The sequence below is a fragment of the Canis lupus genome, chromosome 22 (genome assembly GCF_003254725.2).
Source record: "Canis lupus dingo isolate Sandy chromosome 22, ASM325472v2, whole genome shotgun sequence".
In the NCBI taxonomy this organism is placed as follows: domain Eukaryota; kingdom Metazoa; phylum Chordata; class Mammalia; order Carnivora; family Canidae; genus Canis; species Canis lupus.
Genome location: NC_064264.1, coordinates 7,820,573 through 7,964,751, shown reverse-complemented (window position 1 = coordinate 7,964,751; position 144,179 = coordinate 7,820,573). Strand labels below are relative to the sequence as shown.

General features: G+C 39.0%; 1 protein-coding gene across 10 annotated transcripts; it reads right to left on the bottom strand.

Annotated features, from left to right (window-relative positions):
• Positions 1-49,336: 49,336 nt before the first annotated feature.
• Positions 49,337-143,353, bottom strand: EPSTI1 (epithelial stromal interaction 1). Of its 10 annotated transcripts, none has more exons than XM_025478187.3 (12): positions 143,093-143,334; positions 123,635-123,693; positions 121,188-121,271; positions 118,020-118,093; positions 117,267-117,350; positions 107,461-107,534; positions 88,538-88,631; positions 80,720-80,752; positions 77,756-77,839; positions 62,113-62,186; positions 56,542-56,641; positions 49,337-49,877 (listed from the first exon to the last, which is right to left on the bottom strand). In XM_025478187.3, exons 1-12 carry the CDS (start codon positions 143,218-143,220, stop codon positions 49,869-49,871), a joined length of 897 nt encoding a protein of 298 aa, XP_025333972.1. In that variant the 5' UTR covers positions 143,221-143,334; the 3' UTR covers positions 49,337-49,868. The 10 variants fall into 10 exon arrangements, 9 of the variants coding, with proteins under 9 accessions (XP_025333972.1, XP_048955284.1, XP_025333975.1 ...); XM_049099327.1 differs by lacking the exon at positions 143,093-143,334 and adding an exon at positions 141,276-141,464; XM_025478190.3 differs by lacking the exon at positions 143,093-143,334 and adding an exon at positions 141,300-141,464.
• Between the last annotated feature and the right edge of the window lie 826 nt (positions 143,354-144,179).

Here is a 144,179-nt window from a genome sequence, read left to right as displayed (position 1 = left end):
TTACAATCTTTACAACTATTATTTCATTTTTCTTAGGAGTACTATTTCTGAAATTTTTACTGCAACATTGCACCTAAATGGTCATAGTGACTGTCCTTGTCCTGCTACTCTCTTTTTAAAGGGAAGGTTTTCTGCTTAACATTGAATTTACTGTTGTTTCATGTCTGATGTTTGGTATTTTAGATATGTGTTATTGAGTTAAGGAAATTCATGTGTATTTCTAGTTCCCTAATAGCATTTTATCAAATGCTTTTTATATATTTAATATCAAAACTGTTAATGTGGTAAAATAACTATTTTTCTAATGAACTTTGTTTTTCTGATGTAAACCCAACTTGATCATATATTAGCTTTTTGATTCCTGAATTCAATTGCTAATGTTTTAGTTGCTACTTTTGCATCTATGCTCATGAATATACTTGGCCTACAGAGTTTCTTTCTCATACTCTCCCAGTCATGTTTTCATACCAAGACTTTGCTAGAATAGCAATGAGGTTCAGTTGCAAATAAAAGAAACCACTCTAATTATTTTAAGCAGAAAGAGGATTAGGTCCTTATAAATTTGTTAAAAGGACTGTTAACACAAGTTTTAGGCTGAGACCCTAAAATGGACTTCTAGAAAAATCTTGCACAGGTGGTGCATCAAGTTAATTGTTATTTCTGCTACAATAAAAAAATACAACAACAATAGATGTAACAGTTAGATTTTTATGTGTCAACTTGGCTAGGGTTTGGTGCCTAGCTGATTGGTCAAAACTAGTCTCGATATTGCTGTGAAGCTGTTTTGTGGACATAACACCTACAATCAGCTGACTTTAAGTAAAGGAGATTACCCTCAATAATATGAGTGAGCCTCATTCGATCAGTGGAAAGCCTTAAGAGCAGAAACTGAGGCTTTCTAGAGAAGAGTTCTGTCTCAAAACTGTAACATACATATCCTGCCCTACAGACTTCAGACCTAAGAGTACAACATTAACCTCTGTCTAAGGCTGCTGTCCTAATGTCCTAATGTCCTACAAATTTTGGATCTGCCAACCCATGACACTCACATGAGCCAGTTTCTACCAAAAAAAAATGTATCTAATATATGTGTAATATATATATATAAATGTCATTATATATGTGTATATATGTATATATATTGTTCATTGTGTATATAGTATACATATATTACATGCATATATGTGTGTACATATGGGAATGCAGAATGGTATAGCCACCTTGGAAGACAGTTTGGCAGTTTCTTACAAAACTAAGTATACTCTCACCATAAAGTGAGAGCAATTGCAATTGCAATAAAGAGTAATTGCATTTCTTGGTATTTACTCAAAGGAGTTGAAAACATGTCCACATAAAACCCTGCACACAGGTGTTTATAGCAGCTTTATTCATGGTTGCTCAAATTTGGAATCAACAAAGATGTTCTTCAGCAGGCAAATGGGCAAATAAACTGTGGTACATCACCAGACAATAGAATATTATTCAACACTAAAAAATGAATTATCAAGATATTAAAAGATATGGAGGGTACTGCACTCCGATTTTTGTAGTAGGATTATCTACAATAGCCAGATTACAGAAACAGCCCAAGTGTCCATCAATTGATAAATGGATAAAGAAGATATCATAAAGATTATATATATATATATAGAATATTACTATATATATACTATATATATATATATATATTAGAATAATACTGAGCCATCAGAAAGGATGAATACCCACCATTTGTTTCAACATGGATGGAACCAGAGGGCATTATGCTGACTGAAATAAGTCAATCGGAGGAAAACAATCATCATATGGTTTCACTCATATGTGGAATAAAAGAAATAGTAAAAGGGACTATAGGGAAGAGGAAAGAAACCGAGTGAGGAAAAATTAGAGAGGAAGACAAACCATGAGAGACTCCTAACTCTGGGAAACAAAGGTTTGCAGAAGGGGAAGGAGTTGGGGGGATGGGATAACTTGGTGATGGGCACTATGGAGGGCACTTGATGGAATGAATGAACACTGGGTGTTATACTATATGTTGGCAAATTGTAAATAAAATATTTTTTAAAGTTTTTAAACTGGAGGGTATTATGCTGAGTGAAATAAGTCAATCGGAGAAGGACAAACATTATATGGTCTCATTCATTTGGGAAATATAAAAAATAGTGAAAGGGAATAAAGGGGAAAGGAGAGAAAATGAGTGGGAAATATCAGAAAGGGAGACAGAACATGAGAGACTCCTAACTCTGGGGAACGAACTAGGGGAGGTAGAAAGGGAGGTGGGCGGGGGGTGGGGGTGACTGGGTGATGGGCACTGAGGGGGGCACTTGATGGGATGAGCACTGGGTGTTATTCTATATGTTGGCAAATTGAACACCAATACAAATAAATTTATTTTTAAAAAGCTGATAGAAATAATCTCATTGTACAGGCAGCTAACACACAATGAGGCTGGTAAGAGCAGATGTATGGATTCAATAAAATGCTGCTTTTTTCAAATTAAAAAAAAAGTTCACCACCCCTGCAAAAAAATAGTGGTGTGTATATATACACACACACACACACACACACACAATGGAATATTACTTAGGCATTAAAATGAATAAAATCTTAAAATCTTGCCATTTGCAATGACATGGATAGAGCTAGAGAGTATTATGCTAAGTGAGATAAGTCAGTCAGAGAAAGACAAATATATGATTTTACCCATGTGGAATTTGAAACAAAATAAGTGAGGAAGGGGGCAAAAAAAAAAAAAAAAGAGAGAGATAAACCAAGAAGTAGACTATTAACTATAAAGAACTGATAGTTACCAGAGGGGGAGGTGGGTGGAGGGATGCGTGAAATAAGTAATGAGGATTAAGGAGGGCGCTTATTATGAGCACTAGGTGATGTACGCAAGTGTTGAATCCTTACGTTGTACACCTGAAATTAATATTACACTGTATGCTAACTGGAACTTATATAAAAACTTAAAAAAAGAAGAAAGGAAAAAGCAATATAGCTTCCATCAGACTCTCCCTTTTGGAATGCTCACCCTTGAAACATTCATGCAATGTAATACTATAATGAAATCATTGTATTAATTTTCTTCAAGTTTTTATTTAGATTCTAATTAGTTAACATATTTGGTAAAATTGGTTTCAGGTGTAGAATTTAGTGATTGATGACATCACTTGTATATAACACGTAGTGCTCATCACAAGTGTCTTCCTTAATACCCATCACCCATTCAGCCTATCTCCCACCCACGTCCCTCCATCAACCCTAAGTCTGTTCTCCATAGTTAAGAGTCTCTTATGGTTTGCTTCCCTCTCTCTTTTTTTTCTTCTTACATTAATTTTTAATTAATAAATATATTTGTCATACTCCCTCCCCCAAAAAAAGAAGACATGGAAGAGTCTTAAATGCATATTACCAAGCAAATAGTAGTAGTAAATTTGGAAAAGCCACATGGTATGTGATTGGAACTACATGACATTCCGGAAAAGTCTTACCATGGAGGTGGTAAAAAGTTCAGTGGTTGCCAGGGGTGGGAGTGGACAGAGATCAACAGGCAGAGAGCACAGAGGATTTTTAGGGCAATATTCTATATGAAATATACTCTGTATGATATCATAATGAAGGATACATATCATTATACATTTGTCCAAACCCACACAACGTACACCACCACGAGTGAACTCGAATGTAAACTATGGGCTTTGAGTGATTACGATGTGTCTATGTAACTTCACTGACGGTAACACATGTACCATTCTGGAGCTGGGTGTTGACAACTGAGGAGACCATGCATGTGAGGGAGAGGTATACATGGGAAATCTCTGTACTTTCCTCTCAATTTTGCTGTGAACATAGAAGTGTTCTGGAAAAAACGAAGTTAAAAAAAAAGACTCACTAATCAGGGCATGAGATTGAAATATTGTCATAGAAAGGAAAGCCATCTCTTTTATCAAAATGGAGATATGTGGTGAGAAGACTCAGTAGCATGAACTTGGATAAGACACTTATTCTCTCTAATCCTATATCCTACTATTTAAAATGAGGATACTTGTATCTAAATCAGAAGAATTAATTATGTTCAAGCCTTGTGCTTTTTTTTTTTTTTTTAAGTAGGAACCTAATAAAGTGAACTGAACTCAATTAAACTAAGGTGAAGTTATCTTCAGCTGACAGAGGACCACAGAGTCATCCTAGCTGGCACATTATGCTATCCCTGTCATCCCTCTACAGGGACATAAGGCAAGGCTACTTATACTTCCATGGGACATGCTGCACACAGACCACCTCTGGTTGGATTCCCTCCTTGCTGAAATCAGCCACTGTCCGATGCTTCACACAACTGCTGCATGATCAGAAAAGCTAGTTCTAGATACAGACTCCCTCAGAGTCTTGTCATCCAGTCAGTGATATTCTCTCCTCCAGGGCACAGCGCAAAGCCACCATCCCTACCACCTCCTCCATAGGGCCAGCTGACATCTGGAGCATCCAGACAAAATGAGATTCTAGGCTATTAAATATTTTTCAAGACAGAAAGTCTTAGTGACTGAATAAAAACAAAAAACAAAAAAAAGCACAAAAGAAGAAAAAAATATAATCTAAAAGAAAACACACGAGAAACTGGTTTGCACGGTTGCATGCACACACATATACACACAAACTTTTAAGTCTTTGGGACTTGGTCACCTTCTCAGTTGTAGAGAGCCCACTTCTGAATTGAGCGCTTTCTCCAATGCTGATTAGAGGCAGATAGCATGCTTTTTATCCTGCATATGCCAAGGGCAATGTCAGCACTCAACTAATAAAAAAGAAAAATGATGATAAAAATGAAAGGCTAAAACCCTATGCAACCTTTTACCAGCTCCTGCTTCTGAAATTCTAAATTGCATCCTGAAACATATGGTTCCACGTACCTTACTGACTAGTGGCTTCTCTCTTGGGAAATGACTCAGTCATACATTGGTCTTTCTGAGGTTGGCTGAATTTTCTAAAAACCCTCTGTCCTTACAAGCCTACACACTTTTTGTTGAAGGAAAATCTTGTGAAAAGCAGAACATTCAAGAGTCATTAGTAGTCACACTCATAAGCTTTCATACTTACCCACAACCCTCCAAACAGGCCTCCCCATGGTTAGTAAATTTTTCCTCTTGCTGAGATTTCCCAGCATGCCCTAGGTTTATCAAGTAAAGCCAAATATTAAGAGGAAAATCTTGAAAATCCTTCAGTGCCTGGGGTGGAATCAAATCAGACAAGCTCTCCACTCTGGCACCAGCCAGCTGAGCTACAAACACTGACCCAGCCCACGCTGAGAAGACTCATCATGAGTAGAAAGCCATAATGTGCCAGAATACGTTGTAGACTCACAAATGGGGGAAATGAAGTATATAAAACAGTGGGAAAGTTTGCAGAAATAACAGTTAATATTTATTTCAGGCATTCATCAGAACATGGCAAGGTTGAAATGTTTTTTTTCCCCAGCATTTCTTTCTACCCTCAAGGCCTAATATTGGACAAAGATTCTGAATTCCTTAATCATAGCAGCTACACACCATGTCTCAATTTGCAACTAAATGTAGCTTTTGTCAAAGTGAGCACTGGACCCAAAAACACAGCTGACATTAAAAATGAAGAAAAAAAAAAAAGAACTGAGCTGGAGACAAAAACATGGAATGCCATATTCCTGGTCAAATGAATTTTATTATGCCACATTTTAGTGTCTTCTTTATGTATTCTACTTGGTTGCTCAGATTGTGAAGATTACAAAATAAAAATTAAGTGGCTGTGTAATATCTGACTTGTCAGTTTTTCCACCTGGCATTTCTTTCTTTTGCAGCATTAACTCTGTTTCGAGGAGAGGATGCATGAAATATGGAAAGCCACCTGTCTTATTGAACGGAATTGGAAGGGTAGCAGGCTGAAAGTTAAAGGGGCCTGGTTTCCAAACCCACTTTATGCTATGTGTCCTTAAGCAAATTGCTATGACTCCCTAGGCCTTACCTGTGTTTAGGCTTTTACAGGAAAAGTCATTCTCAGTAAAAAAATGTTATCTCTGAGATTGTTGTCTCTGAGGGAGAATCTCTGGGCATGGAAGGACACGTCTGCCAAATACCGGTCCGAATAAACTGAATAACCAAGAGACTATCATATAAAAATGATGTTTTGGGAAACACTGTTGGATCAGCTCATAACTCAACCACACAAGTGTGCTTTTTTGGGTACTTTTGTATGTGACAGAAGGATTTTATTTGTATTCCCATGTCATCACATGGAATACTGAAGAAAAAAAAAAAGAAGACATGTAGTCAAGAATTAAGATTTAATAAAATAGGGATCCCTGGGTGGCGCAGCGGTTTGGCGCCTGCCTTTGGCCCAGGGCGCGATCCTGGAGACCCGGGATCGAATCCCACGTCGGGCTCCCGGTGCATGGAGCCTGCTTCTGTCTCTGCCTCTCTCTCTCTCTCTCTCTCTCTCTCTCTCTCTATGTGACTATCATAAATAAATAAAATTAAAAAAAATATTAAAAAAAAAAGATTTAATAAAATAAGTAACCTGGCTACTTCACCAAGGTCATTCTTTTTTTTTTTTAATCAATCAATTAACTTAGAGTTGCCACGTGGTGTGTTCCAATGAAAGAAAATGATGACTCAGAGTCCAATATCTTGGAACAAAGACAAGCCCCAAGCGGCTACACCATCAGGCACTGCCAAGAAATGAAGATGCCCAGGTAAAGCCCCGAGTCCAGATTGGCTCTCGGTTTTATTTTATTTTATTTTATTTTATTTATTTTATTTTATTTATTTATTTATTTATTATTTTATTTTTTAAATCTTTTTCCTTTCTTTTTTTTTTTTTTAAAGATTTTATTTATTTATTTATGGGAGACAGAGAGAGAGAGAGAGAGAGAGAGAGAGGCAGAGACACAGGCAGAGAGAGAAGCAGGCTCCATGCTGGGAGGCCGATGTGTGACTTGATCCCAGGTCTCCAGGATCACACCCTGGGCTGAAGGCAGGCTCTAAACCACTGAGCCACCCAGGCTGTCCTCAGTTTTATTATCATGGAATGCAAAGTATGTGGAAATAAGGAAGGAAAAACAACTCAAGAAACCAATCATAAGAGGGGCAGTAGGGAACTGCGTCCATGACTATCTGCATGGGTCTCAGAGGAGTGTTAACTACAGGACTACAGGGGATGGGGTACTGACCTCAGCAGGCCTGGCTGTCTATCCACCATCATTGCTGTTTCAGTATATACTGTTTTCAGTATGGACCCATGGCAGGAATAATTGACTCTTGCCACACACATAAAGCCGTTGCCATTTATGTGCGTCCCTGTTCTTCTTGCTTCTTTTACCCACTGAGGTCTTGCTCTCCTACATACAGTGTATTAGTTTCAGAGGTAGAGTTAGTGATTCATCAGTTGCATACAACACCCAGTGCTCAATGTCCATCACCCAACTACCCCATCCACTACCCACCTCTCCTCCAACAACCCTCTGTTTCCTATAGTTAAGAGTCTCTTATGGCTTGTCTCCCTCTCTGATTTCATCTTGTTTTATTTTTCCTTCCCTTCCACTATATTCGTCTGTTTTGTTTCTTAAATTCCACATATGAACAAAATCCTGTGATAATTGTTTTTCTCTGATTGACTTATTTCGCTTAGCATAATACCGTCCGGTTCCATCTATGTCATTGCAAATGGCAAGATTTCAGTTTTTTGATGGCTGGGTAATATTCCATTGTATATATCACATCTTCATCAATTCATCTGTCGATGGACATCTGGGTCCTTTCCATAGTTTGGCTATTACGGACACTGCTGCTATAAACATTGGGGTACGGGTGCCCCTTCAATGACTATATTTTTATCTTTGGGATAAATGCCCAGTAGTGCAATTGCTGGGTCATAAGGTAGCTCTATTTTTAACTTCTTGAGGAAATTCAATATTGTTTTACAGAGTGTTGTACCAGTTTGCATTCCCATCAGCAGTGAAAGAGGGTTCCCCTTTCTTTGCATCCTCACCAACATCTGTTGTTTTCTAATTTGTTCATTTTAGCCATTTGACTGGTGTGAGATGGTATCTCATTGTGGTTTTGATTTGCATTTCCATGATGCCAAGTGATGTTAAACATTTTTTCACGTGTCTGTTGGCCATTCGTACGTCTTCTTTGGAGAAATATCCTTTCATGTCTTCTGCTTATTTCTTGACTGGATTCTTTGTTTTGGGGGTGTTGAATTTTGATAAGTTCTTTATAGATTTTGGATACTAGCCCTTTATCTGATAAGACATTTGCAAATAGCTTCTCCCATTCTGTAGGCTTTTAGTTTGGCTGACTATTTCCTTTGCTGTACAAAAGCCTTTAATCTTGATGAAGTCCCAATGGTTTATTTTTGCTTTTGTTTCCCTTGCCTTTGAAGATATGTCTAGGAAGAAGCTGCTGCAGGGGAGGTCAAATAGGTTGCTGCCTATGTTCTTTTCTAGGATTTTGATGGATTCCAGACTCACATTTAGGTCTGACATCATCTTGAGTTTATTTTTGTGTGTGATGTAAGAAAATGGTCCAGTTTCATTCTCCTGCACGTGGCTGTCCAATTTTCCCAACACCATTTGTTGAAGACACTGTCTCTTTTCCACTGGATATTCTTTCCTGCTTTGTCCAAGATTAGTTGACCACAGAGTTGAAGGTCCATTTCTGGGTTCTCTATTGTGTTCCATTGATTTATGTGTCTGTTTTAGTGCCAGTACCATACTGTCTTGATGATTACAGCTTTGTAATACAGCTTGAAGTCCAAAACTGTGATGCCATCTGCTTTGGTTTTCTCTTTCCAACATTCCTTTGGCTATTTGGGGGCTTTTCTGGTTCAATATAAATTTTAGGATTTGTTCCAGCTCTGTGAAAAATGTTGATGGTATTTTGATAGGGATTGCGCTGAATGTGTAAATTGCTTTGGATAGCATATTTTAACAATATTTTTTCTTTCAGTCCATGAGCATGGAATGTTTTTCCATTTCTTTGTATCTTCCTCAATTTCTTTCATAAGTGTTTGATAGTTTTCAGAGCACAGATCCTTTACCTTTCTGGTTAGGTTGATTCCTAGGTATCTTATGGGTTTTGGTGCAATTGTAAATGAAATTGATTTCTTGATTTCTCTTTCTTCAGTCTCATTGTCAGTGTATAGAAATGCAACGGACTTCTGTGGATTGATCTTATATCCTGCCACTTTGCTGAATTCCTGCATGAGTTCTAGCAATTTAGGGGTGGAGTTTTTTGGGTGTTCAACATAGAGTATCATGTCATCTGTGAAGAGTGAAAGTCTGGCTTCTTTGCCAATTTGGATGCCTTTTATTTCTTTTTGTTTTCTGATTACTATGGCTAGGACTTCTCTTAGTACTTTGAACAATAGTTCACCAAGGTCATTCTTAAATGAAATTCTTTTTTTTTTTAATTTTCTCCCAATGCATGCAGATAAAGAATACCATGCTCCTAGGCAGTTGGTGGTACTTCCCTGATCCATGCTAAGCTATCAGCAGTTTCACCTACCAGCACTGCTTCTGTACTATCACTGCAAATGTTAACACAGTGAAAAACGCAAAACTGAAAGTAGTTTTGACCTCACAGATGCCCATTGGAAATGTCTCCAGATTACTAAGCACCATGGACAATACTTTAATGTCCATGTATTGGACTGTGTTCACATATTAATATAAAGACATGACAGTAGCACACTTGGCTACAGGACAGAGCAGAGACAAACAAGGGAAGAACAAAAGGGTGGGGATCCATTTTTTCAAACACAAAGTTTCATCCCAGGCCCTAATATTCAGACATCTACTTCTATAGTGCAGATACACTGTATTTTTCCCTTGTTGTTAACAACTTTTTTAAAAAAGATTAAATTACACTACTAGTAGAGGCATATTACTATATTTCTATAAATTAGTTTCCAAGGGCTGATGTAACAAATTGCCACTTCTGTTATTTCAAAACAACAGACTTTTATTACCTCACAGTTCTACAGATCAGACTTCTGAAATCAATGTGTCACCAGGACCCTGTACCCTCTGAAAGCTTGAGGGAAGAATGCTTCCTTGCCTCTTCCTAGCTTCCAGTAGTTCCTCCAAATCTTTGGTAGTGCTTGACTTGAAACTATATCACTCCATCTCTGCCTCCATCTACATATGTGTTCTCTCTGTGTATCTGTCTGTACATCCTCTCCTCTTACAAAAACACTAACCACTAGATTTAGGACCTGTCCTAATCCAGTAGGACCTCATCTGAACTCAGTCACATCTGCAAAGTCTCTATATCCAAATAACATCACATTCATAGGTACTGAGGTTTAGGCCTGGAAAACGTTTTTGGGGAGGAACCCAAAATGAGGGGTGTGAATCGCTATTAACTTATTATCATTAAGTGGTGTAATGAGTTTGTGTCCCTTAAACCCATTATACTGCATAATAATAATGGAAGACATCAGTTAACACACCTCATTTGTTTTTGATTCAAACAAATATTGGGCAAGAAATTTTATTTTTTGAAACAGTTTAATTAAGGTACAATTGATATGCAATAAACCACACTTATTTACAGTGTACAAATTTAGTAAGTTTCGTCAGATCTATATCCTTATGAAACTATAACCACAATCAAGATAGTATGTATATCTTTATACTCAAAAGTTCCCATGTGCTCCTCTGTAGTCCTTCCTTCTTGCCCCTCTCCACCCTCACCTCATGTTTCCAGGCAACCTCTGATCCACTTTCTGTCACTGTTGTTAGTTTGCATTTATACAGTTTTATAGAACAGAATCATGAAATATATATTCTTCTTATCTGGCTTCTTTCACTCAGCATAATTATTTTGTGATTTATTCATGTTGCCACATGTATCAGTGATCCCTTCCTTTTAATTGCTAAACAGCATTCCATGGTAGGGATGTACCACAGTTTATTTATCTACTGACCTACAGATAAACAGCTGTGTTGCTTCCTCATTTGGCTGTTACAAATAAAGCTAAGAAAAAAAAAACCTTTAAATCTTTGAAATACAAGGAATTTCCTTTTATAATATGTTATACTTTTTATTTATTTATGAACCTGAGCAAAGTATTTGTTGCTATTAGTAAAGCTAAGCTTTTGTGCTTTCTGAGAAGGTTGGATTTCACTGGTATGGACTGGAAAGCCTTTTGTAAGGGAACATGCATGACAAATCAAGAGCCAAAAAGAAGCTAATTTTCTACTTAGTAATCCTACTCTTAAGAATGTATCTTAAAGAATCAATTTTTTTAAAAAAGAAAGAAATAAAAGGTAAAGTGGTGAAGATATGTTCTTCAGATCTCTCTAGAATAGTAAAACTTCAGAAATGAGCTACACTTATAATAAGGAAATATTGAAACAACATGAGAGAGTGCTTCAAATATATATCCATTCAAAAAATCATAATATAAAATTATGCTTAGATTATGATTGCAACCATATAAAATTCATAGATGTTTGGGGATGAGGGAGCTTAAAAATTATTAATGTGTTATAGTTATATAATTGTGAATATTTTTTACTGTCTTTATTTTTGTCATAAAAGTTATATGAAAATAAACATCAGGAGGAAACAGCTGGCTGCTCTTAAATCACTATAAGCTTCCTCTCCTTGCTGATATGCAAAGCTGTATGTATCCATCTGACCTATTATCTATCATTGGTGAAATAAAGCAGGATCTTGTCAGAAGCCCAGTCCAATCTACCCCGTATGTATTACAACACTCAGACAGAATGTGGAGGCTGGTACTAGAAAGTCTTCTCTACCCTGGGAATCTTCTTTCAAGTGAAAAAATAAATGAAAAAGATGGAAAATATCAAGTGTTGGTGAGATCTCACTTCCTTCCTGGTAGGTGTATGATTTGGTACAACTCTTTGGAAAATTCTTTTGCATTATCTAATAAAGAACATACACTATGACCATAAATCCCCCTTCAAGGTCAATACCCAACAGAAGTGCATATGTATGTTCAGCAAAGATATGTACTAATATGTTGATAGTGATACCAATTTTAATGGCCTCAAATTGGAAACTATGCAAATGCTCATCAACAGAGAGTAGATAGAAAGAATTATGGCAGAGACACACAACAGAACCCTTATGACAATGTGAATGAACAATTTACAATTACATATATTCATATGACTGAATATTACAAATGTTTTACTGAGAGAAATAAGCCAGATGCAAAAGTCTATATAGTATACAATTCCATTTATATAAGTACAAAGCCAGGCAAAATTAATCTATGCTTTTAGGAATCAGGATAATAGTCATCCTTGGAGGTAGAAGGGGAGATACTGAAGAGGAACATAAAGAGGCTTCTGGAGTGCTTATGATATACTGTTTATTGATCCAAATGCTGTTTATATTGAGTGTGTTCAGTTTGTAGAAATTCATCAAGATGTACACTTATATGTACTTTTCTACAATGTATATTGTACTATAATAAAAGTTTTTCTGTAAAGTCAATAACTATTATCAAAAGCTTTAAGAGTGTTACCAGGAGCTTTCTTTTTATGTAGATACTGAAAAGAGGGCCAGTTGGCTGAGTTAGGATAGTGTTGTGAATTTACAATGAACCAGGAAGCCAGGGTTATATATCAGTGCATCTGGGGGAACTTTGTAACCAGCCAGGAATGGTTATTGCTAGTCACAGAGCTGAAAGCTCTCAATAAATTTTGTTTCCTCCATTGCACACTGTCTGATGATTGGCAAAGAAATAAAATATAGAATCAAGGAGGCCAGGAATGCCCACTGTGAGAATAAAATGTATTGCCAATATGGCACACAGCTGCACCTCCATCCAAAGTTGTATGGAGCTGATGAGAGGTCCAAGCTGCTGTATGACTTGGAGAGCTAGTGCACATCCTTTTGCCAGAAGCACAGTTAGGAAAAGCAAATAGAATGCTTTCACTAAGATCTTCAAGGGAAGGAAGGAAAACTCTTCTCCAACCAAGAAAGGAGAGGAGGGAAGGGTTTCAGCTTCTCATCTGATTAAAGAACAGCTCGGGGAAGCATAGGAGAAATTGTCTATCTGCCTGAAGAAGTGTTATTTTTTCCTTGGTCCTCTCCGAATGCCCAAGAACTATTGGGTTCTTGGAAGTTTACAAAGGGGAAATAAAGCTAACCACCTGAAATTACCAATTTCAGCATCACTTAAAGTAGGCCAATGGACATTCTAGTCTTCCTAACATGGTGCAGCAGGAAGCATGCAGCCACCAGCCGTTCAGTGTTTTTGCTACAAGAACTGAACCTGAATCTAGTCAATCCTTTATATTCAAGCATCTAAAGAAAACACAATGTAGAAAAATGTGTTAAAAGACATTGTAAGGATACAATAAGCCAGATCTAGAAGGTGGGAAATTCAAAAAGGAAATTAACCTGGTTTCTTCGATAAATAGAGGCATTAAAAGGGGATGAGAAGGAAAAACCTATAAATTTAAAAGAGATTTATAAGCCATATAAGGAAAATGCAATGCTTGGCATTTTAATCCTCATTCAAGCAAATCAACCATAAAAAAGACATCTTTGAGAAAATGAGGGGGATTGACCAGAAGCTGGATATTAGGTGATTTTTTTTAATGGACTACTCTAAATTTTAAGTGATAATGCTTATTATGGTTATTTTTTTAAAACATCTCTATTAATGGAAAAATATTCCATGCTCATGGATTGGCAGATTTAATATTGTGAAAATGTCAATGTTACCCAGGGCAATTTACACGTTTAATGCAATCTCTATCAAAATACCATGGACTTTCTTTAGAGAGTTAGAACAAATTATTTTAAGATTTGTATGGAATCAGAAAAGACCCCGAATAGCCAGGGGAATTTTAAAAAAGAAAACCATATCTGGGGGCATCACAATGCCAGATTTCAGGTTGTACTACAAAGCTGTGGTCATCAAGACAGTGTGGTACTGGCACAAAAACAGACACATAGATCAATGGAACAGAATAGAGAACCCAGAAGTGGACCCTGAACTTTATGGTCAACTAATATTCAATAAAGGAGGAAAGACTGTCCACTGGAAGAAAGACAGTCTCTTCAATAAATGGTGCTGGGAAAATTGGACATCCACATGCAGAAGAATGAAACTAGACCACTCTCTTGCACCATACACAAAGATAAACTCAAAATGGATGAAAGATCTAAATGTGAGACAAGAGTCCATCAAAATCCTAGAGGAGAACACAGGCAACACCCTTTTTGAACTCGGCCACAGTAACTTCTTGCAAGATACATCCACGAAGGCAAAAGAAACAAAAGCAAAAATGAACTATTGGGACTTCATCAAGATAAGAAGCTTTTGCACAGCAAAGGATACAGTCAACAAAACTCAAAGACAACCTACAGAATGGGAGAAGATATTTGCAAATGACGTATCAGATAAAGGGCTAGTTTCCAAAATCTATAAAGAACTTATTAAACTCAACACCAAAGAAACAAACAATCCAATCATGAAATGGGCAAAAGACATGAAGAGAAATCTCACAGAGGAAGACATAGACATGGCCAACATGCACATGAGAAAATGCTGTGCATCACTTGCCATCAGGGAAATACAAATCAAAACCACCCTGAGATCCCACCTCACACCAGTGAGAATGGGGCAAATTAACAAGGCAGGAAACAACAAATGTTGGAGAGGATGTGGAGAAAAGGGAACCCTCTTACACTGTTGGTGGGAATGTGAACTGGTGCAGCCACTCTGGAAAACTGTGTGGAGGTTCCTCAAAGAGTTAAAAATATACCTGCCCTACGACCCAGCAATTGCACTGTTGGGGATTTACCCCAAAGATACAGATGCAATGAAACGCCGGGACACCTGCACCCCGATGTTTATAGCAGCAATGGCCACAATAGCCAAGCTGTGGAAGGAGCCTCGGTGTCCATCGAAAGATGAGTGGATAAAGAAGATGTGGTTTATGTATACAATGGAATATTCCTCAGCCGTTAGAAACGACAAATACCCACCATTTGCTTCAACGTGGATGGAACTGGAGGGTATTATGCTGAGTGAAGTAAGTCAATCGGAGAAGGACAAACATATGTTCTCATTCATTTGGGGAATATAAATAATAGTGAAAGGGAATATAAGGGAAGGGAGAAGAAATGTGTGGGAAGTATCAGAAAGGGAGACAGAACGTAAAGACTGCTAACTCTGGGAAACGAACTAGGGGCGGTAGAAGGGGAGGAGGGCGGGGGGTGGGAGTGAATGGGTGACGGGCACTGGGGGTTATTCTGTATGTTGGTAAATTGAACACCAATAAAAAATAAATTTAAAAAAATAAATTAATTAAAATTTAAAAAAAAATAAAACATCTCTATTAGCAATTCGTATTATTTACCTGATAAAAATAACAAAGTCTACATTTCCTTAGAAATATTCCAATAAAAATTAAATGAAAATATTTTAAAGTCAGGTGAAATATATAGAATAAAATATATTGGCAATTGAAGCCAGCTAATGGGCAGTAAAGATTCCCCATATTATTTGCTCCATCTTTGTGTCTGTCTTAAATTTTCCATTTTTAAATTTTAAATAACAAAAGAATAAATTAGAGCTCTGACAATTGGCCTGGAGCAATTTTCATGATTTCTTATTGAGTGAAAAGAGCAAGATGAAGTAAAGTGCAAAACAAAATAAAACAAAAAGTAAAGTGCATATAACAATAAAAATAAAGAACCAATTTTTGTAAAATGATGACCTGTTTCGTATTACACACATATATGTTTTTAGGTGTATATATAATATATGTGTTACATATATGCACACATAAACAAACACATATGTAAATACATACATATATGAAGATATATGTATGCATATATAAACATACACACGTATGTATATTTACATGTGCCTTTATAAGATGAGCACTGAGAATTACTTGGAAGGGTACAAGCTAGATTATAAACACGGAGTAGCTGGGGGCAGAAGCTGATATGGGTTGAGAAAGAGCAGGTCAGGGCAGATCAAAAAAATATTTCACTTTTAAAAAGCCATTATGCTATGACTCAATGCGTAGATTTGTATGAAAGGATATAAATGAATATTTTTCTACATGTATAAAGAAAATTGTTTTTAACTTAAAAAAATAGCAAAATCTGCTCACATTACTGAAACTCATCTGTTCTCCTAGCCCTGGAGCATGGTGGCTACAATAAAACTCTGCAAGGCTGCATGTAAACTAGGCAAGAACTAAGCAGGAGCTCTCAGAGCAGCATGCAGCGAGCTGAAGTGAAGCAAATAGAAGTGGGTGGGTGGTAGGGTGTTTGGGATGGGGGCTGACTGGAAATCAATACTTCAGAAATACACCGAAACACTCACCACTGTGGTAGTCATGGATGGCAAGAAACAAAATGAAATGTCAGTTGAGCATAAGAGAGAATGAACATCTTTGTCAGAGCCCATGTGTCAGGAGAAGTGCACCAGCACTGGGCAGTCATGGGGCAACCCTTAAAGCACTGATCCAGGGATCAGAGGTCCATTGTTTACACTTTACCGTAGCTCATACACATACCAAGTGCACAACCTTGGAATAGAAACTTGACCTGTTGGCCTCAATTTTTACACATGTAAAAATGAGAAAAATACCGAACCTGTGATGATCAGATGACATACTATGCCTTTACCCTACTTCAAAAAGTGCTGTATGTTTGGAAGTGCCAAAAAAGATTGCTTGCCCCCACACACAGATATGTGCACACCTCACCATTCACATAGACATTCCCATACAGAAATAAACACAATTCACATATACAAATTCTGTATATACATAAGGTGACAGCAACACAATTCTCCTCCCTATTCACGGATGGGAAAAGCCAAGGCTTAAAGGCCTCAAAAAGCTAAAGATCATATAGCAATCCTTATGATGCTGTTGGGATCTAGCAGAGATATACATTATTTTTAAGTCATCTCATTCATAGTTGTTAAATATTATTTCTGATCTGGAGAGGGGTCTGTAATCCTTGACCTGAAAAACTTCTATATCCAGCTGCTGTGAACTAAATTATGTCTGCCCCTAAAATTCCTATGTTGAAGCCCTAACTTTCAATGTGACGGTATTTGGAGACAGAATCTTTGGGAAGTAATTGGATTCAGATGAGGTCATGAGGAGGGGTCTCTCATGATAGGACTAGTGTCCTAGTAGAAGAAGACACCCCAGGGAGCTTGTTCTTTTGTTTTCTGCTATGTGAGAACACAATGAGAAGGCAACCATCTGTAAGCCAGAAAGAAAGCCCTCACCAGAAATGGGAACCCAGGCAAGCCTTCAACTTGGACTTGCCAGCCTCCAGAACTGTGAGAAAATAGAGGTCTGCTGTTTAAGCCAGCTATTTTATTATGGCAGCTCAAAAGTGTAAGACACCAGATCACGAGACTCTAAATCAGGCTTTTTCAATATTCCAAGCTTCCCATATCACAACACTGTCACTTTGAATTGTTAGTGCCACTTCTAGCTGTGTGGCTTTGGGCAAGTTATTTAAAGCTTCCCTGTGCATCTGTTTCCTTCTCCATACAATGGAGGCAATAATGGAACCTCGCTCATAGGACCTTCCCACATTGTCATGTCATGACTAAGTGATGTAATACACGACCTCACCTAGAAGAGTATCTGGCAAATAGTCAACACCGAATAAGCATGAGAAGCTGTATTGTTGTTTTTGTCATTACCTTGTCTACTTGGCTGAATTATAAACTTCATAAGGTCCTGGGGACTTTGATTATCTTGTTCACAATTGTCACCCTAAGAACAAACACAGTAACTCAGCCATAAATAAATACTTGCTAAATGAACAACTAAAGGATGAGAAAGGAGAGGATGATTCAGCAGAAGGAGAACATTCTCAGGAAGTACATACTGTATCTATAAATAGAAACAAAAGCTATTTTCTCAGATTTTAAGCAGAAATTTATAAGCTGCAATTTAATTGATTCAACACACAGCCAAAAAGATGAGGAAAGAGCAGTATAATATTCTTGTGCATAATAAAATATCCACTATCGAATGGCTGGGAGTGTGCTCCATCCTAAAGCCCATTAAAGCTGCTTGAACAACTACCGTGTGGGTTTTGGTTTTTCATTTAATTTTAATAAAATATTTTACTGGAGGAAGTTTGGGGTGTAATAGCAATGAAGTGTGTCTACTGCTTTAGGTGACATTTCATTTCATTTCTGGACACCTGTGGAGATGAATATACTAATCTTAATGCTTGGAAATTTGGGCTGCTGGTTATCCAAAAGTGAAATGTCATGTACAAAAACTTATTTTTTATTGTTTAATATGCAACTGTCTGCCCAGCAAATCAGAATGACAAAAACAATAGCTATTTCAGGACAGGGCACCACATGCATTATAGAAAATGCATCTCATTTGGAACTTAGGTCCTATTCTTGATGAAAGATCGATGAAAATGTGAACTTTAAAATATTCCTCATTGCTTCCTGAACAAGGGTGATTATGAGCCTTTAATTTTGTTTTGACTGAAATCATAAAGCAAAGGCAGGGATATATTGCAGAGCTGCAGCCACACCATCTGCATAAACAATCCATATCTCTAGGCAAACCTTTTATAGCCTAAATAAGTCTAGAAGACAATGAGAGCAGGAAGTAAGTTAGATTTAGAAGGGAGATGGTGATCTGTAGCTCAAGGAAGTGAGAGCAGACAGAGAGCCTGTTCATTTCATTACCAGGACCACAGCTGACAATTTTTCAACCTTATCACATACCTCAAAACCTCATAGCATAATTCCCACATTGGACTACATTGTCTGAAGAAACTTAGCAATATCACTCCATTCCACTAAAGTACAAATAAGTAGCACAAATTCATAACTTAATCACCCCAAAATATTGAGGGAAGAAAACACTCTTCTGGTCCATTCTCAGTAACCTTTAGGGATACAGCCAACGTGGAGCTTTCCAGAGAGTTCTAACATAACTGCTTGTTTTGGACAATACCCATGTGTCATCTCCTTCAGACCATCCACACCAATCCTTATGGAAAAGGATGAAAGAACATATTCATGAAATCGTTACCACATTTGTTTGGGGTCAAATCATGTGGGAGGGAGAGTCCAGAATTTCTCCTCCTCTGAAAATCCAGAGTGGTCATCACTGGTGGTTCCATGTATCAAACTTCTAAGTTAAGCTAATTAGATAAAGTTTTGGTCATGCTGTTTAATTTCTTTATGAAAAGGTACTCCCTCGTTTTTCATATATTTGTTCGATGGTAGTATTATCTTTAAGCTCTGACCATGCCACATTGGTGATTATTTCAAAATATGTATTATTTTCACTTTTCTAATGACACTTCACTCTTACCCTGGGTACTACCATTTAATCATATGACTTTAAATATGATCTATATCCTGATGATGCCTGAATGTATATCTCTATCCATGACTTCTGCTTGAGTTCCAAACTTCTATCTCTAACTCCCCACTTGATTTATCTATTAGGATAAAGACTAGGAGTCACAAACATAAGGAATCACAAACATAAAAACAGAACTCTTGATTTCCATTTCACACTTACTTCTCTTACAGAAGTCTGCTCACTTGCTCAAGCCCCAGGTGTAGGAGACACCCTTGATTATGTCTCTCCTTCTCCATCAGCAATCTCTGAAATCTGGCCTCCAAAATAAGCAGTAAGCAAGCAAAAATATAAATTAATATGAATTAACAAAGTGATAAGTGTCACAAAGACTAAGAAACAGGGTGGTATGAGAGAGGAAGGAGTGAGGTCCTACTTTTGTTAGGCAGCAAGGAAAACCTTTTGAGGAAGGTGACAATTCTGCCATTTGGATGTCCAGATGGAGAAATCCATGCAAAGATCTAGGGACCAGCCATTCCAGGCAGAAGGAACAATGACACTAAGGCAAGAAGGAAGGCTGGTTTGACTAAAGGAAGAAAAGAGAAGTACCATGGGTTCTGGTTGCAAAGGGAGATAGGAATCAACTCACATAGAGTATTTAAAGCCAAAATCAGGAGTTTAGGGTTTTATCTAAATGCAATAGCAAGTCATTGTCACACTTTAAACTGGGGAGTGACAATATTCATTTCATTTTTAAAGGATCTCCTGCAATCCTTGGGCAACATGAACTGAATTCATCTGCATCCTTCCACTGCCGTTACTACCACATGCAGGCACTATTGATCCATGGAAAACATATGAATGCCAAGTAAAAGGATAGAGCAACAGTACAGAATACATAATCAACTCAGAAGAAGGAAGAAAGGAAGGGAAGGGAGGGGGAGAAGGAAAGAAGAGAGCTAAGAGGGAAGAAAGTTTTCTTCCTTAAGAAAGAAGAATGAAAAGAAAACCCAAAAACGGAGTGGTAATTGTGACCACTGATGAGAGAAGAGCCCACAGGAGACTGGTTCTGCACGGCCAGCCAGGAAGCTACAGGCCAAGGCTTTACCCTGCACTGGGAAAAGGAGATAATGTGCTAGGGGAGTGTGAGGCAGGAAGCTGGAGAAAATAAGAAGTCTGCATAGAGCAAAGTCTTAGGAAGGACTTCCTTCTCTGGAGAAAGAAGACTAGAAAAACCACCCATCAGCTTTTTCCCCTTTTTTTTCCAAGGGGAGAAAAAGCTTACAGATTGCTGGGCATCTGAGTAGAAAACAAGCAAAATCTTCCACGAAATTAAAACTCAACACCAGTTATGGTAACGGAAGTTATAATGCCCACGGAATATAATAAATTCAAACCAAGAGAGTATTATAAAAACTGCTCTAGTACTAGGGATTCTCTGAAGCACAGGCAAAAGTAAATGCAAAATTGAGCCACAAGGAAATACGTGACTTACATGGGAATAACAATCAGAGCTTGCAGTAAAGAATTACAAAACACACAAGAAATGAAATTACTTGAAGAAGAATAGCAGACACAACAATTAGTAGATTTAACGCCACATGTTCTAGGGTAGTTGACAAAATACTCTGAAAGCAATCATAAAATAAAAACCAAAACTAAAATGAAAGAGCTGAGAACTAGGAAGAAAGAAGAGATAAGTTAAAAACAAAAACAAAACACACACACACAAAATCACATATGACCTTTAAACTTTAAAAAAAAATTCCAAAACCATCTATAAAAACAAGCTAGAGACCTCATACTTCCTGCATTACAAAGCTACAAAAATTGAAAGTGTGGTAGAGACATACAGATAGACATATAGACCAATGGAACAGAACAGCCCTGAGATAAACCCATATAGACAAAATGCCAAATGATCTTTGACAATAGTGCAATGACTATATGAAGGGGAATGGAGAGTCTCTTCAACAAATAGTACTGGGAAAACTGGATATCCACATGCAAAAGAATAAAATTGGATTCTTATCCTACATCAGACACAAATATCAATTCACAATAGACTAAAAGCTTACATGTAAGGCCTGAAATTATAAATAAAACCCCTAGAATACAATACAGGGGAAAGCTTTGTGACATTGGTCTTGGCAATTTCTTGGATATGCCAACAAAAGAACAAATAGACAAGTGGGACTACATAAATATGCAAAGGAAACCGCAGAGTAGAAAGGCAACCCACAGAATGGAAGAAAATATTTGCAAACCATATACATGATAAGGGACTAATATCCATTATATATAAGAGACTCCTACAACTCTAGCAAAAAAGACATTAACCGGATCATAAAAATGGGCAAAGGACTTGAATAGGCATTTCTTCAAAGACGGTCAACAGGTATATGAAAAGATTCTCAACATCACTAATCATCAGGAAAATGCAAGTCAAAAGCACAATGAGAGAGCATCTCACACCTGCGAAGATGGCCATTCTCAAAAATCAAAACAGAATAAAAATAACAAGCGTTGGTGAGGATGTGGAGAAACTGGAACTTCTGCATACTATTAAAGAAAATGTAAAATAGTGCAGCTTCTGTAGAAAACAGTGTGGAGGGCTCCCAAAATACTAAAAATAGAACCACTATATGACCCAGCAATCCTACTTCAGGGTATGTATCCAAAAGAATTGAAATCGGGATCTCAAAGAGGCATCTGCAATCCAGGGCTCAGCAGCATTATTCACAACATACAAGAGGTGGAAACAACCCAGTGTCCGTAAACAGATGAATGGATAGAGACAACGTGGTACGTACAAACAATGGAGCATTGCTCAGCTTTTCAAGAGAAAGAAATCCTGTCATCATGCTTCAAAGGGATGAATTTTGAGGACAACATGCTAAGCAGGGTAAGCTAGGCACAGAATACTGCATGACTCTACTTATAGGAGGTATCGAAAACAACCTCAGAGACGCAGAGGGCAAAATGGTGGTTTCCAGTGGTTGAGGGGAGAAAAAAATGGGGAGTTACTCTTCAACAGCTATAGAGTTTCAATCGTGCAAGATGAAAAAGTTCTTGGACATGTTCCATACAACACTGTGCATCTAACTGACAAAACAGCGCCATGCGCTTAAAATTGTGCTAAGAAGGTAGATTTCACTATGTGTGTTTTTTAACCACAATAAAAGGTATCAGAGACAAGTCTACATTTTAACAGGCTGCTGTATTTCAAAAAATTACTACAATTGAACACCTCAGTGTAGAGATTATAGCAGATGAGAACCAGCTCAAGAGAAAATGAGTAAACCCCAAGTGTATTTGAGGAAATTAGGCAAAATGCAGCACAAATACAAAGGAATATAATATAGACAGGAGGGATTAAGAAACATGTGGAACATGAGGAAAAGTTGGATAACAAGAGAGAACGGTGAAGAAGCAGAATTTCGGCCTGACTCATCACAGAACTATTCTCCTGGACATAAAGTGTGCTCCATGGGTGAGCACACACCCAGTTCCAAATAGAGAGAGGGAAGATGTATGAGGTTGGGAGACACCTTTCCCCATGGGCTGCAAGATACTGTTTGGAGAAGGTGTGCTGTGGGTAGGGGTAGGAGACTGTGCAGCAAAGGATGGAAATCTTTTTTATAACTCCTTAACTTTTTTCCACACCTAATTCTTTCTTTATACAAGCTATGTCCAAGGGAGGGGAGCTCTCAAAACAAAAGCACACACCTCTGGGTGCCCAGGTGAACTGGACACTCTTCCAGGCAGAGGGGAAAACAGTGAGGAAGATGTGATTCATGGAGATCCAGAATGTCAGAGCCTGAGAGGGGCTGGGACCCAGGCCTCCTGATGTCAAGCTCAGAGCTCTTCCTGCTTTTGCTTCCTCCCTCATGATTCTACAGCACTGTGTGCCAGCCATGACAATGATTGAGGGCTAAATAAAGGTATTTCAACCTCCTCTTGACCCTGGTTTGAGTTTATAATGAAACGAAATGCACTGGCCTCCCTCCGGTAGCCAGAGCTGCTCTCGCTGCATTCTTTTGGCAGAAGCATCTCATTTGGAACCGCCTGGAGTCCCTGGGCTCTTTGAAAGGATTGGTGGGGATGAGCATCTATGTTGTACGATGGTTGTGAAAAATCCTCTACTCACAGCCTGAGGGAGAGCAAGGCTAAGTGTGAGTGGGGGCCAAACAGAGTAGGCACTGGGCATGCTGGGATCTGCAGCCAGGCGTCCCCTGATGGTGGCAGGGTCTGCTGAGCGATCAGGACACAGTGATCACAGAGGGGGCCACAGAAAATGGAAGAAAACACTGCAAAAGAAATAAGCACTGTCACACTCCATCCTAGACAAACGACTGAAATAATCTACTTAAGTCCTTTCACATTTAAGGGAAACCCAAGTGAAAATTCAAGCAAATCAGCCCAAAAGACTCCTGAATTGGCAGCTCACTCTCCAAGGCTGTGAAATGGAAGTCCTCCTTCATTCTGGAAATCACACCTTGAACTCTACTGGAGCCAGGGTGGCTGTCTCTGGATGCGCTCAGGGACACCTTAGTGTACAACTGCTGTCTCGAGTGTTCCCTCTTCCAACATTTGTTCAGGATTTCTTAAGTAAAGTAGTAGTGCTGGTAGCAGCAGCAGCAGCAGTACTAGTGGTGGCATTAGGTAGCCAGGATGGGCTCAGAACACTTCCGGGGAGATGCTGTGAGGCACCCCTCAAAGCCCCCATCAGGACTGCAGGATTCCTTCGTAGCTGCCCCAGCTGTCGCCCTGCATCAGAACTGCTTCAGATGAAAAGTGTCATCCCAACATGGCTATGTCCCCTTCCCAGAGCACCCATGTTCAATGACTTGTTTATGTAGAAGTATAAAGAGCTTCAGAGCTCCCCATGGGGTTGGCCTCTGTGGAGGTTGCCTTCTCCTCCTCCTTCTGCCCAAGCCATCTCACCTCCTTCCCCTCCCAGAGCTGGGGGTCCCAAGCGCACTCCCTACAAACTGCTGTACACCAGTCTCCAGTCTCCATCTCAGAGGTGGCTTTCCAAGCAGCTCACAGCCTCTGACTGGTGCCATTTGGTGATTTCACTTTTGACAGCAGATGTATCTGGTAATCTACGAGACACATATGTAGTGAGCTGAGTTCTTACTCTGGTTAGATCAGAGGATGCGCAGAGGTAACCTATCTCACTTTCCCAATCTTATCTAGACACCATATGTGCCAGACTCTGTGGTGCCCAGATGCCTCTTCAAGGGAGGACTTGCTGCCCAGGTGTGGGATGTCTACATGTCTACATGTCAGCTCCTTCAGGGTCTGCTCAACTACAGAGTGGCCCCATCAAAGGTCATGTATCTTCCAGGACAGTCTACACCTGGTGACTGAGTAAGAAGTAGGTGTGAAAACCCATCTACTCGACCCACTGCAGGACACCTCTGACGAGCCACCATTGCTCCAGAACTCCCATCCAGGTTAGCCAAGGCTTTGTCAAGCCTACATCACAGGTGACTATCTTTCTTTGCCCAATCCTGCTCTTCCCCCTTTCTTTCCTCTTGATTCCCCCTGCCCCCCAAAAAACCATCACAGATCCCAAGCTTCCTCTCAGCATCTTCTTCTTCTGGATAATTCAACCTGCAGCACAACATAACACCTCCCTTTCCAGGACAGCTTGTGAGGGGCTCACTTAACAAAGAAAGTGCAAGAACACAAGCAGCTGAGAAGAGCTCTCATCCATCTGGGATAATGCTGAGAGAAGATTTGGTGCTGCTGCCTCTGCTGGCCTCTTGGTATACCAGTTGTGGGGTAACCCTTGTCTAAATTTGAGAGATGCCTGAAGTCAGCAGGCCACCATTCAGTGCAGTCAGTGGAAAACCAGGGAAATTTTAGTCTAGATGTACATGAAATATGCATAACAGACACGGAGCAGTCCCATCACTTAGAGGATGGAAACAAATCTAAATGCTCTTGCTGCCCTGGTTTTAACATTAATGGTATCCCATATGCATCTACAACTATTAAACTGTGTTATTATTGGTAACCCTTTAAAAACTGGAGACAAATATTTTGGCATTAATGTGCTCAAAAGATGAAAGGGACTGTTTGATGGAAAATAAAATACTCCATTCATGAGAAAGTCGATGACAAACCTATAAATTCCAAAATATTGATCGACGCTGACCATCTACTCTGGGGGCCATATATCACTGATCCCACAAAAACCAGAAGATGCAAATCTGCTAAAGCATCTGTATTAGCTCCCGAGACTGTGCCACAACACAATGACTTTATACCCTACAGCTGTAGGAAATACATAGGAAAGCAAGATTTTCATTTAGATCAAATAACTGCTGGTCTAAATTAACTTTATTCTATTAATTACTATCATCAATGTATTTATTTCTATTTATTCTATTTAGTAATCAACTTAACGAATTAATTTCATCCTATTTTTCTTACGCACATACAAAAAGTGGAGACAGCTATTAAGGTTTTCTGCTCCACTAGCATAAAAATGTTTCAAGTAATTAAATGATGCCACTTTTATATAAATGTAATCAGATCTACAAACTGAATAACAGTTATTTTCAATAATGATTCCTTTTTTAAAAATGTTAATTCATGGCACCAAAGTAAAGCATTTGGGATTGCATTCTGTTGAAGGTGAACTAAAGTGAGATGCCATTATAAACTCAGTTAAATGAATTGCAGCTGCTGTAAATTCAGTTCTTAGTCCAAACTAATAAAGTTATCCTTGCATAATAATGTAGTACAAATTTTATTTTTAAGAGAGAGAGTGCATGCATGCATGTGTCAGAGCAGGAGTAGAAGGAGAGGGAGGGAGAGAATCCGCCAGCAGACTCCCTGCCAAACACGGAGCCCATCGAAGGGCTTGATCGCACAGCCCATGAGATCATGACCTGAGCTGAAACCAAGAGCCAGATGCTTAAATGACTGAACCACCCAGATGCTCCAAGGACAAATTTTGATGGAGCACAGTACCACTGTAAAACCACATTTTCTCAGGATGCTTGGGTGGCTCAGTGGTTGAGCATCTGCCTTCAGCCCAGGACATGATCCTGGAGTCCCAGGATCAAGTCCCAAGTCGGGCTCCCTGCATGGAGCCTGCTTCTTCCTCTGCCTGTGTCTCTGCCTCTGTGTGTATGTCTCTCATGAATAAATAAAATATATATATAAACTTTCTCTTAAAAAAAACTTAAGGAATAGAAATCTGCCCAGGATTAGATGTGGTGTAACATAATTTACACTGGCACTCAAGTCAAAATAGTAGCAGTTGCTATAAGAATCTATAAATATTTATATATATATATATACATATTTAGAATAACTGAACTATACTTTTTTGTGAAAAGTATGATTTTGAATACAAAGTGGTATGTATTTTCTCTTTTTGCTGACCACCATAAGTAGGATTTTAGAAATATTTGAGTCTGAAAAAATAATTTGTAAATCAATCTAAGTGTCCAATGATGGTGTTGAACTCTTTATAAACTAGCCTTCTGATTTTGGGCCACATTTCTCCAAATCAGCTTTGGAAAATTCGTTATCAACATTTTCAGTGAGTGAAAGATCAAACCTCAGTTTCCCAAAATTTCAGCAAATTGGGATTATTGGTAACAAGATTTAAAAACAGCAACTGAGGCCCCTGGGTGGCTCAATGGTTGAGTGTCTGCCTTTGGCTTAGGTCGTGATGCCAAGGTCCTAGGATCAAGTCCCACATCGGGCTCCCCCGGGGAGCCTGCTTCTCCTTCTACCTCTCTCTCTGTGTCTCTCATGAATAAATAAAGTCTTTTTAAAAATAAATAAAAAAATAAAATAAAAACAGCAAGACACTAAAATTTGTTCCCACAAAAGACTTGAACAAATAATGACAGTTCAAATGATGTGTAAGATTTAATTATTAAATTCTAGAATTGCATTTGGAATAAAGATCTCAATTTATAGGAAGAAGTTTTTTTATAGAGTTCCTATTTTTCATTATACCAGACTAGGATAAAACCAAGAATTAAATTTCTGCAAAATATAAACTTCGTAAAATGGTGATAGCTGACAAGTTTTGCCTTGTAAAAATACTTTTTGAAGCAAGGTACTCTGCTTCAAAAGTACCCTTGAAACTACATTAGAATTGAGAATATCATCCACTTAGAATTTATTCTGATCCTATTAAGTATGTTAGAGAAAGTATAGTCTCCAACATAATATGGTCTGCAGAAAGGTTAATTAAAGGTTCACCTCAAATTTGTTGACCACAAAATGCAACTTTGAAGAAAAATTCAGGTAATTTTTTTTCGTAGTTTAACATAACAAGATCATATGGAGGAAAAAAGCCCACATCTTCAGAAAACTACACTGCCATGGTGTGCGAGATAAATGTGTTTTAAGGAACTGATTAAAGGGGTGAATAATGATTCAGATATTTTTAATGTTTACTTTTCAATATAAAGTAGTTTTAAAGTTTATTCTAATATAAGAGATGTTATTATACATTTTAGGAAAAAAATTATTTTTAAGTAGTTCTTGAATATAATTTTTATGGGTCCATCAATACAATGAAACTACTTTATCAGTCATTAAATAAACATTTCAATAATATATTTTTATTTTTAGTGCTTCCTTGCACTCTCAAAAGTGTTCTGATTTGAATGGTAAGTTCTATGGTCACACTAATTACAGAGTCATCAGGCTCTTTGTACTTTAAAGAAGATGAGTGTTCTCTGGCTCCCCTTTCTAGGGTCTTCTAGGGTCAAAGGCTTCCAAGATGCGAAGGGCTCTCAAGAAAAAGATGATTAACTCTCTTCCCTAACATTTCCAGTGTACTTAGAGATTTCTTTGGGAACCTATTATAATGTAGATGTCTGGCCCCTGTTCACAAAGTCTAGGATGGGGCCCTGGAGTCAGTATTTTGCCCAAGACCTCCCCATCTCTCCATGATCCAAACCACACTTTGAGAAATGTACCTGGCTAGTCCTCAAATCAACTTCTAGAAGCTTTTCTTGGCATGGAAGTGAAATCTACATCCCTGAAGTCCCATCCACTAGTAAGAATGGTCACAAAGAAGGAAAATGGAGCTCTCTTCTCCGTGATGGACCTCCGAATATGGGGAGACAACTGTCATCCATTTCTGAAGTTTTCTCTTCTCCATCCTAACTTTAGTTATTTCAACTCTTCTTTGAAACATAAAACCCACACAACATAAATCCATACAAGGTTATTGAGAATACAAAATATTCCCACAAGTAAAGAGTAGGGTGGTATGGCTCAGAAATAACATGAGTGGAAATCTTAATGATTTTAGCTAATCGTAAACTCAATAGGAGCCAACAGTATCCATCATTACAAGAAGAAAGAGCAGGAGGATAAATAGGGAGGAGGAGGAAGGAGAAGGAAAAAGAGGAAAAGGGAAAAAAAAATCCCTACCTCAAGCTGTTGGTATTAAATGAAATGATGCTGATTACTCAGACATGCCCTAACACATTCCACTATTTTCATTTACACTTCTTTGATCAAATATCTCTTACTTCTTGGAATACCAGCTGTACTCCTCCCTGGAAGCAACCAGTTATTTTCAAAACCATTCATCTTTTAAGATTCAGCTCATAGATCAGGTCTTAAAGTGTCTGAGGAGAATTTACTCCTCCTTCCCCTGTGCACTCACTGTCCCCAAAGAGCCTTACACATCACCATACCCCTCTGTTGACACATCTCTTATGGCATGTATATCTTCAAGTATACTATACAATTTAGACGTTATGTTTATTGCTAGTCATCTATCTGTCCTCTAATAAAAGCTGCATGAGGGCAGGGCTTTGGTTTTATTTAAAACCCTATCTCCAGTACCTGACAAAGTGCTCAGCACACACTGGGCCACTTATTATTTGTTGAATAAACAAAATTCCTATTTTTTCCCCTCTAACTATAAAGACTATAGGGCAAGAACTATGTCATCTCTCTCCCTAGACAATATGATATAGTGTGCACTCAACAAATGTTTGTGGAAAGATAAAGAAAGGGAGAAAGGAATGAATTCTTATAATGCTAAGGAAGGGGATCACATACTAGACCGATAAGCTGGGCCTATCAAAGGTGTCCTTGAACATCCATAAAACACCTACTCGTACAGGTAATAATGCGTCAGATACAGATTAAACTAAACATCTAGGCCCTTTCCAAATCTGGATTCTATAGTTTCCAGGTTGTGGGATTTACCTATCTTCAGCCAGCCTGCTTTTCTCCCTTCCTCTACCCTCAAAGCTCCCCCTGCTTAGGGGGACAAACTCACTGGCACATTTTCTCAGAACCCTGCACTCTAACTCATTCTGAGCCAGAACCTTGGGCTCATTTACAGCCAATGCATGCTTTCACAGAATCTCTTCACCCATCTTGGGTTTCAATTCTTAACAATGTTCATTCTACCCTATTTAGCCCAAAGACGGCTCTCCTTAGCAGAGAAGACAGGAGAAACGGGAGGAAACGAGTTCTGCTTTCTTCACATGATCCATCAACATCACACCATTGGCTTGAAGCCACGGGCTTCTTCCTTCTTGTTCTTGCTCTGAAGTTAAAAGCCCTCCATTATCGGCCCTTAACTTTTGTCCTCAGAAGCCTCAGCACACTCTGGCCTTTGCTCCTTCTATTCACTCTTATTGGCCCTTGTCTCTCTTTCACATAATCTTTGGCAACAAGCCCCTTTCCCCTTTCTGCACATGCTCTTTTTAAATGTGAGTTTCTCAGAAAAGAGTCCTGCCATGTTGCTGTAGATGTCTTCTCTTTTCATCATCAACATGAACAGCACGCATAATTGCAAGGATAGACTACAATTTTGAAAGCTCTGCCCATCCCTTTGAATCCTCCCTTAAGTAGTAGAATTATAACCATCGTTTCTTGAATTCACGGAAATCTGCCTTCTCTAAGAGTTGAGTACTCGTCTTGGCATTCCAGGCCTTCTTTCTGCTTGGCTAGCAGAGATCCTAAAACAACAGTTACTTCCTCACAAGATTCCCACCACTTCCATGATATCATGGGAGTGGGGTGCAGGGGGCCAGAGAACTGGGTCCTTCTGTTCGACAATGGTCTCTTACAACATACCAAGGGACCAAATAAAATGGATGGAAATAGGGCAGCCCAGGTGGCTCAGCAGTTTAGCACCTGCCTTCAGCTCAGGACATGATCCTGGAGTTCCAGGATCGAGTCCCACATCAGGCTCCCTGCATGGAGCCTGCTTCTCCCTCTGCCTGTGTCTCTGCCTCTCTCTCTCTCTCTCTCTCTGTGTGTGTGTGTGTGTCATGAATAAATAAATAAAATCTTTTTAAAAATGGATGGCAATAAATTGAAAGAAAGGGAACAATTGCTAAGACTGTGGAGGTTTGACAAGCCCTGCCAATAAGTCATGTATGGATGAGCAAAAGGAAGACTACTGAGTCCTGCAAGAGTTGATGGTGTTCTACACTCAGGGTTGTTCTATAAAATGGTGATAAAGCAGGAGAAGGAAGAGCCAACATTTCAAAGAAAGAAGAACAAAAGCATCACAACTGTTCCTCTTCAAAGAGGAAAAGCAAGAAAGCACCTCAACTGTTTTAGTGGAAGGCAGAGCTATCCTCTCACATCTCCCAGCAACCCAGTGGTTCTCCTTTCTTTTCCAAGATGCAACAGCTGAAGGCATTGTTAGTGATCAGCAGGCATTAAAGGACGGGCATTGACAACATCCTTTCTGCCAGCCCTTTGGTTTGTGCCAGCAGCAAGTTCACCTGGTCTACCCTGACTGCTCTATTCCCTGGGGACAGAAACCGTACCACTTATCTTTGTGCCTCCACAGCCTGGAATATAAATACTGTATTTAAATCATTTTCTGATTTTTCCTAACTCATAACCTTCAAATTCAAATATTCCCCTCTTATCTGTTTCTGCTGTCTCGGGACTAACACCCAATGTCTGCTCCATGTTGGCACCATTATGGTTTCTAAACTATAAAAAATTGCAATGGCTAGTTAGTTCATTAAACAATGTGGGTCACTCGTGTAGTATTTTGTAGAGAATGAGACAACTTCCCTGTGATGACTAACTGAACAATTCCTACAGGTTGGCCATAACAGTGCTCTTCAGGGAACCAGAGAAGGGAGGCCCCAAGCACATGCAGCAGCTCTGAGTGGCAAAGCAAAGGGGTTGTAGTAAGCAGCTTGTTAGGGATGTGAGTGTTGCAGCACCAATCTCCCTGTATCCTCTGCTCCAGAAGATGGCACGATGACATGGCAATAAGTGTAATGAAAATGTTCTTCTGTTTGCCCTTATAGGCCTTTAAAGACCCTCACTTTTGGGCAGCCTGGGCGGATCGGCGGTTTAGCACCGCCTTCAGCCCAGGGCCTGATCCTGGAGTCCTGGGATCGAGTCCCACGTCGGGCTCCCTGCATGGAGCCTGCTTCTCCCTCTGCCTGTGTCTCTGCCTCTCTCTCTCTCTCTCTCTCTCTTTCTCATGAATAACTAAAATCTTAAAAATAAATACAGCATCCTTTAATAAATAAATAAATAAATATAAACACCCTCACTTTTGAGCAAATAGTTCTGTAAGGGAAAAAATATCTATGATCCCTTCTAAGCTCCACTGTTAAGCAGCAGACTATTCAAAAAGAAAAGGATTCCAGCACATACACAGCTTCCTCCTGAAAGAAATGCCTACCATGTACTTATTCTCCCTGTAATCCTTGTGGTAACTCAAAAGCCATAATTTTTCTTCTTTGTATAACCCAATTTTATTTCATGCACGTGGCACAGAGGTAGCTACGATATGCACTAATCCACAGGGTTAAAAACAAGAAATCCACAGCCTCTTTATGATTTCCTTCTACCTGTAATGGTTCCAACACAATGCCTGCTACCTCCTCTGGCAGCCGCACCCCCAAACACCTCTTCTGAGGTCCAGCTAATCATCTGCTTAACTTCCTGGAAGTTAAAATTAAGCCTGTCGGTGCTGTCACTATGATTATGGGTTTAATGAAAGTCAATTACAAACTTTCAGTTATCAAAACTTTGAATTTTTAAAGTCTTCATTTTACAGACGCCAAGAATTTTATTTTGGAAGGATATATGTCCACATTTACTATACGTACAGTATAACTTCCAAAGATATTTTATGAAAGACAACCAGATCTGCAAGTTAAAAATAAGCTTACCGAATTTTTATAACATCTAACAAAATCAATCTGAAGAAAAAAAAAATCTAAGTTTTTTTTTAACTTAAAGTGTTCAGGGAACGCAGGAAATTTTTCTCTAGTGTAAAAATATGCAAACGAATGTGGGTGCTCAGCTCTATGCTAGGAAAGGAACGAGATCACCTGTCCCATATTGTCCATAACCATTCTCAACAGTTTTTCATTTTCTTATGATGAGTCACTGGTTGGGTTGCTGCTTTGCACATTTTATTTAAAGATTTTATTTATTTGAGAGAGAGAGAGTATGAGCAGAGGGAGTTGGAGGTAGAGGGAAACGGAGAAGCAGGCTCCCTACCTATCTCCCCAGGACCCTGGGAGGTCATACCTGAGCTGAAGGCAGGTGGTTTAACCAACTGAACCACCCAGGTGCCCCTGCTTTGCGCATTTTAAAATCTATCCACACAGAAAGTACTGGTAGGTTCTGGTCCAGAGGGCAGCTAGGAAGACTCTGAACTCACCTGCTCCATGGAACACACCAAATTACACCTATTAGCAGAACAGTTGGGCCTGAGGTCCGACTGCATAGCTATGAACAACTACAGAGAGAAGAGCAGCAGAGATGGAGACAGGGAAAGGAAGGGCACCCCATCTGCGCTGCCGCCAAGATCAGCAGGGCTGGGGACAACCCTGAGGGATGGAGGACAGATCCCTCTGTCCTGGGGTGCAGCAAAAAAGCTGGGGTTTAAAAGAGAAGCTAGCAGAGAAAAGAGACAAAGCTAGATCTCTACGCTGTGGCAGAAGAGGCCGGGCAAAGCCCTCCAGGTGGGAAGGGCCGGAGGAGGACATGGTTTGCACTCCCACCCTACCTTACCATCCCAGACTGGAGCAGGGTTGGGAACACCATCGCCACCAGCAGGCCTTCTCAGGGAGCTTATGGCTTCCCCCAGCAGGAGTCGGGGTCAGAACCCTGATCACACTGGGGCCCAGGACAAGGAGGTGGGGTTTGAAGGGGCTCGGATGAGGGCCTGGATGGCTCAGTTGGTTCATTGGTTAAGCCTGTGCCTTGGGCTCAGGTCTTGATCCTGGGGTCCTGGGATGGAAGCCCACCTTGGCCTCCCTGCTCAATGAGGAGCCTGCTTCTCCCTCTGTCCCTCCCCATGTTCATGCTCTCTCTCTCTCTCTCTCTCATAAATAAATAAATAATATTTAAAATAAAATAAAGGGGCTTAGAAGCTTGTTGGAACACTCTGTCCCCCTCATCTTAAAAGCCCAGCATCTGGATGCCTTAAAGGGTGGGCTCTGATGCCATATTAAGTCCTGACACCATAATTGGTGGGTCAGATCTCACAAAAAGCTTGCAGCCTTCAGCAAGTTCAAGGTTTGCAGGCCCACTCTAGCCTGTGTTGCGCTGGGGCACAGAAAAAAGGCCAATGTTTAAAAGGGCCAAGGAAGCACAGCAATTCTTCCTGCCCCCCCTTAAAAGCCCCTACTGGAGATGAGTGTGGAGACAGGTGTGGCCACCATAAGGGGCGTGTTCAGACTCTGTCATTAGAAGGTCTAGTAATCACAGGGAACTTGGCGACCTCAGCAAGCATGGGGTCTTCCAGCCTATAGTAGCCCCACTTGCCCTGGAACTCAGAAAAAAAAAAAAAAAGCCACAGTTTAAGAGAGCTGAAGAACTGTGAGAATATTCTCTCCTCTCCCACCTGAAAGGCCCAGACCAGAGCAGGGTCCCACTCATAGTGAGCTTGGGACCTCAGTGCGCCCAGAGACACAAACCCACACCAGCCACCCTGGGGATGCCAGGGCACAAAAAACAAGCAGCGATTTTGTGGGATTTTAATTTTTTATTTTACTTTTTAAAATTGTCTTTTATTGCTTGGGTGGGTTTTGTTGTTTTGTTCTTGTTCTCTTTTTTCTTCTGTTATTATTTTTTTTCTTTATTCTTTCAGTAAAAAGCTACCAATTAAAGGAGTAAGTAGCATATACAGCCACAGCTCCAGCCAGCCAGCAAAAGTCACAAAGCACACGCCGCCTGCACAGGATACCTCATACACAACACCACTCCTTCACCCTTAGGAGAAGAAGTAGTTATTTTGCCTAAACCATAGAACCAAACACAGAAAGTGGAGCAAAGTGAGTAGGCAGGAGATTATACTCCAAAGGAAAGAATGAGGGAAAAAAACCTCAGAAAAAGATCTAAGTGAAACAGAAATAAACAATACGCTGGATAAACAATTTATTTATTTTAAGATTTTATTTATTTATTCATGAGAGAGAGAGAGAGAGAGAGAGAGGGAGGGAGAAAGAGAGGGGCAGAGACACAGGCAGAGGGAGAAGCAGGCTCCATGCAGGGAGCCTGACGTGGGACTTGATCCTGGGTCTTCAGGATCAGGCCCTGGCCTGAAGGTGGCACTAAACCACTGAGCCACCTGGGCTGCCCTGGATAAACAATTTAAAGGAATAATCATAAAGATACTCACTGAACTGGAAAAAAGAGTGGAAGAACTCAGTGAGAACTTCAATAAAGAGATAGAAAGTATTTAAAAGAGCCAATCAGAATTGAATACAATAATGGAAATAAACACACTAGAAAGAACCAACAGTAAATTAGAGGATGTAGGACATATCAGTGATCTGGAAGACAGGGAACTGGAAAGCACACCATCCGAACAGCAAAAAGAGTTAAGAGGAAAAAGAACACTAAAACTTGAGAACAGATTAAGAGATCTCTTGGACAACACCAAGTGAACTAACATTCACATTACAGAGGTCCCAGAAAAGGAAGAGAGAAAGGTGTAGGAAACTTATTTGAAGAAATGATAGCTAAAAACTTCCCCAACCTAGGAAAGGAAATAGACCTCCAAGTCCAAAAATCAGAGTTCCAAACAAGATGAAGCCAAGGAGGCCCACACCATGGCACATAATAATTAAGACGTGAAAGGTTAAAAATAAAAAGAGAATCTTGAAAGCACCAAGAGAGAAATAAAAGGTTACCTACAAGAAAAACTGTAATAAGACTATCCACTATTCTTTCAACAGAAACTTTGCAATCCAGAAAAAAAGTGGTGTGATATATTCAAAGTGCTGAAAGGAAAAAACCTACAACCAAGAATACTTGGCAAGATTATCATTCAGATTTGAAGGAGAGAAGAGTTTCCCAGACAAAAGACAGTGAGTTTGTCACCACTAAACCAACCTTACAAGAAATGTTAAAAGGAGTTCTTTAAGTGGAAAAGAAATGCCCATAATTACACATAAGAAAAATATGGAAAAAGGATGTAAAATCTGACAACATATACATAAAATGTGGAGAAGGGGGTAAAAAAGGAAAAAAAAGGAGGAAAAGAAAAAAAGTTTTTTTTTATTCTTTTCTTTTTTGAATGTGTTTGGATTTATTTTTTAAAGATTTATTTATTCATGAGAGACACAGAGAAAGAGGCAGAGACACACGCAGACTCTGCACAGGGAGCCTGATGTGGAACTTAATCCTGGAACTCCAGGATCACACTCAGAGCTGAAGGCAGACTCTCAATGCTGAGCCATCCAGGCATCCCAAATGTGTTTGAATTTAAATGACCATTAAGTTAATATGGACAGCTGTTTACTTAGGATGTAATATATAAACATCATGGTAACCACAAACCCAAAACCTGTGATAGATACACACACACACACACACACACACACACACACAAAACAAAGCCAAACAAAACACTATAGATACTCATCTATCACAAAGAAATACAGAAAGAGAATAAGAAAGGAACAAAGGATTATAAAAAAAAATCAGAAAACTCTTAAAATGGCAATAAGTACATACCTATCAATAATTACTTTAAATTTTTTATGCAAAAGGAAGGAAATGAATTAAAGATCTATAAGGAAAAAAAGAACTAGCACTTGATGATTTTCAAGATTTTCAGCCTATACAGATTGCAAAGGATGCTAAAATTAAGAAATTCACTATTGGGAAAGCATCCTCTGGAAAGCAGGCCAAGAATGCTGCTGGACAACCTTTTGCTAAAGAGAGTTTTTGTGTGATTCATAGATCCACTCAATCATCTCAGCAGAAGCCAAGAATAGGGATGGGGTTGTGTAAGAAATACCTGTGGACCTTTTGTCTAAAGGTATAGACTCTTCTAAATGCTCCAATCAAAAGACTAGAATGGCAGAATGGATTAAAAAAAAAAAAAGACCTATCTATATGGCATCTACAAGAGATGTACCTCAGACCTAAAGATGCATATAGATGGAAAGTGAAGGGATAGAAAAACATTCACCATGCAACTGGATATGAGAAAAAAGCCAGGGTAGCAATACTTATATTACACAAAACAGACTTTAAAACAAAGACTGTAGTAAGAGTCAAAGAAAGGCATTACATAATGATAAAGAGACCAATCCAACAAGAAATTATAACAATTGTGAATATCTATGCACCCAACACTGGAGGACCTAAATACAAAACACATAAAAAATATTAACAGACATAAGGAGAGAAATTGATGACAATACAATAATAGTAGGAGACTTTAACACTCCTTTTACATCAATGGATAAGATCATCCAGACAAAAAATCAGTAAGGAAACAATGTCTTTGATTCACATAATGGCCCAGATAGACATAACAAATATACAGAACATTCCACCCAAAGACAAACAAATATAGATTCTTTTCAAATGCACATGAGATATTTTCCATAGGGCACCTGGGTGGCTCAGTTGGTTAAGCATCTGCCTTTAGCTCAGATCATGATCTCAGGGTCCTGGGATTGAGCCCCATGTGGGACTCTCTGCTCATTGAGGAGCCTGCTTCTTTCTCTCCCTCTGCCTGACACTCGCTCCCCTTACTTGTGTGCATTCTCTCTCTCGCTCTCTCTGTCAAATAAATAAATAAAATCTTTTTTAAAAAAGGAATATTTTTCAGAACAGATCACATATTATGCCATAAAATATACCTCAATAAATTTAAGAAGATTGAGATCATACCATGCATCTTTTCCAACCACAGCAGTATAAAACTAGAAATAAATCACAAGGAAAAAACTAGGAAAAACACAAACATGTGGAAACCAAACAACATGATACTAAAGAACCAGGGGGTCAATGAAACAATCAAAGAAGAAGAAAAAATACATGGAGACAAAGAGAATGAAAATGCAGTGGTTCAAAATCTCTGGGACTGAGCAAAAACCATTCTAAGAGGGAAGTATATAGCAATACAGGCCTACCTCAAGAAACAAGAAAAACTTAAATAATCTGACCTTACTCCTAAAGGAAATTGGAAAAGAAGAACAAATCTCAAGGTGAGTAGAAGAAAGGAAATAATAAAAATCAGAGCAAAACAAGAACCATATGATCCTCTCATTAGATGCAGAGAAAGCATTTGACAAAATACAGCATCCATTCCTGATCAAAACTCCAGAGTGTAGGGATAGAGGGAACTTTCCTCGACATCTTAAAAGCCATCTACGAAAAGCCCACAGCAAATATCATTCTCAATGGGGAAGCACTGGGAGCCTTTCCCCTAAGATCAGGAACAAGACAGGGATGTCCACTCTCACCACTGCTATTCAACATAGTAGTAGAAGTCCTAGCCTCAGCAATCAGGCAACAAAAAGACATTAAAGGCATTCAAATTGGCAAAGAAGAAGTCAAACTCTCCCTCTTCGCCGATGACATGATACTCTACATAGAGAACCCAAAAGTCTCCACCCCAAGATTGCTAGAACTCATACAGCAATTCGGTAGCATGGCAGGATACAAAATCAATGCCTAGAAATCAATGGCATTTCTACACACTAACAATGAGACTGAAGAAAGAGAAATTAAGGAGTCCATCCCATTTACAATTGCACCCAAGCATAAGATACCTAGGAATAAAACTCACCAAAGAGGTAAAGGATCTATACCCTCAAAACTATAGAACACTTCTGAAAGAAATTGAGGAAGACACAAAGAGATGGAAAAATATTCCATGCTCATGGATTGGCAGAATTAATATTGTGAAAATGTCAATGTTACCCAGGGCAATTTACACGTTTAATGCAATCTCTATCAAAATACCATGGACTTTCTTCAGAGAGTTAGAACAAATTATTTTAAGATTTGTGTGGAATCAGAAAAGACCCCGAATAGCCAGGGGAATTTTAAAAAAGAAAACCATAGCTGGGGGCATCACAATGCCAGATTTCAGGTTGTACTACAAAGCTGTGGTCATCAAGACAGTGTGGTACTGGCACAAAAACAGACACATAGATCAATGGAACAGAACAGAGAACCCAGAAGTGGACCCTGAACTTTATAGTCAACTAATATTCGATAAAGGAGGAAAGGCTGTCCACTGGAAGAAAGACAGTCTCTTCAATAAATGGTGCTGGGAAAATTGGACATCCACATGCAGAAGAATGAAACTAGACCACTCTCTTGCACCAGACACAAAGATAAACTCAAAATGGATGAAAGATCTAAATGTGAGACAAGAGTCCATCAAAATCCTAGAGGAGAACACAGGCAACACCCTTTTTGAACTCGGCCACAGTAACTTCTTGCAAGATACATCCACGAAGGCAAAAGAAACAAAAGCAAAAATGAACTATTGGGACTTCATCAAGATAAGAAGCTTCTGCACAGCAAAGGATACCGTCAACAAAACTAAAAGACAACTTACAGAATGGGAGAAGATATTTGCAAATGACGTATCAGATAAAGGGCTAGTTTCCAAGATCTATAAAGAACTTATTAAACTCAACACAAAAGAAACAAACAATCCAATCATGAAATGGGCAAAAGACATGAAGAGAAATCTCACAGAGGAAGACATAGACATGGCCAACATGCACATGAGAAAATGCTGTGCATCACTTGCCATCAGGGAAATACAAATCAAAACCACCATGAGATACCACCTCACACCAGTGAGAATGGGGAAAATTAACAAGGCAGGAAACCACAAATGTTGGAGAGGATGCGGAGAAAGGGGAACCCTCTTACACTGTTGGTGGGAATGTGAACTGGTGCAGCCACTCTGGAAAACTGTGTGGAGGTTCCTCAAAGAGTTAAAAATAGACCTGCCCTACGACCCCGCAATTGCACTGCTGGGGATTTACCCCAAACATTCAGATGCAATGAAACGCCGGGACACCTGCACCCCGATGTTTATAGCAGCAATGGCCACAATAGCCACACTGTGGGAGGGGCCTCGGTGTCCATCGAAAGATGAGTGGATAAAGAAGATGTGGTTTATGTATACAATGGAATATTACTCAGCCATTAGAAATGACAAATACCCACCATTTGCTTCAACGTGGATGGAACTATGCTGAGTGAAGTAAGCCAATCGGAGAAGGACAAACAGTGTATGTTCTCATTCATTTGGGGAATATAAATGATAGTGAAAGGGAATATAAGGGAAGGGAGAAGAAATGTGTGGTAAATATCAGAAAGGGAGACGGAACATAAAGACTCCTAACTCTGGGAAACGAACTAGGGGTGGTGGGTTGGGAGGAGGGTGGGGGGTGGGGGTGAATGGGTGACGGGCACTGGGGGGGACACTTGACCGGATGAGCACTGGGTGTTATTCTGTATATTGGTAAATTGAACACCAATAAAAAATTAATTTATTAAAAAAATAAAAAATAAAAAAATAAAAATAAAAATCAGAGCAGAAATAAATGATGTAGAGACTAAAAACACAATAGAAAAAAAAGTCAATGAAACCAAGAGCTGGTTCTTTGAAAAAATAAAATGGGCAAACTCTTAGCCAGACTAAACAAGAAAAAAAGAAAAAGGATCCAAATAAATACGAAATGAGAGAGGAGAAGTAACAACTGATATCACAGAAATACAAAGATTATGAGAATACTATGAAAAATTATATGTCAACAAACTGGATAACCTAGAAGAAATGTATAAATTCCTAGAAACATACAATCTTCCAAAACTGAACCAGGAAGGGGCACCTGAGTGGCTCGGTTGGTTGAGCCCTCAGCTCGGGTCATGATCCCAGCATCATAGGATTGAGCCCTGCATTGGGCACCCCGCTCAGCTCAGCTGGGAGTTTGCTTCTCCCTCTCCCTCTACCCTTCCTCCTGCTTGTGCTTGCTTCTCTCTCTCTCTCTCTCTCTCTCTCAAATACATAAATATTTCCCAAAAAACTGAACCAGAAAGAAATATAATATCTGAACAGACTGATTACAAGTAATGAAACTAAACTAGTAATAAAAAAATACCAAAAAATAAAAGTCCAGGACCAGATGGATTCGCAAGTGAATTCTATCAGTCATTTAAAGAAAAACTAATAACTATTCTTCTCAAACTATTCTAGAAAGTAGAAGAGGGAAAGTTCCAAAATACATTCTATGATACCAGCTTTGCCCTAATACCAAAACCAGACAAAGGTAACACACACACACACACACACACACACACACACACACACACACACAAAACTACCTGCCAATATCCCTGATGAACATTGATGCAGAAGTCATCAATAAAATATTAGCAAACCACATACAACAATATATTAAAAATATCATTCACCATGATCAGGTGAGATTTATTCCTAGGGTGCAAGGATGGTTCCATATTCTCATATCAACACGATATATCACATGACCAATGATTAAAATTATATGATCATCTCAATAGATGCAGTAAAAGCATTAGACAAGATTCAATATCCATTCATGATAAAAACTGACAGCAAAATGGGGTTAGAGGGAACAAACATCAATGTAGTGAAGGCCATATATAAAAAACTACAGCTAATACAATCCTCAATGATGAAAAACTGAGAGCTTTCCCTCTATGGTCAGCAACAAGGCAAAGATGTCCACTCTTGCCACTTTTATTCAACATAGTACTGGAAGTCTTAGCCACAGCAATCAGACAAGAAAAAGAAGAGGCACCCATATTGGTAAAAAAGTTCAAACTGTCCCTATTGGCAGACATGAAAATATTCATAGAAAATTCTAAAGATTCTACCAAAAAAAAAAAAAAAACTACTAGAGTAATAAATTCAGTAGAATGGCAGGATATAAAATTAATACTCAGAATTTATAGCATGTCTATATATTAACAAGGTTGCAGAAAGAGAATCTCTTTAAAAAGCTATTTACAATTGCACTAAAAAGAATAAAATACTTTTTTTCTCAAAAAATTAAAAATAGAAATACCATAGGATCCAATAATTCCATTATTAGGTATTTACCCAGGGAAAATGAAAACACTAACTTGGAAAGATATATGTATCTCCGTGTTTATTGCAGCATTATTTACAATAGCCAAGATATGGGAGCAAACTAAGTGTCCATCAATAGACAAGTGGATAAGGGACATGTGGTTTATGTGTATATCCCCCATATACTAGGGGATAGCCATACTATATATGTATACATACATATACATACTATGTGTATACACACACACACACACACACACACACACACATACTATGGGATATTACACAGCTTTAAAAAAGGATGAGATCATGCCATTTGAGATAACAAGGATGGACCTAGAGGGTATTATGCTAAGTGAAAGAAGACTGAGAAAGACAAATACCATATCATTCGACTCATAAATGGAATCTTTAAAAAAAAAGTGAATATGGGTGCCTAGGTGGAATATTTGATTGGGCATCCAACTCTTGATTTCAATCACGTCATGATCTCAGGGTCGTGGGATTAAACCCTATGTCTGGCTTCATGCTCAGTGGGAGTCTGCTTCTCTCCCTCTGCCCCTCTCCCCTGCTGCTTATTTACTCTCTTTCGCTCATAAATAAATGAATTAATTAATATGCTGTAAAAAGTGAATAAACAAAAACCAGGATCATAACTATAAATATAGAGAACAAACTGATGGTTGCCAAAGGGTAGGGGTGTGGAGTTGGGCAAATAAGCAAAGGGGAGAAGGAGATATAAGCCTCCAGTTATAAAAGAGTAAGTCATAGGAATAAAAAGCAAAACAAAAGGAATATAGTCAATGAGACTGCAATAGCATTGTAATGAGACAGATGGTAGCTATACTTGTGGTGAACATAGCATAACATATAAACTTATCAAATCCCTAAACTGTATACTTGAAACTAATTAACATTGTGTGTCAACTATACTTAAGTTATGTTTTTAAAAATAAATAACCGATCAACTTAATACCAAGAAGAAACCACAAAAGACAAAGATTGATAAATCCAGATACATGAATATTTAAAATGCAATACTAAGTTAAATAATACTGTATTAAAAACATATAAAAATTATAATATTTACAATAAACTCCAAAAAAATAAATAAAAAAGAATATTTACAATATAATGTATTTACATGGATCTTTTACAAATCAACTGTGTCTCATAAAGAATGACCAGCAAATCTATGCTAAAAAGAAAAGTTAAGCTCTCAAATAACATTTTTTTTTCCCCTGGGTTCATTTTTAATTTATAAAGTAAGGAGAATTCCCATAGTGGGAATACTTCCGGGGCCCCTTTTTATTTTTTACACCCCAGGCTGCAGGCGGCGCCAAACCGCTGCGCCACCAGTGCTGCCCTCAAATAACGTTTTTCACTCAGTATATAAGCAATGATTTACAAACCACAAACATTATTAGGTATAGAGCATGCTTCTGGTGGTAATAAATATTTGTGTCACCTTTTGGGAAAGTAATTTGACGACATATTTGAAAACCTCTATAAACTCTAATTCAAGGTGTTTGTCCTTATCCAGTCATTAGACAAGTAACTATAAGGATTTTTATTGCAAGGATTTTTGATATACATATAGATAGAAAAATGTCTGGAGGGGTGCATACCAAAATAACAACTGTAGTTGTCCGTAAATAACACCTTAAAAACCACTGGGTTTTTTCCTTTTTATTACTTATCTGTATGTCTAAAGTTCTATAACACACAACTATTTTGTAAGTTTGTCTCATTTTTATTCTCTTTTTTCAGAAGAAGAAAGCACTTCAAAAGCATAGAAATTGTGATGGAGGCTTTGAGATTCCAATCCAAAGTCATCCACAAGTCAAAATTCAATTCCAATTGATTCAACAGGGCAGATTATATGTGAAAAGCAAACAGTAGGCTCCCTTATGCACCAATCCTTGCTTCTCTTCTGCTTCCTTCCACCTACATAGAGAACTGTCCAAGAAAGATGTCCACAGGCCCGCATATATTCTAGATCATTTTGGCCCTGAAGTCACAATTTTCCATACCTGCACAATGATTTTTTTCTTTTTTTTAATGAGACCAGATACCTGAACAAAATCTTTGTTTTGAGGATGCAGGATACAGCAGGTAGTGGAAAGGAAATTAATGACAACTGTCCTGAGATCCACTAATACAAAAAGGCATCTCTTTCCCCTATATATCAGTTCCTGATTATAGACTGGGAAATAGCAGCAAGTGAGGAATGCAGAGCCCAGACACAAAAACCTGAACATCATTATGGACTCTGAGGTAGCCAGGCTGGCAGGTGTAAGGCTGAAATGGCTGTGTGCCACAGCAGTAAAATGTCTGCAACATTCCCACATCTACAATCATTTTGGTGATGTTTCCAATCCAGGCTACGGGATTTAGTTTTCCCCATATTAGGCAACAACAAAGATTTCAAATGGACCAAACATTTTATATTAGCGTCAACAGCACTGACGCAGCTTCTGCTGGCAGAAGAGAAGAAAACCAAGCGTATCGGCATTGTTTATTCCGGAGAAGCCAGCTGAGTGCCATCTGTTCTCAGCCACCCACCTCCACCCAATGTGGCCCTATGTATATTATACCTTTGTCCTGCCTCTGTGAGCTCCCTCAGTCTTGCCCCAAGAACCTGAAGTCCCAATGCTTCCCTGAATACATATTTGGAAAGTTCATTGCAACAGAATGGTAAAAACAGAAGATGCCTCGAAGCTACAAAATATTATCAGTTTGGGGAGATTTCCACAAGATGATTGCATAGGAAGATCCTGAACTCACTTCTTCCCAAGGACACACCAAACCAACAGCTACATATGAATAGTTTTTCTCTGAAAAAGATCTGAGAACTAGATGTACTGCTTCTCCACAACCAGGGATTAAAAGGCCACTATTGAGAAAGGTAGGAGAAGTAGAGGCACAATCTCATCAAAAACCCCACCCCCAGCCTGGGACATATAACAGGGATCTCACCAGTCTGGCACGTCTGCTGGAGAGAGGAGTTGGTGCCCCCTATCTCCAGAGTAATGAGCGCCACCACCCCCCCAAACATCTGACTTAGAAAGTCAACACAGTTGACATCCAAGGGACCCAAAGTGTCTTCCTATAGGAAACTGAGATTCTCTTTTCAGAGGACTTGATACAGTCTAATTTGTCCCAAGGCCCAGCAGAAAAGTAGCAGTTTGATAAGCATCTATACTTTATGTGAAGGAGATTCATTTACCAATCTAAAAGCATCTGCTAGTGGGGTAGGGGACAGCTAAAATTCCCACCAGAGATGGAGCTATGGGCAGATGCCACTTTTGGACACTCTATCTATCCTGCTAGCATAGGTGGGTGAGCCTGGACACATAGCCCTCCCACCACTTTGCTAAGACAGTCAGGAGCCAGCAGTAGCAGCACTATGTTGCTGTCTTGCTGAAGCCAGCAGCACAGGTGGCTGCAGCATTCCCCTAATTCCTGGCTGGGGCAGGCAAACTTGAACAGTAGTAGCATTCTCCTGCTCCCTAGCTAAAGTCCATGAAGTGTGAAAGGCTACAACATTCCTGCACCATTCCCCAGCTGGGGCTAGCAAGTATAGTGGCCATGGCATTCTCCTCCTCCCATCATAAAGCTGGTACACTCTGCCATTGGATTTCTGAAGCCCCTGGGTACATTTAGTCAAGACATTTTCCTGCTGCCTTTCTGAAGCCAGAGAGTGTGTCCCACTCCCTATACTTTCTGAGTAGCTAAAGCCAATGCGGGCACACGGGAATGCCCCTTAATTACCTGGCCCCGGTGGCCAAGGGCATTAGCATTTGTGAGCTCCACAGGAATGTAACAATCAGAAAGACAGTTCTTGGAAGGCCACAAACCCCAGAGCACTGTATAGACAGAAGACTAAAACATATCTACAGTCTTCTTGTGAAAAGGCTTATTTACTTAACCTGGAGCTTCAGCTAGAGAGACAGGTTTCCAAAAATACTGGAGAGAATGCTTCCAAACTCATTTTATGAGGCCAATTATTACTCTGATACCCAAACCAGCCAAGGACACCATAAAAAAAACAAAATTACAGGCCAACATCCCTAATTAACAGTAATATAAAAAGTACCAACAAAATATTAGCAAATTGAATCCAACAATACATTAAAAGGATTATACACCACAATTAAGTGGGATTTATTACAGTGTGCAAGGATGGCTCAACACCCACAAATCAATTGCAATATTCCACATTAATAAAATGTAAGGTAAAAAATATGATCATTGCAGTAGATGCAGAAAAAGCATTTGATGCAATTCAGCATCCATTCATGATAAAAACTCAGTAAAGTGAGGACAGAGGGAACATACATAACCCACAGCTAGTATCATATTCAATAATGAAAAGCTTAAAGCTCTTTTCTTCTAGGATCCAGAACAAGAAAACGATGGTCACTCTCCCCACTTTAATTCAACATAGTATTTAAGTCCTAGCCAAAGCAACTAGGCAAGAAAAAAGAAATAAAAGGCATCCAAATTGCAAAGGAAAAAGTTAAACTGTTACTATTTGCAAATGATTTGATACTGTATGTGGAAAACCCTAAAGACTTCACCAAAAAAAACCTATTAAAATAAATGAATTTAGTAAAGTTGCAGGATACAAAATTAATATCTACAAATCTGGTGCATTTCTATACACTAATAATGAACTATAAGAAAGAGAAATCCAAAAAAAAAAAAAAGCAATCCTGCTTACAATCACATGAAAAAGAATAAAATACCTAGGAATAAATTTAACCGAGGAGATGAAAGACCTGTACACTGAAAACTATAAGATACTGATGAAAGAAAGTGAAGGCAATACAAATAATTGAAAAGATATTCAGTGCTCATAGGTTAGAAGAATTAATAATGTTAAAATGTCATACTATCCTAAGCAATCTACAGATTCAATGCAATCCTTATAAGAATTCCAATGGCATTTTTCACAGAAAACAAATAATTATAAAATTTATATGGAACCACAAAATATTCCAAATAGTCAAAACAATCTTGAGAAAGAACAAGCCAGGAGTATCATGCTCCCTGATTTAAAACTATATTACAAAGCTATAGTAATCAAAATGGTATGATACCAGCATAAAAACAGACACATCAATCAATGGAACAGAATAGAGAGCCCAGACATAAACCCATGCATATGTGACCAATTAATTCATGATACAGGAAGCAAGAATGCACAAAGTGTAAGGGACTATCTCTTCAATAAATGGTGCTGGGAAAACTGGAGAACTACATGCAAAAAAATGAAACTAGACCACTATCTTACACCATACACAAAAATTAACCCCAAATCAATTAAAGGCTTGAATATAAAACCTGAAACAAAACTCCTAGAAGAAAACTTCTTTACAGTAATCTCCTTGATATCAGTCTTAGAGATTTTTTTTTTATCTGACTCCAAAGGCAAGGGAAAAGAAAGCAAAAATAAACAGATGGGACTACATCACACTAAAAAGCTTCTGAACAGTGAAGAAAACCAAGAGAATGAAAAGGCAACCTAATGAATAGAGGAAGATATTTGCAAATCATGTATCCAATAAAGGGTGAATACCAAAATACATAAAGAACTACAACTGAATAACAAAACAAACAGTCAAGTTAAGAAATGGGCAAAAGATCTGAACACTTTTTTAAGATTTTATTTATTTATTCAGGAGAGACATACAGAGAGAGAGAGGTGGAGACATAGGCAGAGGGAGAAGCAGGCTCCCTGCAGGGAGCCTGATGTGGGACTCGATCCCAGGACCCCAGGATCACGACCTGAGCCAAAGGCAGATGTTCAACCGCTGAGCCACCCAAGTGTCCTTGGACAGACTTTTTTTTTCAGTGAAGACATAGAGATAGCTGATAGGCACATGAAAAGATGCTCAACATCATTAATCATAACAGGAGATAGCACTTTATACCTGTCAGAATGGCTATTACCAAAAGACAAGACATTAGTGTTGGCAAGAATGTGAGAAAAAGGGAACCTTGGTGCATTGGTGGTGGTGATGTAAATTAGCTCATCCACTATGGAAAACAATATGGAGCTCCCTCAAAAATGTAAAAATGAAACCACCATATGAGAAAAAAAAAAGAAAAAGAAAGAAAAAGAAAGAAAGAAAGAAAGAAAGAAAGAAAGAAAGAAAGAAAGAAAGAAAGAAAGAAAGAAAGAAAGGAAGAAAGAGAAAGAAAACCACCTTATGATCCAGCAATTCCACTACTGGGTATCTACCTAAAGAAAGAAAACCACTAATTTGAAAAGATATAGGTACCCTATGTTCATTACAGCATTATTCACAGTTGTCAAGATATGAAAACAATGCCCATCAATGAATGGATAAAGACAATGTGGCAAATAAATATATATACATATATATTTGTATATATACATATATATTCCATATATGTATCCAATCATTATATATATTATGTATATATAATGTGTGTTATATACACACACACACACACACACACACACACAGGGCAGCCCCAATGGCGCAGCGGTTTAGTGCCACCTGCAGCTGGGGGTGTGATCCTGGAGAACCAGGATCGAATCCCACATCGGGCTCGCTGCATGGAGCCTGCTTCTCCCTCTGCCTGTGTATCTACCTCTCTCTCTGTGTGTCTCTCATGAATAATAAATAATATCTTAAAAAATAAAAAAATATTAAAAATATATATATATACACACACACACAATGGAATACTACTTAACCAGTGAAAAGAATGAAATCTTGCCATTTGTGACATGAATGGACCTTGAGGGTAGTATTCTGAGTGAAATAAGTATGATAGAGAATGACAAATACTGCATGGTTTCACTTATATGTGCAATCTAAAAATAAAACAAACAAACAAAACTCAAATACACAGATAACAGACTAGTAGTTGCCAGAGAAGTTTTAGGAAAGTAGGGGAGTGGGTGAAGGGGATCAAGAAACACAAACTTCCAGATATAAAATAAGTAAGTTTTGGGTATATAATGTACAGCGGGGAATATACCAAGTAGTATTGTATCAACTTTGCAAGGTGGTAGATGGTAACCAGTGGTGATCAGTTTGCAATGTATACAAATGTTGAATCATTATATTATACACCTGAAACTAATATAACATTGTATGCCAATTACATATCATTAAAAAAAAAAGGTCTTACTTGCCCAGCTGTAAAAATTTTCTCTTCCAACCTTCATTCTAAGACTAAATGCAATGCTCTCCTCTATACCATAGAGTTGGGCCTAGAGCATAAAGCATGGAAAACCAATATTTTTGTACTCTAAGGTCTATAACTTGGTTAAAGGGCATAAAAGTAGAATAGGAAAGCCTACTGAATTATCTATAGGAAATAGGTTGCATAGAGAAAAGACAAGTTTCCAAACCATACATGGTAACTACATTTGTATCTAGTTGATTTTTAGGTAAACAATGGCCTTTCAGGGAATTAACTGCCTGCTCTGAAAAACCAGAGGCATAGTACTAGTAAGTAAATCAATATCAAAGGCAGATCCAATAGTGATTGCATTCCTACATTTGATGTATATGGACTATAAAGAAGAAAATAAAATTGAGACCCATCAAAAGAGAAAAACTCAAGAGCTTTTCATTAAAAATAAAAACAAAGCATTTATATAGAAGTATTTCAAAATTTATTTGTAAATGTATTTAAAAGAGTATAAAAGATTTATCATTTTCTTTTGCCCAAGTTTGTACCCCGGATTACATAGAGCTTAAAATCTAAAAAATGCCAAAGCTTCCCCAAACCTGATCTGAGAATTACATAAGAATTAGCTGCTTAAAGAGACAAGCATGTAGCATCCAAAGCTCTTGCAAGCGTGAGACTATCAAATGATTCCCTCCTTTTTCATCATACTAACATTGCTGTAATTATGCTTCCAATAACATGTGAAACCAATGAGGAAAATAGTGTAAAATTCCACTGGTAGTAGAAATTTAATATGAGCTTAGCAAGCAGCTCCTGTGAACACCCATAAATAATGACAGGGAAAAACTGGTCATCCTCAATTGTTCAGCTGAGTAGGTGGGCAATTTGAAGTCAAGGTAAAACAGCAAGGGTAAACAAAGTAGCATTAAGGAAAAGCATCAAGTGAGGTCCTTCAAGGTCAGTTGACAAAGGACAGATGTAAGTAAATATTTCTCACACATCCTGGAAGAAAAAGAAAACAAAAATTAGTATAAGCAGCAAAACAAAATTCAGAGCCTTTGTTAAGTACAAAATGAAGTTCCTTCAAAGAATGCTCTTTACTCTCTTGGGCTTAAATGCCCATTTTTTAATGATTTGTCCCAGTGACACGTTTTGATTTTCAAGACCCATTGCATTGGATTCACAAAATAGTCTCTGTCAACAAAGTAATGGCTTGTTGAGTGACAGCTCATCAGCTCTGTTCTTGGAGATAGGCTAACATGGGTCAGGAATAAGAGTGTTCACAAATACTGTCACCCACCTCCATGGTTACAGCAAGGACAGGACAAACACTGTGAAGCAGAACAATTTAAATGGAAATGTATGGATTAGAACGGACTTGTATTATGCAGCAGAAAGGTGACTTCTAAGGGGTCCCTCGAGGAAGGGAGATAGACCAGAGGGAGATAGACTAAATGAGTCCCCTCCACCCCTCACCCTGTGCAAAGGGTCAAGAAGCCTCCATCAAGCCTCCCAGAATGCTGGGCAATGTTACACTTGGAATTCAGACTATTGCTGTTCTAACATTCTGGGAAATTTAAATCTCAGGTTGCCTCACAGATCATGGCAAATGCACAACCACCCTTGAAGACACCAGATTTAGGGTTCCCACAGCATTTCAAAGGGTCTCACCTACTGGTGTCAAAGAAAAGAGAAATTGAAGTGATTCTTTCAAAGTGTTACCCGAGTTATATCATGAAAAGTAGTAGAGGAGACTAGAAAACCAAAAGTTTTTTTTTTTAAGATTTTATTTATTTATTCATGAGAGATACAGAGAGAGAGAGAGAAGCAGAGACACAGGCAGAGGGAGAAGCAGGCTCCAGGCAGGGAGCCTGATGTGGGACTCGATCCCGGGACTCCAGGATCATGCCCTGGGCTGAAGGCAGGCACCACACTGATGAGCCACCCAAGGATCCTCACCAAAAGTTTTTTAATGTAAAAATAATTTTAAATTATCAAAGAATATATAAGTGTATTTATATATTTATACATATTTTTATATATGCATTTATATATTTATATATGTATATACACACAGAGATTAAGGAATATGAGACTAATGTGATTTAAATTTTAAAAGACTGAAAGATAAATGTCAATCTAATTTGTCTACCTAAAATACACTTATCAAAGGCCTACTCCTTAAGTGTTTATATGATGTCCCAAGAAATAAGTTTTTCTCTCTTTAGCTTTCATCATTGTTTTGTTGTATTTTCTGTCTTCCTCCTTTTCTTCTTCTTCAGCTTTGTACAGATTCCAGTAGTTCCTCCAAGCCCCATCTGTGAATTCTCCTCGTTCATTCCTAGGGGAGCTCCGGTGTCATTTATCAACTCCCAAATAAATGACACAGCCTAAATATATTATGCATACTAAACTTTTGTCCACTTGTTATTTACAAAACATGTTCAGGATAAAATCTTCATATATGGCTTCTCTTCTTTCTTCTGGATGGTGTCCTTTGATGAACAGATGTTTCATTTTAATGTATATTTATTGTTTCTTTTTGGTTTATACTTTGGGTCTTACAAAATCCACCCTAGTTCAAGGTTATAAATAGTCTATTTTCTTCTAAAATTTGAAAAGTCCTCTTTTCTACTTACAAGCCTTAATCCACCTCCTGTTGAATGGTTATGATTTCATGCAGGTACTCAGCTGTCCCAATAGCATTTGTTGAAGAGGACACTTTCCTCCAATGATGTGCTTTGCCTTCTGTCATATGTCAGAATTCCAGAAATGGTTGGCTGGGTCTGCCTATGCCTATTCCAGACTGTATTAAATGTTCAAGTCCCCACACTTACTTCTTTATTTTTAGTAGTGAATTGGTTATTCCCGGTTCTTTGCTTTGATTAGAATTTAATTAAATCTATAGATTATGACAGGTCATTCCGATCCTTATCCATTAACAAAGTATAACTTCATACATTTATTCCTTAAGGTATTTCTTTAAAAATTGAGGGGGATCCCTGGGTGGCTCAGCGGTTTAGCACCTGCTTTCGGCCCAGGGCATGATCCTGGAGTTCCAGGATCAAGTCCTGCATCAGGGTCCCTGCATGGAGCCTGCTTCTCCCTCTGCCTGTGTTTCTGCCTCTGTCTCTCTCTCTCTCTCTCTGCGTCTCTCATGAATAAATAAATAAAATCTTTTTAAAAATGTATATATTTTTTAAAGGTTGCATTGCCTTCTTGGTTTTATCTTTTTATTAATTTTCTGTTTATTTGCAATGTATAGACATGACGTTTTTATATATTGATCCCATATCTACCAACATTGTTGTCCTCTTACTTATTCTAATAACATAAAATCAATTCTTTTGGATTTTTCTGAGTAGATAATTGTATCATCTGTGATTTATAAATGTTTCTTTTCCTTTCAACCCTTGCATATGACTTAAAGGAAAAGCTTTTGATGTATTTCTATTACAGATTTTTTGCTCCCTTTATTAGCTAAAGAAATGTCCTTTCCATTTCTCCTTTCTGAGCAGCTTTTACCACAAATGAGTATTGAAATTTATCAAATGTTTTCTCTGTATCTACTGAGATGATCATATGGTGTTTCTCCTATAATTTATGAGGTAAATCATCTCAGTTTGTTTTGTTTTGTTTACTCATTTGTGATAAATCAAGCTTGCATCAGGGATAAATCCAATTTGATAAGGATATATTATGCTTTTTAAAGAAATTCATTATTGAATCTGTCAAAATTTTGTGATTTTTTGAATCTGTTTATGAGTGAGCCTATATACATATTTCTTCGTATAGTCTTTGTGTGAACTTGATTCAAGTTATATTCACTTGCTTAATCCTTTGGGAGAATATCTTCTTTTTTCATTTATCTGGAAAAATTTCTAGACATTTAGAATTATCTGGGTTTTTTTTTTAATATTTAGTAGAGCTTTTCTGCAATATATCTCAGCCTGGTTTATTTTTTTTTTCTGGTTTATATTTTAAGAAAAGACAGTGACAAATTAGATAGCGTTTGTATCATTTTGAATTCCCACCAACGACGTGTGAACAGCCCTCCCCACAGCCTTGCCAACAGAGCATATTGCCAATCTTTTGTTCTTTTGCCAAAATAATAGATGGGAAATGGTATTTTGATTTAGTTCTTAATTTGTGTACCTTTTATTGTGATGAATTCATTGAGTGTTTTAATTCCAAAGATTATGTTTCTTTATTCCTTGAAGTTCTATTTTGTTCTTTTTCAAATCTTCTTGGTCGTCTTTGTCTCTTGTTTTTGCTCATTGTTTAAAATCCAATATTTATTCCATCAAATGTCTTATATATAGCTATTTTAAATTCAGTATATCAAATCATTTGGTTCTAAATCTTTGTTGTTTCACCAACGCTCAATCACAGCCACCTGTTTCCTTGTGCTTGTGCTAAGTTCCAATCACTGTCTTATGTTTGGGGTATATCAGTGAACAAAACAATCAAGGGCCCTAACTGATGCAACATGGAACATACATTACCACAGGAAGAGGCTAAGAGTAAACAGTAAATAATAGATAAAAGCAAATAATGTTAGAAAGGTATGTTAGAAGTTGCAGAGTGCCATAGGAAAAAGAAGTAGAGCCCAGAAAAATGATGACTAGACCCCAGGGATGAAGGCACAAATAGCAGCATTAAATATGGCAAAGGAAACTTCACTGAGGTGAATCCAAGAAAATGCTTAGAGAATAAACCATATAGAGATGAGTATAGAGGGAGCAGCTGGGCAAGGGCTATAAGGTTAAAGTAGTCAGTTCTTTAAGTTTTTAAAAAGCAGCAAGAAAGCTAGTGTGGCTGGGAGGAATAAAGAAGAAGGGCAGTGCTGGGAGAGCTCCAGAAGGATAAAGTGGGCTCTAGGTCAGGAAACACATGGTAGGCTATTGTACAGATTTCGGCTTTTAATCCATGTGATTTAGAGAGTGATGGGGGCCACTAGAAGATTTTAAGCAGGGAGGTTACAGGATCTGGCTTCTGAGTCAAAGCGATCACTCTCATATTGAGAATAGGTTGTAGGTGGTTAAGTGTAGAAGCAAGGAAACCATCTAGGAGACTATTTCAAGAATCTAGACGAGCACTAATAGAAGTTGGAAGCAGGATAATAGTGGTGGAGGTAGTGAGACGATGCTGCTTTGTACCTATTTGGAGAAGTCAAGAAGATTTGCTGACGGATCAAATGTGAGGATGTGAGATGGGTTATATCAATATATAAAAGGAAAAAGCACAGATGGAGTACTCCAGGTAGAAGGTATCCAAGGTTAACTTTTAGACATGGTAAGGTTGAAATGTCCATTAGACATGCAAGTAGAGATACTGGGTGGATAAATGGATATGCAAGTCTGGAGTCAAAGAAGAGGTCAAGGCTGGAATTAGAAATGTGGGCGTTTTAAGCATATAAGTGGTATCTAAGTTCATGAGAATGAATGAGGCCACCAAGGTGTTAAATGAACATAAAGTTCAGGAGGTGATCCTACGTGGATCTCTGAGGTGCTCCAATGTGGAGAAGACAGCAAGATGCAGGGGATTCAAAAGGAGAATGAAAAGGAGTAACCACTGAGATTGATGGAAACCCAGGAGAGTATAATGCCCCAAAGCCAAGTAAACAGTTTCAGAGAGGAGGGAGTGAATCACTGTGACAAGTGATACTTTTGATAGGTCAAAAAATGAAGACTGAAAATAACCACTGGACTATGTAATATGGACATTATTGTTAGTGACCGTGACAAGCGCATTATGGTTAGACTGCTAAAGTCTAAATCAGGATTTAAATGAGCCTATGAGAAGCAGAAGAAAGAAATTACAGACAGCTAAAGGACAGATATCTCTTGAAGTTTTGCTTGAAAGGGGAACAGAGAAACAGGACAATAGCAAGAGAAAGAGGAATATCAATACAATTTATATTTTTACCATATGCTGATGGGAATTTTCTAGCTCAGATGAATATTTGACGGTTCAGGAGAGAGGGGAGTAGGGTTAGAACAAAGTCTGCAAAGACTTTGTTAGAACAAAGAGGTAAAGATGTCTGAAGGGAGGTGCAGGTGGGGGCCTGAGGAAGCTCTCACCCTTCTGTCACTGCTTCTTTCAGTAAGGGAAGAGCTGATAATCACTCTGGACTTGGACAAGACTATCCTACTAAGGAAACTTTAATATCCCTCACTCATATCATGGGAAAATGATGTTCCTTTCTTTTTATCCATGAAGAATCTAAGCAGAGATTTACAGCCCATTTCCATAAGGCCTATACATCTCACTTCCCTAAGACCTACCAATAGTCAGTGGTGAACCAGATTTCCAAATCCTCATTCCCTTAACAGCAGTCCATGTGATGTTCACTTACTCTCTCCCACACCTTCCCCTCAATCCCAGATAATTTTCTAAGTACTTTCTAACTTTCAAGAGTTGGTAAGTAGAGGAGAAAATGTGCAGAGTTTCCAAGTTCTGTCCAAAATCCAAGTTTCAATCATGTCTCACAACTTATAAATTCCATGAACTTGAGTAATGTCTTCAAGTAACAATGCCCCATTTTCCACATGACTCCAAAACACATATTCTTATGAATAAGTCAGTAATTTGTAAAATGTAACTCATGATGCAAAGATACTGTGTTTTGATTCTTTTCTCTCTCTTCCATGTTGTCCCTATTCTGAATGTATTCTGAATGCCATAGTGATACACATGAGTATATATCATGGATACACATCCAGTATGATTCCTTGCAAATTTGCCTACATTAATTATATATATACATATTTTTGTGAAATCTATTCAATTTTTAACTGCTAAATCCCTTTCAAGAAAACATGCTTAAGACTTCCAACAGATTGTCTTCTCAAAAATTATCTTTTGTCCATCAGGTATTTATTAAAGGGTGATCTCTAGAATTTCCAGCAAGCACTTGGTTGTTTTGTTGTATTTTACCAGTTTAAAGATTTCTATCTGCTCCATTTTTTAGTAGGTACGTAGGCACTTGGGCTTCAATTAGATTATAAAACCCACTATAGTTAGTTTTGATTCTATACACATTGCAAAACCTGCAATCATATACATTCCAAAGATTCAGTGCTGGTTCAAAGATATATTGTGCACGCAAAACACATTAAGCACATATTATAACACAAGTTGCAAGATTTTCTTCACAGAAATCCATAAGGACATTTCATTTCCAAAAAGGGCCTTTTGCTGTAGGGTTTTCTAAAAATCATTTTGTAGTGAAAAATTAAATACCGGTTTCTTTGATGTGCTAGTTTCACTGAAAGAATATATTGCTAGAGAATGCTTACTATTTTTATAACCATATTACACTTAAAATCTTCTTGAAAAAAAATTTCATTTGTTTTTGTTGTAGGTCTGGGCAAGGGGTGATAAAAAAAAAAATCTTTATAGCCCAGGCAATCACACTGAGAACAAAGGGCAGGTGTCATTTTTTATTGTGATTGGCCAGCACTGAAACCAGGACTTTCTCCCTCTCTCTAGAAACTATTGTGGAATTTACAGTAATCACCCTGGCTGACCGCCCATCACACAGCTGAACAGCACACCAAAAAAATAATACCCTGGGAGAAGGCCACAGCATATTTTTTAAATTCTCATTGTTTTTACTCTTCAACTTTGAAAGATTTTTTTTAAGAGAAAAGAAAAAACTCACCCAGCTGTTACCACTATTCATATTCCAGTGGCCTCCAAAGTGCTCCAAACCACCTGGTTGACTTTTGCCTTGGAGCCGGTCCAGAAAAACATTATTTACCCTTTAAACAATGAAAAATGTGTATAAGTGGAAAGCTTGCTACAGGGCTGAGAGATTTTTTGAGAACCTAACATGCTGCATGAACCAGCTCTGGGGATTGCTTTCCCCCCTCAGCTTAGAAGTAATCTATAGAAACTTCTTTTCACATTAACCATATGACATGCTGTTCACAGCCCTTTGCTGGAACTGGTGCCAGTTGTGACTCCTACCAAAGGGGGCACAATTCTGAACTTCAGAGCTTCATTCCTTCATCTTCTACCTAGTTTGGCAATAGCCTTGTTCCCCAGCAACCACACCCCCCACCCCAAGCCTTGCCATGTATGAACTCCAGAGGCTGAGGAGAGGGAAGCTTCAGCAAGACCTAAAACATGAAGAGGAACCCAAAATACCTCTGTGGCAAGTCATTACGATGGAGATGTCCCTCCCATGTGCCCTGTCCCCCACTGCCAGTCTTGCTAAAATCCCATAAGTGAAAAGTAGAGGGAAATGGGAAGAGAGTATAAGAAATGGGAAACATCCAAAGAGGGAAACTCAAACTTTCAAAAGGAAGAATAATAAATAGATCTTTCCCTGATGTTTGGTCATACCTGCAGCAACCAATTTCAGAAATTAAGGTTAACACGTGTAAGGTAAAACCTTAAGGAGAGGCAAGAAAATGATTATAGTAAAGGTCAGAATAAGAGTTAACTGTAGGGTAGTGGTTATATTCTATTTCTGGAGCTGGCTACTTGGCTGTTCACTCTGTAATTAATCATTCTAAATATCTGTTTCGTGGACATTCCTGTGGGTTATATACTATAGCTTTTAAATTTTAAAAAGTAAATTAAAGGCAACACCATGCCCCAAGTTGCCTATGTGTGGTTAAGTGGAGTCAGGGACGTAGAAGCTGGAGACTCAGCACTGTGATCTGTATCCTATGATGTCAACGGATTACTGAGGAACAGTGTCATTAAGACCATAAGCTTCTTGGCAGAAACACAGTGCCTCGTGCAGAACAACAGCTCAGTATATGTTTATGGAAGGAAGGGGAGGTAGGACCCAGTCCCAGCCTCCTTTTCGATCATGAAGATTGGCAGAAAGTGGCCACGGTGGGTGGCTATAAGTCAGTGACTGGGAGATTTGGGAACTTTGAAGAAAAGGACTGCTGGGTGGCAAAGTCAGAGGCTGGGTTTGTTTTGTGCCTGTCTGTGCTTGTTCAGTGCCAGCTAAAATGCCAAGTGCATGTTGACCCAGATTGATCTCTGGCTTATTGTTTTCTCAATAACTTCTAGTCCCATAGACAGTAGTCACATCTGAGTGATTAGAAAGTTTCTTTCTCCCTTCATCATAAAATATACCTGAGTGCCATATTCTAGTCAGCCAGGTTTGCTGCAGAGTGTGATGTTTATGTCATCTTTTCTAGACCTCTCAGCATGCAGATAGAACAGTTTCTTACTCAGCCAGAGGCCTGAATATTAAGAAAAAAGCTGACCCTTAAAAACACAGCTACCCTACAATCCAGTAACTGCCCTCCGGGGTATTTACCCAAAGAATACAAAAAATGCTAATTCAAACATGCACCTCTATGTTTTTTTATAGCATTTTTACAATAGTCAAACTATGGAAGCAGCCCAAGTATCCATCAATAGATAAATGGATAAATAAAAGGTGGAATGTGTGTGTGTGTGTGTGTGTGTGTGTGTGCATGGAGTATCACCCAGCCATAAAAAAGAATGAATCTTGCCATTTGCAGCAACGTGGATGGAGCCAAAGAGTAGAACACTAAGCGAAACAAGTCAGTCAGAGAAAGACAAATACCAGATGATTTCACTCATATGTAGAATTTAAGAAACAAAACAAATGAGCGGGGGCGGGGGGGAGAGAGGTAAACTGAGAAACACAGTCTTACCTATAAAGAACAAACTGATGGTTACCAGTGGGGAGGTAAGTGGAGGGATGGATGAAATAGGTGACGGGGATTAAAGACTACACTTATCATGAGGAAAAAGAGAGAAAGCTGACCCTGATTCTCCTTAACCACACAACCAATGGTATTCTGGATTGCCCATAAACCTGGGATTGTTTTCATCTAGTCTTTTTGTCAGTTAGCAGAGATGGGCTTTCCTTCAACAGTGCTCATCCACCCCACATCCAAACCACTAGAAGTCTAGAGTTGACTCTATCCACTAAGCACATCCTAAATTCTTTCCCCAGTTCTTTTCATGGCCACCATTCTAGTCCAAATCACTATCTTCTCTCATCTTATTTTTACTTCCACATTAATATATAATTATAAAAGGGATCATGCCTTGCTTCTACTTAAAACCCTATGATTTCCCATTAGTCTTTTAAATGTTTCATTTAAATTCAATTTAATTAACATATAATGTATTATGAATTTCAAAGGTAGAGTTCAGCCATTCGTTAGTTGCATATAACACCAAGTGCTCATGACATCACATGTTCTCCTTAATGTCCATCACCCAGTTACCCCATCTCCCCCACTCCCCTCTAGCAACCCTCAGTTTTTTCCTAGAGTTAAGAGTCTCTTATGATTTCCCATTAGTCTTAGAATAAAATCACTGGCTTACAAAATCTTGTTATTTTCTGGCTCCCACTAACCTCATTTCATCTTACTCTCTTCCTTACCATCTATAATCCAATCACTTGAGACTCAAAAAATCCAACTCATTTCCACTTTAGGACCTTTGCATTTTTTTCCTATACCTTAATAATAAGGGATATCTAAGTTTATGTTTTGAACCTCAGTCTCTATGTGACTGTCTCTTGTCCTTTGATGTTACCTCTTCATGGAGAAACTATCACCTCCAATCTCTCCCCTCACAATACATATCATTGTCTGAAATACTCTTGTTGTTGACTTGTTGACTTTTGTTTCTTTTTTCCAAATTGAAATTTCCATGGAGTCAGGGATATTCTCTGCCATTTTATGCCTATTCCCAGTGCCTAGAACAAAACCTTTATGGAGTGTGTCCTGATAGGTAAAAAGTGAATAAATGATTCATCCAGGTGCATGGTCCCCACATCTGCCTGCTTCTGTGACTGCAGCTACATCATGAAACCACCAATGGTGGTGAGTATAGGCTGGAAAACAGCCCAATGTCCACTGCTGTCAGTTTGTTCCCACGCTGTGAAGACAGATGGCTTGTCATGTACGCAGGTGGTATTATTCACTTTTGAGCATCAGTTACTAAGAGGACAGCAGAGTGGGTTCAACCAGAGATCGTAGGTAGTAAAGAGTTTGAATTTTCAATAGGAATTGAGAAAAACAAAGAAAAGAAAAAGCGCCAGTTCATGCTTTTGTTTACTAGTGTTAGAAAGTACATATATTTTATTACTGTCAAACCACTGTTCTGGATTTTCTTATAAGGGTTAATATGGATAAAAACTATTATTTAAGAATAGGTCAAGTTTCTGTAAATCAACTCCGTCAACTCCAGGTTTCAGCTCATAGCCCAGAGCTTTTCAAACCCTTGACCTACATGCTTTGTCTTTTCTCTCTGAGGTTTCAACTTTCTTCTCTTACTCAGAAAGTTACCATGGGTCAGGTTCAGGTGCAGACAGGCTCAATCAGTACAGGATGCATTGAAAAGCTTGTGAGGAATTCCACAAGCTTTTATTATAAAAGTCAGAGTTGATTTTTCTGCTATGTCAACTTTTAAATAGTAGAAAGCATGCTGTCTTTTTAATTCTAATAAAATTATGTCCCTGGTGATAATCTAATTTATGGCCCCTACAGACACACACACACACACACACACACAACTAGTGTTGCTGCCCTCAGCAGGAATAGTCACAGCTATTTTATTCATTAAAAGACTACTGAATATTTTCATATAACATGCAAAAACTCACTGTAAACGCTGAAGAACAATACACTCTCCTCAAAAACTGAGAACATAAAATGTGTTTAAAAACTTGATCAGTTGTCTCAAAACTGGTTACTCAGGTTATTACCCAGAGAGATTTCCTCTTAGAATAAATTTGCATCTAAATTTAACTAGAGTCAATCAAAAGAAAAAATAAGGTGTAGAAAATAAATAGCCCCACCAATATTTAGGTATCCAAAATTATGGAAATAAACTTAAATAATGAGGCTCAAGTTTCCTACAACAAGAAATTAATCCTTTCCACCTCTAATCAAATAATTTGCATTTTCATTGGATGCCCATTGAAGATGAATTTCTTAGCAATAGGGCCTATTAATGTAACATACCGCACTATCTTTAAGATGCTTAAAGTTTTATAATCTAATCAATCCTCAGAAATCCAGAGAAGTAACTGGCTACTACTAACAACCAATGTTAAAGAAATGCATGATCAGGTTTTTTAGTAGGAAGAATTTTTAAAAGAAAATGAGAAAAATCAGTAAAAGAATAAACTATTTTATAACCTACTTTATTTTTTAAAAATAGGGAGCAGTAACTGTTATCCTTCCCCCCCCCCCAAAAAAAAAAATAGCCTAACTAGTGTATCAGAGTTTTGGTGTTTTCTTTTAATTGGAGAAAACCACATAAATTCACACTTGATATTTTAAAACTATTTTGGCTGGACTATGGAAGCAGAATAATCCGATCGAAAAAATATGAGTACCTATCTATAGTTCACAGCTCCAGCAGAATTTGGAGCTTCTTAGCACTCTGTAAAGTCTCAATTGCAAAATGAAATCACCACAACTAAAAAATACACATTAGCAACAGTAGGAAGGTTAAATGTATAAGCGAAGCCACTCAATTTCAAAAGAATTTGCTCTTTTAGATCATGAAAGCCTTTACATTAAATTCTTCTCCTGAGATCCTCACGATCACTGCAATAAACTCAGATAACCCTAGTGCCCCCAGGAAAATTCTGGAATAATAATACATATGGCAGGTTATTTGCACTGGCCCAACATCAATATATTTTATCAGGTACTCTTAATGTCTGCTATTTGGAATAAGAGAGTACCTATAATGTTAAAACTTGCTTAATGGTTCTATTTTAAGATATTTTTGATATTTAAGATATTAAGATATCTATTTAAGATATTTATATTTTTTTATATTAATCAATATAAAATAGTTCTTGTCTGACCTTCCGTATTCAAGTATGAGTATCTCACCATCTATATGATTTCAATTATTCTAAAGTTGTCTACAAATAGTAAAAGATCATCTCAAAGTATTAAGATACTTTGTCCCATGGGAGGCAAATTAAGTATAACCTAAATAAACAAATAGTTTGACAGCAAGATTACATTTTCTAGTGTGAATTTATGCCACCTATCCAGAAAAACTGGATATTGTATGTGTATGTATGTAGCAGTTGGCATCCTCCCATCTGTACCATACCCCAATCACATAAAGATTAAAAAGGTAATATATATTCCAAAACCATACTTAATATATGACTATAGTGTTTTCTTAAAACATTGTGAAAACTTTATAGGTAATTGTTTTCATCAAGGATGCTTATTTTATTAGCTATTTATACCTCCTGTGTTCAGCTTGGTGGATTTTGGTTCTTGCTTCCTCCTGTTGCTGTTGGTTAAATTCCAGTAATTCACTCTAAGAACAATAAGAGTTTTAAAATATGGCTTTCAATTAACATGGTTGTATAGAAGATACTCAAATCAATTACATATTTAACCTCAGCTGGTATAATATTTCATTTTTGAAACTTTTACTTAAGTACCATTTCCATGTGAAATTATTGCCTTACATAATTAGGTAGCAAAAATAATCATGCCTTGGCCAAACAATAGCTCTGAGAGTATGAAATTGTAAGATTAAAAAGCCCATGTGCATACTCAAGATATTAGGCTTCATAGGTACAACATACACAGAGACAAATACAATGTGAGTTAAACTCACCTGTGTCTTACAAAGGAAAATCAAGTCAGTTCTTCAAGAAATGTCACATCATACTATTTCCTGGTATTTTCTTTAGCATTTCTTTCCCAACAAATTGATAGCAGCTTACAAATAAATGTTGGACTCGATTCTGCAGTGCAATTCTATTAGTAAAACATCCTCAATCCTGGGGAATAATCGACTTACCTATTATTGACTAGTTACTTCTAATACCAGCAGAACTTTGGACTCCCTAGAGGGGATACTTTGCTTCAGGTAGGAGATCATGTTACTACAGCCAAATCTCTGCTTCTGACATTTTGATTATTTTCCTAGAAGAGGCAACTTCCAAACTTAGTTACTCTGTTTATGGTATTAAGCCAAAGAACTAGGTGCCAGGATTGCTCTAGTATTCAACTGCCTTCCTTGAGGCAGGCTGATTTTTAACCTCTTTTCAAAGACAAAAAAAAAAAAAAAAAAAAAAAAAGGCAGAAAGAGGAGAATTATCATGACTGTGTCATAAGTTAGTGCCTGAGTCAGAGGATTTTCTGGTAGGGAAAATATTGAGACATCTTGATAAACACATGTCAACACTATAACTTTTTAAGCACAAAATGTCCTTGATGAAAACTATAAAATAAATTCAAAATTCAGATTGACTTTTCTTAAGTTTTTTTTTAAAGATTTTTTAAATTTATTTATGAGAGACACAGAGAGAGAGAGGCAGAGACACAGGCAGAAGGAGAAGCAGGCCCTGCAGGGAGCCTGATACAGGACTGGATCCCAGGACCCCGGGATCATGAACTGAGCCAAAGGCAGACGCTCAACCACTGACCCACCCACATGCCCTAGATGGACTTTTTTTTTTAACTACAAGGGCCTTCCAACATTGCATAACCCCCATAACAAAGAGGCTGGTTTCATAAACTGTGACATTCAAAATATATTACTCATCAGTCCCTAAAGCACATTATTTAATTCCAATTGCTATCTGGTACCACCACTAAGGGAAGAAGTCAGAGTGTTTTCTAAATAATTGAATAATATTCACTCAACCATTCTACAGGTATTTATGCACTAGATGCCAAGCCTTATGCTAGAGGTTGACTTTCCTACAATGGCATAAAGTCATTTATTTCATTTTAGTCACTATAATATTACGAACATAGTTTTAAACGTCTAGCAAGTAATAGAGCTACTTATTAGTACTACCAAGGCCTATACTAAAAGGAAAGAAGCTCCTGTCCTCCCCATCGACCCTAGAATCACTTTCAATTCCTCTGTGTGGTTTCATTTGTCAATTACCTCCTTAAGAGTATGCATATCCTGCTATTTCTTAACTTTGAAAAAACATATTATCTTTTGCCTTCCTACCATGGAAGATTTAGGTCTCTATTACTATCCCCATCCCAATCCGAACCTCCCCTCTCACCATCCTTAGCCCTCATCCTTACAATGCTTTCCAAAGTTTAGTGTGGCAGGGGAGGGACTCTGGGTGTCCTACTCTCTTTAGACTTCCAAGCCATCCTCATCTTTCCAACGTCAGCCCTGGAGGTACCAGGTGCCTCCAGTTCCTGAACTGCATCAGCACTACTTCAACTTGCACCTTACTAGTTCTTGCAAATGAGTTCTAGCTTTTTCCACTCTACATTTCAGCTTCCAAAATTCTGCTGATTCCTTTTCTTTACTGCAGTCTCCAATCTATTCTTTTGCTCTTACTGGCTTATGGCTTTATTTTTATTTTTATTTTTATTTTTATTTTTTGGATATTTCCCTTTTTTTTATATTTTTATGATAGTCACACAGAGAAAGAGAGAGAGGCAGAGACACAGGCAGAGGGAGAAGCAGGCTCCATGCAGGGAGCCCGACGTGGGACTCAATCCCGGGTCTCCAGGATCGCGCCCTGGGCCAAAGGCAGGCGCCAAACCACTGCGCCACCCAGGGATCCCTGGCTTATGGCTTTAAATAAAAAATTTCTGTGGGGGACACCTGGGTGGTGCCATCTGCTAACTGTCCAACTCTTGATTTCAGCTCAGGTCATGATCTCAAGGTCATGAGATGGAGCCCCATGTGGGGCTCCACGCTCAGTATAGAGTCTACTTGAGATTCTTTCTCCCTCTCCTGCTCGTGCTCCCTCTCTCCCTAAAATAAATAAATCTTTAAAAAAAAAATTTCCGGGATCCCTGGGTGGCTCAGCGGTTTAGTGCCTGCCTTCAGCCCAGGGCCTGATCCTGGAGACCCGGGATCGTGTCCCACGTCGGGCTCCCAGAATGCAGCCTGCTTCTCCCTCTGCCTGTGTCTCTGCCTCTCTCTCCTTCTGTGTCTCTCATGAATAAGTAAATAAAATCTTTAAAAAATAAAAAATTAAATAAATAAATAAATAAATAAATAAATAAATAAATAAATAAATTTTTCCTTCAATAGAGGGGAAGGGAGAAGAAATGGGTAGGAAATATCAGAAAGGGAGACAGAACATGGAAGATTCCTAACTCTGGGAAATGAACTAGGGGTGGTGGAAGGGGAAGAGGGCGGAGGGTGGGGGTGACTGGGTGGCGGGCACTGAGGGGTGCACTTGACGGGATGAGCACTGGGTGTTATTCTGTATGTTGGCAAATTGAACACCAATAAAAATAAATTTATTATTAAAAAAAATTTTCCTTCATCATCTTTTTGATGGACTTTAAGAAGAGAGGGACTGGAGATAAGTAAATGAAATATTTTGAAGGTACAATGTTTAACTAGAACTTAACATTTTCCAACAAAAATTTTGCCAGAATTCTGTTATTTGACTGTACAATAATTCCTAAAGATGGGCAGGTAAATAAAGTATTATTTGATGAGTGAATGAATAAGTAGAGATTATGCTTATTTTATAGATGAGGGAACAAGATCAGAAACTCAGTTTAGATAACTTATCAAGAGCTAAATGGCTCATTATTAGCAAAATAAAGACTAAAGCTTAGACTTTGTATCTAATCTCCTTTAAGATGTATCCAAAATAGGCAGTTAAGATTAAGGATAACTTGTCAGTAGTTCATCATACTCAAGTATAAATGCCAGAAATATAGCACCCATTTACACTCAAAAGTTCTAGCAGAACATATCTAGCCAAAATTAAACTCTTTTCTCAAAGGATGCTAATTCTTCTCACATGCATTAACCTACTTCTCCAAGGAGTAACTTATGATATTCAGTCTATCCTAAGCTTAATAACATGAACTCTGAACAAATTAAGTTCTCAGGAGACAAAGATAAAAACTATAAAAGGCATATATTCTGGGTATATATGACTATTATTACATATTTCTTTAAAATATTTTTTTCAGTCTTGGCAAAAAGGATCCCGTAATTCATCTGGAAAAAATTAATATGCAATCATAGCCATGAAAAAAAAGAGAAGAAATGAGGGAGAATCAGCTTCTCCAAATATTAAAACCTATCATGAAATTTTAGCAATTGAAACAATTTAATTGCATTCAGAAATCCCTGGAAATGTAGTTTACCTCCAAGTTGTATGCCAAATGCATGCAGAAGAGACAATTCAATGAATGAAGAACTAGCTAACTATTGTGAGAAAATTAAAACTGGATATTTTAAACATAAAATTAAATTTTATAGAGGTCTAAGATTTAAGCTTAAAAGATGGAACCATAGGAGTTTTCAAAGGAGGCATGGGTACATTTATTTATAAATACAGAGCAAGGAAGGTTCGGAAATAATAAAGGAAAAGGACTGATAAATTTGGCTGCATAAAAATTCAAAGCTTCCATTGGGAAAAATATCATAAACAAAATTAGAAAACAAACTTAAATTTTTTTATAACACATATAGACTAATCCAATCATTCATTCATTCATTCATTCATTCATTCATTCAGTATCTGAGTGCTTATTATGAGCCAGGCTTGGATCTATGTGACAGGGATACGATAATGAATAAGATAGAGGAGGTCTTTGCTCCTTAAGAATTTCCACTTTCAAAAAAAGGAAACACATAAACAAGTGACACAATCAAATAAAAATCAGAAGAATGAGATAAAAATTTTTCTATCATACTGGAAAAAAGTAGAAAAGATCAACAGAAAATCAAGTGCAGTCAAGCACTTTGGTGGCATATCTAAATTAGAGAAAACAGATTCCATTTTTGGAGGATAATTCAGCAGAACCATCAACATGTAAAATGTACACATCCTTTGCAGAACTGTTTACTTTTCTTAAAGATTTTATTTATTTATTCATGAGAGACACAGAGAAAGAGGCAGAGACACAGGCAGAGAGAGAAGCAGGCTCCTTGTAGGGAGCCTGCTGCAGGACTCAATATTGCCCAGGACTTCGGGATCGACATGAGCCGAAGGCAGACGCTCAACCACTGAGCCACCCCAGCGTCCTTGCCAAACTGTTTAAAGATATACATATAAGGGATGGTCACAGTTGTATTACTGAAAAGTAAAAGTTCCAGAGAAAGTCTTAGTGCCCATTAATAAGGACCTGGATGAAGAAGTTAAAGCATTTATACAATGGAATACTATGCAGGAGAAACAAAGAATAAGATAGATGAGAGAGAAGGGGAGGCACCTATAGAGGGATCTGTAAGACACATTAAGTAATAAAAGATAGGTTCAGAGAACAAACTGATGGCTTCCAGAGGGGAGAGAGGTGAGGGCTTGGGCAAAATGAGTGAAAGCTTCCAGTAATGGAACGAACAGGTCACAGGACTAGAAGACACAGCATAGGGAGTATAATCAATGATGTTGTGATAGTGAGTGATGTATTGGGACAGATGGTAGCCACGCTTGTGGTGAACCTAGCATAGGTATAAACTTGGTAATTCCCTAAGTTGTACACCTTAATGTAACATCGTGTGCCAAATACTCAAAAAAAAAAAATTCCCATGGGACAAATAAATTATATAGAGGGAAAAAATAAAGGTAGGTCCAAAGCAGTTTTCTTGGGACTATCCCATGTGAAAAGATGGATGCACATCCATTTCAACTTTTATGTACGGATGTGTATCATACTTAAAATAATTTTCTAAAAAAAACATACAACAAAATGTTGACTATAATTATCACTGGGGAGAGAAGAAGCATGGAGGGAGAATAGGCAGGGGAAGAGGCACATCATACATGGTTTTTGCTTTCTAACTTTTGACCCAGGTGCTTGCTTCCCATCCTCATGCCATCAGCTGAGGTTTACCTGCGTGGGAGACCACTTCTGGTGTTTTATATTCCCCTCTATTTGCACATCCTAATGAATACATGGTTTTGAATACGTAAAGATGTTAAAAAGCAGAATGCTACATTATGAGGCCAAGAACCGCAGGGAGGAAGAGAAGAGGATGGGAAGAGAGGACCACGCATCATCCTATGACAGAGCAAGGACAGGGAGAGGAGGAAACACAGAGCAGGAGGGAAGAACCCGGGGCAGCGCTGATGAGGCATCGCCATGCAAGGACATCACTCCAGATGGCAGAGGGGAGGCCCTGGCATCGCTGCGCTCAGGATGATTATTCTATATCTAGCAAAGCGTATTTACGAGGGAGAGGCTGGTTTTCCTTTGGTACCATGAAGGATAATTTCAACTAATTAATTTGTTCTGCTGAATTGACAGCCTTTGCAGATGCGCCCGCATGCCTTATGAGCACATCCTTGCTTCATTTACTGGTTTCTCATACAGAAGTGCAATATCCAGTTGGACAGATATGAGAAAGTTGTTCTTGTCCCAAGGACTGAGATTTGGACGTTAAGGAGATCAAAACACTTTAAGTGGGAGGAATAAGACCCACAGCACCTGAGAAACTATCAAGCCCGTCCCACTCAGCATGCATTTGGTAAGCACTGACTGTTTCCCGGACAGCTGGATGCATGCTGCAGGGACCGATGCAAATAGATACAGCTCCACCCTGAAGGAAACCGCAGTGTAACAAGGGGAACTGCAAGACAAAGCACAAAGAAATAGACTGCTGAACAATTCAAGCAACAGGACATGGGCATACAAAGGAAGGGGTGCAGGGAAACAAGGAGCAAGTTTTGCTGGGTGTTGTTCAACAATATACGTAGGCCAGGAAGTCTCCCAGAGGAAAGAGAGCCCGTCTTTTCACTGCTTTCCATGTCTCCCTACATTCAGACAAAGCTCCACACAAAGAGGGCACTGAATAATAAGATAAATAAAATCTCACCTTGGAGATGCAAAGAGCAGAACCTGCTGTAGACATTGGCCAACATGGGGTACGTAAGTGTGGACAACTCAGCAAGCTGTGCCTCTGCCTTTGCTCACCCCTCCGGGAGGGTCGCTCTTGCCAGGGGACAGGCTGGGGAGCTGCAAGTAGTGCCAGAGATCCATGCTGGGGCCCAAGCTAACAGTGAGAAGTAGAGGACTCACCATTCCTGCTAGAGGCTGTAGAAGTTGCTTCTGTGCAGTCCAATGGGCCAAAGGGTCAACCACACAGCAGCCAGGTGTGTGCAAGAGCGACACTGGGGAAACCCGCTGTGGCCAGAATGAAAGGGATGCCCCAGAGCAAGGCTGTGTGCAGTAACTGAAGAGTAAAATAGGGTCATTTTGAAGTCATGTCTGAATCCTAGGGAGGCATGTTTCGGACATGGTTCAGCTTGACCACTTTATGTCAACATTAAAGTGCTGTCGCCTGGCCAGGACAAACTTCCCCCAGGAGAGGATGTTGTCTCCACTCAAGGGGAAAAAGACAGTGGAAGCTGGAGAGCTGATGCCACAGATGTTAAAGAATCCCTTCTATTGAATGTTTTTAAATACATGAGAGGAGCTTTATGGGAAGGGGATGGCTGAGAGAAGTCTTGGTTTGGGGGCTCCTCACAGCAATGCCTTTGTCCAGAAGGACAAAGATGGAGAAACGTGGAAACCATGTTAACAAATTAAGAGGAGACAACCAAATCAAATGAACTAAATATTAATGGGTAAAGCAGGGGAGTCAAAAATAGCATTAATCCTGTGTATTCTCCTTGTACTAATTAGTGTTTTAGTTGTACCATTTTAATATAAAGAGAAATGGACGTCCAGCTATAAAAACCATGGAATCACATAGCTCTCTGTCCCCCAGCCCAGAAATATTTCCTAATCAACTTTCTTTTTTTGAAAAAATATTTCTCATAAAACGTACTTATTCATCATGGAAAGAGCAGAAAGTACAGAAACAATAAAGGAAGACACAGGAGTGCCTGGGGTGGCTCAGTCAGTTAAGCATCTGCCTTCCGCTCAGGTCGTGATCTCAGGATCAAGCCCCACGTCTTCTCCTTGCTCAGCCCAGAGTCTGCTTCTCCCTCTCCCTCTGCTCCTCCCCCAACTCATGCTCACTCTCTCTCTCCCTCTCTCTCAAATAAATAAATAAAATATTTTCTTAAAAAAATAAAATAAAAATAAAGGAGGACATAATGATCACCCATAAAATCTCTCTACCCAGGGATAACATGTCCGTATATTTTCCTTCATTTCTTGATTTATGCAAGATTATAACCTCTTATCAGCACCTCAGGGCACATTTGTAGGCTTACCACGTGCCAGGCATTAAGATGAACTGTCTACAAGCTTTCTCCCATTTGATCCTAGAAACAGTATCACAAGGTAAACAACTACCATACATAGTAAAGCTTAGAGGGATGAAGTAATCTGCACAAAGTACAATGAGAAGAGGCAGGTTTCAAAACTTGCCTGGAGTCTATTTTACAAAGTGTATTTATTTTTCATTTTTATATAGATGATAGTATCCCCATCTCTTTAAAACACAGTAGCAACTGCTACATGGTATTCCAAACTCCAAACTTCTCAAATCCTCTTTCACTAAACAAGTGTTTTCAAACCTTCCAGTAATATTAAAAAAAAAAAAAAACACAATGCTTAGGTATACACCCTGTGAACATCTCTCTGATCTCTGATGATTTCCACAGAATAAACTTATACTTTTACATCTAATGCTTATACATTTAGGAAATTCTAATTTGAAGTCGTCAAAGAGCCCTTCTGTTCACCTCTTACGAGCAGCAGAACAAGGGAGTTTGAGGTATTTTTTAATAGCTAATTCTGTAGGCTCTCCTTGCCCCAGCAAACACACAAATTATTGTCTATATTTCTGTAAAGCTTCTTATTTAATCTTGTGATTATTCTCACGGTTGAAATGTAGAAATAGTTTTTCAAACCACCTCATTCCACTGAAAATTTTATTGGAATTGCACACACCTCACAAATTAATTTGGATAGAACTACAGTCATCACAATATTGAATTTTACCATCTCCACATTAATTCAAACTGACACGGATCATAGGAAAGTTTGGACGTTTTTTGGCTTATTTACTTTTTTTAATTGAGCAATGTCTTTACATAGCTGTTTTTTGATAAGGTCTTTTTATTCCATTATATTTTCTAATTGATGTTTGCTAATATTCGAGAAAGGTGTTGAGATTCCTGCATCTATTTTATAACCAATTCTTTTATTTAATTCCATTTGTTCTAATCTTTTTTCAGTTGATTCTCTTAGGTTGTACAGGCAAATAGCTCCCATCCAAAAATAATAACTTTACTTATTTTCAATAATTATAAAAGCCTCCTTTTTTATTTTTGCTTCATCAAGTTGGCTAAAATAATTCCCAAACCTTGTTCCATGCTATATTAATAGTTTTCAATTAAAAAAGAAAGTTTTCCATCAAATAACTTTATGAAGCACTAGGTTAGAATTTCCAGGTCCAAATACTGGTTGGTAGTAGGGGTTGCAGATACCCCGATATTGTTCACTGCTCTAGTATTTCAACTCTGAGTTAGTATTGGTTATTGGTTTGGTAGACTATATGTATGTTAAGACAATATTTTAAATTTCTAGTTCACCTTAGTTGTTGTTATTGTTGCTTTTAAATTAGTAGTAGAGATTACAATTTATCAATCCTTTTTATTGTAGCTAAAGAGGGGGGTCCAGGGGATTTTCTTTCATTACCTATCCTTCTGTAGTGAAAAGATACAAAAAGTTATAATATATATTCAGTTACCTTGCTTTTCCTAGAATAAACCTTACTTTGCCTTGGTAAATTAGTTAAGAGAAAATATACCATTAACTAGAATTTTCTTTCAAAGTTAGCCTCTACAAGTTTCTATGTGTGTGTATTTTCTTTATCAGGCTGTGCCATCATGAGGACTACAGTTCAGTATTAATTCTAAATTACTTTTTCTTTTTCCTTGCTCTGAAACAACTTGTAAAGTTCTTCATAAAGCATAAGAGAAAAAATTTGTTCCTTGAAAATTCCAACGAACTTGCCTGTGAAATTTCCCAAGGTTAGCTTGCTAGGGGAGAATAATTCTTAGAAAACTTTAGAAATCACTTGCATTTTCATTTGTCTTTGTGTGTTTTAACTCTGAATCATTTTAGAGTTTTATATTTCCCTGTAAAATCATTCACTTAATCCACATATCAATTATTAGCATAGCATTATCTATAGTAATATAAGCTTAATCTTTTCCAAATCTATGGTTCTGGCTCCTCATTTCTAATGTTGTGTATTTGCATTTTTACTAATCTCTTCTTGATTAGACTTGCCATAGATTTGTTCATTTTGTTGACCTTATCAAAAAACAAGCTGTTAGATTTTTATAACAGCTGCTTCTTGAAGTTGTTATTAATTTCCATTCTTATCTTAATTACTGCCTTCAGTATCCTTTATTGTTCTTGTTCTAAATTCTTAGACTGGATGCTTAATTCGTTTCTTTTTAGTACTGATTGGATTTAAAAGTTATAATTTTTTTTTCTGAGCACAACATCTCAGAATACAACTTTGCATGCATTCCCCATAAAATGCTATCATAATTTTTTATATATTCTATAATCCTTTTCTCTGTCACCCAATTATTTCAGTATTCTCTCTCTCTCTCTCTCTCTTTTTGGCTTGTTTTTACTTTCCACATGACTATAAATCAATAAACATGCAAAATTGGGATCCCTGGGTGGCACAGCAGTTTAGCGCCTGCCTTTGGCCCAGGGCGTGATCCTGGAGACCCGGGATCGAATCCCACATCGGGCTCCCAGTGCATGGAACCTGCTTCTCCCTCTGCTTATGTCTCTGCCTCTCTCTCTCTCTCTCTCTCTCTGTGTGTGTGACTATCATAAATAAATAAAAATTAAAAATAAATAAATAAACATGCAAAATCAGTAAGTGCAACTGGCCTGTTGGAAATCTGTTCCCGAGTGGTAGAAAAGAGACCGGATAAGTTACACAAGGAAGCAAATGTACAGGGTAAACTGAGCTGAGTTAGCTGTGCTTCCGAAAGAGCTCTAAAAGGGGATACTGAGGTAGTGATTAAGAGGATGAGTTGAAGGAGTGCACTGAAAGCCCTTTCCCTTCCCAGACTTGACTACATGGCAGACAGCACTGACATGGGCCATTGTGTAGCCAGCGGATAGAAGAGGGGTATCCGGCTCAGAGAAGCAAGACAATGTCCCAGGTACTACTGACTATAGGAGAAAAAGAGGCTACTACTCCCCGAAGACAAGCTCCTAAATACTTCACTTGGCAGCATGCCCAAAGAAACAAAATGTCCAAGATGCCAAAAAATCATACCTTGAGAAAGAAAAGTAGAGATTACAATTTATCAACCCCCCCCCCTTTTTTTTGTAGCTAAAGACATGGTCCAGTGGATTTTCTTTCATGACCTATCCCACTGTAGTGAAAAGACATAAAAAGTTATATAAAAACTTAAATGGAAAGGAAAAAATACACCTAAAATAGTAGACAGAAAGCTTGAATGTCTGCGTTATTCCCATCAACGAAGAGTTCAGAAAGAATATGGCGCTTACACAGCACAATGTTGGCAATCTTGGTAAATAAGTTCAATACGTGTGCCAGATAAGCAGAGTGGAAACTTATGAAATAAATCAGTGAGCAGGAAGATCTAATTAAAGATTTCTCCCAGAATGCAACGAAAAAGGCCAAACAAAAAGTATAAGGAAAACAATTAAGAAGTATAAGGAACAGATCTCAGATTCCCAAAATCCATTTGCAACATACCCCAGAAATAAAGAACAAAGACAACATAGGAGGAGAAACATAAAAGAATTAGAAATTCCCCTAAAGTCAAACATATGTTTTGAGATTCAACAGACCAAAGGTCATATAAGATTAAAAACAAAAAAACTGAGGGTATCCCTGGGTGGCTCAGTGGTTTAATGCCTGAGTTTGGCCCAGGGCGTGATCCTGGAGTCCTGGGATCGACTCCCACATCAGGCTTCCTGCGTGGAGCCTGCTTCTCCCTCTGCCTATGTATCTGTGCCTCTCTCTCTCTCTCTCTCTCTCTCTCATGAATAAATAAATAAAATCTTAAAAAAAAAAAAAAACCTGAAATTTCTGACCACCAGGGAGGGGAGGGGAGAGGGTAAGAGAGGAGAGGAGAGAAAAGAGGAAAGACAAATACATGGAACAGAAAAAATTCAGAAAGTCAAAAAATAGAGAAAATAAGAAAATATAGCTAAAAAAGCAAATCATATAACAAGAAGATGTGCAAATGCACTAGTAATCACAATAAATGAGAATATATTAAATCAAAACTGATCGTGATACTGGGTTAAAGAAAAAACAGCCCCTTTTGTCACTAGAAATATAATTTAAAACCAAATGATACAGTGGGGTTAAAATTAAGTGATGGGGAGAAATTGCCATATAAATTCTAACAAAAAAGCCAAGAGAGAAAATATTAGAATCATACAAAATAAAAAGGCAAAAAAAATCAAGCTGAAAATCATTAAATGAGAAGACTAGTATATTTCATACTGATAAAACTCTGTACTAAAGACAGGGTTCCCTTAAGACTCACTGGTTGGAATGATTTCCATGTCCATAGCTGAACCAACCACAGCTGAGGAGAATGGAACTCCCAAGAGCAGTTAGATCCTTTGGGATCAGATCCCTGGGACTTAGATGTGCCTGCCTTCTCTGAAACATGGGCTATGACAGGGAGAATGTATATCTGAAGAAAAAAATCACGGTTTTATTTGACAGGTAGGCAATGGACAGTATTCAATACACCACCCTGAAATTATCACCACACACAATTTCCTTTCTTTGCAGCATTAATTACTACAAAGTCATTGATCACCATAAATTAAAAATGCAGTGTTTTATTTCTTTGTCTCCTTTTAATTGTCTATCGCCTCCTTAAGAAGCAAACTTTGGGAGGTCAGGGACCTTGTCTATCCCGTTCTTAATTGAAGCTCTAACATCTTGCAAAAGGCTCCAAATATAATAGGAGCTCAATATATGTTTGTCGATAGGATGGATGGATGGATGATGGATGGATGGATGGATACCAAGATAGATTACTTGGAGAGAGATACACCAGGGGAAAAAAAGGGGGCAGGGGGTGGCTAGAAAGGGAAAACTTCGAAGAGATATTACACACTGTTACAGGGAGACAGGGATTGCAAATGACCACTGAATTGAATGGTCAGAAGGAATTTTACCTTTGGAGAGGTTTTGGTACAAGCATTTCTAAATCTAAATCAGAACATAAAGAACAAAGGGCAAAACAGATAATAAAGTTGTGATTACATTATGATTACCTTTGTCTTTCCTCCCCCCTCCTCAATATAAGCAAAAAAGATGGTATCTCTAAGAATAGCAGAATCAAGGAATGGGCTATTTTATAAAGGCAAGAATGTATTTGTTCATTAAAAAAAATGTAGTCAAATGAGAAGAATATATTGAGCATATAGGAGAAAAAGGGGGATTATAAAGAAATTTCTGTGAGAGGAGGGAACTGAATTAAATGTAAAATATTGAAAGGTTAACATTAAGGAAGAACCTACTATGTCCAGAGACCAGAGTAATGAAAGAATGTGAGACACACAGAGCAAAATAAATGTGCAATCACCTTACCTTAACCTAGATTATCTGCTCATGAATCACTTCATAGTGAATTTTCACTAAATACTTGTTGAATGAATGAAATTAACAAACACATGAATAAATGTGATATTATGTCTGGTTTCCTTTATCTTCTTACCATAAACATGATCCGTATTTTCTTAAGCTAAATCATCAAAGTGATATGGAATGAGAGGCTCTACCAATGCCTTCGTGGACATGTAAACAACAGATTGAACAAAAAAGAAGAGAAATAAAAATAAGGTAAATAACCTTCTCTATTCTACTGTTATTGAAAAACTCTTAATGATGGGATTATGTATATGCCAAAGGTAATCATTTTACTCAAAGCTACAGTAAGTAAAGGGAAATAATTTATGCAAAAGAAAAATATACTCAATCAATAACCAGAAAATATGTATGTATCAATATTTGTCTAACTCTAGAAGAAAAACAAGATTAAGAAATAAAAAGCTTAATTTTCACTGTTTAAAATAACTGCTCAACCCGAAAATTAAATCCCAGATCTGATTTTCTAATCTGTTGAGCATTCTCTTTGTGAAACGTTCTACTTTTAATGGTTTTCACATTCAAATATTCCACCAAACTTTATAAAGTACTATTTAAAATTCACTAGAAGTTATTTTTTACATAAATCACATCTTATGCTGACTTCACAACATTCTCCTCAGTATATAAGCACCTCAGGACTTGATATTAAGTTAAAAGGTCACAGAAACAGACTGACATTTACATGTCAATTGATAGGCATTATGAAAGTACAACATGAGAATATACCAGACCTCACTTCTACATGTTAATTACTACAGAATCTTACTATAATATTAATTATTTCATTGTGAATTTCAATATGAGGCCTTTGTCAAAAGAAAAAGATTTGTTCAATAAAAAAACACCATGAAATAAAAATGTTTCTTAGGTTCTTCATTGTTTATATAGTGGCTTAATAACTAAATGTACAACTTATGTTATTTCTTTCAGTGATTTAATTATTTCCTTCTATGCACAAAGCAGTTCAATGACACAGTCATTTATACCATATGCTATTGAGAATGACAAAGGAGTAAGGATTTGACAATTGTTGGAGGAGGATAGCACTCAAAAGGGTTAAATTATAGCAATGATGATTAGTACATACAGTCTATTTCATAAAGTGATTTTACACACAAGGGCTGTAATAAATTGTGTTGTACAGCAAAGATACAAGAAAATAATTTAAACCAAATCAAGGAAATCAAATAGGAGTTAGAATTCAAGTTAATTATATAATTGAAGATATGGATTGGAGAGAGATTCTGGAAGAAATGTCAGGATTTATCAACCACCAAAATGGCAAGGGGAGAAGTTGAAAAGTGAAAATGATGGGGAAGATAATGGTGTCTAACTAGCTAAATAATTTATCTTGCTTCTTCTCAAAGATCTGGAATGTAAAATCTTAAAAATAAAAAAAGGAGGGTGGGATGGGGGAGTGCCTGGGTGGCTTAGTCAGTTGAGCATCTGCCTTCAGCTCAGCTTATGATCTCAGGGGCCTGGGATCGAGCCCCATATTGGGCTCCCTGCTCAGTGGGGAGCCTGCTTCTCCCTCTGCCTCTGCCTCTGCCACTCCTCCTGCTTGTGATCTTTCTCTCTCTCTCAACCACTTTCTCTCTTAAATAAACAAAATCTTTAAAACACACAACACACACACACACACACACACACAAAGATTTGGAATGAGGTGGCAGCTTGGAGCTAACCGCTGGTCTTCATTCTCATCCCATGCTGAGGAGCTTCTGGCCCCATCTGAGCATATGTATAAAACACAGGTATAACCATAAAGTTACAACATTGAACATTTTCAGTTATCATACCAGAAATTTTATATTCTAATGAGAATTACCCTTTAAGTGCTGTTCTTAGGAGGCTCTGCATTCATTTCATTGATTTGTATCTTCAAAACATTTGGAATACCTCACGTATTTGTATACATGCATAGAATATCTTTATTATATGTGTGTTTGAAGTGAATAAGCCAGTTTCATAACTTTTAATGGCTATTTGTTATGTATTATAGTATTCCCTGGACACTACGTATAATTTCAATTATCTTTAGTTTGAAAAATGGCAGCGACATGGATTTATTTTGTAGATCAGAAGTTCACAAATGTTGTCATCTTCTCCATGAACTATTGGCCCACCGACAGCGATACTCTATAGCCCTCCTATGAGCCGAAGTACCATGAAAGTTTTGACCAGGACTTTTGACCACAACCCACCATCCTCTTAACTCATTATTTTAATTTTTAATGTTTTCTCATGATTTTCATGTATGTAAATCCTTCTGTTCAGAAAATCTTCAAAATTATCTAGTACTACAAGGAAATAATTAGCGGCGACCAGCAAGGTCTTATGCGTACCTTCTGATGTTGTTCCTCCTTCATCTTTTGCAATTTTTTATTTTCTTCCTCCTTTAGAGAATCCTTATAAGCCCAGCTTCTGGCCTATAAATATATAGGGGAAAAAGATCATAGGAAAAAGCATCACCACAATATACTAGTCTGCCTACCATGGGACTGGTTCTAATAACTCAACCTCTGTACCAAGCATACAGTAAGCTCTCCATACACACTTGCTTATTGGGTGATTAATGCATATGTCTGCAGATCTCCCTGGGGATATATAAAAACAAAGCTGGTATCAGCATAATCATCCAGCACATTTTAAAGGATGATCTAAACGTTTGTTTAATTAAGCTTAAAAAAATATCCCCTCAGAGATCATCAACATAGTTTATTTTTCTAGTGATAAGGATTTGAAAAACATATTTAATTTTCCTCTATTTCAAGTATATTCCCACTAACTAGCAGCAATTCTAACTAGACTCTGGTAAGGAGAGAGCATGGAGATGAAACTGGACTAAGAATGAGCCCAGCAGGGAGAAGGAAAATCTACAGTTTTTACCTCATTTACAAGAGTGCCAATACATTCAATTGCCAGGCATTTATTTCTACTACTTTATTAAACCCTTAAATTCTTTTTTTCATATAAATTTATTTTTTTAACTTTTTTTTTCTTTTTTTAGATTTTGTTTATTTATTCATGAGAGACACAGAGAGAGAAAGGCAGAGACACAGGCAGGGGGAGAAGCAGGCTTCATGCAGGGAGCCCGATGTGGGACTCGATCCTGGAACTCCAGGATCATGCCCTGGGCCAAAGGCAGAAGCTCAACCGCTGAGCCACCCAGGGATCCCAAATCCTTAAATTCTATGAAGTAGATATCATCCTCCTTTTGTGAACAAGGAGATGGCCTTGGATATGTAAAATAACTTGAACTGGACCACGGGGTCAAAATGGATTTAAAACTTCAGGTTTAGCAGATTCTGAAGCCCTGAATCTGCCACTCTGCTCTCTGCCTACAATGTGCCTCCCTTCAGCCCCTCCTAACTCCTTTGCTGCTCAGCTGAAATGCTGTCATATTCAACATATAGGGAGCTCAACTAATGCCTTACACATGTAGATTCGGGAAAGCGGGCCTTGCCTAGGAAAGATACTGCTCTCAAACCAAGCTATATTTCTCTGTAAATAAATAAATAAATAAATAAATAAATAAATAAATAAAATAAAATAAAATAAAAATAAAAATAAACCATATATACCCCCAAGTCGCTGATCAGTTAATACCAGAGACGAGCAATGGAGACAGTGACTTTAGAAACACAGACATGCCTACTGCTCATTAATGGCATCCTATTAAATAACTTGTCAACTGGTGATGGATACCATAGAGTTCCAGAGATGGATTTCTTTCTAAGTCTTTGCATCCCTAATAGGTACCTAAAGCTCATATTTATTTCTCAGAAGAAAAAGGCTGTTCAGGAGCTCAAGAGTCATTACCTCTGGCTGAATTAGAGCCTCAAGGGGCAGCCTTAGGAGAACCCGCACGCACAGCAGGATGCCCTTCAGTCCCACTGACCCGCAGGGACAGCATTTCACACACTGGCATAGTGACCATGCATTCTGGAATTTATGAGATTCCACGTATTTGTCTGTTCATTTGTCATACACTTTCTCTGCTCACAGTGATTTGTGGCCCACCCTCTGTAAGGCAGAGAGGGCAACCTGATAAGCTAATACGTAGGAAATGCCATTGTTCTCATAAAACTACCAGCAGCATCATGGCAGCTCACTACATATTTCAGGCCTAGTTCTTTGGACTAATAACCCATAAAGCTTATGAAGGCTGGTTCCCCCACACACACATGCCTTTTTCCTTACTATAATTTTTCTCAAGCACTTCTTAATTCATTCCCCCATTTCTGTCACTATAAAAACCCACATTCCATCAAATAATAAGCACTTGCCAGGAAGGGAGAAAGGCTTTTGGAATGATATCATCTACAGCACCACTAATTAGAATAATGGAACTCCAGATGTGTTCAGAAAGCCCTCATATATTCAAACCCTGCTTTGTTAAACAGGCAAAAATATCCTAGGATTTTTCTCTTATCTAAATCCTAAACACAAGAGGACTGTGACAAGACATCGAAGGTGGAAAGTGGTTCTCTAATGACCCCTTCTTTTTACATTAGAGAAGGCTAGTCCTTATCACAACTATCCCATATAAGACCTGAAAGAGATGGAAATGGACCAGGGGCACACATCTTCTACTCAGGAGGTTAAAAGGAGTAATAAAATATTTAGTTAAAGCAGATAAGATGATTGAGTGAGAAACCTAAATTCTATTTGTATAACTTCCTTTTAAACTTAACCACTTTATTGGTCTTTTATCAGAATATGGGTCCTAGTTTTTGACTCAAAAAAAAAAAAAATACAGTGATTAGACTGTAACATAAGTAGCATTTAAAAGGCTACAGAGGGGATCCCTGGGTGGCGCAGCGGTTTGGCGCCTGCCTTTGGCCCAGGGCGCGATCCTGGAGACCCGGGATCGAATCCCACGTCGGGCTCCCGGTGCATGGAGCCTGCTTCTCCCTCTGCCTGTGTCTCTGCCTCTCTCTCTCTCTGTGACTATCATAAATAAATAAAAATTTAAAAAAAATAAAAAAATAAAAAAAAATAAAATAAAAATAAAAGGCTACAGAGGGATCCCTGGGTGGCGCAGCGGTTTGGCGCCTGCCTTTGGCCCAGGGCGTGATCCTGGAGACCCAGGATCGAATCCCACATCGGGCTCCCGGTGCATGGAGCCTGCTTCTCCCTCTGCCTGTGTCTCTGCGCCTCTCTCTCTCTCTCTGTGACTATCATAAATAAATAAAAATTTAAAAAAAATAAAAAATAAAAAATAAAAGGCTACAGAGACTGGGAAGTTGCATGGCTCTTCAACTATGAAGAATTTCGAGTTGCTTGCCATCCTAATGCTTGCTTACCCAGCTGTGATTCCCAGGGAGCACAGGAAGTTTCTGTTCAAAAATAATAGGGGAAAACCTTTTGGTCACTATTTTTCTTAGTTCTAAACCCCAGCAATTTCTGTCAATTGTATTCACATGATTTTTCTATCACTAAATATTAATTTAATATATCACTACTAAATTTTTGTTATTCAACTAAAATATATATTTTTACTCACCCTGCCCCAAAAGGTATGCTTATAATATATTTGTTCAATAAATAATATTTAAGCCTCTATGTGCAAGCACTCTATATGACATGATCTCAGACCTCAAGTGCCTCATAGCCTAGTGTGGAAGTCAGACAAGAAGACTGATGACTACAGTATCATGGGTATTATGATGGGTATTATGACAGAAGAAGCTAAAAGAGGATACTTTATTAAACTGGATAAAGAACACCTGCTCAAAATGGGTTGACACTAAGTTGTGTTCTAAAGGTGAGTACGCGTCAGCCTTAGCAGGAGGAAGGGTACTGTGTGAACAATTGAAAAACAGCATTCATTAGTTAGGGCTGCCATAACAAAGTATCACAGTCTGGGTGGCTTAAACACAGAAATGTATTGTCTCAGAGTGCTAGAGACTAGAAGTTCAAAAATCAAGGTATCTGTAATGTTGGTTCCTTCCGAGATCTGTGAGGGAAGGATCTAGGCCTCTCTCCTCGGCTTCTAGATGGCCATCTTCTCCCTGTCTCCTCACATCATCTTCTTTGTACACATGCCTGTCTCTGTGCCCAGATTTCCCTTTTATAAGGACACGTCTCCTGTTAGATTACAGCCATCTCTAATGCCCTCATTTTATCTTGATTATCTCTATAAAGACCTAATCACAAGTATAGTCACATTCTGAGGTACAGAGGGTTGGGACTCCAACAAATGAATTCTGGGGTGGGCGGGGAGACCACAGTTCATCCTTCTCTCAAAAATTACCCTAAACAGAAGAGAAAATGAATTGAAAAATGAATTGAACTCTACATTCAGAAACCAAGATACATCTGTATTCCCAGACAAAAATCTAGAAAGACGAAGTAGATGAAGAATCAGAGCCAAACAAAAGACATGCTGGCAGGGATGGAGGATACCCACAAGACGCCGATTTTCTGCAGAGAGTAACACCAGGACCCAAGAAATAGATGCAACAGCTGCTGAGGAAGACAGATGAAAGATAGGAAAGTGCCTATGCCTGTTCCCATCCTGTAAATTCAGGCACTAACTCTCCCAACCCTGACAGTAAATCAGAAATGTATTCTCTGGATAAATGAAACCAGGCACACCTAGCACAGAAGGTTATGGTGGTCAAACCCTGGGTTGAGAATGAAAGGATTGTGTAAAATCCTGCATACTGAGTAGTGAGCCTCTGGGCCCCCTTCTTTGAAGTTTTCTTCTGCTCCCTGCACAGGGTCCTCTGAGAGCTAGAAGGTGATATTTTATCCATGAAACAAGAATAGGCCGCTGTTTTTAAAAAGCAACAGAGAAGAAAGAAGCTCTGGGAAAATAAAAATATCTTCCCTCCCCTCACAAAAAGGCAGCCAGTAAAATATTTAGAAGATAGATAAGAAAATCTGTTGAGATAATAGAAAAAAAACCCATGTGTACACACACATACACACACACAAACACACACACACACACACACAATCTCTGCCCCGGTTCCTGGCATAGACCTCCTAAAACTTTTGTGATTTCCTAAGTGATAAGAGCATTAGGAGCATCTCTTGGTTTGATATTTGCCTTGACCCCATCCCTTGCACACAAGGCTCCTAAAACCATATAAATTCCTAAGTGGTGAGAGCATTAGGAGCATCTTTTGTTCTAATGAGGCCTACTGGATAGGCTCCTGGATGGGAACTGGCCACCAGAAAGACCAAACTATAATTAGAATTTGGAATTTCCAGACCCAACCCTCCAATCCTCCAAAGAGGGGAGAGGAGCTGGATATGGAGTTAATTATTAGATAAGCCTATGTGAGGAAGCCTTCACAAAATCCCAAAAGTATGAGGGTTCAAGGAATTTCCAGGTGGGTAAACACATCCACACTGGGAGGGTGACCATAGCCCAACTCACAGGGAAAGAAGCACCTGCACTCAGGACACTCCCAGACCTCACTCTATATATCTCTTCATCTGGCTGTTCATCTGTATCCTTTATCGTATCTTTTAATAAATTGGTAAACATAAGTACGTGTTTCCCTGAGTTCTGTGAACCATTCTAGCAAATTAAGGGAACCCAGGAAGGGGATCATGGGAATACCCAATTTGTACCCATGTTGAGCAGAAGTTGTGGTAATCTAGGGGCCTACTATTCGCAATTTGGTGTCTGAAGGGGAGGGCAGTTTGGGGGGACTGAGTCCTTAACCTGTGAGAACCTCCAGGTAGATGGTGTCCAAACCGAGTTAAACTACAGGACCCCCAGCTGATGTCACAGAAACACCTGGTGTGAGGGAAGTCCCCACACATCTGTCGCCAGAAGTGTGCGTGTGGCAGTAACATGACAGCAAGGGAGACGCTCAGGAGGGAGGGGAAGGACTGAGGATTTGTCTAACCCAATATGCCAAGAAGTAGGAAAAAAAATGTCAAAGATAAATTAAAGGAGAAAAATATTTTTTTCAAAAAGAAGAAGAAAAATCCAGGAGGCCTAGGATTTCAATAATAAGAATTCCTTAGAGAAAATGAAGGGAAATAAATCAAAGAAATAACACAAGAAAATCACCTAGAACTAGAAACGAGTTTCCAGACTGAAAATGAATATAAATGACCCCCCTACAAGGGCACATCATTATGAATTTAGAGAATACCAGGAAAAAAAAAAAAAGTGGGGGCAGGGGGGGATATTAAATTTCCCGGTGAAGCAGGGTAAAACCCTTATACATAAGGACTGAAATTCAAATGGCCTTGGCTTTCTCAGGAACTAATACTCAAAGTAGAATAGCACTGCCCTCAGAATTCTGAAGGAAAATTATTTCCAATTTGGACTACTTACCAGAAAATTACAAGCTAAGTGTGAGGGCCGAATAAGGATAGTTTCAGACATGCAATGACCTGAGCATGCATCTTCTCTTGGGAAGCCACCAAATAATATGCTCCATCAAAATAAAGAAATAAAACAGGAAAATAGAAGATATGAGACCCAGAAATCAGGGGACCCAACATAGGAAAGCAAATAAGAGCAATTCCCCCGATGACTTTAAAACAGTGATTCTCATCCTAGGCTGCACATTAGAATTACTCGGGGAGCTTTAAAAGCCCTGAAGCCCAGGCAACAATACAGCAGGATCTCTGGGTGGGGGTGACCCAAGCATCAGTGAATTTTAAAGCCACCCTCTCCTACCCCCACCCCCATAGATGAGGTTGAGAGCCGTTCTATGAAAGGAAGGTCCCACAACCAGCCCAGGTTAAGGCAGAAGGCTGATAGAGGGCTGTTGCCAGGAGGGAAAGAAACCCCAAATGGGGTTTCTTTTTTTTTTTTTTTTTTTTTTTTTAATGATAGTCACACACAGAGAGAGAGGCAGAGACACAGGCAGAGGGAGAAGCAGGCTCCATGCACCGGGAGCCCGACGTGGGATTCGATTCCGGGTCTCCAGGATCATGCCCTGGGCCAAAGGCAGGCGCCAAACCGCTGCGCCACCCAGGGATCCCCCAAATGGGGTTTCTATAAGTTATCTGACAGGCACAAAATGGAAAACTGTGTGGAAATTTGCATCAGAGGCACTTGGTAAAACAGTCACAAAATCTGAAGGAAGGCAGTCGAAGGTTCAGAGGAAACTACGCAAATGTTCAAAACAAAATATTGGAGAAGTTGTAAGAGAAAGCCAATGTAAAGTATACTAACTGGCATGGCAGTGAGAAAAAGAAATTTGTGTCATCATAGGAAGAGAATGCCTGTAATACTGAATAGTTATATTAGGAGGATGGAAGGGAAGGAATAAATTAACAAAACTCTAAACTTGATTAGTCAAGCAGTAGCAATATACACATTAAGAGATAAGACGAATCCAAATAACAAAGAAACAGCTAGGGGAGTGTGGTGGGGTGAATAAAATGGCCCTCCAAAGACATCTAGGTCCCCAAGTCTGCAAGCTGTGAAGGTCACCTTATATGGCAAGAGGGACTTTGCAGAAATTGAGGATTCTGAGATAGAAAAGGATCCTGGATGATCCGAGTAAGTGCAATGTAATCACAAGGATCCTTATGGGCAGAAGGCAAGAAAGTCAAAGGGAAATGATGTGAGGAAGAAAGCAGAGGTTGGAGGCAGCCACATGCTGAGGAGCCAGAGTGCTGACAGCTGAAGGGAAGCTAGAAGAGGCAAGGAACGGATTCCCCCCAGAGCCTCCAGGAGAAGCCAGCCTTGCTGACACCCTGATTGTAGCCCCTTCATACTCACTGCTGACTTCTGACCCCCAGATCTGTAAGGGAATGAACCCATGTTGTCTTCAGCCACTAAGTTTGCAGTGATTTGTTACAGCAGCAATGGAATTTTTTTTTTTTTTTTTTTACATTGAGGCATAAGTGATGGAACATAATATTCCTTTCAGGTGTAGAGCATAATGGTTCAATGTTTGTACGTCGTACAAAATGATCACCACAATAAATCTGGTTAATATCTGTCACCATACCTAGCTGCAAAATGTTTTCTTTGTGATGAGAACTTTTAAGACCTACTTTCTTAAAAAAAAAAAAATTTTTTTTAATTAAAAAAAAAAAGACCTACTTTCTTAGCAACTTTTAAATGCACAGTCCAGTGTTGTCAACTAGTCAGATGCTGCACATTACATCCCCAGGGCTTATTTTATAAACAATGGGAAATTAATACAAGGAATTTAAAATATTGGAAGTAGAAATGGGATTAAAAGGGTACAAAGGACACGTGTCTCTAAGTGCTGGCTTTTTAAAAAACGTGTGTCACATGGATAGAAATTAAACCAAACTGCGCTAGGAGCCCTGAGCAGTGGAAGTGAGAAGAAATGGCTGGAAAGGTACGAGCTATAGAGCAGTGCCCTCCAAACATTAATATGTATACAAGTCACCACAGACTGTGTTAAAATGCAGCTTCCTGTTCAGGTCTGGAGCGGGGCCTGAGATTCGTCTACACCTCTACAGGCTCCCGGATGATGCCCATCCTACTGGTCCATGGACCATACTTGGAATAGCAAAGACCTAGATTCTCTGTAGAGAAACGTATTATGTCAAGAGGGAGGGAGGGAGGAAGGAAGGCAGAGGGCAGAAAGGGTTTTGTGCTTAAGCTAAAGCATTTTGACTTTATCTTCGAAGATACCAGGAGCCACTGGGCAGTGGAACAACAGTGAGAGATTTTTTAAATTATTGAGATTTTTTAAATTATTATTCTCTCTGGAAGAGGAGGCAAGGGACAACAAAGTGGACTGGAAATCATTTAGTGTATAACCAGAAATATTCAATGATAATGACTAGGGAAGACATGAGGATGCTGGCACTTCTGATACACACACACACACACACACACACACACACACACAGTACAGAGAACTGTATCAACCCATGTGTAAGTAAACACTGTCTTTTGTCCGAAGTTCTCTTGTGTATCACTTAAAGGAATTTTCTTGTAGTCTAGATGGAATTATTTAGCATTTATTAGATTCCCATCTGCCCATGGAAGATCCACATTTAGTAAGTGTGATAAGAGCAATTTTCTCAGAAAAGTTGTATTATGTTAAAATTGTTTAAAAAAAAAAAACAAAAACAAAAAACCTCGAAACCCTGCAGCTCATCACACCCCACATAAATGGGCACCACAAGGAGTTCACATTCTATACACTGACCATAGCTAAGGCAAACTGCAGGTGTCTTCTTTCTACATCGCAAAAGTGCACTGTGTATGTGGGACGTCCCTAGAGCATTAGAAATGGTTCTGCAGAGCATTCTCAGAGGAATTCTATGCATATATGGACTAGACGGAATGAGAAGAGTACAATATGGGTAAAAAAAAAAAAAAGTCACTTAAATATATCGAACACCGGGACGCCTGGGGGGCTCAGAGGTTGAGCATCTGCTTTTGGCTCAGGGCATGATCCCGAAGTCCTGGGATCAAGTCCCACCTCGGGCTCCCTGCACGGAGCCTGCTTCTCCCTCTGCCTGTGTCTCTGCCTCTCTCTCTGTGTCTCTCATGAATAAACAAATAAAATCTAAAATATATATATATTGAACACCAACAAATTATTAATAGTGTTGAAAGGGGAGCAGCTAGTGAACACAGCTCATAAAGAACCCATCCCGGTTCCAGTGCTGCCCCATATTTTCTATGAATAGCTCTGAGGGTCGTGTGACTAATGCACTAATCAATCCACGGAAAACACAGCTCTGGAAGAGATGACTCATCTTTTGGATCACAATATTAAAATTCAGGATGATCTTGTTAAATTGAAGAAATGAGCCAAAAATCAATTGAGCAAGCGCACACAGTCCTGCCATGTGTTTCAAACCACAGGCTTCAGGAAGCCCTCAAACGGAATCAAGACCATCCTGGCAGCCAAGCACACAGTTGATAAAGCTATCCGATTCCTATTTCCCCGCCCTGTCGCCCATAGCCACAGGTATCTGGACAGATGTCAATGACTGTCCATACTCAGGATTTAGCTCCACTACCTATGGCTTCTCAAGTCTTTCCTCTAGTGCCCTGCAGTGAGGAAACAGACGACAGATGTGAAAGGACCTGTGGCTAACCTAGATTTCGGAATATCACATTAGCAGTGGACAAAAAAATAAGGAACATTTAAGAGCATAATGACCTTTTTCCTAAGGAGTGTCAGGACGTCTCCTTACATTTTACAACACAGTCGCTGCTGGGTGATTGGCATTAAGGAGGGCACACGATGTGATGAGCACTGGGTGTTATGCTATGTTGACAAAGTGAATTTAAATATAAATAAATAAACAGATAAATAATAAAAAATAAAATGCGATCACTAAGGAGAAAGGGGGGAGGGGTGGAAGAGATAAAGGTCAGGTTTCTCTACCATCTTATTCACCTGCCCAAACCCTGGAAAAGTGAACACTCTTAAAAACTTAAATCCAGGACACCTAGATGCTCAGTGGTTGAGCATCTGCCTTTGGCTCAGGTCATGACCCTGGGCTACTGGGATCAAGTCCTGCATCGGGTTCCCTGCAGGGAGTCGGCTTCTCCCTCTGCCAGGGTCTCTGCCTCTCTGTGTATGTGTCTTGTTAATAAATAAATTAAATCTTTAAAAAAAGAACCCAAAAACTTAAACCCATCTTTTCTCTCAACTACAACCCTCTCCCAGAGGCATCCTTAATTCCACTTGCTTTCTTGTCCCCAGTTGGCCAGCCAACCACCCAGGCCCCGCCCACTTCACCTTCTAAGTGGTTCTTTGACCTATGCTCTCAGCATCATCCTCCCACCCACTACACTATCTCCATCATTCCTCACCTGGGCTAATACAGAGCCTCTTAGAGGCCTCTCTGCCTCTCTATTCCTTTAGAGCCATCCTGCACCTGGTTACCAGTGTGATCCCACTAAAATGCAAATCTGATCTTGATCCTTCCCAGGACATTTTTAGTACCACTGGCATTGACAGAATGAGGTTCAAGTTCTCCAACACAGTATACAAATTTCTTCAGTGGTATTAGGCCAAAGAGTACCACAAGCTTCCCATATCTGCCTTTAGTTCCAGCCATCTAGTCTATAAGGTCAGTCTATAAGGTCACTCTACACCCTTGGTCTTCATTCTCTAAATACCTCTTTATAAAATACCTTTTATAAAGGTATTTTATAAAGAAAGGAACCCTGCATGGAAGCCCACACTTACCCAAGTTGAAGACTGTGAGTCAGGAAAAGCAATTGGACGGGTACTCCGGTCTGGCAACTCTGTGTCCAGTCTGCTCAAGAACTCAGCAGTTTTGCTAGCAGGAACACAAATAGGTGTCAGTGCCTTCATGAAAATAGAAATATTATTTATTGTACTTTTGGATACTAGCCTAGACTTCCATTGGGTGATGACTGAAAGTCTCCCGAGTAGAACAAAAGGTTAGTTTGAGAACAAGGTAGTGTAGAAAACCAAAACAAAATGCCATTGCAAGCAAGACCACAACCTTGAAGAACATTAGTCGGAAAAAAATAAAATTAGGTTTGTAGAATGTGAACCTATGATTTCATATTTTCTATTTAGTGTATTTGGACATGGAGAGAAATGCTCTCTCAAGTTCCATAGCGTGGGGTCCTAATTTCCCATCTGAGCATTTAAAGCTTGACACTTAGACTTGACGATAGAGCTGGGGAATACTGGGTCCCCTAGGACTCATTCCACACTGGTTTCACATGGCCCTTCACCCCTTTCTCTTCTCCTTTCCCTCGCGGCTTTGACTGCTCTCATGATACACAGACCCTCCAACACAGTAACTCTTAACCATGTATGGATCACAGACCCTCCCCGCTTTGGGAATCTGAAAGCAGCAATGGACCTTTTCTCTCAACACAGACACACACACACACACACACACACACACGCATACACACCTTCACATTTGATTTGTACCTTCCATAGAAAATAAGAAGTGCTGCTGGTTCTGGTTTGCATTTCTGCCATCATTTTTTAGCCCAGAAAAACTGGCCTAGAAATATCTTCAGTTTTAATAAGAAGTTTTTTGATTTTCCCTTAAAAATCCAAAACACGTTGGAGGTGCCTAGGTCCTCAGTCAGTTAAGTGTCCAACTCTTGGTTTTGGCTCAGGTCATGATCTCAGGGTCATGAGACTGAGCCCCGAGTAAGGCTCTGTGCTCAGCAGGGAGTCTGCTTGAGATTCTCTCTCTCCCTCTGCTACTCCTTCTGTGCATGCTCAATCTCTCCCTCTTTCAAAAAAAATAAGTCTTTAAACAAAAAGAAAAGAAAGAAGAAAGAAAGAAAGAAAGAAAGAAAGAAAGAAAGAAAGAAAGAAAGAAAGAACCCAAACCATCACCCTAATTTCTCCTCTCACCTATGTCAAGCACAGCACAGTAGAATTGCCTAAACCTTAATCCAGTGGCTTTCCCATGCTGGCTACCATTGACCTCTATTCCTGTGTCCTCTCCCCATGTAATCTGTAGGACTTTTACCACCTTATTTCACATTCACAACCAAATTCCTCATGAAGAAAAAAAAAAAATCCTCATGGAGGCCTAATTCATACTGCACCAGTCCCCTTGCAGCCTGCTCTCTGCTTGCCTCCTTCCTCTTCTTCCCCCTAATATTTTAGTCATACTGCTAAGCTCCAATTCATCAATACTTAAGATACAGGCATCAAAGGAAGCACAACTGGTCAGGTGAAAATAATTGGTATCCAGAGGAGGGGAAAATCAAAACAAGGAGTTCAAAATTAAACAGAGATGCCAACATCCCTTCAAATAATTACTTAGACAGAACATGGCATTTGAACAAGGTCAGAAGCTTAAGCTAGGAAAGGAAGAGCAAAAAGTTAAGCGACGTACATAACCCTGAGGAGCGTAAGGCTTCGACAGTTGAGACAAACAGCCTCTCCATTTGTCTGGGATTGCTTATCTTGCCCAGAATAGACAAGGAGACTAATGAAGTCGCGGAGTCTGGAAGCTGCCCCACTGTCTGGGGCTTTATGAAGTCATCAGTCAAAAGTGTAAGGGAGTTGCCAGAAGTTTGGATGAAATTTCTGAATATCCTTAGCTGAGTTCAGACATAGGAAAAGCAGTGACAAAGGAACACCGTGACCAACAAGGAAGGAACTTCAGACCAGGTTGATTGGCAGCCCTGCATTGTGTATGGACAGTTGCTTCTCAGCTGCTAGTACCAAGCACAAAGCTAGCTGCCTGCCTAGCCAGCCACTAGTCATGGCCTGTCTGCCAATTATCACTGCCTCACTTATGCCACAGAATTAAATCATAATGACAGGGCCACAGGGCTGTCACAGGAATACAAGTAGGGGTATGTGCAGAATGCAGATCACTCCCAAAGATTAACTATGCAAACAAGCCAAGTCCCAAGTTACTAAACTAACTGGTATTTGTCTACACTACCTAGGTATATAATCTCATTTCCATATATTGGCTAAACTGAATGGGGATCCTTGTAAGCGGTCGTGGTCATATTTAATAAAAATAAAATACACAACCTTTTTGAGGGCAAAAGTTGAGAATCTCCTGGCAGGAAGTCCAATAAGACTATGAACCTCAGACTGCAGCACTGAGTCACCCCCTTTCCCTTGGAGTTTCTTGCCGTTTGTCATCCCTGTGACTCTGTCATCTATTGAGGGAATCATCCTCTTTTGCTTTATCACTCTAACCCATGCATAGATACAGGACTCCCTGTATTCTCCACAGAACTGATGAAAGGATTACCAATAACTCGGACTTGGTTTAGAAGATTTAGTTCACTCATGTCTGACTTCAAATCTTCAAGGGTCCTTCCTGCTTGTTTTTAGGGTGATTCCTATAGGTTCTCCTAAAAGGTGTCTCTAGGATAACCTCACTTCCGCACAACCCAGTTGCAGCAGAGATTGCTAAATGTCCATCAGATTCATGGTCTCCTATTGAAGTCACACAACTTGACTACATTCCCTGGCCTCCCTTGCAGTTAAGGTTGGCCACGGGGTTGAGTCTTAACCAATAGAATGTGAAAGGAAGTGATGCATACCCCTTCCAGAACAAATTATAAACATTCCACACATGCCCCCCCCACACACACATTTTTCTCCTCTGGCTGGCTGGAGTAAAGATAACCAAAACTTGAAAGTTGTAGGAGAGCCCATATTGGCTTGGTGCCTAAATATATGAGTAGAGGAGACCTCCACTCGACCTTGTTCACCCATGCCTTAAATGAATACAAAAAAAAAACCCAACAAGCCCACAGTACTCAATCTATTACATATTTTAAAGTCTATTACAATATTTAGCATACTCTAATAACACAACATAAAGAAATATATACAAGAAAATAAAAAAAAGAAATAGATACAAAAAGATCATTTCTCATTTTAGGTGATCAATTCCAAAAGTATAAGAGATGACCAAGAAGATTTGAGGAAGAAAAAGAAAAAAAAATTCTCAAGGATTTAGCTAGACAGCTTAGGTATTTCAGAACCTTAGTTGAGAGAGGGGAAGGTGGAAAAGGGGAAGAGCCTGCTCATCCTTGAGCTGTCTTCCTGTCAGGTCTATGAACTACTTAGGCCCAGAGCATAAAAAATATAATAACCTTCCAGATGCCAGGGAGTGTCTTGCAAAACTGGTCCCCTTAGAAATTGCTAATGGAGGAAAAAATTGATGGTACTACTTCAGAGAGTAATTTGACAATCCTTAGTAGAGTTGAGTATGTACGTTACTTCTAGGTGCCTACTCTAGAGAAAGTCTTGCATAGGTATTTAAAGACACCTGAACAGGGTTATTTAATCTAGTATCATTTGTAAGAGTCTCAGAGAAAGATAAAGGGATCTGGGGGCTGAGGGGTTGGGGAGAAGGGAGATAAGAATGGAAAAGTAGAAGGGAATGAATTAGATCTCCATCAAGAATCAGTATGGTTCAATCTCAAAAAAAAAAAGGTATCTGATGAAGAAAAAAAATGTAAAAGTATGATGCAGGGATCAAATTATCCAAGAGACATCAAAAAAAAAAAACAGGGATCCCTGGGTGGCGCAGCGGTTTGGCGCCTGCCTTTGGCCCAGGGCGTGATCCTGGAGACCCGGGATCGAATCCCACGTCGGGCTCCCGGTGCATGGAGCCTGCTTCTCCCTCTGCCTGTGTCTCTGCCTCTCTCTCTCTCTGATGTGACTATCATAAATAAATAAAAAATTAAAAAAAAAACAGTCTGAAAAAAAAAGTCTGTACCTTGTGTGGATTCATGTATATGTAATAAAATTGGAGAAGTGTACATGATGAGAAAAAGAACAGCCCAAAACATCTGGGAACTGGTCTGACATAGCTACACGTCATGATGTTATTACAGACTAATTCGAAACTCACAGCTAAACCATGTTATTCTACTGATAGCATAAATGGTCCCACAGGAGCACCCACCTCACACAAGTGCACCTCACAAATGACCATATATCCTCCATCTTGCTAAATGAATGGCGACTTCCTTACCAATTACATCTTCGTATTCATCTAGGCTGTCCTCCCTAGAGGTAAGATTTACCGACACACCCAATCATAGAATTGTCCCCATATGCTGAAAACACAATCCCCTGCTTCTTTAGACCCTTCCCAAAATTACCCAACCAAAATCTAAATCCTAATCAATTCTTCCTAGCAGTCTCACTGAGATATCCCACCACTTCTTGTGATGTGAGTTTGCCTTTTCTGCAACAAGTAACAAACCCAGCATGTTCAACTACAAGGTGTATCCCTGGTGGTCTTTGGCTGAAAGGCACTGACAAATGCTACGTACCAGAACAGCTGTTGCTGCTAGAAAAAAGATGGAGGGATGGGGGGGAACAGTGAAAGGGTTCATCCATCACTTCGCCATTTAAATTTCTTTTTAAAAATGAACCTAAGCTCAATCTCAGGTATGACCTTCATGGTTGATACATACTTTCTATGATTTTTGACATGTTTCTCAAAAAGAGAAAAAGCATACACAGTGTCGTAGTGCTTATCAGGGAAAAGCTTTACGCGTGCCATTCTAGGTTCCTTAGAACAGTAATGTCCAAAATGCCAACTGGAACACCTGTGTGAGGCTGGCCCCATGAGCATCATCTATGATGCTTCTTGGAAATTACTGGACTCAAGACTTGGACTTTGTAATTCAGCATGTCTGGAGTAGGAACTGAGAATCTGTGTTTCTCAAAAGCCCCCCCACCCCCGGTGATCCCAAGAACTATTATAGTCGTACAGATAGATACTTAATATGCATAATTCTCTTAGATCCACATGATTCTGACCTATGATTAAATCATGCTATGGCATCCATTTGAAAACAAAACCTCAGTGTGTCTTGGGAACCCTTCTATATGAGGACTACCTAACAACACATTCTTCCTCGTCTTTCACAATAGCTTCACAAACCTGAATTTCCCCACCATGAGGTTTAGGTGAGCAAGTATTCACCTACATTCACATATGCATTTGTGCAGGCAGCAAATATTTCTTTAGTCTCTGCTTTGTGCTTAGCAGTATGGGTTATCGGATAAACAGATACTGTTTATCCTGGTATCTAAACAGACACTGTTTTGCCTGAGTCAGTTTCAATGTAAGTGGATGTGAACAAAAACCATTCATACACTTATAAGGACTCAGAGCTAAATCAGTGGGGGGGGGGGAGTTAAGGATTACAGGATATTTGAATAGTCCTCAAGTATCTCCCCCAATTACAAAGAGAAAAAACAAGAGCTGTACAGCAGAGACTAATGTAACCAGAGACTGAGAGTTAACATCACCAATAACGAAGGCATCAACATCATGTACCATCTGATACGATGCTCTGAGGACCAGCAGCCCTTCTTAGTATTCTGAAAATTAAAACCTCCACCTGCCCATAAGAAAACATCAGATAAACCCAAAATTCTACAAAGTAACTAACCAGTACTGCTTGAAAGTATCAAACATAAAGCAAGAAACAAAGCAAAAATGAAGCATTGTCACAGACTGGAGGAAACTAAATAGTCATGAGCACTAATTATAATTATTTTTTTAACTTTTTTTTTAAGATTTATTTATGATAGACACACACAGAGAGAGAGGCAGAGACACAGGAGGAGAGAGAAGCAGGCTCCGTGTCGGGAGCCCGACGCGGGACTCGATCCCAGGACTCCAGGATCGCGCCCTGGGCCAAAGGCAGGCGCCAATCCGCTGAGCCACCCTGGGATCCCCATGAGCACTAGTTATATTATGGGATTCTGAGTCAGATCCTAAAATAGAAAAAGAACATTGGAGAGAAATTGGTGAAATTCTGATAAAGCCTTTAGTTTAGAGTGTTGTGTATCAATGTTAATTCCCTAGTTTGATCACTTTACCATGGTTATTCAAGGTATTAACATTAGGGGGAGGTAGGAGAAGATCTTACTGCAAGACGCTGTAGTATTTTTGTAAGCTTTCTCTAAGCTGAAAATTATTTCAAAAGAAAAAAAAAATCTTCCTCAGCTCTCTTCCTTACCTGAAACCAAGACTGTATCTTAAAGCCAGTGCTTTCTGCCAAATTCCCTAAATGGAGATATTTTATTTCTCATACTACATTTTCCTCAGTTCCTAGCGGTGACACAGGCATCTTCTTTGCTCCCCCTACTACTTCCAGACCATTGCAAAAAAGGATGTCTGTTCCTGTAGTGCTCCTGACCTCAGTAAACCCTATGTTCTTCCTGTTTGCTGCTGCCACTCTCCAAACCTTCTGGTCAACCATCTCTCTCGCATTACGACTAGCCTTCCTATCTCAACTACTGTCAACAACAAGTCCCTGCCTTCCAGCCCCCAAGCTCTGTTTTTTTTTTTTTATTTTCTCCTTTCCAGTAGCTCTTCGTTCTGCCTCAGCCACACTCCTAGAGTCCTACCCTAGACTGTATCATCATCAACAAATAGCCTCCTTCCAACATATGAAATGACAGATCTCACTCTTGGACAGAACTTTCTATCGTTCCGTGTTCTTTGCACAAACACCCTTACTACAATAGTTTTCTAGCCTCTTTGAGCTTTCCAAAGCCTTGTTCCTCTCCCTTTCTCACTATCAATTTCCACCCATCTTTACTTACTGGGCAGCTTAGACCCCACAGTCCATTTTTATGATCTTCCCTTTACAAATTCCTTTAACTCTCCCCTTCCTTTCTCAGATAAAGTCAACCATCTGCTTTTTCTGCTTGTGCACCAGAGCAAGGGAATCAAACTTGGGGAAAATAATATATTAGGTGTTTGGGGATGGTAGGCCTGGAGGAGGATGGAAGAGTTGTGGGGTAGGTTGGCTTGACATGAAATTTACAAACACTAACATCACTCTAAACTGAGCCAACACCAACTCCTACCTGGACTCCCCCAGTGATGTCTCTAGCTTCTCCATGTCCATTCTTGCCTCCTCAAATCTATTCTTGACACAACAAAAGGTAATAATCACTTCTTAAAAAGCATTTATAAAGCTTCTGAAGATTTTCCCTCTAGAGCTTAAATAAAGCCCAGACTCTGTGCCATGCCCTGTATGATTGGCCTGGCTCCTGCCTATCTTGGCAACTGCAGGATCTCTCTTTCCCCACTTCAACCCAAATATACCAGCTTCCTTTCAGGTTATTGAATACACTATGTGCTGTTCCCTCAGCCTAGGACCTTCTTCCCTGATTCTCAGCAGACCTCATTCCTTCTCATCCTTCCATCTTCAGTCCAGATGTCATTTTCTCAGATTCTGGTCTTCCCAGTCATGCTAAGGAAATTCCCCACTCCCAGTCCCAGTGTTCCTGATCACTGGTAAAGATGGCTATCTTCACACTATGTTCTCTCATAGGAATCATTGTCTATTATTCTATATATTTCTAGGTTAGCTTGCTTATATTTATCTGAATTTCTGCTTTTTGGTGATGGGGCTATATTTGTTTTATTTATAATACATACCTAGAACCTAGTAACAAGGAATAGTGCTTGACACATACCAGGCGCTCATTGTTGAATAAACGACAACGCACTGCCTAATGCTAATACCTTTATATTTTGGCCGGTGTAAAAACAAAATTTTTGTGTTTCTCTGATCATTAGGGAGGGCACAATATTTTTATTGATTTTATATTCCTTCTCTTTTAACTGCTAGTTCAAGCCATTTGCCAATTTTCCTAGAGTTGTCTTTTTCTTACTAATCTGTAGAGTTCTTTGTGAAATTAAGCCTTCTTCCATTACTCTTGAGGCAAATATTTTCTCCTAGACTCACTTGTAATGTTGCTCACTGTCTCCTATCATAAATAGTTTCTGCAGTTAGATCTGTACTTTTCCTTATGGCTTCTGAGTTATATGTGTGACTTATAATTTGTGGAGTAGAATCTTCTCCTTTCTAAAAACGTTCTTCATTATATTCTAATTTTGTAGGTTCAATACATTTTGTCAAATTATCTCTTTGACACTGATTTGAAAGAATACTTTTATCAATAACTGAAGCTCTAAATACTAAATTCCCATATATTCATGGGCCTACTTGTAGATTTTCTCTTTCACTGAATAGATTTATTTACTACAATATCAATGACACTTTATTACTACTATAGTTTTATATTATATATATGATACCTAGTACAGTAAGTCTCTCCCCCAAGTCCCTTTAATTTTTCATTTTAAAATTTATTTACCTTTTCAGTATTTTCTCTTTAAACTTGGCTTATCAAATTGCACAAAATTTCCTGTTCAGGAGAACTATTATCTTTATAATATTCTTTTTTTTCTTTTTATACTAAATGGTCTATATTTATTTTCATCTTCTTTTAGGTATTTTATTTATGTAGGCAAATAAATAATATGTAGGTATTTATTAGACTTACACCCACTTGTTTTACAGTGCAGATGAGTATTTTAAATGGGATCTTTCTTTCAATTATATTTTTGTAATGAGCTTTTGATAGTGTATAAGAAAGACAAATATTTGCATATTGGCTTTAGATCCATTCACGTTAGTTGGCCTATTTGTACCAGCTCTCTTAATTTTTTAGTTGATCCCTTTGGGATGTTTTAGAAAGACAATCAGAGACACTTATCTCTTTCTAAAGAGCCAATATTTAGGTTCTTTATTTGTTAGAATTAGAAATAGTCTCTAGGTACAGGTCAGTAATAACAAGCACTCTCATTATCCTGTTCCAGACTCCGCTGGGGAAACTGGCTTCCTTTCTAGGATTTCAAAAGAAATCTAACACTTTCTTTGAAAGTTTAGTAGAACTCACTGGAAAAAACCCAACTGGGCCTCCCATCTTTTATACGTAAAATCAAGCTACATTTTTCCTTCCATTTATAGTTTTTATTCTATTCACACTTTAAGTCTAGTGTACATTTTCCCCAGGAAATTTTTTTTCACTCAGATGTCCTCATTTAACAACAAGAAGTAGGACATAGTATTTTGTGCTTCCAGGAATTTGGTTATATTTCCTTTCTTGTCCTTGTAGGTTTTTTTTTTTTCTTTGAAAATCAAACAAGTTCAAAATCTGTCTGAAATTTTATCAGAATTTTTTTAAAAACTAGTTTTGGGGTTAATTTACAGATGATAAATTCCTTTTCTACAGATTTTTTTTTACCGAAAATATTTCTTTCCTGTATTATCCTTCCATCTCTTTTTATTTATTTTATGGTTAAAATACTATCTTAATAAAATGCTTTTTTTTATTTCCATTTTTACTGAATGGTTTTAAAACTCTATGTTTGCTAAATAATTTTGTAGCCACATTCTATAGATTTTAACATGGGATACTTTAAAATTTGTATTCTTTTATCCCCAAGTAATTTGCAATTTCAGTTTTGGTTTCAATTTATATACTAAAAAGTCATTTAGAAAAGTGATTAGAAAAATTTAAGTGAATGGATGTTAAACCTCCTTCTTGTTTAATTTCTAATTTTATTAGATTTTTCTTAGGAATGGTAGCTTTTTAGGATTTGGGGAATATTTGAGGGATTTTCTGAGAAACTGAAACCTCAGTCATGGCCAATTGTAGTTACATTAATATTTGTACAGAATATGTTTTCTTTTGTTTTTAAGTAGGCTCCATGCCCAGTGTAGAGCCCAGTGTGGGGCTTGAACTCATGACCTGAGATCAAGACCTGAGCTGAAATCAAGGATGGGATACTTAACTAACTGAGCCACTCAGGCACCACAAGAGGCTTTTTTTTTTTTTTCATAAACTAGGTATAGGGCAGCCTGGGTGGTTCAGCGGTTTAGCACCTGCCTTCAGCCCAGGGCGTGATCCTGGAGACCTGCGATTGAGTCCCACGTCGGGCTCCCTGCGTGGAGCCTGCTTCTCCCTCTGCCTGTGTCTCTGCCTCTCTCTCTCTTTCTCTCTCATGAATAAATAAAATCTTTTAAAAAATCAAATTAAATATAAAAAATAATAAACGGTATAACACCTTACACCTGTCTTTACAATCATACTGAGTCATTGTTATTCAAATTTTCTATTCCTTATATTTGTTTCTTGGTTCACTTAATATGTTCATTTCAATGGAAAATTAGCTAAATAAAAAGGAAAATTTGACAAACCCACTATATTACAGACTTTAGCAGTTTGCTTTATAGGTCTCAAATTGATAAAGATTTATAATTCACATTACCTTTTGGGTTATATATTTTATCTCTATAAAAGACCCTTCATTCTGTTGAATGGTTTTCACCTTGACTTCAGTTTTGTCTCCTATTAATAGTGATATTAATTAATCTGCCTACTTTTGTTAGCATTTATGGTTATATTTTCCATGACTTTATTTTCAGCTCCTTTGTTTTATGGTATCTCTTATAGTAGCATATAGCTAGAGTTTCATCTTTTTATGCAATCAAAGAACAATTCTTTTCTTTTCTTTTCTTTTTAATTTTTATTTATTTATGATAGTCACAGAGAGAGAGAGAGAGGCAGAGACACAGGCAGAGGGAGAAGCAGACTCCATGCACCAGGAGCCTGATGTGGGATTCGATCCCGGGTCTCCAGGATCGCTCCCTGGGCCAAAGGCAGGCGCCAAACCGCTGCGCCACCCAGGGATCCCAGAACATTTCTTTTCATAAGGAGATTTGGCCTATATACCTTTTCTGTGATTGCTGACTCATTTATAGAACTTCCACCCTCTTTTCAGCCTTCTGTTGTAATGATTACATTTTCATTCATTGTATTTCACTTATGTATTGTCTGTCTCCTAATGTTTTTATGTTATAGAGCCTATATATCCTGTTATATATCCAATAATCCTGTTATATGTCCTGTGTTATGTTATTTATCCTATATCCTATTCTATTTGTACATATAACTAAACACACATTAGTCCTCTATCAATATGTAGAATTTACAAGCCTTTCCTCATGCAAAGAAAAAAATACTTATGTTACTTCCTATCTCCCTCTCTTCTGTGTGCCTTTTCTAGCACTGAAATCCTCTTTGTTATTAATTTGATCATGCTGATTCTTAATTTTAAAAAAAGATAAAAATCCATCATATACTTGACAACAAATGACACTATCTTCTTTGTTCACAATTATTCTGATATCTTCTCTCTTCTGTCTTCTTGGATTCATTACTTGTTTGACCAGAGTTCATTTTGTGGTCATTTTTTTCAGTAAGTCTCTTTGTGCTCACACAGAAGTGATAAAGTTGGCTCAGCAGGTAGCTTGTCTCCAAGATGGGGGAGGGGGCACATATTCCCCTAGGGACAGTATATTTATGAGAAGTACTTTCTGGGCCCTGCAGCCTTAGTAAAACTCACATGTTGGAAAGAAATTCTTAGGCTCTATTCTTGGGAACAAAGTCCAGAATCATCTGGTCCCTCTCTTACTTCTTCCTGTGCTTTCCTTATTTGCAGTGACTTCAGACTTTGTTTAGTTTCTCCCTCCAAGCACAATATTAGATGTCTTACATGGATTATATTGATTAATCTTTCCCATTAGCAACTTTTACTAGTCCCACCCCATGAGGAAACAGAGGGTCAAAGAGTTAAATAATGTTCAACTCATGAGCAGACAGGTTATAGTTTGGGCCCAAGTTATCTGACCCCAGATCTGCCCTCACAAGAAGGGAACACTGATAGTACCAGGTTCCAATGAAAAGATAATTAAGTGAAACTAGTTTATAAATAAGACACTAGTCGACTTTCATCTTTTACCAATTATTAGTTACATATTGAGAAGGCTAGAAGGCTGTCCCTGACATCCAGGAGCTGCCCTGACACTCAGCAAGGCCTTGGTGTTCTCCGTTTGGAAGCATTTCACATAGTATCAACATCAAAAGAGGTCACTCCGTGACTATGATGGATCCTAACAAAAATAAGACCACTCATTAACATGTCTGAGTAAAGAAAGATATAAGAAACTTGTCTAAACCAAAGTGACCAATGGGACGCCTGGGTGGCTGAATGGTTGAGCATCTGCCTTAGGCTTAGGGTGCAATCCCAGAATACTGGGATCAAGTCCCACATCGGGCTCCCTGCATGGAGCCTGCTTCTCCTCCCTCTGCCTGTGTCTCTGTCTCTCTCTGGGTCTCTTATAAATGAGTAAATAAATAAATAAATAAATAAACCTAAAAAATAAATAAATAATCCTAAAAAATAAAATAAACCAAAATGACCAAATACCCCAAATTCCTAGCTAATTTGTATGACTGTCACTTCTTTATTAATTATATTACCATTACAATTAATCACTCAGGTATTTCTTCCTTTTAGGTAAGATTAAGATACCTAGTCACAATCACCCCTGCCTCTTGATAACATTCAACCCAGAACAAAACCCTGCTTCCTCAAAGCCTCCTCCAACCACCTGACACAGACTCAAATCCTAGCATGTTCTGATACCTTCTTACCAGTTCCCCCACAGTATGACTAAGGGGTTTGGAATTCATTTAATAAGAAATGGGAAATAACTGTGACTTTTAGAAGAGAGTAGAGACATGACTACAGTTATGCTGCAGAAAATGAAATCTGACAAAACATGTAAGACAACGAAAGAAAAAGACAGTTGGCAAAGATGGTGATGAAGCCATTCCAGCAGTCCAGGGGATGACAAGGAGACGGAAGCCATAATGCAGGTGGCATGTGATAAATACCTATATGAAGGTGGTAGCAGTGGGAATGAGAATGAGTTAACGTGCACCAGGACATATGCAGGAAGAATCAATAGTGGGTAGAAATTCTGATACAGTCTTAACCATCAGCACGATTTAACATTCAGTAGGCAGGGATTCTCTCTCACATCAGATTTCCCATAAAATATTCAGTCTTCTTCCGAACAAAATAGACAGGGGATTTTTGTATCTGTAAGTTCACTTCATTAGCATAAGATAGAAAGTTATGAATAGGATGACTTTGGATTCACCTTACTTGGATTATAAAATGAGAAGTTGGATTTAAGCCTACCATATGGAAGAGGGATCGATTTAGCCCTTAAGTGTCTTTTGGAAGCTCCCATGAAGGGCATTAGAAGTTTTGTGAGCATATTAGAAGGCAAACTTGGGGCGTAAGTGTGCATATTCAGCAGACCTGCCTGGATCCTCCACTCTAGGAAACTAAAATAGATGAAGATGTGCCTCCTAGGAACTAATCATACTATTACTCAAATGGAAATAAAAGAGATACATGGTTCTGATGGTAGAAATGAAGTAAACTTCCCAACATTACAACGGACAGGCTGAGCTCAAGGTGGTGCTTGGCAGTTTAGGGACAGAAAGGTCCCGTTTTGGAATGAACTTGGTTCCAAGAGCTTTTTCAACTGGGGTTTTAAGAATTGAACCCCTCTTCCCTAGAAACATTATAAACAGTATCTAGGAGTAGCATAGAGCCCAGAGAGGTCACGAAAGCCCACAGAGCCTACAGAGAGTTTAACTGTGGTACTAACCCAGGGTTAGACCTGGAAGAGGATGGCATCATAGATGATGAAAATCAGAAGAAGGAGACATACTTCTTCGGTTTTTCTTTCACCTACTCTAGGCAAAACGTAGATCATGGTAAGAAGAAACAGAAGTCAACCCTGCCCAACTTTTCCTCTTGGAACCAATCTACCCCATAGTCTTCTCCACAGGTCCTCCATGTCACTTCAATGCTTATCACTCCCATCTCAACCAGCAATTCCTGACCTTTAAACTACATGCCTCTCAATTACCTATTTTCTCTGGCTCCCCCAAATCTCAAGACCAAGATTTAGCTGCATCACTTACTGTCTCCATGACTTTGGGTGTTTAAATTACTTATCCCTCCATCTGTAAAAATGAGGAGGCTATATCCATAATAGGGCTCAACTAAAAATTAAATGACAAAATGCATATAATATACCTAATGCTCCTGATACTCCATAGGTTCTCAGTAATATAGCAGCTTATTGTTTTGCTTATTTTTTAATTATTTATTTTGCTTATCTCAAAGAGTCAAGTGCTTTATATTTTTAAAACTATATAACTGTATAATCTATTATACTAAATGGTTATTAGATATGAATTAACACTTTAAATGTTTAGAAGAGGGGATCCCTGGGTGGTGCAGCGGTTTAGCGCCAGCCTTTGGCCCAGGGCGCGATCCTGGCAGACCCGGGATCGAATCCCACATCGGGCTCTCGGTGCATGGAGCCTGCTTCTCCCTCTGCCTATGTCTCTGCCTCTCTCTCTGTGACTATCCTGAATAAAAAAAAAAATTTTAAAAAAATAAATGTTTAGAAGATACCCAATTGGGATCCCTGGGTGGCGCAGCGGTTTGGCGCCTGCCTTTGGCCCAGGGCGCGATCCTGGAGACCTGGGATCGAATCCCACATCAGGCTCCCGGTGCATGGAGCCTGCTTCTCCCTCTGCCTATGTCTCTGCCTCTCTCTCTTTCTCTCTCTGTGACTATCATAAATAAATAAAAATTAAAAAAAAAAATTTAAAAAAAAAAAAAAAAAAGAAGATACCCAATTGTTACATCTCCAGCAAATCCTTAAGTGAACCTTGTTTTTCCTAGCACTCACACACGAAATGCATCCGGCTACTCCCATCCTACATGAGCCTCTGCCACCGATTAAATAGGCTCAAAATTCAGACCTATCTCTACATCTGTCCAAAAGGCGTTATTAGAAAGATGACTACAACCCTCAAAATAAGCCACCATTCAAAATTTTAAATGCTGAGATTTTACTCAAGTGTTTTAAATCCCCCAAATCCCAACATCCTCCCTTTGATTTTTTTTTAAAAAAGCACAGCCAAAGGCTTATTAACTATTACTTCAAATTTTCAAACCCACCAGAAATATTAAGTAATAGAAAAGGACACCCTGAAAAGTGCCACATTTGACTTTTTATAAATAAGCAACTACAGAGAGTAAAAATAATGGTGAAAACTACACCAAGGTTAGATGCCTATTTCTACCCTCTGCTTTCATGCTCAAGAATCCTAGAACTAATTCTAAATTGTGAAATGAATCTGTCCCCAGCCAGAGTAGCAGACTTAATGCACCATTAATCTGGTCTGCTCTCAGCTGCCAATTGAAATAGTCACAGTCATTCGATTTTTAAGGAAAAGACAGTACTGCAGAAGTACATTCCAGAGGTCTTTTCATAAAAGCCATCCTGTGTGCTCCATCTGCACACGCAATCTGCTTGTGTATTTCCAGCCAGCTTGCATGGGCAGATTAATGCGTACAATTAGAAAGCAACCTCACAGGCATTCAATAAACTGCCTTCATTATTACACTCAGGAGAGTCCCTTTGGATGTCAATAAAAGCCTAGTTTTCTGCCTGTTAGCTAAATAATTGACAACACTAAAAATAATCAGAAGCAAATGAACGAAGTCAGGAATAAGGTGTTAAGAAAGAGCACATTAAGATTCTCATTGTGGTGCCCCGGGATACTATCATGAGCTTTTTCTCCAGCAGCTTGGATCTACAGTCTGCTCAAGTCCATGGACGCACTTCTGCGCATGCGCACGCACACACACACACACACACACACACACACACCCCACCACTACCACCACCACCACCACCACCACCACCACCACCATTTCTGGTCTGCTATTTGAACCACATATCCTAGCATGCTGAAACTAGCAAGGACATGAGGTATTGACTAATTTGAAAGAATTTCTTACTTGTGTTTCTATTTTGTGTTCCTTGGTTTAACAGCTTCAGGGGAATCTAACTGTTTTGGTGGGAGGGAAAAGGACGTTGGTGAATGGGGAATAGCGTGGTTGGTCTGGTGAAATCTTTGTGCTACTAGAATTCTAACAGCTCTCCTAGACAATTTTTGTACCATAAACCAATTATAAAGAGGTATGACAGGCTTGTTATACATAGGATCCATGTTTGCCAAGAAGTCCCTTTCATATCTCTAGCTATATAATGATCATTCATTTCATGAGCTATTAGTCTTTTAATTTCAAAAGTAGTGCAAAACAAAATATTCTTTAAAAAACTCACATATATTTTTCTGTTTCTCAATAGGCTTTAAAAATCAATTTGAGACACTTCTCATTTTTAGTCAACTCCTTTTTCCTGGTTAACTGGGACTTTCATGATAAGCAGAAGAAAGAGCAAGAGTGAAATATGCGTGTAATTGAATTCAGTTCCAATGATGGTATAGTTCCAATGATGGTGGTTGAGGGTAAAACTCTTTTTATTTTCTTTAGAGAGAAAAAGGTGATTGATCTCTAGTATTTAGTAAAGCATGACTCAAGAAGCTGGAGACTACGAAAGAAAGGTGATTGGGTGACATAGCCTCCATGTCCTTTAGATGCTGAGAATCTCTCATCCTTCACCTTACTATGTTTAAAACTCTCCAGAGAATGGGCTTGCAAATTCCTAGTCCTGTACCTAAGACCCCTCATTGGTAAACAGGTCTTCCCTTTTCCAGTGAAATTAGGATGACACAGGATAAATACATTTGTCTTTATTTTGTCTCTAGCATATGACTGCCCCCAAGGCATTCCATTATCTCCTTCAACTCCTCTAGTTGGCCTAGAAATATGCTCATCCATCCTTTACCAATGAATGGAAAGGCAATAATATAGTGACACCCTTGATCTACTGTCTCCCTCTTGCCATCTCCCTCTAAGACAATTTCTCTTGGTGTTTAGATTCCCACCAGCTCCCTCACCCGCATGCCAGTCTTTAGAAGAACAGCAGGGAAAGACAGGCTAGGGATTCAATGACTTAAATGAGGGCAATGCCTATTTAAACTTAAAAAAGATGACATCACTCATTGGCACTTCTATCCAACCCATTCCATCTCCCAATTTTCTGGCCTTGGTAGTAGAGGCCAAGTACCTCACTTACTAAGAGGAAAAGTAAAACATTGAGAAACTTCTTCCCACTCCTCCCTTGGAGACTTAAAGCAAAAAGGAACTGCTTGGGATAGAGACAAGGTAAGTGCAGTGGAATGAGAAAACCAGAGGATGCTGTAAGTTAGAGGAGCAACATACTCTAGATAGGGTGTCACATATGCTCATTCCAACACTAGAATGATCTTAAATTCTGAAAATGAGATACAACAATGGGAGAAGAGAACAGGAGGCAGTCAAATAACAATCCATCTGAAAGTAGAGGCCAATTGCCCATTCTGGGTGGGACCAGAATAGTCTCTATATAACAATCACTACAAAATAGAAGTTGTCTGATCCACCCAACAAGGACCTCTGTAAGAAGTTTCATTTCTGTTTCCATATAATTCAGGTACTTTTATGCCATTTATGTAAGATATTTTATTTAATCCTTACAAATGGCCTATGGGAAAGATACAGTCATCCCTACTTAAAAAAAAAAAAAATGAGGATTAGTATTTTGTCCAAGGTCACAGCTAGGGAATGGAGATGAGATTTTGAATTTATTTTATTTTATTTTTTTTTAATTTTTTTATTTATTTATGATAGAGAGAGAGAGAGGGAGGCAGAGACACAGGCAGAGGGAGAAGCAGGCTCCATGCACCGGGAGCCCGATGTGGGACTCGATCCCGGGTCTCCGGGATCACGCCCTGGGCCAAAGGCAGGCGCCAAACCGCTGCGCCACCCAGGGATCCCAGATTTTGAATTTATATCTGCTTGGTTTTAATTCTTTTGTAATTACCCTAGGTTAATTTCTAGGTTATATATAATATATATTCCTAAATTATAATAAAAAATATGCTTTTTGGGTTTTTCTATTCTTTGAAGCTGCTTGCATATACTCTAGCTACTTAGAGTTAGGACACAAGCTTATCTTTAAAGCCTCTATAACAGAGTAGATTACCTACATTACATAGCACATAGTAGTCACCCTATACATATTAGCTACTGATATTCATAAGTCATACTAGAAAAAGTCCCTAGATGTATGACCGCCAATTGGGAATTTTGCCAATAATTGCTAAATTATTTCTCAATTTTTGTCTACAAAAATACAAGTGTGACTAGTCCTCAGTCTATTAGATAAACCCCTAATTAGTTTAGATTCTGCTTGGGTACTTTTCAAATATCATCTTCCCTTTATCAGTGTTTTGAAAGTGAACATTATTATTTTTTTAATATTTTATTTATTTATTCATAAGAGGCACAGGGAGAGAGAGAGAGAGAGGCACAGACACAGGCAGAGAGAGAAGCGGGCCCCATGCAGGGAGCCCGATGCGGGACCCACGTCTCCAAGATCATACCCTGGGTGTGAAGGCAGGCACTAAACCGCTGAGCCACCCAGGGATCCCCCAAAAGTCAAAATTATTAGAAGTACTTTGGGTCACCAAAGAATCAGCTCCAGTAATTATTTAGAATGGGGAATTTCTCAAATTTAGTAGTAGTATTTCAAGTCAATTGACTACTAAAGAATACTCTGGGGATGCCTGGGTGGCTCAGCAGTTGAGCATCTGCCTTCGGCTCAGGGTGTGGTCCCTGAGTCCCAGGATGGAGTCCCACATCCAGCTGCCTCGAGGACCCTGCTTCTTCTTCTGCCTATGTCTCTGCCTGTGTCTCTCATGAATAAATACATAAAATCTTAAAAAAAAAGTACTCTGTGAACCTCAGAACCTCACTTATATAATGACTGAGTTTAATCACATAATTAATATGACAGCCAATAATCTAATACCAAAGGTCTTAAACAGTTACCATCATTTAGAATTTAAAAGCAGAATGAACAATATGTCTATAAAGGTACAAAGTTCTGAAGATACAAACTTACTATTGGTGGTGCTCTCTAAATGCTTCTCTTCTGAGGTTTTCTTGAAATCTTTTTTTCTCCTCTAGTTTATTGCTCTGAAATTGCAAATATCAAAATGCCACCTATTAGGGAAGCTTTAAGCTTTAAGGAATCTAAATCCTTAGATTCAAGTGGCTCCAATAGTCCAAGACTGATACCTACCAGGGCTTCCAAGATGTGCTGTCTCAACCCATGGGAATGGTTTACTGAAAGCCAGGAGCCCCAAATTCCTTCCATGGCTCCCCTCTCCCAACTTGATTGGTATAATCACAGAATCAGCATTCATATTTTTATTCTCTAGTTCACATGATGGCAACATTTATATTTCAAGAAGTGTTTTCAAGATGGTTTACAGAAAACATGAAAGTTCCACACCAAGTATGTTAAATGAAAATTATAAGAAATGGTTAAGTAGTTCATAAAATGTATATATATATATATATATATATATATATATATATATTCACATTCCAGTAAAACATTCAGAAAAAGATTTTCAATAAACCAACTCAACTCCCTCCTGACTTAGAATCAGATACTGAAAGCTGTTGAGAGACTGAATAGCAAATGTCATAAAAAATGGAATGGAAAGAGTTCTTTTTTTAATTAGTTTTTTGGAGAATCTAGAAACAAAGGACTTCATATTTGATATTACTGTCACCAAGGCTCTGGCATATTTTAATCCAACTTAAATAACCCTCGAGCTTTTTGTTCACTATGACATAACTGTCATTTTTTTTTTTGACTTGCCTATGAAAAACAAGTAAAGTTCCTAGAAAACAAGTTTAATGGGGAGTTGAAACAAGTTCTACAACACAGGGGAGACCTGAAGCTTTAAATGAATCCAAGGGAGACAGCAAGCAGCTGGGTTTGCTTTAATAAAAAGAATTGGATTTGCCTAGCAGGAAGACCTGTGAAAAGGAAATAATGGAAATCATCATTTCTAAATCCTGACATAAGTTTGGCTCCATCTTTCAAGGAGGAGGAAAAACTTCATGTTTTCCATGAAACTCTTCATACCCACAGAACCACTTACTACTCCCATTTTGAAAAATAAAATGGAGGACTTCAGTTTCAGAAAAAAGACAAAGGAAATTTCCTACAAATGGAATCAATTATAATGCAAAGCAATTGGGTTACTAATGAAACAAGTTCTGGAAAGCCAACAAACAGAGAATTATGAAACCAAATCAACAAGCTCTCAACCTAGAAAAAAAAATCCTGATTCAGGAGACCAAAAGATCAATTGTGATGAGCCCCTACTTCTCTGGAAAAAAAAGCAAGGGGCAGTAAAAGACAGGAAGCAAGAAGTAGGGATTCACTAAACCACTTTTAGGAATGCTACTTTGAAAAATAGTGAGAAAACCACACAAGCATGGGCTGGTTTTAATCTCTTCACTAATTATCATTGAATTTAACTCATGGAAACAGTTATTCGGTAGCTAAATTCTGTCCAACAATGGTCTGATTATCCCTCAGAAGTTGATGGAGAAGTATTTGGCAAAATACCAGAGTATCTGAGAAATTATTTTCAATATTTATCAACATTGTTTATTTTTTTTTATCAACATTGTTTATTTTTTTTTAAGATTTTATTTATTTATTCATGAGAGACACATAGAAGAGAGAGAGGCAGAGACACAGGCAGAGGGAGAAGCAGGCTCCATGCAGGGAGTCCAACACGGGACTCAATCCCGGGTCTCCAGGATCACGCCCTGGGCTGAAGGCGGTGCTAAACCGCTGAGCCACCTGGGCTGCCCTGGGAGCTGTTTATTATACTAATCCAAATACTTAAATTTAGTTATACTATTTATTTCTTTCCTTTTAACAGAGAGTTAAGGAGTCATCCAACCATACTTACACATATATATGCAAATACAAAATGCAAATATGCAAATACAAAATGTAAAATGTCTAGGGGCACTTGGATGGCTCAGTGAGTTAAGCATTCAATTCTTAGTTTTAGCTCAGGTCATGATTTCAAGGTCATGGGATTGAGCCCCGTGTGGGGCTCCTTGCTGGATGTGGGGTCTGCTTATGATTCCCTCTCTCCCTCTCCCTCTGCCCTTCCCTACCCCACTCACATGCATGCTCTCTCAAATTCTCTCAAGTTAATTAATAATTGATTAAATAAATAAAATGTCTAAGAACATGGGGTCTAAAAGAAAAAAATGATGTAAAAAAAAAAAAAAGAAAAAGAAAAAAATGATGTATCCTGCTCCAGATCCACTATCACTAAGTAACCTTATGCAAATCATTTAATATTACTGAATCTCATTTGCTCAGACGTTTATCAAATGCCTTATACACTTGGTACTATGTTAGATGCTGAGAATACAGATATGAACAGAGCAGTGCCTCCTCTGGAAAATTTCAGAGGCTCGCTGGGAACACAAACAAGGACCCAGTGATGGCAGTATATAAAACATGTTGGGGGATAGAGGTTTGCAAATAATATGAACAGAAAAAAAGCACAGAAGTAGGTAGTTGGGAAATGCTTTCAACATTTCCACAAACATTAATTTAGTGTCTTCCAAGTGGCAGATAGGGTCCTGGGCTCAGGAGCCACGCTAAGTAACATTCAGAATGTGGTTTCTAACCTCAGATTCATGAGTGAACTCTATGTCATAAATATGCCCATTTTTAGGGAGAGCGGGTTCATCCATAGCTCTCTTCAGATTCACTAAGGGGCTGATGGACCAATTCAAAGGATAAGAACCACAGTCTAACGAGAAGTAGAAATTCTAGACAGAGATCAATCTTATCAAGTTTTCCAGGAGGAGATGATGGGAGCAGAGCTACTTCACTCCATTATACAGGTTGCTCACTACCCAGGGGAGGCCTGCAAAGGGGTTGGGGAGGCTAAAGAGGGCTGGCATTCAGCTCTCCACGCCCTATATCCCAGCACAGGATGCTTCGGCACACCTGTCTTTTTCTACGTCTCAGAAAAGTACTATCAGTCCCCCACCTCAGCACCCACAGAACTGACCTCCTGGATGAAGAATCTCCCTCTAATTTGCCCTAAGGCAGTGATGGGCTGGTTGGGACCCCGGAGAGGAAAAGGGACATTCTTATACCTTACAATACCCTCAGTAAATGAAGGCATGAGAGTATAAGCCAGTTTAAGGAGCCCCAAGAAGTTCATGGATAAATTGAAAGGCGTTTGTAGAAACATAGGAGAAAATAAGGTTGAAAAAAATGAGAAAGGGTGGTTATAAAGGAATTTATATGCCAAGTAGAGGAGTTTGGACTTCATTAAAGGCAATGCTGAGCCACCATGTTATTTTAAGCAGGACAGTAAGCAGCCCACTCTGAAAGCAAAGTGGAGAATAAGCTGCACGAAGGACCACAGATATAAAAACCAATGGAGTGGTTCTCACAGTAATCCAGGCCATAAATTATGAGCCCCAAATTAAGGTAACAGGAACAGAGAAGGATGGGCAAACTCTAGAAAAATGCAGGGAACAGAAATAATAGGAGAGGGGGAAAATGAAATAATAGGAGGGAGACTATTTCAACAGAGGATGAGTAAGGCAAGGGGGGATATAACAGGAGGCTGGCCATTAAGAGCAATAGAATGAACAAAAGTTTAGTTTCAAACCTACTGCACTTGAGATCTACTTGCGGCACACCTGGAGAGAAGTATCAAGATACAGAGGAACACACCTGTCTAGGATTCAGGAATGTGGGCTAGAGATACAGATTTCAGAAATCATCAGCACAGGCAATAACTAACGCTTAAATGCTTAATGAAATATGAGGACTTTCACCTAAGACTATGGTGGCATAGGTACAGGGATGAGAGGACCAACAGGTGGGACCTGGATAGAACATCAATAGTAAAAAAAAAAAAAATGTGTGTTGGGGGAAGGATCCAGAAATCCAGAGGGGTGGAATTTGAAGGACAGAGTACTTAAAAGTTACAATATAACAAAGAGTTTAAATGAGTTAGGAATTAAAGAGTCTGTTAGGTTTTGGGGGATTTTTTTTTTCAATTAAGAATGCCTTTGATGCTCTTAGCCAGATCAGTACCACTGGAGCACTAGAGACAGAAGTCAAACTCTGCCCACCAAAGGAACAAGTAGAGGTGAGAACTCAAAGGCAGGTTCCTAAGCCAGCTGCACTCAGCATCACCCAAGGGACACTTTTTAAAACAAGAGATTCTTCGGTTCAGGTGATTGCTAGAAGTTGGGCCACAGACTGGCATTTGGGAATCAAATATGGTAGAAAGGCTTTCAAGCCGTTGAGCCATGATGCTTGCTCGGTAGAGGGGAGTTGAAAGCAAACCAGAACACAGAGAGACACATTGTTTTTAAGATAAGAGATTTGAGTCGGATGATAGCCCAAGAGACAGGGGGTGGGGGACAGGAAAGTGACAAGAAAAAAGGGGGCTTAACTGATGGAGCAGCAAGGTTCCCAAAGAGATGGGAAGAAAGATAAGACTATAAACACAGGTAGAAGAATCCATCATAGCAACGAAGAAAAGCACTTTCTTATTCATCCAGAGATGGGGTAGGGATAGAAACAGCAGAGGAAGAGTACAGAAACAGAAAAATAAGGGTCCTTATGGCCTGATGGACTTTATTTTCCAGAAGGTAAGAGAGGAGATGATGAGCTGAAAACAAAAGAGGAGGATAAGAAGGATGCGAGGGGAGGAAGATCTTGGTAATCAGAGGTGGGCCAGGACTGCAAAGTGAAGTGCATTGTTAGAGACCCAGCTGAGAGGGAAGCCCACAGATTTGGTGGAGCAAAAAAAGAAAACCCACAAAAACATGTGTTTGCTTTCTCCAGCAACCTCATTCATGTGAGTTTAGTAAAAATGAAATAATTGAAGCAATTCATGTGTAAAATAATTATTTGCCTTCCACGCAACAGCTTGATACAACAAAGTCAAATGAGATAGTCTTAAAGCACTTCTCTGCATCTATAATTAATTAGGTTAGGGCACCCCAGTCAGTGATTGCTGCACGCTAGGCATTGTATTAAGGGCTCTGCACATATTGTATCCTTTAAGCCTTCATTCCATTATATTAATATTACGCCCATTTTACAGATAAAGAAAGTAAGGCATAGAGAAGCTAATAGCTTACTTTTTTAGTACTATCTCTATATTTCAAAGACATACATCCCAGCACTATGGGATTAATTAAGGGATCCTACTGGATTTCAGCAATAGAGGCTAACTGCTGACACCAGTTCATCCACAAAGAAATGTGTAATGTAGGAACCATATTTCTGGGGAAATACTGGTGTTCCTTGAAATTTTTCAGAAATGGACATTTTTGCTACTTTATAAAAATATTGAAATAAGTACCTTAACATTTTACCCTGTAATGTCTTAAACTTAGCCCTTGCTACTTCTTGCTTCCTAGAAATAAGTAACAAATATGATTCCTTAAAAAACATGTGTTCGGGGATCCCTGGGTGGCACAGCAGTTTAGCGCCTGCCTTTGGCCCAGGGCAAGATCCTGGAGACCCGGGATCGAATCCCACGTCGGGCTCCCGGTGCATGGAGCCTGCTTCTTCCTCTGCCTATGTCTCTGCCTCTCTCTCTCTCTCTGTGACTATCATAAATAAATAAAAATTAAAAAAAAAACGTGTACGTATGCATCTCCGCATCTAACACGCATACCTTATTTTCTACTGGTTAGCTCCTACTTCACTTTATAACATTAAAAATAACTAACAATGCTTCTCGGTGTCTGTTTTAAACACAGTGACCTCCAGTGCTCCAAATAACTATCAGCTTTATGACTTCATAGTTTACTAGAAATCACAAGGAAAGTCATCAGATGCCACCCAGATCTCTGGCTGGTTTCCTGCCCATTTTTAGGTTATGAGACCCCAAGAGGTTCTGAATATTAAATGAAAGTATTTATGAACTATATACCACATGTATAATATTATTTCAAACACAAGAAGATCAAAGGCAGAATAATACGAGGATTCCAGGAGGTAGGAAGGATCTTTAACATGGAATTGGAAGATTTTCATGTTTTAAGTATGTGGGTATTATGAAAGCCTGTGGGGGAAAAAATCAAATTATTACCTAATTCATCAATGTGATTTTGAGGAAAAATCCATGAGGTTGATTCTCATGGCACAAAATTCAGGCAAAAGTCTTGCTTATGAGGATTTATGAAAACCTGTCTACTTAAACTGAAAGACCCAGTGGCAAAGAAAGTACTTGTAGTATGCTGCCTCTGTTTAACAACTTTCATTCACTCTGATGTTCTCATATTTTAGAGATGTTTTCTCTGTTTTATAGATTTCCAGAAAGAGAATTTAATCCATTATCATAAAACCACATGAGTTGCATTAGTTTCCCATTGTTGCTGTAACAAATTGCCAAAACTTTGTGGCTCCAAACAATGAAAGTTTACTCAAAAAAATCTTAGAGCTCTAGAGGTCAGAAGTCCAAGATGGTCCAAGATGGCCTCACTGGGTTAAAAATCAAGGTGTCAGCAGGACTCCTTTTCTTCTGAAGGCTGCAGGGGAGAATCTTTTTCCTTGCCTTTTCTAGCCTCTAGGGGCTGCCTACATTCCTTGACTGATGGCCCCCTCCTCCATCTTAAAGCAGCAGAGGCAGGCCACATCTTTCTCTTGCTATCGTCTCCTCAGTTCTCAATCTCCTGCCTCCCTCTCCCAATTTGATTACACTGCCACTTGGATAGTGTAGAGTTCTCCATTTGAGGGTCAATTGATTAGCAGCCTTAATTCCACCTGCAAATGTAATACCCCCCCCCCCTTTGCCATGTAATACAACACATTCCTAGGTTCCAGGGATTTGAACGTGGAGGGGCAATGTTTATAGCAACAATGTCCATAACAGCCAAACTGTGGAAGGAGCCTCGGTGTCCATCAAAAGATGAATGGATAAAGAAGATGTGCTCTATATATACAAGGGAATATTGCTCAGCCATTAGAAAGGACGAATACCCACCATTTGCTTTGATGTGTGTGGTGGGAGAAAGTGAGGGAGGCCCTCTTCCGCCCTGGGCTAAAGCAGCGGTGTGCTGATAAACTGAGCAACCAGCCCCAGCAAAGAGAAAGAGAGGAAGGTTGTTTTTGTAGCATTTACTGGTCTCTGTGGTGAAGATACTCCTGCGTGGTCGGGTTCAAGTTACCAAGAGGAAGTTCAGGAGGCTCTAGTACACCAGGGGAAGAATACAGAACATCAACATGTTCTAGTACAGGAAATAAAAGTTAGACTGGAGTATCCAAGTAAGTGCCCTTTCCAAACTTCCCCTTCACCTATAGGACTAACTCTTCCTGAACCCATTGACATGACCACATGCTGGCGGCCTTTCACACCCTTGTGCTTCTTAAAAATCAAAGAACACTCACAAGTGTTGGCAGGGAAGACAGTTTACTCTCCCCTCACTCACACACAGGTGGTAACCAACTAGAGACCCAGTGATCCATAGGGACCTCTCCTGGGGAAGGGAAAACTGAAGGGCAAGGGGGGTTACGATCAGAGGCTAAGCTAGGGACTCTTGGGTGGCAACAGGCTGCTTAGTTTCTACTTGACTCAGAATTCCTGGACAGTAGCCATTTGCCTGAGGAGGAGGGTGTCGTTTTGCAGTGTGATATCCATATTGTGTTGGCCGTGCATTTTAAAGAATAAGTGCTCCATAAGCACAGCCCATTATTGCTTCCCTTGGCCATTTCCACACTGGCAATGTGAAGTATGCCATTTCTAGATGGCTAATGTCCATTTTTCTTTTATCTGACAGAAGCTACTAAATAGGCTCACATTTAGTATGAAGAGCCACAGATTTATGTAGAATAGAAAGAGCTAGGTCCTGGTGGCAGCACAGGGCAATTAACCGGAGAAATCAAGTCTGTGGAAGGACCAGTGTAACTTGCTCCTGATCGTGTTAGGTAGTTTTTGTGAATGTTCCTCAACTTTTATATGCACAAGAATCAACTGGGGAGCTTATTAAAACGCAGGCTCTGGTTCAAAAGGTGTTGGATGGGGTCTCAAGATTCTGCATTTCTAACAAGTGATGCCAATGTTGCTGGTTCAAGGAACACATTTGGAGTGGGAAGCATCAACATATCAACTTTCTCTCCCTATCTTTTACTTTTGGACAAAATGATACCAATAATCATTATACTTATCACATTAGAAAAGCCAACCCAATTAAGATTTCTATAGTTAATGATTGTGATCCATCTAGTGTTATGGTACAACTTGGAAAGAGGAAAATGATGCTTTTCCTCAATGTGAAAGCCACTTCAGTCACTAACATTTCTGAATAGTGTACACTATCTGCCCTGGGAATAAATGAGCTATAAATAACCCACAAGCCAGCCAATTTGGGGATTAAATGACCACTAATTCATGACTTTTAGAAGAAAACATTGCAACACAATAATTCTTTAGGACCTGCAAGCCTCTTAGCTCAATTCCTGGTGATGACTGGATGTTTTCTTGGTTCCACCTGAAATACAGACACACTATGTAAAGGGGACACCTCCCTCTACAATCACAAGACCAAAATGTGAACTTTCCTTTAAAGACAAAAAATGAGAGGAGAAAGCTGGATGAAAAGAATGGGGAGTAGAGAAGTAGAAAGACCAAAAAAATATTTTAAAGGTTAAAAACAAAAACGGAAAACAGTCTGCTCACCAGCCAGGCTGGACAGTACGAAGGACTCATATACTCTCATATGTTTTATAAGCCATCACCTTTTGGCTTCATTAACCTTGTAAAAATATCTATTGCTTGGTAACAGGTTTAAATTTTGACCAACACTCCATCTTTAAAAGAAAAAAAGAAAGAGAAGGAGGGAGAGAGAAAGAGATAGGCAGACAGACAGGCAGACGGCAAGAACAGGAACTGTGTTTCCACGACTTATACTTGCAGCAGGTGCCATGCTTGGTGGTATCATGAGCCAACATTCCCACGCCTCTAATACTTAAAAACTGCCACAGCTTAGGACTTTATGGGGAATGTGAGGAGAAAGAAGAGATGGGGATAGAACAATTCTACATTCTTCCTTCTTCTGCAGCAGAAAAGCAAAATTTTTAAGAGATTTCTTTTCACCAAGCCCCAGAAAGAGTATCAAAACCAAAAACATCATCTTCACTTTGAGGTTTAGAATAGATAATACCAGTAACACTAAAATGCAAATGCACGCTTTTTCTTTTATCAACGAGAGAGGTATATGTTCACTTATCTAACTCTCACCCCAAAAAATTCAATATTTGGATATAAACATGACAGCTCACTGACTGCTCTTATTACTAACTGCTTTGGCTTCTGGCCCAATACAGAGCCCCTACATGGATCGCTTGCCTGGGAGGTAAAACAGCGTGGTCACCAAGAACTCTAGCTCTGATGCCAGTCTGCCCGGATTTGAATCCCACTTCTTCTATTTACTGGCCATGAGCCCTTGGGCAAGTTATGTATCCTCTCTGCCAGTTTCCTAACTTATCAATTTAGGTAATAAGAATAATATATACTGGGATGCCTGGGTGGCTCAGTGGTTGAGCATCTGCCTTTGGCCCAGGGAGTGACCCTAGAGTCCCAGGATCAAGTCCCACATCGGGCTCCCTGCATGGAGCCTGCTTCTCCCTCTGCCTGTGTCTCTGCCTCTGTGTGTGTGTGTGTGTGTGTGTTTCTCATGAATAAATAAATAAAATCTTTAAAAAAATAATATATACTCATACGGTTATTTTGAGAATTAAATGAATTTGTATTTGGACAGAGTGGGGAAGAGAACCTGGCATACAGTGAGCCTTCTGCAAATGGTAGCTCATCATCCTTTCCACTGTCTTACCTTCTCTCTCTGAATCGCCTTCATCTTTTGGATTTGGGCTTCTTCTGCTTCCTTCTTGATTCTCACAGATTCTTCTCTTTTTAGCTAAATTGTATTGAAATTACAGGGGACAAAAAAAACCAGTTACTATTTTTCAGTCTGAACCTCTGGAACACAAAATTATGATGAAAGGCAAATTACAGTATTGTTTGTGCTATACCTCACCATGATTATAGGTTGGTGCTTCCAGCTACTTAGATCACAGAGAATGGTCAGACTGCATCTCCTACCCATGAAATTAATCTCTTGTGTTTCTTCCTTGGTCTCTCTGTCTTCCCACCTCCCACCCAGGTTGGGGAGGAGAAAGAGAAGATAACATTTCCTTACTATAAAACTCATAAATTCATTGTTTTTTTTTTTTAAAAAAAGTCACTGACACCTTAAATCTTTTTGTACTACCTTCATGACTTATATTGGGTAAACAGATTCATGTTCTTAGAACAAAACATTTAAAACATGGTAGAGAGTTGAGCTATAAAAAAATAATAATAATAAATCCCTTCATCAAGGGTCCTGCTGACTGATACATGGCATGGATAAGAATTCTAGATTTTTGTCTCTTTGCTTCTCACTTCTTTCTTTGATTTTGAGAGTTTCCTTTTGCAATCAGTTTAAAGGTTTTATGCTTTTGGTAAAGTTACTGTATTATTCCATGGCTATTGAAAGTGCTGGTACTCAAATTCCTTGCCAAAATTAAAAGAGATGGATTCTGACCTTTTGCTGGTATTTAGATTGCATCACTTGGAGTTGTTGTTTCTGCCTGACTTCAGCCTCTGATTGGCTTCCACCTACAGAAAAAAAAGTCACAAAGGTGAAACATGAATATTAAGCTGAAATGTCAGCCATCAAAGACTAATTAATACATGATAAGTCTACACTGTGAATTTCTTTAACATTTTCCTATCTCTGGAAATAAGGATACAACCAGTTTTCTTACTAAGACATTAGAGAATGGTAATTTCTTAAAAGAGAAACAGAGCTGGACAGAACATGGTGCCATTTCCTGAAAGAAAAGGACAATCCTACTAAGTCATGTAGGTATTCAGGTTTTCACTTAGACTGAGATTATACCTAAAGGTCCAAGCTAAATAATAAGAAATAGTGCCTGTCTTAGAAATTCTAGAACATCCCCCCTGCTTCAGTATAACCACTCCTTAACCTACTAAGGATGATGATCAGTGATGCTGTTTTTCTTCTTCTGACTCTACTGCCCCACATGCTAGTAGCGAAGTGCAGGAAATCCTCAGGGGTCTTGGCCTGACAAATATATAGTCTTTATAACCTAGTTTTTAAAACTACAATGGGAATATTTTAGTTAGCAATTGATTGTCAATCCATACTATTTATTATTCTTTCTTAGGTATTCAATTGAAAAATATGGATGTTAGATTATCTGCCTCTCTTAAACCTCAAATAATCTGGGGACAGAAATCCTTGCAGCTTGACAATCATCTAAGAATTGCTGTTTAGGGATTTCTCGGTGTTTATGCAAGCTGGGTATGTGCATTATAAAGATCCCTTTGAAATAATTCTCCGGTGCTTTGGTCACTAAAAGTGTCAGTTCTCTGAAAGATTCATTCACACAGAAGCAGCATTAAAACAATTTGCATTCACTGTAGTTTTTGTAATTGAACTGATAAAAACACCATAGAGACATTTCTTCTGAGTCCCAAAAGATGTATAAGGCCTATTTTGTTTTAGCCCTTCAGTCTCTGTTGTGGGGGATTGGGGAATGGGAAAGAAACAGTGAGGACTATTGGAGCTTTTATCTAATGTTACAGCCACTGTCAGCATCTCCCAGGACTATTCCAATATTCTAAGGGGTAGAAGAATAGGGCAGGAAGTGAAATTTAATAGAAATAAAGAAAGTCAGATTCCTAAGAATTTGAAGATTTTGTTCAAAACTTATCTCAAGGTTTAACACAGTCTAAATTTTTCTCTTTCCCCCCAGCCTCTTCCCATACCTATAACCTTAATCATTTTAGGTATATTATTAACAGAAAACTGCAATGAGATTCCTGCTCACATTGGCTAAGGCTCTGAGATACTAGGCACCAACTGCTCCAGATTCTAAAGTGAGGGGCCTGGCTCCCTCAGCAGGATCTGCAAAGGGGTAACTGAAAACAGGGGAACCTTAACTAGCAACTGCCTTCAGCCCATAAAAGAGGCTGGATAGGTCACAGGAGGTAGAATCAGAGGAAAGAGGTCTTTGTGAATTCCATTTTGTCTGTGTGTATATTTGGGGAAGAAGGGATATTATGTCAAAATGGGCAAGAGACCATGAAAATCACTTGGAGAACTCGATCTGCATCTCCAATGACTGAAGCATCTAGTGTACCTATTCCTAGAGAAGTCAGGGATGCTGGCTGCTGTTAGATGGCTACCCAAGTCATCAAGAAGAGGTGGCTGCATGGCAAATGGTCTGTACTCCCAGAGTATGGGGGAAGAAAGGATACACAAGTGTTTCCTGTGCTCCCCATCTGGGATGCATGAAAGAGAATGGCAACATAAAGCCATCTTACAGGGGCTTGTTGCCCATGTGGGCCACCCTACAAAGATGGTCTACCGGCTTAAGAGCCAGCGGTGAAGCCAAGTACGCCAGCAAGAAAGTATATGTTGTGTCTATGGGAGAAATCCAGGAGAGAGACGGATGGCAGGCAAGGGGGCTCTGAAGAACTCCAGGAATGAGAATGCACAGCAGGGACTTTCAGAAACCAGATCTGCGCAGTACAGATCCTACCTCTCTTATCTCTCCTCTCTTCTACCCAGGAGGGGTCAGAATTTGGGAACAGAGCGTCAATAGAGAAAAATTCAGCCATGTCCCATTTCCTTTGCTAGCTTTCTACTCAGAGTAGGCCTGGCCTGGAGCAGAGAGAGAGCCTGAATCTCCATCAGTAACAGAGTTTTGACTAGTACCTAAGACTGAACACTAATGACTAAATGATACTATTTAACACCTAGAATTAGCTGGACAACTTTTATTTGAGAAAGACCAAAAAGATCTAATTTCATCCAAAGAGCATGGGGAAAAACCAGTCCCACATAGCCAGTGGGGGGGTGGGGGGGCATTAGGAAGGACAAAGCTGTTCCTTGGTTATGCCCCTCAAATGTGGCTTATTCAGCATAAAGGTGACACTTGAGGTTAACCCCTTTCCCCGAAATACAGTGGAATGATGGTGATAATACCATCACTTTCACCCATCAAATGATTTCCAAATTAGGTTATTTTATTTTCACCAGCCCTTTCAGTTCTCAGATGCTGCTGGAAGAGAAAAGAAAGGACGTGAATGATTCCCATTAGGTGGCATCCCTGTTGAATGATTCAAACACCAGGCAAGGGCAGCCCGCACAATTCATCACACTGGCATGCACTCCAGAGGCCCAAAGGTCTCTCTATCTGTAGAATGAAAACACAGGTGGTGTTCTCTTTATACCCACCACCAGGTCCCCAGCTCATTCTCATTCTTAGTTTTAGAATTGAATATCCATTCATTTACTTTCCCATTAGCATTAATCCTGGCAGGATTAATATGCTCGTGCTAGCTTTCACTCCCATCCTGACTAGTGCTACGACAAGGCATATGCAGCACCCCAGGTAAGCTTTCTTCAGAGTTGATCATCTAAGAGGATCTAAATTATTCAGCAATTAAGCCATCACTTTATTCCCACACAACTGTGGCATCATACATTTGCTTCTTGCAGAAAATCAGAAACAACATCCCTACACACCTAAGAGTTTCCATTTTAAATGCATTCCATTCCAAGCAGCACAGTGACCCAAAAACCTGTAACCTGTGTCCAAAGATAGGTGTAGGCAAGGTGCTAACAGGATCCCTGGGTGGCCCTGTCCTCCCAATTCAGGCACCTGGTTTGCTGGCTTACCTAACCGCCTTGGCACCAGGTTAACAGGCTTCGCTCTATGTTGCTCCTTCCACTTCTCAAGATTCTTCAGCTCTTGCTCAGCAACTAAGCCAAGTGAGAAATGTCATCAATTATTAGAATATAAAAAGGAAACAGGTCCCTTGAAAGGAACAAACGTCAGAGGGCGATTAACTGTATGCAAGCATCGGTGGACAGAATATCCAGGAAAGGAAGAAACCCCCACCCCCCAACCCCACCCTACCCTACCCCGCCCCACCCCACCCCCTGGAGTCACCCTGCACCCACCCCTGAGGCAATTTCTCTCCAAGAGTATGAACTGAAGGTTCAAATTTGATTAAAAAAAAAAAAAAAAACTGAACTACTAAAATAAGGGAGTTTAGTTTTTTTTTTCTCTCATTCTGTCATTTTTAAAATCCTATATCAAATTCATTTTTTTTAATTCCCTATAGACGATGTGTGCAAAATGAGACTATCCATATGTCGATAAGAACTCTTCACACACAGTAAACATATCCCCAGAGAATTTTTTTTAAGACTTTATTTATTTATTCATGAGAGACAGAGAGAGAGAGAGGCAGAGACACAGGCAGAGGGAGAAGCAGGCTCCATGCAGGGAGCCTGACGTGGGACTCGATCCGGGGTCTCCAGGATCAGGCCCTGGGCTGAAGGCGGTGCCACCCGAGCTGCCCTCCCCAGAGAATTCTGATGCCCATAGTAACTGTACTTTAAATGTCCCCCAAGCTTACTGCAGCTGGGAGGAGTGAGGGCTCTTGGGTTCCTGGCGCTGGATACCACCAGGCCAAAGGCCTCCTCGTGCTGGAGCATTGCTATTTCCCCAAATATGGACCCTGTGTGACAGCAGGGGGCTCCAGAGATCCTGATCCTGTCTTTCCCAAGGCACGTCTGAAATCTTCCCAGACCTGATTGTTTCAAAGGTCCCTATATGGTAGTTTTTAATTATCAGCAGAAAAAAGAAAAAAAACTGAAACATCCCAAAATTCCAGACCACACCAAGGCTTAAATTCCTGGAAAGTATTGAAATCAAAAGCTTGTAAAATGCCAGAACCTTTAGGATTTGGGTGGTCGCCACCGGTAGCACCCACAATCGCTCTGCATAGTTGGGACTGTTGTATCCTGCCGGTGTTCTGATGCAGGTGTACCACCCAGGGTGCCACCTGTGTGGTGGAGACCAAAGTCTCTAATGTAGAGGCCTGTTGGGCCTGTATGTCCATTCTTAGCCACAGTATTAAATTTCTTACCAAGATCTCATAAAGGAGAGCACAGAACATCAGGGCTAGCCCAGAGCTTGACTTGAACAAGCCTCATAACTTCTTTGTGAACTAGTTGAACTTTAGTTCTCCATCCACCTCTAAGGTATAATGCTTTAACTTTAAATGACAGCATTTATTTTACTGTACAACTTCAGGCAAAAATGTTACATACCCACTAGGTACAAGGAGCACAAAAATAAGTAAGGTGTCCCTGCCCTCAAAGAGATGGTAATGCACACAAGCCAAGTACACATATAAAAATAGCTGAGGGTAGACTCTGATACTTACACAATTATGGGAACACAGAGGCTAAAGAAAGATTCTATTAAGAAGGGATGGGACAGGACAGATCAAGAAAGGGGCAATTGGGCTCCTGGGTGGTGGCTCAGTCAGTTGGGCATCTGCCTTCAGCTCAGGTCATGATCCCAGGGTCTTGGGATCCAGTCCTGTGTCTGGCTCCCTGTTCAGTGGGGAGTCTGCTTCTCCTTCTCCCTCTTCCCTCCCTCCTGCATGTTCTCTCTCTCTCGCATTCACTCTTGCTCTCTCTCTCTCAAGTAAATAAATAAAATATTTTTTTTAAGATTTTATTTATTTATTCATGAGAGACAGAGAGAGAGGGGAGGAGAGACACAGGCAGACAGAGAAGCAGGCTCCATGCAGGGAGCCCGACATGGGACTCGATCCTGGGGCTCCAGGATCATTCCCTGGGCTGAAGGCAGATGTTCAACCACTGAGCCACCCAGGGATCCCAATAAAATCTTTAAAAAAAAAAAAAAAGAAAGACAAATTATGTCATAATATATTTCATATATAATTCATCTGCCCCACAGGTGTTCATAGTTCTGTAAAAGTATCTGCAGCCAGCCCAATTTCCTGGGAACTAGATCGATTTACTGGCAATAGATGGTGAAATTGTTTGAGGCCAATGGAAATCTGAGATTTACAACCACATTACATGAGTTTCTGCTATTAACATAGAGAAACAAATTTAGAAGCATTAACAACAGAATAATCAGAAGGTAAAGCAGCTGAAGTTAAAAAAAGAAAAAAATTTGGTGTAAGATCTGGTGAGTCTATACAAACGAGAAAATAAAAATACTACAACCTAAGTAAACCAATCCTCCTCTATAAGAAGAGAAGAAGCATTCTGAATGTTGAATGGATACAAATACGTACTCCTTTGTATCTGACTTCTTCGGTTTTCATTGGGTGCTATCATGGTATATGCGCCTGGGCTAGAATAAAGATGAAAAAAACGATTACCATGAGGAACTACTCATGCATATAAACCTCCAGACAGTCTTTCTGCTCATATACTTATGCTCATCACCCACAAACAGATATCATGTAAGAGAACCTTCTTCTTAAGACCCAGCTCTGTACTCTAGGAGCTTCCAATCTAGTTGCCAAGATAAAACAAATGCACAGGGCCAAACGTGAAAATATAAAGCAGTTGGTGAACACTGACAAGTGACTACTTCCTTTTGGCTCTTGGTAAACTGTCTTTGTAGGGATCCATTTTTCCTCCAGGTGGCACTCGTGGGCAACTCCCTTGGAAAGGGCTCTAGATGGGCATTCTCTGCAGTGATGACCCACATTGGGGGTACAGAAAACACTTGTGCATTCTTGTTCCCACAAACTGGAAATACAGGCCATTTGCAATGCAGCCACCTTCTCTTCATGACACATCTGAGTAACCCTCTGACCACAGTCTTGTGCTTTGGGACTTTGGGACTTTGACTCTTCCAGGCCTGGGTCTACTAGGTCCCCCATCCTCCTGGGGACACAAGTAGAACATAATCAGAGAAGGATTTTAATTCATGGGATGGGGATCTGGGAAGACTTCATTTCAGCAAAAATACACAACACTGGGCAGCCCGGGTGGCTCAGCAGTTTAGCGCCGCCTTCAGTCCAGGGCCTGACCCTGGAGACCCGGGATCAAGTCCCACATCAGGCTCCCTGCATGGAGCCTGCTTCTCCCTCTGCCTGTGTCTCTGCCTCTCTCTCTCTCTCTCTCTGTGTGTGTCTCTCATAAATAAATAAAATCTTAAAAAAAAATACACAACACTGAGATACCAGGAAGTTGTTAAAATATTGTGAGCTTTTGAGAACAGAAACTTGACTGATCTATACACACCCAGCCTCTGGCACGATGCCTGGCACAAAGTAGCTGCTTCATGCATGTGGGCTGAACTAAAATGAAATGATGCCACAGAGCTAGTCTGTATATTGGGGGGTGGGGGGGATTGAGATGATGCACGTGGTCCCACAAGAGTACAAATACTTCACAGAGCAGAAATCTAGTGCAACAGACTGCAGCATATGTGTGGGGACAGTTTTAGAGGAAATACTATGGATAAACACAGCTTATAAATGTAGGATTTAAAAAAAAAAACCCAGATACTCTTAGAATTCTTTCTCTTCAACACAGAATGTACAATTTCAAAGGACAAATTAGCAAAGATTGAACAGTAGAGGCCAAAGTGCTGATTAACAGAAGTCATTTCTTCCTTATCTCATTATTTTCCTAGCAGCAAGACTTCAGCCTGCTTCAAACTGGGCTTTAATTTTAGACTTGTAAATGGGAAGTGTACAACCACCTTTGCATGCAAATGGGGCTGCAAGATGCCCAATTACCTAATGTATATCAGCAGACGTTGCATGTGTAGCCTCACATGCATACGACGTTATGAATATAAAATCAGGAGGCTGCTACTGGAAATTAATCCCTTGTCCATTGCATATTCTTTGTTCACCCTAAGAAAGATTTTTCAGTCCTCAATTGCCAGCACTTCATAGGAGCTTGGGAGCTGAATTCTGTGGATAATAGCTGCGCATTTGAATATGATGCAGTGGTGAGCCACTGTACAGAGCCTTAAAGATGAAACACAAGGTACTGGATTTAAGTACCAACCATGACATGACTGCACAATCCTCAATGTCCACTAACATTAAGGTATAAAGCTTCTCACACTACCAGGGATTTGACTCTATACAAACCAGTAGTTCTCAAACGTTAGTGTGTCTCAGAATCACCTGGAGGGCCTGTTAGAGTGCAGCGTTCCTAATTCAGGAGGTTTGGGGTGGGGGTTGAGAAGCTGCATTTTTTTAACAATTCCCAGGTAATGTCTATGTTCTTGATCTAGGGACCACGTTGTGAGAACCATCGCTGTAGATAATTCAAGCTAGATAGATAATTCAACATTTAAACTTAAGGGGATTTAGGGATTAAATCACTGATAAACACATAGACATTAAATCATCTGCCAAAGGTCATGAGGCTAATTAAGCAGTGATGCTTAGACTCGAACCCAGGACTTCTGTCTTAGACCAGCTGGGCATCTGCAGCTAACTCTTCAGCTCAATACAGAAAGCATACAGTAGGACTGTCATTTATCTCCAGCCTCTTGATAGGCTTCCAAAGGAATCTACTTAACTGAGCACTTATTTATGGACTTGTGCTAAGGGGCTATTGAAGAGTGAGGAAAATATGAAAAAACAGACACCAACCAGTTTAACGGAGAGTAGACTCTAGTTTGGAACAATTTACGGAACTGCAGGAGCACACCAGGAGAATACCCAAACAAGTGTCAAAATAGGATGATAAGGAGAGATCCAAGGTGGGGGAGAGTTACAGAGACCCCAGGGGCGGGAAGAAATCTTCAGAGAAGCTTAGCAAGCTCAAGTTTAAAAGGTAGGCTCTAAAATGGCAAAAAAGAAGTACTAGGACTTTACTAAGAGCAAACTCATAGAGAATTTTGCAAGTTCCTTGGGCCTCCCCTATGCAAATTTTGTGAAAGATTGAGAAAGAAAACAAAATCAATCTGTTTCTAAAAAGATCTTACTCTACAATTTCTTTTTCTTTTTTTTCTTTTTTTTCTTTTTTTTTACTCTACAATTTCTAATCTGGATAAGGTAAAGTCTGATGACATCATACTAGAATCTTTTGTTTTAGGAACTGAACTGTAGTCAATCTATTGCAATCCGTGTAGCCTACGAGTACACAGTGCAGGACCATGAAAAGAGGGAAAGAATTATCCAACCCTAAATTCAGAGCCTTTTAACTGAAAGCATTTGAACATAACCCCAGGGTCAAGGACAGAGGTCCCAGTAATAAATGTTTCATGTTAGAGAATTCCTTAGCAACCTTTTTAGTAACATTTTCTTGCCTGAACATGCCAGATCTGAAACATAATATTCAGAAGAAAGAATGGCAAGTAATTGAGCTTCTATTCTTACCTGCTACGGGGAAGAGGAGCCTAGGTCTAAGGTTCTGCTCTTTATCTTTTATTTTTTTATCGTGTGGCAGAGTGTAACGCCTTGTTAGATACAAATATTCATCCCTTCTCTCCTCGCTTTTTCTTGACACGAATAACAAGTATAATTTATTCATGTTTTCAGCCAATTAGTTTCCACCCACAGCAAGGGCCTCTGCTGTTTTAACCTGCATGTCTTCCCTTTCAACATTCTGACTCTCAAAGATGCTGATCTAGACAAGCCCAACCTACCTATATTTAGTATTCTGGGCATTTCCTGATTAAGCAATATTCAAGCCACTGAAATAAATGTATATCTTTGAAAATGAGTTTCCTTAATTACCTCATTGAAACTTAATGAAATATCACAATTCGTAAGATTATTTTCACTTTCAACAGCGCACATCCGTGAGACATACTAGGGGAAATCATACAAAGAACAGCACAAGACAAAGAGGAAAATGTGTTCCTGCACCATAAAAAAAAAAAAAAAAGAAAAGAAAAGAAAGAAAGAAAGAAGGAAAGAAAAAGAAAAAAGAAAAAAGAAAGAAAGAAAAAACACAAAAAAGAAAAATATATTTAAGGAATGTTTTTCTTGTGAGATCTCTCCTGAGCTACACAACTGCTTCTCTGGTGTTCATTCTTGCACAATTTTTATAATGTCTCATCAATAAGCACTCTATGAAAAAACGTTATGCTGAAGTTATGAAAAATACCTTGGCTGACTAAAAGTATTCCATAAATATATCCCCTGGTGTGTACAAACTGCAGTAGATGTAATTTAAATTTCTAATTAGGAACAACACTGGTTTGACTGAAAAAGAAACATAGTCAGGAGCAAAAATTCAGAAAGAGGTAGAAGATTAAGTAACAAACAGATCTTTTCAAGCAGAATAGTAGACATGTAGTCTACTATCCTGTAAGAAATTAGTTTGAAATTTTCATAGTTCAAGAAAATCCTAACCTTGTGTGAATTTGAAAAAAAAAAAAAGATTTTTGGTTAATCAAAAGCACTGGATAGAGATTTATTTTTTAGCTACAGCTTTCCATATTGGTTTTTCTTTTATGGCCTTCTAAAGGGGCCTCTGAAGCTTACTGTTTTAGGCCAACATGAGTCAAAACTTTTGAGGTATTCAGGTTTCCAAAAGTTCTTTTATAAACAGACCATATTCTCAAGAAAAAAACAAAAAAAGTGACAAGGACAGGCTGAGAGATTCATCCTTAACCACTCCACCTGTTACACCAACTCTGATCCAGCACTCCACAACTCCAGTGTAGAAGGGCTCATGAATTCTCTTTGGTCTCAGAACCTGCAGAACCCAAAACATTGTCTACACATTCAAGAGACTGATGTGAAGTGGGTCAGTTCTTTAATTCACAGCTTCTGCTGGACAGTTGAATAGACACCCAGAGGGCTTGAACAGACAGACACCCAGGGAGGAAAAGATAAACAAGAGATCACAGATCATCAGCTCCTTTGTTCATAGGATAACTTTACAGAAAGTCGAAAGAAGTATATACATGCACACATCCATTCATCCATCCATCCCAGTACCCCTACGTGTAGGCTCATGACTTAGTGAGGTGGGGTTAATTTATGCAAATTAGAAAAATGTGCCCCTTCTTTCAGGTGGAAGTACCCCTACACCAGGGCACATGGTTTGGTATGTATTTCAGCTCCAAATTATCACCTGAGCCAGGTAAGTTTGTGCAGTTTACCAACCTGCACAACCATACAGGGTAGACCTGAAAGATGTCACATTTTGTCCCTTAAAACACATATACACACATAAATGATAAAAGCTATGAGAAAAGCAAGAGGGATTCACTTTAAAGATACAAAGAATATATATGAAACATAATGTTATAGAGACTTACCTTTAAGAGGCCAAAAACCAATGACAGGAGTAGAGACGGGAACCAATTTTTAGGTACACTTGCAAAATGTATAAAATTCCTTCCTCAGTACAAACCATGAGAGACTCCTAACTCTGGAAAATAAGCAACGGGCTGCAGAAGAGGAGAAGGGTGGGGGGATGGAGTGACTGGGTGACGGGCACTGAGGAGGGCACTTGATGGGATGAGCACTGGATGTTATACGATATGTTGGCAAACTGAAATGAAACAAAATATAAAAAAGAAAAGATATTTCCTTCCTCAGTAAAAATAACTACAAGGAATTCCTATTTTCAGAACATAGAGATATCAGGTCTGGGAATTGATTTGAGCCTGCTTGCAAACTAACCTTAACCTAACAAGCTAACCTTAGCCTAACGGTAAGCCTGTTACTGTTCCATAGGTGCTGGCAAAAGCCATGAGACTCAAAAAAAAAAAAAAAAAAGCCATGAGACTCCTGGGTCAGAGACTAAGACTTTATTACTCATGCATTACAACATACTGCATGAGCATTAGCATATTTATGTCTGTTCTCTCCGGCACCAAGTCTGATGGGGGCAACATGACAGACACTGCACACACAGTGTGTTGGCATGACAGGTGAGGGACACGGTTGAGGAAACTACCATTTTTACAGCAGGTAGTAAGCAAGCCTGGTCTTGGTTGTAGGGAAAGCTAACCTCATCTTTCAAGGTTCCCAGCTACCTAATGAGAGGAATAGTCTAGAGGAAAGAATGGTCTGGTGTGCGGTCTTGGCACACCCAGCAAGACACCTAAGAGTGGAAGAGGCCCACGCAGGACTGTCTTTTCCAACAAGAGAATATTCAGGATAAACATTCTCTTTAAGAACAGCTTAGTGATAAGGAAATGGGCATTTGCATTAAAGCCACTTATTTACCAAATGGTTGTACATTTTCTGTTATTATTATTATTAGACTAAGATCTGATTATGTCTACATGTCTTAAGCATTGCTCCTGAAGAGTATCAAGGAGAAAACCAGAAATGCAAGCCATGAGGGACTTACATCTAAATCTCTGCATAGAACATTTATTTTATTTTAAGATTTTATTTATTTATTCATGAGGGGCACAGAGAGAGAGGCAGAGACACAGGCAGAGAGAGAAGCTGGCTCCATGCAGGGAGTCCGATGTGGGACTTGATCCTGAGACTCCAGGATCATGCCCTGGAGCTGAAGGTTGATGCTCAACTGCTGAGCCACCTAGGCGTCCCATGCATAGAACATTTAAAAACAAATTTTGCCTTTTATTTCTGATTTTGGAAGAAACATATGCTTATAGGAGAAAATTCACAAAGATATATGTTTTAAATATGGAAAAGTCACTCATAATCCCACCCTTAAGAGATCACAAATACTTTTCTTGGAGTAAATTTCAGTCCAATCTATATTCTGCATCTATTATTACACAGTTGCAATCATATCTGAAGTCAAATTGTATGTCTTACTTTCACTTATAAGTAGTTTTCCCAACTATTCACGTAACAAGCTTAATATTACATGGCTGATAATACTTCACAACATGGATATAGCATAATATAACCACTCACTTAACTATTTCAGTTGTTTCAATTGTTCTCTATTATAAACAATCCTGCAGGATGTACAAAGCATAAAAATAAAGCTTTGCACAGAATATTATCCAGAAGAAGACTCTAAGAACAAGAATGTGGACTACATTTAAATTTTTTCATCCCTTAGATATCCCATTTGCATTTCCAAAAATCCCAGGAAGTTTGATTGGGTGATTACTTTCTGCCCTCAGGCCTCACTCTCCCCAGTTCTCAAACTAGGAAGATACTGGCCCTAACCAACCATTCCTTTTCACCTCCTCCTTCTAACGGCACCTTTATACTATTCAGGTTGACAACTCTACCCGGTTAAAAGATTAGAGTCCACAACCTTTTTTATAGCTATGTATGACCATCTTACCAAGTTTGGGAAATCAAAATATAAATGGAAGCCACTGAGAAGGATTTCCAGGAAAACTCCTTTAAATGGGGACAGACAGGAAAAATTGTCGGTTGCTTTCCCCTTCCTGGAAGACTGAAGTGGTAGCTAATGCTCAAGCAGCTATCTTGGTCAATGAGGCTACTTGACTATGAAAGACACACATCAGAAACAGCAAAGCACGGGCAGCCCAGGTGGCTCAGCAGTTTAGCTCCGTGTTTTAGCCCAGGGTATGATCCTGGAGACCCTGGATGGAGTCCCACATTGGGCTTCCTGCATGGGGCCTGCTTCTCCCTCTGCCTGTGTCTCTGCCTCTCTCTCTCTCTCTCTTTCTCTCTCTCTCTGTGTCTCTCATGAATAAACAAATAAAAACTTAAAAAAAAAAAAGAAAAAAGAAATAGCAGAGCAGAAAGACAAAAGCTATGCTGTGCCCTGTGACTATAAAACCACCTCATGAGCAGTAATCTATTGCTATGCTGCCTGACTTTAAACCTTAATTCTGTTACTTTCTAACTATAATCTTGAGCAAATTACTAAGTTTTTCTATTTTTTTTTTCACCCATGAAATGGGACTAACAGCTATGTCCTTAGACCAATGCTAGAAAATAAATGTTCTATTATACTTGCTTGCTATTTGTACTACATCACCCCTAGACTAGCTGCCTTCACACTTATTTCATAGGTGAGAAACAAATAAACAAAGCCATCTATGCTTAAGACACCTATTTGGAGATATCTATTATATGTAATTGTAACGTAAGAATGATGTGTGTGTGTGTGTATATATATATATATATATATATATGATACCTCTTTTATCATATGTAATAAAACCTAGCCCTGAATCACAGTACATCTCCTTTTTCATGCTGTGACTGAATTTCTTTGCTCCAACTTCTTCCACAACATATACAATTTAGCTTTTCTAATTGTCTTTTTACAATCTTGGTTCTGGCATTTGTCTCTAACATCTATATCCTAGTTCCTGATTCTTTCCTTTGATCTGTGTCTTAGGAGTAATAAGAACCACCGCATGAGACAAAGTGGTGTTGATAAATAGCTCATTAAAGATTAGCAAATAGTCTTCTGTAAAAGATAGCATGTTTCTGAGCCCAGGTTTTTTTCCCTAAATTATTTATTGAGCCATAATATACTTAGGACAAACTGTACAAATCTTAAACATACAGCTCCATGACAAACTGCCTTTGAATTTCTCCAGATTCCAAAAGAATAAAGGAAAAAAAGAAAGAAGCACAATGAACTTTAGAATATGATCTGAAATTACTTATTCCCCAATTTTTTGTCTTAAATTTTAAGCCTACAAGCAAAGTTAAAATATTGATAAAATGAAAACCTATATACTATTTATCTATACTTACCAATTGTTCATGTTTGGCCACATTTCTTTCACTCTCATCTTTATTCTTTCTGAACTATATGAAAGTAAACTACAGAGTCAGTAAGATAACCCCAAATACTTTAGCATGTATCTCCTAAAAACAAAGACATTCTCCTAGTTACATGTTAAAAACTTTTGCACCCAAAGGAATTAACATTAATATAGCATTTACTCTATATTCAAATTTCTAAATTGTTCCAACTTTTAAAATATTCTTCTCTACCCCCACTGCATCCTGGATCCAATCACAGATTACAGATGCCTGTTGTTTGACATGTCTCTATAGACTTCTAGGATGCAGGACCATTTCCTTGACTTTTTCCTGCCTTTCATGACTAACATTTCTGAAGAGTCCAGGTGTGATGGTTAATTGTATGTGTCAACTTGACATGGCAACAGGATACCCCTGTATCTGGCTAAACACTATTTCTGTGTATGTCTGTGAGGGTGTTTCTGAAACAGGTAAGCATTTGAATCCATGGTCTGAGTGAAAGCAGGCAGCCTTTACTATTGTGGGTGGGCATCACCAAACCCACTGAGGGCCTCAACAGAACAAGGAAGGCAGAGGAAGGTTGAAATCAGTCTTGACCTGATTAGCTGAGCTGAGACATGGATCTTCTGCTCTTGATGCTCCTGGTTCTCAGGCCTTCACACTTAGAGGGGAATGTACACCATGGGCTCTATTGCTTTTAGGACTTCAAACTACACACTGGCTTTCCTGAGTCTCCAGCTTGTAGATGACAGATCATGGGATTTCTCAGCCCTCATAATTATGTGAACCAATACTTTATAGCCTTATAACAAATTTCTTTATAAATATATATATATGAAATAATAATCTCTTCACATATAAATATATAAGCATATTGTATATTTATATAATTATAAAATATTATATATTTATTATAATTATACTCTATTTTATAATTTGCATATTTTATATATAATAAAATTTATATATTTATATATTAAAATTCATTTATACATTTTATGTTATATGTATATATATACTATATAAAATCTATTAGTTCTGTTTGTCTGGAGAACCCTGACCAATATACCAGGTAAACTGTCTTATAGAATTTATAGAACACTTCACACTCTGGATTTGAGAAAATGATGATTAGATGTTCAAGTTAGACATTTTGGGGAAGAGTACTACATAAAAGATAATATCCAAGATTCCAGTGTGAGAACAAGGGTTGTTTCCTTGCACAACTAAATAATAACCCAAGGTGAAAACAGTACCTGCCTATAGGATAGCAAGCAATCCCACTTTAAAATAAAGATTAGAAAGAGAACATATCTTCTCCTGCCTGCTGCCTTCCATTAGCAATAGAAATCAAAAGGCATAATGGCTCTAAGACTTTCTACTTGGCATAAAGAGTCAAAGAGCATAACCTCCACTTTAAAAATAAAGATGTCGGGGATCCCTGGGTGGCGCAGCGGTTTGGCGCCTGCCTTTGGCCCAGGGTGCAATCCTGGAGACCCGGGATCGAGTCCCATGTCGGGCTCCCGGTGCATGGAGCCTGCTTCTCCCTCTGCCTCTCTCTCTCTCTGTGTGACTATCATAATAAATAAAAAAATTTAAAAAAAAATAAAAATAAAGATGTCTTCCTATCAAACTAGTTAAAGTGTTTATCTTTAAGGATTAGAATTGCAGGGGACAAAAAAAAAAAAGAATTGCAGGGGACTTTTACTTTCTATCTTATTTTTGTAATGTTTGAACTTTTATAACAAGCAGATATGACTTTACTTTTAAAATCAGGGGAAGATATTCCAAAGATTTTTTTAGTGAGGAAATATTTAAAACAAAGACTTCAAGCAGAGGCTCAGATTTTCCTACAAGGTTAGGTAGCACAGGATTTCCACTCTCTCTGGTGCCATAGCAAAACAAACACGGGGCCATACAAGCCCTTGAGTTTTAATGATGATAAATGTCTTTCATTTTTCTATAGGAGTTTAATGGATTCCCTTTTAAGTGTTCATATTTGGGGGGGGAATTCAAACATTACAGAACAAAAGAAGATCATCATTAGCTGATTCTCTGATATAGAACAGACCTTTCAAATGCAGTCTTCTCCCTTTGATGATTTTTTTCCTGTTAAGCTTTTGTTTCAGATTAAAATAGATTCTGAATAGATACAATTAACCTTAACAATATGTATAACCTTACAGCACTCTACTGACTTTGAATTAAATAACCTTACTATGTAATTGAACTAAGTTTCTTTTTTCTCATTTCTGCTCTGCTTCTACTGAATATTATAGGTATTATGTGTTTTCATGCTTTCATCATCCTGTTGATTGATTGTTTCACTGTATCAGCTGTCAAAGACTTTCTGAGAAAAGCCCACTCATTTTTGATATTGTATTTGAGCAAAAATGATTGCTCCCTAAGACTTGGCAGACTGCAAATGCATTCATACTGAGGAGTGAAATCTGGTGCAGAAAAGTTAGATATTCGTCTAAACAGAACCATAATTTCTACCCTCCTGTATAAACAGGAAGATAAATTGGATCTAAGCAAACCAAAATGGCTTTTCTTTCCATCCACTCCAGCAATCTCTTCTGCCATGCACAGAACTACATTTTTCACAGTACACAGGTAACCCACTAATGGGTCATGAAACCAATTTAATGGGTTTATTTTTAATGAATGAGACTAGAAAGCCTCAGAGTGCATCACATACAGTAAGGGTGAGAGCTAAAATTTTTTTTCAGTTATATATAAACTCATATATGCCCACACACGTCCTTGATCATGAATGTCAAATGACATTCATGCTTGCTTTTACTCTAGTCTATGGTCAGAAATCTGAAAGATCACCAGGAAGCAGATGTTGTTTAGGTTGTTCATAAACAAGGATGGTAAAAGAACTGTTCTAATGCAAGCCCACCAAACTGTCATTTAAGAAAAGCAGCAGAGACCAGAGAATCCCCACAGAAACTGCATTCATGTAAACCATTTCTCCATCCAGAGAATTTTAAAGCTGTAAATGTCACATTACTGTTTCTATAGTGTCACTCCCTTTAGTCTATAGAATTCTTATTTTCTTGATGTGAAAATATGACGATTGGTGGGAACTTAGCTAGCTGTACTACCCCTTCCTCCTCCAGCTGCATATCATGGTCAGGATCTAGACTTTGGTAGATAGAACCAGCAGCACTCAAACCTGAGTCTATCACTAAAAAAAAAAAAAAAAAACCCATGAGACCTTGGGAAATCATTTAATCCCTCAAGACTCGGTTCTTCAACTGTGAAGTGGCAAAGAATTTATGATGATGAGAAAAAGGAATTCTATGACGCGTAGTTCAAGGTCTAGCACTTGGTTAAGAGGCCCAAGACATAAGAGTTCAAGCTATTGATTGTTATTTTAGTTTTATTCTCTTGGGGTACCCAGTTTGACTATTCATAAGGCATTTACTTTAAGCTACTACAGTATTGGAATGCTTTGCCACATTTTTCATTTCAAAAATAAGTCAAATAGAGTTCTACTGATCAGTTTGCTAGAATATAGTAATCACTGAGACACCTAACAAGTTCATTGAGCCATATAATTATCATTAAGAGTTAAACACTATCTGTTGTTTTACAAACTTTCTGAATGCTTATGAGCCTCGTCTGAAGATTGAGTTATAGCCCTCTAATGAACAGCCATCTATAGTGAGCCGTCAAGAAGATTACTCATCAAAATCAATCATAGATTTTCTCTTTCCATGTAGTATTATTTCAGAGCACTAAAAGGAACTTCGTCATTATTCAGTTCTCCATCCCCAGGGAGGAGTAATAGCCTGATGCTTTCATGCCATTTAACATCTATAGGCAAAAGCTTATTTTCTCACACTCATATGAGGATTCAAAAGAGAAATCTGGGGCATTGCAGTGAAGAGGAAATAGTGAAAGCAGTTCTTACAGGCTCTCATAAGTTTGTAAAAACTTGTACTTAATTTAAGACTATTTTATGTGGCTAGTTTGGATTGAAATGAGCTAAGTCAAGAATGACATAAGAAGTTTTTGATGATCTGTCTTGAACATAAGACATTATACTTCAGAATTCAGAACATATTCAACAATTATTAGATAGTGATGTTCATAAAAACTGAACATTATAACAATAATTAGTTTATCATACATTCCACTTTATATCCCACCTTCTAGTTATAAAATGTTTCATACTAATGTAGTATAGTGCTCTTTAAAGGGAAAAGAGAGAAAAATCAGGAATTGGCCATTAATAAGGAGTCTTGCCAAGCTATCCTTTATTCACCCTTCACTGTCCCTTGAGACTTTGAGGATGAAGGGAAAGAAAACTATCAGTTACCAGAATTCTTTCTTTCCCTGGAGCACAGCAAACTAGGGGAAGTTTTGAAGTTTGAGTAAGGAAATAAGGAAACCAGGGCCCCAAAGAGAGGAAGTAAGAAAAAGGAGTGGATTTCCCCAGTACAATTATATAGCACTTCAACAGACATAGTGTCTAAGCTGTTGTAATTGGGAGTATGGTTTATCTAAGAGGCTGTGTCAGTTTGGGTCCTCCAAAAAGAAGACATCATGACAGGATTAGACATGGAAGAGGTTTACTGGGAAGAAGGCTTAGGAAGGATAAAAGGGGAATGAGCAGGGGTAGGCCGTGAAACCCTCAAGAACATGAGCAGATCTGAAACCTATGAAAGCCGAGACGGGAGGGGGGATTGAGTTGGGAAAAGCCTCAGACTGATGTACAGTTCTGAGAAAATCTTGGATAGTTCAGTTGAGGAGTGTTCTGGCAAAAGCTGCCCAATTGCCCAATAGAGGAGTCCCACCTGGGCCAGGAACAGGCTGACACTAGTACCCTGGAATGTTCAGACACTGGCTGGAAGAACACAGAATAAGATGCTCTCAGAACAAAGGGTAATGGACAAAGGGGTTGCAGCTGGGCCCTCAGTGGACTATGCTTCCCACAGTAAGTTCTTTTGAAGATCTGAACAGCAAGTTTCCCTGACTGCCACAGAGGCTGTATAAACTCCTGGGGTATAACAAACTATAAAAACTTACTTCGTCCCTGGTTCCTGACACAGAGCTCCAAAAAATCCTTGGGATTCCAAGTGATAAAAGAGTGTTGATTGTATGTTAATGAGGTGACCCCAGAATGCTTCAGGATAGGAGCTATTTGCCAGAAAATCTAACCACGTGATTAGAGGGTTAGAACTAACCACGTGATTAGAGGGTTAGAACTTTCAGGTCTGCCCCTTGAACACCTCTGGGGAGGAGAGAGGAGCTAGAGATTGAGTTCAATGATCAACTCAGTGGCCAATGATGGAATCAATTATGCCTGTTTAATGGAGCTGGAATAAATATTCTTGAAGGAGGATTGAGGACCTTCCAGATTGGTGAGCACATCAAAGTGCCGAGAAGGTAGTCCACTGAGACAGGGTATAGAATTCTGTGCAACACTCCACCTCCATATCTTGACCTATACATCTTTTCTATTTGGCTGGTCCTGAGCTGTACCCTTTATAATAAAACTATAAGGGATCCCTGGGTGGCGCAGCGTTTTAGCGCCTGCCTTTGGCCCGGGGTGCGATCCTGGAGACCCGGGATCGAATCCCACGTCGGGCTCACGGTGCATGGAGTCTCTCTCTCTGTGACTATCATAAATAAATAAAAATTTAAAAATAAATAAAAATAAATAAAACTATAAACAGCAATTTCTAGGATTTCTGTGAGTCGTTCTAGTGAATTATCAAACTGGGGGAGGAGGCATCATGGAAACTCCCACATTTGTGGTCAGGCAGAAGTATGGGATAGTTTGGGGACCCCATTTGTGGCTGGTGTCTAAAACAGGGGCAGGGATCCCTGGGTGGCGCAGCGGTTTGGCGCCTGCCTTTGGCCCAGGGCGCGATCCTAGAGACCTGGGATCGAATCCCATGTTGGGCTCCCGGTGCATGGAGCCTGCGTCTCCCTCTGCCTGTGTCTCTGCCTCTCTCTCTCTCTCTCTGTGTGACTATCATAAATAAATAAAAATTTAAAAAAATAAATAAAACAGGGGCAGTCTTATGGCATCGGGCCCTAACCTGGGGGGGGTCCATGCAAACTTTCGGTAGTGTTAGAACTGAATGAAAGTTGGTTGGCGTTGGAATAATGCATTTGATGTCAGAAAAAAACCCACACAGCTCCTAACTATCCTGTAGACTGCAGCTCAAACATCACTCCTTGGGAACACTTCTGCTCCCAAGACTGCCTCAGACCTTGGCTTATGAAGTCATTCCTGTAATTATCTAAGAACTGTTCGCCCCAACAGTAAGACTATAAGGTATATAAGGGCTTATCTTCTACTGAGTAGTTATTTTCTCCTAAAATTTTAATTAAGTATCCAGAACTAGAGATCCTGTTATTTTAGGGTTGTTATGAGGCCTGAAAGAGTTAATATACATAACGCACTTTGACATACTAAGCATTGTTTGCTATTATTATTGCTCTTATGCCTCTTCAGTCCTTAGTATAAAGTAGGCCACAGGGATCCCTGGATGGCGCAGCGGTTTGGCGCCTGCCTTTGGCCCAGGGCGCGATCCTGGAGACCCGGGATTAAATCCCACGTTGGGCTCCCGATACATGGAATCTGCTACTCCCTATGCCTGTGTCTCTGCCTCTCTCTCTCTCTCTCTCTCTCTCTCTCTCTCTGTGACTATCATAAAATAAATAAATAAAATAAAGTAGGCCACAAATATTAATTTATATACAAATTCAGCTCACCTGATGCAAACTGTACAGCAAAATTCCAATTATAGGTTCACTTTCAGAATATCTTTTTATTTCCTTGAAATGGCATCAAGCTAAAGGACCACTTCCAAGTATGATTATAGGCTAGTATTTCAATGAAGTGAATGCTGTGTTGCTATCACAGACAAGAACCTATTGCCCAGAATTGGGTAAAGTCAGGTGAAAACCCCCTCCAGAAAAACCCATGCTTTAATCTTGTATTTATCTAGATGCTACATAAGTGAGTGCGAGATATTTGCAAAAGAGCAAAATATTGAAAGGGAAAGTGAAGGTAAAGTGTTACTTTGGATTTGAAGTAAGCTTTGGATAAGCTTTCTTTCTCTTTCAATCTGTGTAGATGGCTTATGATATTTAAGGACAAGAGAAAAACACCAACTAAAAATAATTGGGAAAGCTGATACGAATTAGCACTTATAATTACTTAAATCCAAATATAATCAAGAACACAGCCTTGCCTTAGAGTCTATTAGAGGTTCTCAGAAGTCATTTAAAATTTTAAAACATTGCCTTTAAATATCTATTTATATGTAAGAAGGTGTTTTAAATCAGTGTATTTTTACAAGTACAAACACTCCACTTCAGGGTGATAGCATACTTGATCAATAAACATTTGCTAAATGAATTCAAGGCTATCAGGACCCAATACTTACTGGATATTTCCTTTCTGCCAGGCATGATGTTTTATGCATACATACACACACAAAAAATAAAGAGCCTCTCAGAGATTAGTATTATTTCATTTTAAGTAACGAGGAAACTGAGGCATAAAGTATTAAGCACCATGTTGATGTTCAGAGAGCAAGTCATGGCAGAATCAGAAGGTGGGCCCAAGTGTGGCCTCAAAGCCCATGCTCCTATGCCTACACTGGTGCTTCCCTAAGAAATTAATGGAAGGATGCATACAATACAAGGTTAAATCTCAATCCTTTCTCATATAAATAGGCTCATATTGAGGGTGAACAAATGAAGCTTCTTAAGCACTTTATCCTTCCTTTTTATTTCCCAGAAAATACTGTAATTCCTCTCCAAAAATTAAAAACTGAATAAATTAAACCCCCTTCTTAGTAGCTTTTAATGTGTGTATGTGAATTTTACTAAGATGTTATTTACCAGGCAACCATTTTCCTTGGTTTTCCAGTTCCCCTAAAGGAGACAAGTGGGAATAAACAATAGATAGAAGTTAGTGATGGAGATGTAGGAATTCAGAGTGGTCCAAACAGGATCTTAGATATGAAACACCTGGGCAGCCCCGGTGGCGCAGCGGTTTGGCGCTGCCTGCAGCCTGGGGTGTGATCCTGGAGACCCGGGATCGAGTCCCACATCGGGCTCCCTGCGTGGAGCCTGCTTCTCCCTCTGTCTGTGTCTCTGCCCCTCTCTCTGTGTGTCTATGAATAAAAAAATAAAATCAAAAAAAAAAAAAAGATATGAAACACCTAAAAGGGAATGTCTCCTATAATGCTCTACTGATTGCAACTGGTTCACAGTTTTTAAAATAAATACATAGGGGTAAACTGGGTGGCTCAGTCGGTGAATCCTCCAACTCTTGGTTTCAGCTCAGGTCAGGATCTCAGGGTTCTGGAATCAAGCCCCACGTGGGGGTCCTTGCTCCATGTGGAGTCTGCTTGAGACATTCCCTCTCCAGCCCTTTTCACCCTCTACCCCTTGCCCTTGTGTCTTAAATAAATAAATATTTAATAAATGAGTGAATCAGTTCTGGGAAAGCTGCTGAACTCTCCTACGTACTCTCTAATGGTCTATTACCAAATCTTAAAAAAATCACAAAATAGTATGCAGTGAGGTCTTCAGGTATTGAGACCTGGACAATTAATTAGAAAACATCCCTTTTCTGAACAATTTGGTCTGGCAAGATTCTGGGATAACTTAAAATCAAATAAAAATAGATGCAACCACTAATATTTAGAAATTGATGTGAGCTTGCATCTAAATGATTATATCTAAGTAGCTGTTCTTTAATAAACAGACACATAAAAGGTACTCATAATCCACATGAGACTGTATGTCCATGACCTCTACTACATTAAATGGTACAGCTGAGCTATAGATAACTTGAAATTAATGAATGTCTATTGTAGCAAGACATCTCCCATTCTGCCAAGGAGAGAAATGAAGTAATCTCTAACTGAAATCACCCAGGTTACCCACTCCATCTAAGGGTAACCCCAAGCCAAATAATATTAAAAGCCCGAATAATATTAAAAATATTTATGAATTCTTTCAAAATTAAGGGATGAAAGAAAATCTACTGTTTATTGGCCATAAGGTTATACACTATTCCTTAGCAACCGGCATGTCTTTCATGTGATTAGAAGTTGATGGAAAACGGGGAACTGAAAATGAAACCACTTGCAACAACTCCAATTCACAGAGGCAGCTCTTCAAAGGCACTGTGTACACCATACTATTGTGTTAAAGAAGCTTCTTCCACTGAGAAGAAAGAGAGGATCACTGACAAGGCATAAGAAAACGTTTCCAAGGTACCAAATGTAGACCCTGAACCGAAGACCAAGATAAAAATTACCTATAACAGTTCTTATGTACCCACCAACGCCAGGTCTGGAAATCCTGCAGCAGCTCTGCACCTCACCAAGTCCTACTTCCTCTGGTCCTAAGAGGTGGTTTATCCGGGAACTTTGTTGAGATGCAAGCTTGCTCCCAGACACAGCATATGAATCTCCTACACCCTAACACATTCCCTCTCCGCCCCTACCCTGGCAGCGGATATGAAGATATCATTTAGGGCACTGATCTTCTAAAACAGGAAGGAAAACATTTTTTTTTCATACCAGTTAAGAGTGTGAATTCTGGAAATACCTGGAAAGCTAGTAAGCAGCTCAGGCCCTTTCTACACAGGTCTTTTCAACCGCGCAGCTAGTCACAAGAATCAGGAAAACCATGTTCTTGAAAGGAACAGGAGCTCAGATTTGTAGTAAAGAACCGCAGACTGGGCCCACTCAATTTACAAGGTAGTAATTCCTGACTGCTTTTGCTAGGCAAATAAGCCTGCATGCTCCCAATCAATAAAATAAAATAAAAAACTAAAATAAAATAAAATAAAACAAAAGAACATAAAACAAACTAATAAAATAATAAAATAATAAAACAAAATAATAAAATAAAATAATAAAATAAAATAAAATTATAAAATAAAATTATAAAATTATAAAATAAAATTATAAAATAAAATTATAAAATTATAAAATAAAATTATAAAATAAAATTATAAAATAAAATAATAAATAATAAATAATAGTAATAAATAAAACAAAATCATAAAATAAAACAAAATAATGAAATAAAATAAATAAAATAAAATGATAAAATAATAAAATAAAATAAAATTATAAAATCATAAAATGGGATCCCTGGGTGGCGCAGCGGTTTAGCGCCTGCCTTTGGCCCAGGGCGCGATCCTGGAGACCCGGGATCGAATCCCACATCGGGCTCCCGGTGCATGGAGCCTGCTTCTCCCTGTGCCTGTGTCTCTGCCTCTCTCTCTCTCTCTCTTTCTCTCTCTCTCTCTCTGACTATCATAAATAAATAAAAATTTAAAAAATAAAAATAAAAAAATAAAATCATAAATTATAAAATAAAAAATGATAAATTATAAATTATAAATCATAAAATAAAACAAAATTATAAAATAAAATTATAAAATAGAATTATAAAATAGAATTATAAAATTATAAAATAAAATCATAAAACCATAGGGATCCCTGGGTGGCGCAGCGGTTTAGCGCCTGCCTTTGGCCCAGGGCGCGATCCTGGAGACCCGGGATCGAATCCCACATCGGGCTCCCGGTGCATGGAGCCTGCTTCTCCCTCTGCCTGTGTCTCTGCCTCTATCTCTCTCTCTCTGTGACTATCATAAAATAAAAAAAAATTAAAAAAAAAAAATCATAAAACCATAAAATAAAATGAAACAAAATTATAAAATAAAATAAAATAATAAAATGAAATAAAATTATAAAATAGAATCATAAAATGAAATAATAAAATAATAAAACAAAATAATAAAATAAAATTATTTTAAAATTTTATAAAATTATAAAATAAAATCATAAATAAAATCATAAAATAATAAATAAAATAAAATAAAATATAAAATAAAATAAATAAGATAAAATACAATAAAATATAAAATAAAATAATAAAATTTAAAAATAAAATAAAATAAAAATAAATAAATAAAATAATTAAAATAAAATAAAAAAATAAAGTAAAATAAAATAAATAAAATAAATAAAATAAATACAAAACAAAAACCTGCGACTGGGCCCCGGTGGTCTCCGGCTCCCAGCGGCCGAGAGGCGCCTGCGCGACGGCTCCAGTACTTACGGGCGGCGGGCGGCGGGCCCGGGGCTGTCCTCCGCGGGGCTCCGGGGCGCCCCCTCCACGCCGGGGCGGGGACCCTGCGGCGGGCCTGGCTCCGTGCGCGGCCCCCGGGCGTGGGTGCGGGTGAACATGGCTCAGGTCGGCGGTCCCGGGCGGCCACGGCGGGAGGGACGCGGGCGGGGACGCCTGGGGAGTCTCGAGGGCGATCCCCAAGGGTTTTAACAGCTCGAGTTTCGATTTCCCGCGGCCGCGCCGCGCAGCTGGCCCGCCCCCGCCCCCGCCCCCCCGCCTCCCCCGGCCTCCCCCGGCCTCCCCCGGCCTCTCCCGGCGGCGCCCTCTGCCCTTAGGGCGGGCGCGGGCTGGGGCCGCGCGGCCTGGGGGGCTGCGGAGGGCGGGGGCGGCTCCCGGCCTCACCCACCGCCCCCTGGGAGCGTGGGAGGGACACCTGTCCTCCGCCGCCCGCACCTTGGCGGCGAGCAGCACCAGGGGACCAGAACCCCGAAAGATGCCTTCGGGGCGGCTTAACAGGTAACCCCGATTTGGGGTTACTGCTGGATATTTGAGACCGTGAGTAGTGTGTATGAACCTTCGGACGCCAGAGCTGGGATGAATAAATAAATAAAACCATCTTTTTTTTTTTTTGAGATTTTTATTTATTCATTCATGAGAGCCAGGCAGAGAGAGAAGCAGGCTCCTTGCAGGGACTCGATCCCGGGACTCCAGAATCACGCCCTGGGTTGAAGGCAGACGCTCCACCGCGGAGCCACCCTGGCGTCCCAATAAAATTGCCTCTAATAAATATAATAAATTTCCCTTTTCTTTAAGTCTTATTTTACTTACTCATGAGAGATACAGGCAGAGGGAGAAGCAGGCTCCACGGAGCGAGCCCACGTGAGACTCGACCCCGGGTCTCCAGGGTCACGCCCCGGGCCGCAGGTGGCGCTAAACTGCTGCGCCAACGGAGCTGACCTAAAGGTTTCCCTTTTACCGGTAATGACTGCTGTTTGGCTGTTGCGCAACTACTTTCAAGGTAAAGGAAATGCAAAGTGAATTCAAACCCCTCTTCCCCCTCTCCCCCCAAAAAAAAGCC

Excerpts from the sequence above, each read along its gene's own strand:
- EPSTI1 (XM_025478187.3), bottom strand. The coding sequence starts at position 143,220 with ATGTTCACCCGCACCCACGCCCGGGGGCCGCGCACGGAGCCAGGCCCG. Across the intron at positions 118,094-121,187 it reads CCTGGTGCCAAGGCGGTTAG|GTGGAAGCCAATCAGAGGCT; the intron begins GTAAGCCAGCAA and ends TTTTTTCTGTAG. Across the intron at positions 62,187-77,755 it reads AGGAGGAACAACATCAGAAG|AGTGAATTACTGGAATTTAA; the intron begins GTACGCATAAGA and ends TATTGTTCTTAG.